A 144,179-nucleotide genomic window follows, 5' to 3' on the forward strand; every position below is an offset into this window, starting at 1 on the left:
AAACTTGAGCAAATGAATGTGGCAATATCTTATATCTACATACTGACTAAACGTTTCAAATCAGCCAGAATAGTGCGAAATGGTTTGCGAAAACCTGATATTACGCTGTTCAAAAGCGCTCGCACTGCACTAATTGCTTGGCTCATAATACCTTTGTCATTCTTTTGGCAGCAGCCTAGCGTACTTTCCATTCTTCATTCTTCTATTGTAGATTTATTGCGCAAAATGTGTGCACTGCAACCACGTGACGTGAGACTGTATGAAGATGGAAAGCCTAATCAAACTCTGCTGATATGTTTACTCTTACCCTCTGCTTTCATGAGTCGTAAATAAAAAAATTGAAATCAAGTGAAAACAACCAGTCGTAAAACGGAACACGTCAGGTGGTAGCTTTAAATAGGTTCGAACTTCCACTGCGCGAGACCTCCAAGCTTATTTATTTATTTATTCAAGTACATCGCAGGTTTCTATTTTGAACATTATGTGAGGGGGTCATACATAGTCATTACAATAGCACAGATCGTGAGTTAGAGAATACAGGAACTGATAAGTTGTACGAAGTAAAACTAAGACAAGTCTTTTAATACACTGAAAATTTTAGTAGTAAATAAAGGCGACTGACCAAATGCGCAATAAAACACTTGACTTGGCCATACGAATCACACTAAAGTGAGCATCCTTTGCATAAGCCGAAAGTCGAGGCTATGCGTGAAACAACACAAACATATAAAAAGAAGATATGAAACTTGGTATGTAGTTTCTTTTTGAACGCTTCATGGGCAAGTATACTAACAGTTTTATCTGGAAGATTGTTCTAGTATTTTATCACACGAGGTAACGCCGATAAATTGAAAGCGTTTGTTTAAGCGAACAGGCTTTCTAACTTTAGATGATAGTGAAGACGATGAGCACGGGTCAGCGGTAGTGTAGATGGGTGTTGACTGCAGAATATTTTATGAAAGAGACTGATAAGTGCGATTTTCCTACGGGATTTCAATGATGGAAGTGATGGCTTCGATTTTATATCAAACACGCTTGATGCGCACCTAGAATTGCCGACGATGAAGCTACCTGCACTCGAGTGAATGAATCAGATATGCTTTGTAAGGAGACCTTATGCACGGTGCGCATTCTAGCTGTGGACGCAAAAATGATCAGTAGGCTAGTTTTCGAGTCGTTGACGAAGCATCCCGAAGTTTTGGTTTCCAAGTACGCGAAGGGTCCATGTGGTAATTTTTCGATATGATTGCACCAAGATAAGTGTGATGCCTTATGGATACATAAGTACCTAAGTTGATGATGGTCCAGTCCTGTACATTTATAAAAGTTTATCACAGCCCTGGTAGCAGAGGTTGACTTAATGTAGTATCATGAAATAGCAGTCTCACTGGGCATTTCTACATAGATGCCTTTCAGCGCTGGCGTGAGCGCATTTTGTGGGGACCCTTCTAGATGGCGGTCGAAATAAGAAATGTGTTAAGGTCTTATGTACACGGCAGATCTCACAGTGCAGGTGGTTCACACGGCTGGTAAGGTGCGCTAGCGTCCATTGAAGGAGACGGCAATTCGAGTAATGCGTAGCGAAATTTCATGGTCTCGCTTTATCTCCTCCGTGAGGTGAAATGTCATGCAATAATTCGTTTCCTGCAGGCGCTTATTCTGACGGTCTGGGTCAGACCAGAGAAGTGTATTCTCTCACATAATTGGTCTAAATAAAGCGTCCTCTCCACATCGGGATTGCAAACTCTGCGCATAAACCCTAGAATGAAGAAAGCCTGCTCGTTGGAAGGGAAAAACAGGGCGACTTAATTGCCTAGAGCGCCGTTGCATTAACGCGTCCGTTCTTGGCCTATCCAGATTAGTCGAATCAAGCACCGCACGCTTCATGTGCTAGTTCCATCATCATGCATCTCTTCTTCTAATATTGAACACACTCCCGGGCTTGAGGTGGCTATTTCTAAAGGCTACAGTTTTTGTATAGGTTTGAACAGCTGAGACCCATTGTGTATTTTTACTTTACATCACCTTACGATTCCTCCTTCAGTTTGAACGCATTCGCTTTTTATGCCAATTTTCCAGAATATTGTAGGAACATCGTCCTCGTGAATAATCACCACGTGCCCTTTTTAAGCTGTTAAGTTTTGATCTCATATTGATATAACGCTTCAGAGTGTGATTAGATATTCGTGAAGCCTTCTATTCCAAAGTTTTTTTCATTATTAGCGGCCTGTGCAGCCACAAACTGAGAAGCTCTGTATTTGTTTTGACACGAGCATCTGAAGTGTTAGGTATCAACAAAAAATGGCTGCCTACGAAGAGATGAGATGGGCTTGAGATGTCTGGTTCTCTAGGGGAGGAATGATTGTAAGACATTGGTCTGGAATTACCAGCAGCTTCAGTTGCTGTCAGCAAAGTACTCAGTTGCTGTGAGTCAACAGACGCCTCGCCCCGAAATCTTGTGAAGAGTCACCTTCACCATAAGAACTAACAGCTGCCAAAAAGCTCCTCACCAAGGAGCTCTGTCTGCAATAAACTTCCAAGTTATGCTGTTGGAAGAGCGATACCGGCTCACTTCGTCCTTCCTTAACAGCAGATGCATATAAGCTGATTCACGTGCAGTTTCCCTAAATGTAGCAGCGTTGTCTGAGTATACTTTTCGCGGTGTACCACGTCTTGCACAAAATCTTTTGAATGCCAGCAGGGAGGCGCTTGCGGTAAGTTCAAGAACACACTGAACATGAATGGCCCGTACGGCTGCGCATGAGCACAGTACAATGTACACTTTACCACCCTTGAAGCCTTTCACGAACTTTAGTCCTGCAAAGTCAGCCCCTATAACTTCGAAAGGGCGCGAAGAGCGCACATGATCACCAGGAAGTGGGGCTACCAGCACAAGGGCAGCGTTCATAGGGAAACGCGCACAAACAATCTATTTTTGCAGCACCCGCTTCACTTCTTGTCATGCTATGGGCACCCAGAACCGGGAATGCAGCTTCTTTAAAGTGTTGTTGACACAACAATGGAGCACAATTTTAATGCACTTGAAGAATGATGTGGCGCGTGACCGCATTGTTGCCCCGCAGTAGTACCGGTGCCATCTCGTTCTACGTGTAGTTGGTGTTCTGAAGGCAAGTTTTTATATTGATGATGCACTTTTCATCGATGAATAGATTCAGATCATTTAGTTGCAATGTCTTGTCGAGGTTTTGTCCAAATTTAGGTTGGGTTCTCTCCTTGGTATAAGTTTCTATCTGTGATTGCCTGAACCAAACATCACCCGCTTCTTGAAGTGCAGTAGCTTTAAGTCCCCCTCACCTATGAAACTTTGGCGATATACAGTAGTACACGCAGCATTTCACCCATGTTTGGATTCTTGTGGACTGCAACCAAGAACTTGATCTGTTGACATTAAACAATGGTTCAGTTGTCAAGCGCCATAGTACTGGGACGCTTGCCTTCAGCTCGGACGCAGCTTGTACCTCTCCAACTGTAGAAACTCGATACTCAGGCATCCTTGGTCAACTATCTGGGGTACGTAGTAGCAAGTCGAGTTCTTTCTACCACAGCTGGCTGTTCCCACGATGAGCCTCACTCAAGGTTACCGTTACCCGCCTCTCACACCGGAACTTCCCGATTTTCTTCCAGCACCTGCGTCGACTCCCGTTTCCACAAGATCAATGCCTTCCACACCGCTGCTTCTTCGCATCCAATCAGGGTTCCCTTTGGGGAGATGTTTTATAATTTTATTTGTGCAAACAGCGAATATATCCGAAACGCCTATCCTATCAGGCTTTTTGTGCCAACAAACTAGTCAGATTTCAACGGCGTGCTTCTTTCTACGTGGTGACGACCACACTGCTGGGTTCTCATAAGAAATGCACTAGAAGATTACTATCATGACCCCCCCCCCCCACCCATTCAGGGCTCCGTCGCTGAGAGCTTTCTCAATAAACGCTTCTTGACTCATAACATTGTGATCGAGGGGCTCGTTACGTTTAACAAAGGAACTTATCCCACCACGTCCTCGTCGCTTTCTTCTCCAACAGGTTCTCTTTCTCGCTCCAGAGTAGACCTGTGGGCCTCTTTCTAAAACACCGGTGGTGGTATGCTGGTGTTTCCCCCTCTTCTGGTGGCAGAGTGTCTACGACTCAAGGTCCAAGGCACCAGCGTCGGTGCAGTGCGGCAAGGGATACTTGTTTACATTGTAGCCTAAGGCAGTTGCTTCTATGAGTGTTTTCGAGAGAAGAGTTAGCTAGATTATTCGGACATCACTATAAATAAGTTAATTTTCTCCTCCTAGAGTAGCTTCTACACTAGCTAAGGAACGGGGATGTTTGAGGTTCGGGAATGGGTCCCCTCGATGACTCGAGTGCATGGTGGCAGCGCGAAGGAAGAGCCGTAGTCCGTTGAAGAGACGCTTTATTGCAGCCTCCGGCGTCTGCCCGAGTTCAAGCCCGAACCTCTGCTTTTCCATTTCAGATTCAAACATTCTCTTTTCAACCCTGGGATGAAGAAACGGTCTTCACACAAGTCAATCACGTTTGTGGGCTCGCATTGCCACAAATAATTGCAGAAACGCTCATAACAGACACGCATTGGTAAACAAAAAACAAGTTATCAAATACAACACGCAAAGTAATGGGTTCTCCACGTGTGACGCTCTCTCCCATGCCAGGCCAAGCTGCCTCCGCGGCGGCCGTTCTCACGCTCGAGCCCCATCAGCTCTCTCATTAAATGCTGCTTCGTAGAACGTTATTAGGAGCGGTACACTGTTGGTCTCTGTGCGTTTACCAGGTGTGCATGCGACAGTGAGGCGCTCCGACATCCTAACACTCGGTAATGACATACAGCAGGGTAGGTCATGCTCGTCTCCCTGACACCACTATGTCTAGGTATGCCAAGTGGTCGCGCCCCCGCGTCATTCTCTACGGCACGTCCTGGCCTGCTTCTTGCCAGATGCTCTTCTGATTAAGCCTTCCCCTTCTAGTCCCGAATGGGGGCGAGCTTGACGGCTCCGCTCGTAAACCATGTGAACAAAGAAGTCTCTTTCCTTTCTTTCCCGTGCTCGGGTCTTCCACGTTCGTCTTCGCGGAACTGATCAGCTTCGCTAGTTGACGGGTTGGGAACTGATTACGCGCCTTGCATCAGCCGCATTCATTGCGATACACACCACACGCCGGTAATTGTTGCCTCATACTAACTCATGACATGATATTAGGGGAAGAACCGTACAGATTTTAAGAATAAGAATGGTTCTTTAGGGCGACACATTTTCGAGCGGCTAACTTAGAGCGGGGGTAAAAGGTTGACCATAAAAATTTCCTGAATTTCAGCAGCCGGGGTTGCTACTCACCAGAGAGCCTAATAGGGGGACGCTACAAGTTGAATACCAAACACTTGAAAGATGAATGCCAGTCATCGCCGCTATAACCACATATACCTACACACGGTTTGGCTACTACACAAGCCAAACCCTCGCTGCAAGAAAAACTACAAGTAAATCAAAAGGGTAGAAGACAAGAGAAAGTGAAAGCGTAAAGGAAGACCGACATGCAGAGAGAGATGCGAAAAGGCGACTGCTGGTTTCCCCTGAGCCCAGGGGAGCCGTCCAGGAGAAGTCAGCGCCGAAGGAGTGTGTTGCCTTCACCGGGGTGCCCTGAAGGTGGAATCACCTAGGATTGGCTCAATCATAAGGGTCCCCTTTTCTCCAAACACGGCGATGCCACGTACGGCTAAGCGCTTAAAGCAGCTGGTACTTACTGTGTATATTTAGAGTAAAATTCTTACTGTGTATATTTAGAGTAAAAAATTTTGCTTATGTACATAAAAGTTCCTAAAGCGCAAAAGCGCATATTTGGTTGTTCTCATTACTTCTGTTCATTACTGCGTGAATTTACTCCCGCCGATGTATAACCTCTTTAAGTGTTCGCAGCATTTGAAAATCAATAAGCCAAATAAAATAAAAAATACATAATTATAACTCTGCCTAAAGGTACACGCTAACCCCCTCTGACACTTCGCATGAGACGAGATGAGTCTGTCTGTCTGTCTGTCTGTCTGTCTGTCTGTCTGTGTACGACTTTTAGCTCTCCTGGCCGCTTGGATAATGGTATAGATACCAAACTAGGTATGACATAACATGACTGTACGACTAACATAACTGTCTAGTCATAACATGAAAATCATGACATGTATGTTATAAATGCCATGATTACATTTCATATTCTTGCTGGGCTTGAGGTGGTTTCTTTCAATGACATAATGCGAAACTGGTATGGTATGACAAGACTGCATGGTGAACACAAGTGACATACCCTAACATAAAAATCATGACATGCCTTTCATGTCACAACATGACCAGATGCCACACTCGTGGTGGGCTCGCAGCCAGAGTTGAAGCAATGAATGCGATAGCAACCCATTGCTAACCCTCGCTGCCAGAAAAACTAGAAGTAAATCAAAAGGGTAGGAGACAAGAGAAAGTGAAAGCGTAAAGGAAGACCTACATGCAGAGAGAGATGCGAAAAGGCGACTGCCGGTTTCCCCTGGGCCCAGGGGAGCCGTCCAGGAGAAGTCAGCACCGAAGGAGTGTGTTGTCTTCACCGGGGTGCCATGAAGGTGGAATCACCTAGGATTGGCTCAATCATAAGGGTCCCCTTTTCTCCAAACACGGCAATACCATGCACGGCTAAGCGCTTGAAGCAGCTTATACCCCCCCTCCCCCCTTCGGTAAGTTTGGTTCCGTGGTGTCGCTACACACCAAACGCCTGCTTACGCAGACGCCTCTGTGGTGGGCTGGATGCTGTCCCCTGGATACCGTGACAAGCGCTTTTTTAGCGCTTGTCTGTAACGAAAAGAAGTTCTCTAAAGCGATTATTAGGCTTGCTGACACTGTATGTAACAGAAGAACACGTGGTACTTCACAGAAGTCTTTCTTGTCGCGTTTGAGCTCTTCAGCCACACCCAATACCTTGCCTGTATCACACCTCTAGAAAAAACCTTCTGCCACACTGCGTGCTTAGCCAACAGTACTCAAGAACAAGAAACATGTGGCATCTCCCGGTTTTTGAATTTATGTTTTATCACGCTGTAGATAATGTTACAAATGTAACAAGCTTACAGATAATGCTATAAATAGCCACGCATTAGTTATAAATTAACCATGAATTTAGTAAAATGACTATTATCATAAGGGTTATCTTGGAGCTCACGCAGAAAAGTTTACTTACGTTGCTGTTAGAATATCAACAAAGTGGTGAATAATGAAAATGCTAGTGAGCATACTGATGAAGAATATTATTAATTAAGTTACGCGAGTTGTTTAGAAGACGTCGATTAGCATTTGGCAAGAACAACTGAATTGTGTTAGGCGGCCTTCCACAGTCACGTAGAAATATCGCAAAATAACTTTTGTGAAAACTTGTTTTCTGAGAGCATTTTATTTTAACACGTAGAGAGGCTTCGTACTTTCGTTGCGTATCTGTGTGAGATCTCCGCCACGGTCCTTCATGGCAGCAAGTTCAGAGACACTCAAGATGGGAGCCTGCGGGCCCACAAATTCTGATGTGCCGAAAATAACGGAACGGGCCATCTGTCCCATGGCAGTGTCGTAGTTCCGGATGTTCGTCTCATTCAGCTCGACACTATTAAGCGGGTCTTCCGGCACTACCTCACGGTGGTTGATCCACGTGTGCAAAGCATAGGTGTTGCGCCAGTTGGAGAAAAAGTGAGGCCGATAGATACCAAAAGGGTGTGTATGAAGACCTTCTTCGACGTGGTGGAACAAGTGAGCTCGCTTGATAAAACGTTCAGTGGGTAAAAATGCAGAGTTGTAGTCCCACAGCGATCCATTGAACCTGCATGAGTTAGCGGCAATGTGAAGAAACTTCAGTGAGTGTAGCAGGAGCCGCTAAAGTGAGGTATGCAGAAAGAGTAATTCATGTTTACTATCTTGAAGCTAGGTCACCCAATGTTCCCAAATGGCAAACTATGAGATTTGCGGTTAGCCTTAGTTAAAATATAGGTGTGCGCATATTAGTGCACACCCACCACTTTTATGGAAATATATTGTGGACATGACAGCTTTGCTCTAAAAAAAGGTTTCAATTTTCTAATAAATACAGATATATATTTGGCTCTATTTTCTATTGTTACAAACATAGCGATTCCCCGACAGAACAGCTTCGGCTGGCTGGCCTCAAACTTTGTCCAACCAAGCGTGCACATAATAAAGCTATATTATATTTGTTGTTGCATAATAGCGTTAACATTAACCACAGGTCATTTGTTACATACACCTTTATTAGAGAAACATCACAGAAACACAGATTCATGTTAGAGAGATTTTGTCGTGCTAACAATGTATTTCGAGTCTTTTTTCTCACAAGCAGTAAGGGACTGGAATGCCTTAGATGAAGAGATTGCTACTCAGCCTACGCTAGAATTATACACTAAACTCGTGAAAGAAGCTGCTTGATGAGAAAACATGCCACTTTTTGATGCGAAGCAGCTCTTTGACTAGCCTGTTTAATGCTGTCTCTCCATCGACACCACGGTCTTCCGGCCGCAGGTGTTGGGGTGGTTTCAAGTCGGTCTCGCCTTCCCTCACATTGCGCGCGCGTTACCGTCACTCTTTCCTTAGCCTCTCACCGCTCGCCACGTGTCACACCCGCAAAACTGTCTTTCCCCTCCACCTTTCTCATCTCACAAGGCCGTCTGCTCGTCGAAAATTGCCCTGGTATCTGCATGTTACATGGCAAATGTCGTCGAAAGACAATAGTTTTGCGTCTGGAGAGAGTGAACAAAACGTTTATTTAAGGATCTGCTAAAGAAAATCGGTCAATGCTATTCTGGAGGCGCTGCGTTAGAGTGCCTTGAGTGTGCAGCACTGGCGAACGAGCGCATCAAGTCACGTCACACGTGACACATGAGCGCTATATGGCAGTTATCTTTGAAAACGAAGCGCCTGGTGCGCACCCGTCTCAGAGCTACGCGTGTCTCGGTGGTGATAAGGTGTGGAGCGCAAGGTGACGGGTAGGTGCCACCACCGTGTTGATTTAGCAAAGCGTTGGAAACACTTGCCTTTTTCGTGCAAGCGTTCCAGGGTCAGCGCAGCGTGATAAACGCTGCGGTCCTTAGAGTTACTTATAGATGCTTTTTCCAGTAAAAGTCTCACATGGAGAATATATACGTAATATTATGTTGCCTCAGATAAGCGCAATAGTTGCTTTTTATTGACAATTGCACAAGTATAAACGCTGAATCTTGAACAATACTAATGGGCGCTGCAGATAGGATTGGCCGTTTGGGGTATCGTCTGGTGCCGCTTAAGGTAGCCAGACCCGTTAAGAGTGGACAAACAGACAAATGTACAGACAGACAGACAAACAGACAGACAGACAGACAGACAGACAGACAGACAGACAAAGCAAAATTTTTGTGTCACAGGTCCCCAAGAAAGACTATCGTCTTTAAAATCGACTGCTCCTTTTGAACAACCCTTCCCTAGTCACCCGGTATATGTAGACACTAGATACTGCGTTCGGAATACAGACAAGGGCGTCTTAGCTTTGCTTGATGAGCGGCAGCGTCAACGCCGCTGCCAGTGTAAGTGTGAGCGCACCCGCTGCTTCGCATCTACACTTGATTCCCTTTAGCGGCAGAGGAAAGGTCAAACTTTTGTTCTCTCCTTGCTGTTGCTGTGGTCTGCGTGAAAAAATTCTTACTGTGTATATTTAGAGTAAAAGATTTTGCTTGTGGGCATATAAGTTCATAAAGCGCATATTTGGTTGTTCTCATTACTTCTTTGTATTACTGTGTGAATTTACTCCCGCCTCTGTATAATCTATCTAAGGGTTCACAGCATTTGAAAATCAATAAGCCAAATAAAATAAAAAATAGATGAACATAACTCTGCCTAAACGTACACGCTAACCCCCTCTGACGCTTCGCATGAGGTGAGATGAGCCTGTCTGTCTGTCTGTCTGTCTGTCTGTCTGTCTGTCTGTCTGTCTGTCTGTCTGTCTGTCTGTCTGTCTGTCTGTCTGTCTGTCTGTCTGTCTGTCTGTCTGTCTGTCTGTCTGTCTGTCTGTCTGTCTGTCTGTCTGTCTGTCTGTCTGTCTGTCTGTCTGTCTGTCTGTCTGTCTGTCTGTCTGTCTGTCTGTCTGTCTGTCTGTCTGTCTGTCTGTCTGTCTGTCTGTCTGTCTGTCTGTCTGTCTGTCTGTCTGTCTGTCTGTCTGTCTGTCTGTCTGTCTGTCTGTCTGTCTGTCTGTCTGTCTGTCTGTCTGTCTGTCTGTCTGTCTGTCTGTCTGTCTGTCTGTCTGTCTGTCTGTCTGTCTGTCTGTCTGTCTGTCTGTCTGTCTGTCTGTCTGTCTGTCTGTCTGTCTGTCTGTCTGTCTGTCTGTCTGTCTGTCTGTCTGTCTGTCTGTCTGTCTGTCTGTCTGTCTGTCTGTCTGTCTGTCTGTCTGTCTGTCTGTCTGTCTGTCTGTCTGTCTGTCTGTCTGTCTGTCTGTCTGTCTGTCTGTCTGTCTGTCTGTCTGTCTGTCTGTCTGTCTGTCTGTCTGTCTGTCTGTCTGTCTGTCTGTCTGTCTGTCTGTCTGTCTGTCTGTCTGTCTGTCTGTCTGTCTGTCTGTCTGTCTGTCTGTCTGTCTGTCTGTCTGTCTGTCTAGCTGCGTACGACTTTAACTCTCCTCGCCGCTTGGATAATAGTATTGATACGAAACTAGGTATGACATAACATGACTGTATGACGAACATGATTGTCTAGTCACAACATGAAATTCATGACATGTATGTCATGAATGTCATGATTACATTTCATATTCTTGCTGGGCTTGCGATGGTTTCTTTCAATGGCATGTTGCTAGACTGGTATGGTATGACAAGACTGCATGGCGAACACAAGTGACATGCCCTAACATAAAAATCATGGAATGCATTTCATGCCGCAACATGACTACACGCCACACTCATGATGGGCTCACGGCCAGAGTTGAAACAATAAATGCGATAGCAACCAATGGCAAGCTCACGCGCATAATCGCAAGCAGATCGAAACGTTCCCCACGTTTTTCCCGCACAAATGGCACAAGGAACGTACTCACAGGTAAATTTGCGCGCCAATAAGCGTCGCAGCTGTTACTTTGCTGCGTCCGAAAAGTGCGCCCTGGTCGCAAAAGGAGACTGTGTTACGAGTGCAGTAACCATTGTGTGCCCGGTAGCTACAACAGAATCGCTCCGGTGAAAAGCCTAGCGCGTATGATTGTCTCCACCGCGAGATAAGCGATGCTCGCGAGAGCGTCCCCTCACTGCGGGGCAAAGCGCGCGTGAGAAATGGGAGCCATATCGTGACAATCTGGCAAAACGTGCTCATTGCGCCATCGTAGGGTCCAGGGAAAAAGTTTCAGGGTATAGCCGCTCTGATATACGAAACAGAACTTCCTTTTATTGATTATGTACATGTTTTATATAACCATGAGTGAGTGTACCCTCTGGAGATGAAAGAACAGAAGCGAAGCCAAGACTCAATAAAACTTCCTTCCTCATTTTCAGCGGTTAGTTGTTAGTACGTATTAGTAACAAAAACCCAAGTATACACTGCTCCAGATCATTAAACAGAAGATACACAGTTCAGACCATGAACTAAATGTTTGTCCAAGAGTCCTGAAGCGAAGCGGTGGCCGGCATCTTCGGGTTGGCCGCCCTGAATGCTGCATGCCGAAGTTGGTTGCTGCAGTACAAGAGATAGTGAGTGCGTCTCAGAAGGCAGCTGCAGCACAATAGGCTGCACTACGCCAGGAGACGGCGACCATAACTCGCCAGGTTGCAGTATACCAAGAGACTGTGGAGGTGGCACGGCAGGTTGCTGTGCACCAGGAAACTGCAGCTGTGGCACGGCATCTTGCCGGGCACCAGAAGACCATGGCAGCGGCACGGCAGGTTTCAGGACACCAGGAGACCATGACTGCAGCACGGCTGGTTTTTGCCTGGCCGGCCGTGGTACCGGGACTGGGGACTGCGACACAGGTAGGTGCGACGGGCAGCAAACACCCCTCTTAGGAACCCTGAACAGCTTGGAGGCATTCCAAGTACGGTCATATCAAGCCGTTAAAACGCTGGTCCTTTCTTTTCTATTACTTCAGTTTGTAAGGAGAAGGAGCAGTCACCCTTAAAGGAAACGGATGGTTTCTTGACAGGGACAGTGTCTCCTACAGCTATGCTAGGCTTCTGGGGAGCTCTCCTTCTATCCGCTTAAATGTTGTTGCTATGTTGTTGACGGTGGACCCTACGACGATCTCACGCCAACTCTGTGGCTTGTTCCTTAGTGAATGCTGATGCTGAGAGGCTAATGGCAGCCAGCCTTGTTCGGGGCATTCTCCTATGAAGTGGAACGGCAGGACCAACGCCAATGGAGTAGCCCTGTATATTGCAAGGTAGTCCATGACTGCTTGCCGAAGGGGTCGTCCTTCGAGTCGTGAAACTTGAACAAAGTTTTTGAATGTTCGCTTTAACCGTTGTATTTGTCCATTTGCCGGGGGTAGTACACTAATGAATGCAGCAGTCGGATAACACTACCTTCGACAAAGATATTGTGACAATGGAACGCGTTTATTTACAAGATGGGTAATGCAGAGGTGTAGCTCAGCGAAGGATCAACAGCGTCGCTCACGAGCTGGTCGAGTCTTTCTCCTCTTGGTCAAATCTTCGCTAGCGCGTTTCACTTCGCGGTTCACAGACGATGCCCTCTGGGCGAGTCACTCAGATGGTTTATGGTGGCACGGTTTAAGGCGCGCAACGTGTGTCAGTTTTGTTTTGCTAGAGCGGCGACCATTGCTTGTGACGCTCGAGATTACGTACGTGACGTCGCTGAGGCGGTCAAGAATGACGAATGGACCGGAAGAGTGGGCCAAGAACTTCTGGCACAAACCACGTTTGCGGACTGGTGTCCATAACCACACAAGATCGCCCTTACTATGAGATACAGAGCGATGGCAGGTGTCATAACATTTTTTAGAACGCTGCTGGGATGCCAAGGTTCAGAGGCGTGCGATGCGACGGGCTTCTTCTGCGCGGCAGAGCGTCTCGGCTATCGAGGTTTCCACGTCTAGTGTAAAAGGTAGTGTAGTGTCGAGACAAAATCGTGGGGAGCGAGCGTACAGCAGGTAAAATGGAGAGTAACCTGTAGTCTCATGCTTCGCGGTATTGTACGCGTACGTGATGTAAGGTAGCACTTCGTCCCAGTTTTTGTGCTTAGAATCGACATAAATAGACAGCATGTTCGTGAGAGTCCGGTTCGTGTGCTCTACGAGACCATTGGTCTGCGGGTGATATGGTGTGGCATGGCGGAAATGGCAGGCAGACAGACGCAGGATCTCTTCAACGACGTCGGCAATGAGCTGACGTCCGTGGTCGCTAATGACAACGCGTGGAGGACCATGGCGGAGAATTATACAGCGAAGCATAAACTGCGACATGTGCATGGGCGTTGCAGCAGGTATTGCAGCAGTTTCTGCGTAGCGCGTTAGGTGGTCAACACAGACGACGACCCATCGATTGTTACTGCTCGATCGTGGAAATGAACCGAGCAGATCGACATTAACCGTCTCGAAGGGAGAGTAAGGAGGTGGAACAGGATGGAGAAGTCCTGGTGGCGTAGCCGTGGGACGCTTGTGTCGTTGGCATTGTTCGCATTCAGCAACGTATTTTTCCGTATCTTGTCGCATCTTGGGCCAATATAACCTTTGCTGGATTCGTTGAAGCGTTCTGGCGAAGCCCATGTGGGCGCAGGTTGCGCCGCCGTGTAAGGACCGAAAGACGTGAGCCCGTAAAGTGCGTGGAACAACTAGAAGCAGACGGGCGCCTTGTCCGGAATAATTCTTCTTGTAAAGGACGTCGTCATGAACCACAAAAGAGCTTGTGTTTGCGTGTTTATTTGCGGAGGCGAACAGAGAATCTAAGGAGCGGTCCTCTTGTTGGGCTGTCCGGAAAGTCGCGAGATCAGGGAACTCAGAGGCAATAGCGCCGATATACTGGTCGAAGTTGTCAGCGTCGCACTCAGTCGTCGGTAGAGGAAGGCGCGATAGGCAGTCGGCGTCTGCGTGCCGGTTACCGCTCTTGTAGCGTAATGTGAAGTCGAACTCCTGTAAGCGCAAAGCCCATCGCGCCAGTCGTCCAGATGGGTCTCAGAGGCCTACCAACCAGCATAGAGAATGATGGTCGGTGATTACCGAGAAGCGACGGCCGTAGATGTATGGGCAAAACTTGTGCAAGGCGAAAACGACTGCGAGGCACTCCTGTTCTGTGACTGCGTAATTTCGTTCTGCCTTGCTCAATGAACGACTCGCGTAAGCGACCACGTGTTCAGCATTGTCATGGCGCGGAACGAGCACTGCACCAAGGCTGATAACACTGGCATCTGTGTGAATTTCCGTTTCAGCAGAAGGATCGAAATGGCGTAGTACCGGTCCTGAAGTCAGTATGAACCGAAGCTGCTTAAAGGCTGCCTCACAATTCGGTGTCCAGCGGAAAGGGACATCCTTTTGCAGCAAGTCAGTCAGTGGTTGTGCTTTATCAGCGAAATTCGGAACAAATCGACGAAAGTAAGAACACAGGCCCAGGAAGCTACGCAACTCCCTGGGAGACTGCGGCTGCTTGAAGTTGCTGACAGCGGCGACTTTCTGCGGGTCCGGTCTCACGCCATTTTTATCCACCAGGTGTCCCAGAACGAAGGTTTCACGTTCTCCAAAGCGACATTTTTTGAGTTCAGTGTAAGCGCAGCTTCCTCGAGACAGGTTAGAACGAGGTCAAGGTGATGATTATGTTCTTCAAATGTTCGGCCAAAAATCACCACATTGTCCAGGTAACACAGGCAAATTTGCCATTCGAGGCCCCGTAAAACGGTGTCCATATATCTTTCAAATGTGGTGGGGGCACAACACAAGCCGAATGGCATAACATTAAACTCAAACAGACCGTCGGGTGTAACAAAGGCCGTCTTTTCTTTGTCAGCCGGATCCATGGGGATCTGCGAATACCCGGGTCGCAAGTCCACCGATGAAAAATAGGACGCTGAACGCAGGCAGTCGATGACATCATCGATGCGAGGAAACGCGTACACGCCCTTCTTAGTTATAGAGCTGAGATGTCGGTAGTCAACGCAAAACCTCCAGGACCCATTTTTTTTCTTGACCAAGATAACAGGCGTGGCCCAGGGACTTGACGATTCTTGAATTACGCCAGAGGTTAGCATCTCGCTGACTTGCTCTGAAATTACCTTGCGCTCTGACGCGGAAACTCGATAAGGTTTCTGTCTGAGGGGGTGCGCAGATCCGGTGTCGATCTTGTGACGAGTGCGTGTGCTGGGCGTCTGAAGTCTATGCGACTTCCGTGCAAAATCGAATACTTTAGCGTGCCTGGCCAGCAGTGTAACCAACACTTTGCGCTTATGCGAGGGAATAGACTCGCTAACCATCTTATAAAATTCGTATTCCGTGCCGGATACATCAGCATAGTCCGAATTTGCCGCATTGCTGAGAGCTCCTATGCAGATACTGCATCCTTCAAACATGGCAAGGCGCATTCCCTCTGGTAGTAAAACAGACTCGGATGAGCAGTTAACTACCCATAATTCAGTTTTTCCCTCGATGAGAGACACAACGCAGAGCGGCAGAAAGATGTTTTTCTTCATGAAAAGGCAAAGGCAACGGCTCAATCACAATATCAGGAGAACTGAAACTCGAGTCGGCACTCGAAGCAGCAACGGGCACGCTGGCAGTAGACCATGCCGGTAGAATAGCATCTTTAACTACAACGAGGTTGTCGTCTCCGCTACGCTGAGGCTGCTGGGCGAGGGCAGACAACAGAACCTCGCCTGCCCCGCAGTCGACAGTCGCACGGCACTCTTGCAAGAAGTCAATTCCAAGGATAACGTCATGCGTGGAATGAGCGAGCACTGCGAATTCTGCCTTGAACGCCTTACCAGCAACACGAACAGACACAGTGCACACACCTACTGGACACATAGCCGTGCCGCTGACTGCTCAAAAAGTAGAAGATTTATCCCAATAAACCTTACCTTGCGGCCAAGTCTCTCCTTGAAAAGTAAACTCATTACAGAAACTGTTGCACCTGTGTCTACCAGAGCCATCGTGTGAACATCGTCAATGAATACATGAACCTTGTTGTGAAGCATGTGAACTAATGGAGGCATACTTGTGTGCAAAGCGGTACATCCAGCGACCTCGCCTCCATCGGCCGCGCCGGCTAGTTTCCTGGTGGCGGAGAGGAAAGCCGCGGCCGGGGACGGGGAGATGGGGACCGTCGCTGGCGCGTAGTAGGTAGCGTCAAGCTCCTCACAGAGGCAGGCGAGTCACTGCGGATGTTCGGCCGGTGCCCGTGCTTTTGGGCAGTTGAATCCGAAGGCCAGTAGGCGTAATCGGGCTGTTGGCTTCGCCGTGCAAGCATCGCTGGTCGGTCAGAAAATGTCGTGCGTGGGCGACGTCGCGATGGGCAAAACCGGGCGATATGTCCACGAACACCGCACTGGTAGCACACGGGGCGTTCCCGTGGCACATTGAATGCTGCGGTGTGGAGAGGATGCTCAGGGAACTGTTTACACTCGGACACAGACGGAGGCGGTTTGCTGTCGTAGCTATAACTGCTGCGGGGCGCATAAGACGACTCGACGTAAGTAGCCTGTGGTGGCGGAGCCCTCAGCCGTGGACTGCGGGTGGAGTAACTGCGCTCGTCGAAACTCGCAGCATTGATGCTTGGGGATAGTGTATCACACTGCTGGTCTCCTGCTTGCATGGGAACAGAGACATGGCGACGCAGTTCCTCCCGTACAATCTGACGAATGGTGGAGGAAAGGTCAGCAGGTAGAGTATTTTGGCAGACATCGACGGTGGCAACAGTAGTGACGTTGGCCAGACGTCCGAACTTCGATGTGAGGCGACGAGTTTTAAGAGCCTCGAAGGTTCGGCAGTGGTTAATCACGTCGGCCACGCATTCCAGGCTCTCCTTGCCAATGAGGAAGTGGTAGACGTCATTGGCGATGCCCTTGAGTATATGACCCACTTTGTCTTCTTCCATGATGTGGGCATCCACCGACTTGCACAACTTCAGAATCTCTTCAGTGTAGGTTCTGCATGTCTCACCGGTGACTTGAGCCCTCTGCGACAACGTCTGCTCGGCACGTTTCTTCTTCGTTGCTGGGTCTCCAAAGCATTTCTTAATTTCCTCCACAAACTGGTCCCAGGTTGTCAATGTGTCTTCATGGTTCTCAAACCATACCAGCGCCGTGAAATTGAGGAAGAGCCCCACGTGAGACAGCTGGCTAGCCGCATTCCAACCGTTCGAACAGCTCACCCGCTGATAGTGGCTTAGCCATTCGTCCACGTCATCGCCGGGTTCCCCTGTGAAGGTTCGCGGCTCCCTGTAGTGGTAGGGCGACGTCCTTGAGCTCGGATGGAGACAACCAGCAACGAGCCGCATTTCTTGAGGTAATGGTGCCAAGCCCGCTAGTCGACGGCTGCGGCGAAGCTCGTGTAGCGGTTCCGTCGTTAGGGGACGGTGCCTCTCCGGTATCACTTGGTAGTAGCTAGCTTACCCAGCACCTCCCACCACAATTGTGACGATGGAACGCGTTTATTTACAAGATGGGTAATGCAGAGGTGTAGCTCAGCGAAGGATCAACAGCGTCGCTCGCGAGCCAGTCGAGTCTCTTTCTCCTCTTCGTCGAATCTTCGCTAGAGCGTTTCAATATATAAATGCATGTGAAATGAACTCAGATCAATAGTCGCAAACGATTTCATCAGGATACCCTTCGCGAGCAAAAAAAACTTGTCAAATGTTTCACTGTGCTTCTGGATACCTCACGACAAAGACAAACCTCTGGCCACTTGAAGCGGTAATCCACAAGCGTTATGGCAAACCTGCTGTTGTGAGGTGCACGCTGCAAGGGATCAACAATATGTAAGGCGAGCTTTTGCCATGTTCTTGTAAGCCATTCACCAGGTTGCAATAGAGCTGGAGAAGTCCTGGCAGATTTATCGGGTTCCAGGCAGATGTGAAAATTTTCTCACTGCTTTTTCCACTTCTTTATCCATTCGCAGCCGCCAGAACCACTCATGAATTCGCGCTTTATTGCGCTTGGTACCAAGATGCTTCTTGTTTGCGCTGGAAATGATCTGCACAGTGAGGGAGGGTGGAACCAAAGGCGATCTGCACGCACACAAGATAATCTATAACAGAAAGTTCCTCCCTGATAAAGTTTAACGGCGTCACATCTTTTGGTAAGGTTTTGTGTGGCAGCCAAGAACTCAGCACAAAGAACGTGTCGGCTTCTAGGCAACAATTATCGAGAACACGCTCCCTGAGCTTTTCCTTTGCCACACAGGCTGGCTCAACTAGCGACACAATTTCTTTCTTCTTTTTGAACTGTGCTTGTGAAGTATGGGCTGGCAGGCGAGAAAGTGCATCTGAAACAGTGTTCATGGACACTTACGGAATCCAACAGTGAAGTCATAACACACAAGTCTTGCACGCCAGCGCACAATTCGAAGCGGGCCTCTTCGAGGTCCCTATGATGAGAGAAAAGACACAAGTGCCTGATTATTTGTTTGAATTTTAAAATAGCAACCCTATAGGTCTGCGTTCCATTGCTCACAAGCATAAATACATGCTATCGCTGTTCTTTGCACAACTTAATACTTTCTTTTTGGTTGGCACAGTGCACTCGATGTGAAAGCGACTGCACGAAGCTCTTGGCCATCTTGTTGCTGAAAAAATGCTCCCAGCCCATAGTCAGAAGCACCTTTCGACATGATGACTGGAAGTTTTCGATTGAATATTGAGAAAAGGGACTCAAATAAGGCATTATTTTTACCCTTCTGAAGCACCTGTCTGCTTCAGCCGACCGGAAGAATGCCTCATTTTTGCAAAGAAGGACTCGCATAGGCTCGATCACTTGTACCAAACGTGCAACAAGAATCCAGGGGTATTCAACAAGGCCCAAAAATGAAGAGCGAGCAGCAACGTCATTTGGCACAGATCATGATGCTGCCATCTTTCTTGTGAACAACAACAATGGCGGACACCCACTCAGAAGCATCGATGCGTACGATGATGTCAAGGCTTTGAAGCTCATTTGGCACTGGCTCACGTTTTATTATATCTACTTTTTTGTTTCGTTTTCTTATAGACTTTTTTTACTTTTTCTGTGCCTTTGCTATTTTTCCTTACTCATATATTGTTCTTTGTGCCACATGGTTTTTGTAATATGGTTTATTGTCTCCTCTGTATATTTTCGCGCTCTGCGCAATAAACCTAGTTGGAAGAAAGCACTCGTGTCCTTCGTGTCTTTCTAGTCTGTGTGTCGTCGTTCTCTTCTCGCGCTATAACTATCGTCATGTCATACAAACAAGTCCAGGCTGCCACACTCCTAAGTTACTTTTCTAGTTATTTCGGCTCTTTTTTGTGTGTTTCTCTTCATCAATCAGTCCTCATAAACCTCCTCGCAGACGATAGTTTTAGCACGAGAACAAAACGACGACACAGAGACAAGAAGGGCACGAAGGACACGAGCGCTCGTGTCCATCGTGTCTTTCTTATCTCTGTGTCGTCGTTTTGTTTTCGCGCTATATCTATCGTCATGACATACCAACTAGCCCAAGCTGCCACACACCTCATCGCAGCCCCCATTTGCCGTGCGCGCACCTTTACCTTCTGCATTCGCACAAAGATCCTGCATCTCGACGTTAAAGCCTTGCTTTGAGGTTCTGACTCCTCTATCAGCCATGGTATACGGGTGTGCAAAATTCTTCAGTCTGAATGGCACCAACAAGAGCGCACGTACCACGATGACCTGTTTGTCTAGCTTCAACAAACAGATTTTACACCAGGAGTGAAGAAAAGAAGATGGCGAGAGTACTGTGACCAAATCGAACACACTGCAAACAGCTTGTGGTCACAAGAGCTAACTAGCCTTTGTGCCCAGTGCCCAACCAAGTCCCGGCAATCAGGTTTGGTCCACTCCTGCAGTTATGTTGTCCTCTCAGATTACGTTCACAACACCCTCGACCTAGGTCCAAAGTTCGCCGTCGACCGAGAGAGGTCCGCACTCGATCTTCTTTCAATGGTGCGCTCTGTTGCTGGCTGCGCCTCACCAGATAATTCAAACAGAGATGCATCCCAGAATGCGTCGACGTGCTCCTACGGGGCAAGCCTACGAGCACCAGCCTTCCGTTGCGGAAGACAGTCAAGTTTCCGAGAGACAATGAACTTTCTGTCGTGCGATCAGATAAGGAGGGTGGTTTTATTGTTCTTCCTAATTGCTTGTACCTTGAAAAGGCGTGCACAGCTACTGGCTCTGTTTTCATATGTTGCACCGACATTCGTCTAGATAGAGTAAAAACGCAAGCCAAGGAAATGTGTCGTAAACTAGAGTTAAAACAGTTAGCACAGCATATTAGCAAAAGCAACAAAAATGGGCTAGGTAGGTTTCTTTTTGCCAGAACTCATAAAGTCTACACGCCCTTCCGAGTAATTGTGACAGAAAGTGGAACGTGGCAAAAGCAAGTCGGCTTGTTTGTTCAGACCCATCTAAAGTTTCTAAAGATTGATGACCCATTTCTGATGAAAAACTCGCAGGCACTGATAAAAATTTTAAAACAGTGAAATCAATCTAATGCTTTCGGCTTTTAAATTGACATAAAGGACCTATTCTACGTATACTGCCTCATGATAAGGTATTAGAATGTACAAAGGATAACGTAGAAGACTTCGGGAATCAAACTTCCAATTGAAAGCTTCCATCAGTGCGCGATATTTTCCTGGCCTTGTTTAGCTGTACCTTAACGCTACTTTCGTTCAATGGAATGATGGAATTTATCTGCAAAAAAAAGGTGTTTCAATCGGCTCATGCATAGCACCTCTACTCAGTGATATAATATTGGCAGGAATGGGCAATAAACTGCAGAAAATGTTAGAGGGCACGCATGTCGTCAAATTATTCGGATACGTGGATGATTTCTTGGTTCTTCTAAATTGTAACCTTTCTATGTTCCACTCAATTGCGGCTCAAACAATAGGTGTGTTTGAAGATTGTTTGAAGCCTTTTGTGTTGACACATGAAATGCCCGACAATGACAAGTTACGCTTTTTGGATTGCAGACTGTTTTTTAGCGCACAGCACATTTGTTAGTGTAATGAACCACGTGCGCAGAAACCTTCACTTCCTTTTTCTTCCACTCACAGGAAGCTAGTTAAGCGAGGCATAGCACGAACCTGTCTAGAGAATGCCTTAAAGAGGCTGTGCATTCACAACATCTATACGGGATTCAATGCTCTAGTTTTCCGGCTTAAGGCATTGGGTTTTCTTGAGGCGTTTATTGTTTCCGTTGCTGAGACTATCATGCGGACTAATAGGGCAGAGCTGAGGCAGCAACAGGATCTGAGCAACATGAATACATAGCGAGTAATGATAGCCGTGGTTTCATACAAACATCAGATATCACACAGACTCAAGAAAATCGGAAAACGAGTGGGAGTTCATGTCCTGTTCTCTGCACCGTTCAAATTATTCAGCATCTCGAAATCTACAAACCATCTGAAAATGCAGTCATCAACAGAATGTAAGGTTCAGCATAGAAACAGGTATGCGGCATGCTCGCGGGAAGTTGTCTATAGGACCCCCCTTTCTTGCGATGCTTGTTATGTCGGAACAACCAGAAGGTGTCTGAACGATCAACTGAGAGAACACGCTCACAATGTCAGACACGGAAAATATTGCTTTCTATCTCAGCACTGCACTGAGTGCACCTGTGTGCCCCTTTTCAAGGACACAGTGACGCTGTACAAGCACAGGGATGAGCGCACCCGATTCATCGTCGAGGCTGCGCAGATGGCACACGAACAAATGTCAAGCATTAGCAAGTCCCCCGTGTCTCCTTCCGGGAAGAAACTAAGGTTCCTCGAAGGTTTCGATGCGCGCAAGTATTCGTCGTCACAGTGAGCTCGCTGAGTACTTGCGGCTCAACGAGTAAGACATCGTCGCACTACAGGATGCTTATGTACGCGGCAGCGAATGTGGACTTAATGTTTACACGAACTACCATTGTAGAACGAGGTGTCAAGTGCACGAGTGCGACTTAGATGTGTGCTGTGACCCCACATATCCTCCCGCTCGCTCTTACGCCTCCATCTACGTGTGCAATGGACTCACACATTGCACTGTTGATGTTTCAGACACCTTGTGCAGCGAGGTTATATGTGGGGCGGTTAAAGTGCGTCTCGGGCAGTGCGACACGACAGTGGCGTGCGTTTATGTCCATCCTGTACACAGGTGGGACACGGCATTTGTGACCCGTTTGGTGCGACACCTACAAGGTGACTGCGTAATTTTTGGAGACTTCAACTCGCACCGTAAGGCTTGGGAGAGTGACCACATAGGCTGCAGAGGAACAGACCTGTTAGATACCATTGCTGGAACAGGCTTGCTTGGTATAAACATAGGCTCTCCGACTTTCGTCCGTCGTGGCGTAAAGAGCACATTCATGGACCAGTGACAAAAGCCAGTACGAATGGAAGAGTAAGGCAGACACGTGGGGCTCAGATCATTACCCCCTCCACCTAGAGCCACTTGATCGGCGCCGCGTGGGCACGTGCATATACACTGTCACTGACTGGCCTGCGTTTTCGGCAACTCTCGGCTGCCTTCTCACCTTCCGATGTCACCTACTTCTCGCACGTCACCCGCTGCATCGAAGTGGCCTCGCGCAAATGCACAGTGCCAGTGGGAACACCAGTTCCGGGCATAAACCTTCTGAATCTACGCGGGGCTCGCCAGAGGCTCCAGCGCCATGCCACTAAAAGCGACCGCAAGGGGCTCTGGTCACTTTATAATCGCCTTGACGCCGTGTGTCGCCGTCACACACGGCAAAGACGCTACCACTCCTGGGGCAGTCTAGGCGTCACGCTGGACTACCCACGGCGCTCCGCGCGTGCGTGAACAATATTCAGAGCCGTCCTCTGCCCCGTCGAATTACGTTTCCCAGCCCTCGCCAATGCTGTTGCACATTGTGTCACTTACCAGCAATTCGCCGAGCTACTGGCTGACACCCTCCACATCAGTGCTCCCGAAAGCTTGCCCGAGGTTCCCCAACTCCCGCTGTATCATCGCCGAGAGTGGTAAAAACTACGCCGCTTTTTTCTCATCGTCGGCATGCGCAATCAAGTAACCGCTTTATGCACTGAGGATTTCACTCTCGGGGAGTTGCGCCTGGCTTTGTCGTCACGCAAACGGCGCTCAGCACCCAGCGATGGCGGCGTGACATACCAGATGCTTCACAACATCGATCAGTCCCAACTCCCAGAGCTCTTCGCCGCCTACAATGACGTGTGGCGCACGGTTATAGTGTCGCAAAAGTGGCGCAAAGTCATCGTCGTCCAATTGATGAAGAGGGGCTAACCCGCCTCGGAGCCAGCATCCTATCGCCCTGTCTCCCTTACCTCCTCAGCGGGCAAGCTCTTCGAGACCATGGCACTGAAGAGACTTGAATGGATTCCTGAGGCACTGGATGTTTTCTAGCCTTCACAGTGCAGCTTCCGCCATTCGCGTACCACTGACGACGCCCTTGAGGGCGTCATCACAACGCTAGAGGAGGCACAACACAAAGGAGAGGCCGGCTACCTCATCCTGCTAAACATAAAGGCGGCATTCGACTCCCTGCCTCACCCCACCATCCTGAACGCGGTGCACGATCACGGAATGACCGGTCTCCTCTTCGCGTCATCGCTGCCTTCCTTGGCGGCAGAACCATGCGTGCGCGCGTCGGTGGAGTCCTTAGTGTGCTGCATCCCGTCAGTGTCGGTGTTCCGCAGGGCAGTGTACTGAGCCCCTTCTTGTTCAACTTCGTCATGGCTGACATCGACGATTACATTACCCGTGCCCTTCCATGTGGTATGCGCGCGGCGGTCTACGCGGACGACATTGCGGTGTTCGCGACAGGACCTGTGCCCAGTGGCCGGTGTATATGCACCAGGGGTCAAACCGTGTTGGATTCTATTGACGCGTTCATCATGGCAGGGGGATGACGCTTTCACCGACAAAGACTGAAGCGATGCTGCTGCACCCCAGTTATGGCGCCCAGCGCTACACACTGAGGTTCACTGTCCAAACAATACCCGTCCCTTGGAAGAGGCGAGTGACTTACCTCGGAGTGCAGCTGGACCAACGCCTCAATTGGTCACCAGCGGCCAGCGGCCAGCTTCGAAATGAGCGAAGGGTCACTTTCACCGCTCGAGGGCTTCTTGCTCACGGCAATGGATGCACATCGTTCCTAGCCCTCCGCATCTACAACGGAATGGCTGCGGCGCGAATTTTGTACGGCCTTCTTCTCGCGGCGCGTTCCAACTGGGAGACACTGGATGCAGCACATCGTAATGCGTTTCGCCAGTTTTTCAGCTCTCCGAGATCATCTCAAATCGGCCCAACTCTCGCTGAGGCGGGAGACGTGACTCTGGTAACCGGGCTGATCTGCAAGTGCTAAATCGCATACAGCATATTAAACGCTCGCGCCACGGACAGCAGCTTGTAATCAGGCTCTCCTCACGTTCACACTCACGCATGGGCAATGCGCTGCGGCATTGAACCCCCTCGTCCCGAGCTTACCGGATGTGAATGACTATAGTACCCCACCCTGCCGGCACCGCCCTCTGAAGATTCGGACATAGGTACCGGGAGTAGCAAGCAAGCAGATGACGCCAGAGTGTGCGCTTCGGAACAAAACTGCCGCCACTTTCGATGGACTTTTCGCGGGGCGACTCCTCGTCTTTACTGACAGTTCAGTGTTGAACGATGGTTGTGCCGTGGCTGCGTGTGTGGTGCCTTCGCTGGAGCTTCACAATGAGTGCCGCATCGCCTGCGAGGCATCGTCGACGATAGCCGAACTCGCCGCGCATGACCTCACCGCCAATGCCCTCCTTCAACTGACAGTTTCATCGGCTGCCGTTCTCTTGAACTCACGTGCCGATCTCTAACTGCTCACGCAGGACTCCCGCAGACCACCAGTTGCCACGCGCATCACGCGAAAGTTCGAAGCGCTGCAAGACCTCGTGTGTTATCTTGTGCTGCAATGGATAGCGGAGCACGTTGGAATATCCAGCAACGAAGCGGCTGACGAGCTCGCCAAGGATGCTCCCGGAACAAGGGTAACTACAGCGGCGAGCACACTCGACGTTGCGCGGCTTCGCACACGGTGCTCCGTCACCGCTCGCCACGCGGCCCCACGAGTGGCGGCAGGGCAGTCACCACGCCCACTCCCGAAAACTGAATTTTTGAGAGAGGAGCCTGCCCTCCTCCTCCGCTTGCGCATCGGCTGCTACGGCACGGCGGAACGGGTACACAGACAGTCAGCACGGGGAGACCCAAACTGCCGTCATTTCCCGCAGCCCGAAACAATCTGTGGCATACTTTTCTTCTTCTTCTGGCCTTGTTTTGCTGTACCTTACCTTAAAAGTATGCCACAACTCCATCAGATTATCTTCGAGTGTGAGGAGTATTCGTAAGCGCGCAGATCACTCTTCGGTGCTCACAGCAAACTGGGGCCTCCACCACCACTGTTGATGTGATTCTCTTTCCCCGTGCGCACGCATGCCTGGTGAAGCTCGCGCAAGCTGCCCTCATCACCTTCCTCAAAACTTCTGCGCTATTTGAGCGCTGTGGCCTGAAGGAACAGTAGTGCCTCCCCATTGAGGTCTACTAGACTCTTATTAGTGAGTGCTACGGACCCCAATTTTTCCTGTACAGAGATTACGCACTTCGGCGAGTGCTTCACGCACTTTCTACGACGTGCCAATTCAATCCGTTGTTCTCCTCTCGATGACAATACCTCACCGGCCTTCTCGGAGGGTTTCCTAGTCAGCTGCGCATGGCACGTGGGACTTGTGAGTCCGTTGCGGGAAGCAGATCGAATAACCCTTACCTCTTTTTTTTTCTCTTCTCCAATTTTATCCTCCCTGTATCTTTTATTCCCCATACCCCATTCCTTTGCTGACCTGTAGAAGTGTCCTTGTGAGAAGATACAGTTACACGTTGGTACATTTCTCTTCTTTTCTTCTGTTATAAGCGCTTATATATATTTATAAGTAGATATATTACTTTTGCCTTTCTTGTTCCTTTCTTTATAGACTTTTCTTTGCCTTTTTCTGTGCTTTTGTTTTTTCTTTACTCCTGTATTGTTTTTGTGCCACATGATCTGTGTCACATGATTTACTGTCTCCTCTATATATTTTCCCACTCTGCGCAATAAACTCAGTTGTAAGTTAGCGCTAGTGCCCTTCGTGTCCTTCTTGTCTCTGTGTCGTCGTTCTGTTCTCGCGCGTTGACTATTGTCTTGCTTTCGAGCTCGTTTGAGGTTGCATGAGTTTTAAAATTGGCCCTTTCGACCGCAAAACAAACACATTTTCCCATGCGTTGTGAAGCAATGTGATCCTGTGAGCCGCATTGGAAACCATGTGGCAATTGTGAACGGCTGCTGCGTTCTCTGCTCCGTTCCGGAAGGCGGTGATTGTATGGTATCTGGGGTTGAACGTCCCAAAAGCACAGTATGATTATAAGAGACGCCATAGTGGAGGGCTCCGAAAATTTACACCCCCTGGGGTTCTTTAACGTACAGCCAAATCTGAGCACACGAACATATAACATGTCCTTCCCATTGGAAATGCAGCCGCCGCAACCGGGATTCGACGGCGGGACCTGCGGGTAAGCAGCCGAGTACCTTAATGACTAGACCACCGCGGCGGGGCCCGGGGGGCAGTGCCGTGGGAGCACACGCAAGCCGCTTCCGCTCTTCGTTAACCCATTTTGATTAGTGGGCTGCTAGCTGTAAATCGCTCTTCTGCGCTGAGCGTGACAATTTCTTTCGACGATGTTGCACTGCAACTTGGTCAACCGAAAAAAACAAAATCTTGTAGCTTTTTAGCTACATGCTCATATTGAAGTGCAATTTGCAACGACCTCTTAAACGAGAGTAAAGGACTATGAAGCAATAACCGTTCCATTACGCGGTTGGTAGCTATGCCGGCGACAAATTGATGCCGCAGAGCATCACCCTGAGAAACGAACGGTGTGTCGCAAACTCGTGTAGAATGGTAACAAATTCATGAACTGACTCGCCTGATTGTTGTCGACGGTGGTGAAAACAATGCAGCTCGACGACAACATTGCAGGACGTCGACATGTAATGTGGTAATGCCACCAGTGCAGTGTCATACTTGTCGGAAGTGGCTGCGGCATACTTGTACCTGTCCTAAACAGCGATTGCTTCAGTGCTTGGCAGTGCCGGTGCTGCGGCCGTCGACCCTGCAGGTAAGGTTTGATAAATACGCTGGCCCTCCACCCCCAAACAATGTAAAAAAATCACCTTGCGTCGTCCTCACGACAACTCGGCGGGTTCGGAAGCGACCAAGTACACGTTGAACATCTGATCCACTACTGTCATGGTAGTGGCGGCCGGCCAGGTGTCTCGAAAAAGAACAGTGGTGAGCCGAGGCCGGGGAAGCTCATGTTTGCCAGGCACTAACGGGCGCAGCTGCTTGGGGAACGTTCACGACATCCTCGTCGCCAATGCAGGGTCTAAAGAAATGAAGTCAGGGTCTAGCCACGACGATGTTGAAAACAGAACCTCCTTTTATTGACTATGTACATGGTTTATATAATGAGTAAATGGGAATGAAAGAACAGAAATGAAACCGGAAATCAATGCCGCAGCCATATCACTCGTAATGCTTAATACACGATAGTGTATCCCCCCGAGATGCCCGTCACCAGCAGTAAGTGGTAGATTTATATAGGTTGCTGTTTTAACGTTGGGGAAGTTGTTACTTAGTGGCTCCGTCTGAACGCGTCCGTGTCTAGAAACAGAGGTGCCACTTGGATTCTGTGCGCCAAAGCCTTTTTTCTGAGCTATTTTTCTTTCTTGCGTTCACACATATATGAATACGTAAACATATACGATGAGTGACGGTGACGTCAACGCCGGCGGAAGAATCCAGCCGGTAGTGTCAATGAAATTGCTATCGCAATTAAGCCACCCACGCTGGGAGCCCAGCTCGTCAAGATGCGCAGACACGCACTTATCTCCCACGTGTACTTCGCCCGCAAAGAAGGGAGGGGAGGTGCATTAGATGCTTGTGCCCGTGCGCTTATCCTTCTGTGTGCGAATCGCACACCTTCAACTTTGACCGGAACGATTGTGTTTAGTTGCCTGGCGCACAAGGGTCACTTCGCTATATGGACAGGCACCGTTTGCGAGAAGAGTGAACTTTTCTAACACAGCGAAGTAACAACTGCGGCACATTTTAGTTTGCACTCATATCTGTACCTTTGGTTACGTTTCATGCCTTGTTGTTGTTTGAACAGTGCGTTGAGTGTCAAGCGCTAAACGTTGTTAGTTCGCTCTCATCCTGTGTATGTTGTTTTCGTGTGTCATTTTTGCGTGAGCAGCACTCTCCACGTTTCTGTCCGCTGTCCTTCTCCTCGTGACATTCCCCAAGTTCTTGCTATCACATTCATTGCTTCGCCCTTGCGCTGAAATCATGACTTTTTGAACACCAACACGTTGTGGTCCTCTTCTTCGCACAAACCCGCACCGAGACTCCACAACCCCGTCACCATATTTTACCGCAGCACTCGACTACGCGAACACAAGCGAGTACTGTCACCAACTGGCCCAGCTTTCAGTCCTTCTACATCATAAAGAGATCCCAGTGCGTAACAGAAACGTGCGAGTCAACTCCGCCAGCAGTTTGTAGCAAGCCACACTCGGAAAAGGTGACGCCTGGTGCCTTGAATTTTGCGGGTAATGTATTACCACTGTCAAAATTTCGACAATATGAGAATAAGTGCTACTACGCCAATTGGCTCTGCGCCTATACTATACACTCGTTTGTGCATCACCACCGTTGGTAACGCATGCGCTGCGCTCTGCACTTAGCACCCTAGACGCAATTGTGCGTCGTTTATTATGAGCAAGAAAGCCAAACAGACAGCTTACTCCGGAAGATTTTTGCAGTATGGATCCTGAACTTAAATATGAAAAAATAAAAAATGACCGCAGTTTCTCGAGTGAGCACGCTAGTTAGCATGCGGAGCATATATGTTGAACTGCGGTGCTGAGCGATGGAATTCTACCGGCAATTCACGACTCCTTGCACGTGGCACACGTGACGCAGTCGGCAAATTCGTCGGCGTCGCTTCCAAACGCATCGCAAAGAACCGACAACACTTTGAAACGATGCAGTTCATCCTGAATGTTGCCGATCCACGTCAAGTTGTTGTCAAACCAAAGTCGATCACACACCTTGCAGCTGTGGTCGAAGCTCCAGTCGAAGAACTCGCACTTGAAGCGAGAGTTGGGCGTAGCGTACTGCTTGGCTCGCCACGCCGCTATCGCGGAGCGCTCGCGGGCGGCATCAAGATCGGCCTCGCAGCGTCGACGCTTGCACGTGGCTTCACCGTCCGGATTCTCTTGCCGATGCTTACGCCTCGCAGCGGCTTCGCGTTCGCGAAGCTGGGAATCTTCCGCTCGACGTTGAGGTATCGCAGCTGCTTCGCGTTGGGGATCCTCCGCTCGACGCTGACGTCTCGCAGCTGCTTCACGTTCTCGGCGCTGCGGATCTTCCGCTCGACGCCAACGTTTGCATTCCGCATCGCGAGCTCTTCTCAGCGCGGCCTTGTCGGCGGCCGAAGTATCTTCGGAATCGGTTGCGGTTTCGCCAACACATTGGCTGACGCTATTGGAAGGGACGTCAGTAAGTGTGTTTGCGGATTCGTTAGCATACATTTTCACCAGCGACATCGGACGTGGAGCGACCGCACAAACCAGCCGATGAAAGGCGGTGCGCCGTGACACTCGGTTATTTAGAGCGAGTGTTGGTCCAGGCCTACGCATGCGCGTGTTAGCATACAGCTGGCGCAAGTAAAACTAGAGGTCGCGCGGCGCGTGGAGGGGAGAAGCGAGCGAAGCGCGCTCTGTGTTGAGAGGAGGCAGGGATGCACAGATGGCTGGCGGAGGAAGAGGGGAGGCTGCGGATAGCGACGGCGCATGACTAGCCCCTAGTATAACATGCTCCACGTGTAAAATGAGAAAAGCTCCAGGGGGGGGGGGGGGGGTCTTTGCAATTTAGTTGTTCTCAGCGAAGTTTCCTCACACCAGCGCGTTTGAGAACCTCTGCTCTAATCAAAAGCCAGAGAAACTGTGTTGCAGGGTGCGTTGGAATTTATAATACACTTAAAAATAATTTACAGAAAAAAGGGACGCCAGACAGTCGACACGATATGTCATCGAAGCAACTGAAGACGTTAACCAATAGGACGCTTTATGTACATCTCAGATGACGCAGATGTATTTGCTGAGTATTATTGAAAGTAGTTATACTAAAGAGCTTCGTTAAAACTTTTTTTCTCTTAGTTCTCAAGATTTCCCGTTGTGCACTGTACAGCCATCGAATTAATAACTTGACAAGCACTAGAGTATAGCCCCTCTTACTCGCGGTACGTGTCCATGAAGAGGCGAAGGATGCGGGAGTTCTTGTGCGAGATCATGATCATGTTGCCAAAAGTGTAGCCATGAGGCCACGTCACGGTCGCCTCGTAGTGTAAAAATCGACGAAGGGGCTGCACCACGAACACGTCCGCGTCGAGGTAGATGCCCCCATGGCGCAGCAGAGCACGTATACGCACAACGTCCGTTGAATGATGGGGATTCTCCTCCTAAATGGCATAACGAGATAGTATTCAGCAATAGACGTCCCTAAGCCATGCCTTTGGACAGTTTGAGAGCAGCTACTCAATCAATTGATAACCCTCCACACCAAATTATACAATCAAAAAGAGAAACTGATTAGTTAAATCTAGTATACTTATAGTGTTAGGATATTCACGATAAAGGATGAGCTTTCGCACAATTTTTCCCTGTTGCACCATGATCATTGAAAAATTTTAAAATTAATCAGAATTGAAAATTGACAGCAATATGAAATTATTTGTGTGTTTCGCGAAACAAAAATATTGTCATTGCCCGCTGGTTGGCAAGTATTCAGTCGAATATGTGTTCTTCACCTCCAGTAGTGCACTCTATTCAGGTCTGTCATGGTTGCGTATTTGGGCCGGTGGTTTGTTTCAACAATGGCCGTATCTGCTGACCACCTTCATTGCTGATAGGAAGCAGTAAAAACCTCGCACGTTCAAATGACGTACTTCTTTTGAAAAGTGGAGTTAATTTTGCCTCTGAGTTGTAAATGCGGAGCAATTCTTAGCGAACTTCAGGAAATTTGAGTCTGTCTATCTATCTATCTATCTATCTATCTATCTATCTATCTATCTATCTATCTATCTATCTATCAAATCTGTCTATCTATCTATCTATCTATTATCTATCTATCTATCTATGATCTAGCCGCTTGCGACTTTTAGCTCTCCTGGCCGTTTCGATAATGGTATCGATACCAAACTTGGTATGCCATAACATGACTGTATCACGAGCACAAGTGACTTATCACAACATGAAAATCATATGTATGTCATGAATGCCAGAATTTACATTTCATGATCATGCTGCTCTTGCGGTGGATTCGTTCACATGACCTGTTGCTAAACGGGTATGGTATGACATGACTGGATTGCGAACACAAGCGGCAGACCCTAACACGAAAATCATAGTACGCGTTTCACGTAACAACATGACTACGTGCCACACTTATGATGCGCTCGTGGCCATTTCGCTAGCCTTGCATATACCATATTTGGTATGACGAAACATGAATGAACGACAAAGGTATAGAACGGGTGCAAACAAGTTTATCATGAGATGGGTGTCATGGAACGACATGACTATATGCCGCACTCATGATGCGCTCGCGGTCATTTTGCTAGCTTCATATATAACAACTTTGGTATTACGGGACGGGAATGGACGACGAAGTGACTTCTGCAAAAATGATAATCATGACATGTGTGTCATGTAACAAGATGACTACATGACACACGCATGACGTGCCCGCGACTGTTTCGCTATCTTTGCATATACCAAATTTGGTATGACGAGACATGAATGAACGACAAAGGTATGTGACTGGTGCAAACAAGATTATCATGAGATGGGTGCCATGTAACGACAAGACTACATGCCGCACTCATCATGCGCTCGCGGTCATTTTGCTAGCTCCACATATGCCAAATTTGGTATTACGTCACGTGAACGGATGGCGAAGGTATGTGACTGGTCTAAACATGATCATCACACTCTAAGGCAAAATTAGCCGAAAAAGGAGTAACAGAGCCCAAACGCGATAAACGGATAGACCAATGAGGAGCAACCACCGAGGGAAGCGTGGCGCGCGAAACCAAGGGATGAAGCGCCCGGGCATTGCAGGCAGCGCGAAAAGCGTTGCCAAGGTGACCAGGTCTCCCTTTCCTCCTCTGCTGGCTCAGTCTTTCCCCGTATTTTGCCGGCGATGGTTCGCGTTGCATCGCGCTCTGAGTGCTCGACCACGACCGCCTTGATTCGACGATATAAGAATTACGACGTGATGCTTGTGTGTGCGCTTTGATGAGCGTGGGCTGCTGCTTTTGCGTTTCGCTGCACCCATGAAGTCTGGAGCAAGTCTCGACACGTCACCACGCCACACTGTATATCTCAAACTTCAAGATAGTCACGACCAACACATGACAGAAACAGTTGGTAAGGCCAATATGGCGGCCGAGAAAACAACAGGTCTATCAGATATATACTTAACTGCTACTCAAGGCAGAAAACAGCACTCGATTCTAAGGCAAGTAGATTATCATTCTTTATTCTACCCTACTTGTTGAGTGTGCGATACGGATCACGCTTGCCGGCAACGGGCTCGCTTGTGTTGTATATCGCACGCACGAAATGCATCGGGCAAGATCAGCTTTGGCGTCTGCAGTTCGCCTGTGCTTTGCACCGGCTGGAAATTGGCCGCCATTGCCGTCGGCCTCCTGTACGCTCGCTTGTCGAGTGCTCGCCTGTCTTTGCCGCAGCGATGAACTCCGGGCTGACGATATTGGGCTGAGACCTCGTCGCTGTGTTAGGAGTCGACGAACACACGTTGCGGGTTCTCGTAAAGAGCTTGGTTGTAGTATGTCGCGCGCTGAAAGTGCACCAGCACGGGCTAGCGAGGCTTTCGCTAGCATCGGAACTCACTGAAAATTGGTCGCCATTACAGTTGGCTTTCCTGTCAGTCGGTCGCAACAGCTCAGCGCCCTCCGTTGGCCGCGGCGGCTGACTCGCGTTAGCGCGCCGCACTCGCTCGAGTTTCTGGAAAAGCGCCGCATTACAGTCTATTTCTTCGGCGTTAGCTCCAAACCAGCTCAGCGCTGTTTGTTGCGGCGGCCAAGCGTACGCTCGCTCTTCTGTTTAAAGTTCGCTGGGGGCAGACACTCCGCGTGCAGCGCCGTGCTTGGTCTCGCGTTCGCTTGCTCGAGCTGAACGACGTCACTCGCTTAAAACTCGCCGACTTGTTAGCGGCACGGTGGTTCGCGGAGTTGTGGCAGCGGCCGCCGCTCCTAAGCTGTTGCGCTACGGGGATTGAAATGAGTGTTTGACGATGTGTGACATCACGCTTAAATTATTAGCATGTCATATCTCACGCATGTTTTCATTTCACCTTGCACGTATTTCTCATGTGCATTTGTATTCATCCTCTGTCACGTGTAAGTGACTCACTATTTTACATACTTATTGTGCAGCCGTGGGCACACAGTGTGCTGAAGACTGTTTGCGCTGGCGTCTGCGATGCCTGTCATCTTTCTCTTTCGTCAGAGCAGCTTCAGAAGGACTGGGCGAGAAGTGAAGGTAAAGTTATTTTGTGTGTCATATTTTAACGCTTGTCTTTATATTAACGTGCCCGTACTTGTCATACGCGTGCATCTTCATCTTCTGTCACGTGTGTCTAACTATATTTACTACATTATTGTATGTGCAGCCGTGGGAACACAACAGGCAGGAGCACAACACAACAGGCTGCATGCGCAGGCGTCTGCAATGCCTGTCATTTGTCGCTTCCGTCGGTGGAGCTCCCCAAGGAGTGAACACGATTTGACAACGAGGCTGGACATTTACACTTCACCATGAATTCACTTAAAAGAATCGAGAAACTTTATGTGTATGTAGAAAAATAAAAGATTTCGATGTCTCACTTCTGTCCTTAGTTGTTGCCGTTACTGCGAAAGCAGTTACACATAGGTGGCTAACTACTTTTTCGCGTGTTCTTTTGTGCGCAATTTGTTGCTCATTGTGCTGAAAAACGGGCGAAAAAGTATTAGGCCAGGCGGAAAATAAACGAAAAACAATGTGTGAACTGGGGACAAAAAGTCCATCCAATAGAAGTATTTGAGCGGATCAACAGTTTTTCTGGCAAGGTCCAACTGTGAGGACTAACGGTTGCCCGGTAATGTGTAAATATGGGAATAAACAGTTGCTCTATAAGGTGCAAGTCTGAGGACTGAATGTTAGTTCTTTGAGGTGAATTGTGGGACTAACGGTTACTCACTAAGGTGTGAATGTGAGCACTAAATGTTAGTCCCTTGAGTTGGTCTGTGTGGACAAACTGTTAGACCCAGTTCCGATAGTCCTTAAAGAGATTTGTGGTTGTGGCGGCCCCATTAGTCCCCAAAAGGACGAAACACACACCCTTTTTACACCCTTTTGCCTTAGAGTGTATGAAATGCGCGTCATGTAGGAAGATTACTACATGGCATACTCAATTCACTTCGACGCGACCCAGCGCGTGTGCACGCCGGCGTTCGTTTCATCATGTCTTGCCGGCGATACCGCGACAGGCGCAAATATGCCTGCCTTATACTCGCAGGCGTGCGTCGCGCTGCGTTGCTTTGACACGTGCCTGTTGGAGCGCGCCCAGCGTCCCTTTATGACGAAGAGACACCGACGCAGTGCTGCCTGGGTAGAGCTGGGTAACGTCATCGGTGCCAAATGCAGCGTGTTTAGCATGTTGCATTTCGCGCCGGTTGCAGCCAGGCCCCGCCGACGGATGCTGGTCGCGCCGGATGGGCCTGGGGTCCGGCGCGACAAGCAAGATTGCTCGCGTTTCTCTAGCGTAGTGTCGCTGCCCTCAGCGTGCGCGCGCGAGAGTGCTCGCGTTTTGCTGGAGTAGCGTCGCTGCGCCCAGCGTGCGCGTGCGTCAACGTTGGGTCGGAGTATAAGGGCTTTCATAAGGGCTTTTCGTGATGCGCTCACGGCCGTTTCGCCTGCTCCACATGTTCCAAATTTGGGTTTACGTGACGCCAATGGGTGACGAAGGTATATGACTGGTGCAAGCGTGATAATCTTGACGCACGTGCCATATAACAACATGATAACATACCACGCCTATGATGCACTCAGTGCTCATGGCCACTTCGCTAGCTCTGCATATAATAAATTTGGTGTCAGGTGACGTGAATAGCTGGTGAAGGTAAATGACACGTCCAAATATGATAATCATGACAAGGTAATTATGTGTCGCATAACTTACCTCTGCCTCGTAAGGTTCTCCTGATGCTATACTCACATATGAACAGGCCACATTCGTGATTCGCATATCAATGATTCCCACTGTAGGTGACATCTGCCCTTTTTGTCATATTTATTGGAATGGTATAGAATTGCACTTGAGTCGGTAAACATTACAGCTGTTAGCTGGTGGTTCACTATTGGTCCAGAACGGTACTATCGAGCCCACGTCGGTGCGAATCGTAAACCACAATCACTTCACTTATTTTGGGTGCTCTTCTCCTGCAGGTTACAGCTCATGTGTTGGTGTGTTCGTGTGAGCCACAAGGCGCCATACTAGTAGGCAAGTATTCTTAGACTTATGCCAGCCTTTAACGCTTCTACACTAGGCCTGAGCTTAGCTGTGAGGGTAGTTGTGATTGATTTTTTTTTAAAGCGAAGCACTTCTTACGAACTTCGGTGACTTGGAGCATATCTATCTATCTATCTATCTATCTATATATCTGTCTATCTATCTATCTATCTATCTATCATCAATCTAGCCGCCTACGACATTTAGCTCTCCTGGTCGTTTCGGTAATGGTATCGATACCAAATTTAGTATGGCGTAACATGGCTGTATGGAGAACAGATCATGACACGTATGTCATGACATGACACGTATATCGAAATCATGACACGTATGTAATGAATGTCATGATTTACAATTCATGGTTTTGCAGCTCTTGCGGTGGTTTCGCTCACATGGCATGTTGCAACACTGGTATGGTATGACATGATTGTATGGCGATCATAAGCGACAGACTAACATAAATATTATGACATGCGTGTCATGTAACACAACATGACTACATGCCACGCTCATGGTGAACTTATGGCCGTTTTGCTAGAGTCACATATACAAAACTTCGTATTATGGTACGCGAATGGATGATAAAAGTATGTGACTGTTGCAAACATGATAATCATAAAATGCGTGTCATGTAACCACATGACTACATGCAACGCTCATGATGCGCTGGTGGCCGTTTCGCTAGCTTCACTTATACCAAATTTGGTATGACGGGATGTGAATGCATGACGAAGGTATGATACTGGTGCAAACATGATAAACAAGAGATGTGTATCATGTAACAACATGACTACATGCTACGCTCATGATGTTCTCCTGGCCACTTCGCTAGCTTCACATATGCCAAATTTAGTACTACGTCACGCAAGTGGATGACAAAGGTATGTGACTGGTGCAATAATGATAATAATGAGATGCGTGTCATGTGAGAACATGACTACATACTGAAGTCAAGGCAACAATACATTTCGATGTGACGCGGTGCGCGTGCTCGCCGGCGTTCATTTCGTCGCGTCACGCCAACGTTGCCACGCCAGGCGCTGGACCTACCATATACTCGCAGACGCACGCCGTGCTATGTTGCTTTGACGCAACCGCGTTTCAGTGCGTCCGGCGTCCCTCCGTCATGAAAAGAGGGAGACGCAATGTTGTCTGGGCAACGAATCAGCACTAAATGCAGCATGTCGCATTTCCCGCCGGTTGCCGTCGGGCCACGCCGACGAACGCTGGTCGCGTCTGGCGTCAGACTCTATGGTGCTCGCGTTTTGCTAAGGTAGCGTCGCTGTGCCCAGCGTGCGCGCGCGTCGACACTACATTGGACTATAATAGGCCCTTCATGATCCGCTCGTGGCCGTTTTGCTAGCTCTACATATTCTAAATTTGGTATCACGTGACGTTTATAGAGGACGTAGGTAAACGACACATTGGTTCAAAATAATCATGACACGGAAGTCATGTGTGGCATCGTTTACCTCCACTTCGTAATGTAGTGTTGATTTCAAAGTGACATATTGAGATTTCTCATTAGTGCTTCGCATATCATCCATTCCCTCCGTACGTGGGATCTGCTAATTTTTTGTTTATAAATAAATGAGAGCATTTATTTGCATATGTAATTAGATATTTGTTGATTTCGGTTAATTTTTGCACAGAGTTGTTGCTTTTTTCGCGTTTGCAGATAAATCTCTGGTGTTAGTGCAAGACTTGAGACCTGGTGCCGCGCCCCGACTGCTAATGCGGTGGCCAGTGGTTATTCTTCAATGGGATCATCATGATATTGTCATTGTTCATGAAATTTCTTTTCAAGCACTAATCGTCTTTAAAAGTTATTTACAATATTTGAAATAATAATGAAAAACTGTGCCTCGCAGTGTTATTTTCTGTTTCCACTTTATACCTTAGTTGCAGTACACTACGTTGGCAGGTAAACAAGAAGGGTAATGATATAGACGCATTATAGATGGTAGGTACCAACGCTGGGGCGTAGGCCGCCGATGAAGCAGAATATTTTTAGGGGGGGGGGGGGGCGCAGGCATAGTGTGGTCAATCACTGGCTACGCCTCTTTACCGAGGTGTTCATTCTTATCGTGACACTGTTTGCAAGTCACCATTGTAGTGACACTAATTTCGATGGAATACGGCCAGTAGCGTGGGTATGGTCTTAGCGAGCCGCAGGGCACGCGTTAACTTTCGCCGTGGCGAGAACACGATACTGCTCAAGGTCGCAGCAATTTATTGTCTGTGGCAACACCAAAACGCAGTACAGCCCGTTGCAAAGGCACGACGGGAAAGCAAATAGGTTTATCCACGCCACGGGCGAAAAGTACTACAGAGGGTGCCCCGAGCACGTCCCCGTGGTAAAAGTGATTCACGGAGACACCGGGACCAAGGCCCGGTTGCTCGAGCGAGGGTAAAGGCGCCCGCGTTGGCTTCGGAGGGAGACGGGTAGGCGTAGCTTGGCCACGCGCTAGGACACCATTCCGCCCTTCGGCCGAGCGTACGCAAAGGGGCAACAAAAGGTGAGCGTTTGCCTCGGGCGCGAGGCGCCATCAGCGAAACCCGACGAGCCCCAAACAACGAAATTTGACGGACAGAAATCATGATGCGTGCTCATCGTAAACTGTTCCAGAGAATCTGACTAATTCCCCGACGCACGCGCGCGCGCGAAACCTCTCGGGAGATCTTGCGCGTGGCGCCACAGTCCACATCTGCTGGGTGAGAAGGATTAAACGTCACTCCTTGCTCTCCCAGCGCGACAGACAGCAGAGGAGGGGAGTCATGTCGGGATATGAACGGCAAAAAGGCGGCAAAGCCCGCGCAAAGGCAGCGGGCTAGCCTCAATTCCAACACATTGAAGCTTACGCTCTTGTCGTGCGCAGTGAGTCGAAGCTGGCTTGAACGTCCACTCGTAGTGCGTATGCGGCACTTTTGACCAACACTCAATATGATCAATTAACGTTCTATTAGAGTTTTATTGCCGCGTACTTCAAGCGGCCTGCATACGCATTTTCTCGTGTTTCTTTGTACTCACCGCCAACCCCTTGTCGGGATTTAAAGGAACATCACATCTCACGTACGGAACTTCCTTCAGGCGCCAGCACTAAATCTCTTTGAAGCCTCGATCAGCAGTCATTGCGTATTCAATGAAAATCTATTTTTTCAACAATATTCCAACGTACGTCTTGTGCACCTACTAAAAGGCTAACTGAATGTCTACCCTGTGTCCGTACACGGCTGTGCACGGCTTTTGGAATCGAGAACACATTAAACGGCTGGCCAATGTGCTTGTGCATAATAGTCCTACGGACGACTGGTGTATAGCTGGCGGATATCCATGGATCTCAATGGGATGTCTTTATGTGCAAAACTAGTACACCACTCAATGTTAGCCGATTTCAATGTGTTCAGGAGAGTTGCTTGTTGGGTAAATTCGTGCATGCTTAGTTAACTACGAATGAAGCCACAAAAGATCAAAATCAGAAAAAAGTCAGTCACAAATTCGCCGTAAAGGCGAAGCAATGAACGCAATACCAACAAATTGATAGGACACGCGTAGAATGGCAAGCAGATTGAAACGTTTTCTGCGTTTCTCACGCACAAATGGCACACGAAACGTACTAACAGCTACATGTGAACGAAAATAAGTGTCTGAGTTGTTATTTTGTGGTGCCTAAAAAGCGTGCCCTTCTCGCAAATCGAGACTGTGCAACGATTGCAGTGACCTTTGTGCGCTCGGTAACTACCACAGAATCTTTCTGGTGAAAGTTCAAAGCCAATCAAGACGTACGATCCCCCACACCCCGAGTCCACATTCTCCCCTCCATGAGGCAAAGTACCCGTGGGAAATGAGAGCGCGCACCGCCGCTCCTTGACGGTGTGGTGACGCGCGCTCATTGCGCAAGCTTGCTGGTAACATCGTGAACTTACTTACAGCGCAACACCAGAAAAAATACAGGACAGGGAAGGAGTAAAAGAGACAGAAAAGACGGCGCTGTTTTCTTTTTTTTCAGTACTGGTAACACTGAAAGATCAATTCCCCCCCCCCCCCCCAAAAAAAAGCCCGTCACTAGCGGTAGTGGTAAATATAAACAGCTTGCTGTTTGAGCGTCCAAAAGGTGCTCCTCGGTGACTCAGTGGTTAACGCCTCGCACTCATGGTACAGAGAGCCAACGTTCGGTTGCGCACGCCAGCATCTTTTTCTGGGTTGCTTTTCTTTCCTGTGTTTTCATATATATATATATATATATATATATATATATATATATATATATATATATATATGTATATATATATATATATATATTGTAAGCACATTCCAAGCATTTGATCGTTCTCACTTGCACATACCCATCATCATCGTTCTCACTTGCACATACCCATCATCATCGTTCTCTCTCTTGGTGTGGTTCTGAGCCGAGCCAGACATCGCAGAATAAACGCTTCTGCTCGCCCTGCCTGCTCGCCGTACCTAGTCTGCCTGCGTCTTTCAGAGTGGTGGAAGTGCCGGGGTAAGATCCCGACGTCCTCCTACGTTCATTTCCCACCTGGAGCTCCGATCTGGTCGCCGATTGCACCCAGCCACCCACACAGGTATGCAGACATCGGACCTAACGCCTAGCCCTAACGCTACAGCCCCTACGCCGGCGGCTGCCCGCTCTTCATCTACTGTCACCAGCCCTCAGCGCGAACCGCCCGTGTTCGCGGGTCTTCGCGGTGACGACGTCGAGGAATGGCTTGACCTTTACAACCGTGTGGGTTCAGCCAATCGATGGACCGAAGCAGAGAAACTGAGCTACCTTCCTTTCTATTTGACCAGCGTAGCCAAAACCTGGTATTTTAATCACGAAACTGACTTCGTTGATTGGTCGACCTTTGCCAACAAACTGCGACAAATATTCGGATGCTCATCGGGTCGTTCCGAAGCCGCGAAACAGAAGCTGGCTGTGCGTCTACAACTGGCACATGAGTCGTACACTTCGTATATCGAGGATGTTTTGGCCCTCTGTCGCCGTGCGAATAAAGACATAACGGAAGATGAGCGCGTTCGCCACATCCTTAAAGGAATCGGCCCAATCGCATTCAACGCCTTGGCTGTTGGCAATCCCGCTACGGTTAACGACGTCATTTCGACATGCCAACGCCTTGACCAGTTGCAGTCCCTTCGGCTTCAACAAGACAGTGATCCACGCCTGATGCCTCCCTCTGAATTAAAAACCCTTATCCGCACAATTATCCGGGAAGAACTTCGAGATCTTGAACAGCAGCGGTCCACTGTCGCCTCCGCTCCGTCTCCACCATTCGACCTGCGGAATCTTGTTAAGCAGGAGTTAGCGGCAATGGCGACACCGACATCCCCGGTCGCTCCGCCAGCACGCCCGATGCCCACATACGCCGATGTGACGCCCAGGTCGACACCGGCAGCACCGGTTGTTCACACGGTAATGCCCACATATGCGGAGATCGCTGCGATTCCGCCTGCTCCCGGGGCATCTAGCTCTACGGATACTGCTAGTAGCCATTTGGCTGCTATGCGAGGTGGAATGACTGCTGCACCCTTGTATCCTCAGTGGCGTCAATCCCGTCCTGTTTGCTTTTACTGCGGTATACGAGGCCACATTTCTCGTTACTGCCGTCGCCGCCAGCAAGAGGAACGACGAGGCTATGCTGAGTTCGAACGAGACCGGTTCCGAAGACCAGATCTTTATGCTCCAGACACCTACCCGTCCGCGCAGTACCGGTCTCCGTCTCCTCCAGTGTCCCCTCGTCAACATCAGGAATACCGCTCCTCCAGACGACGCTCTCCATCGCCCTATCGCCGCTCCGCATCGCCACTTCGTCCAATCATCTCCCGTCCTGTTGACCAATCTTCGGAAAACTAAGGATTGCAGTTTTTGGAGGGAAAACTGCGTCCCGTCGACCAACAAAAATACCTCCTGTTCGCCCAGCTAATATGTTGTCAGTGACTATTGAAGGTATTCCTGTGCAAGCTCTCGTTGACACCGGTGCAACCACTTCTGTTTTGCGTAGTGACTTGTGCTCGCGCCTCCGTAAAGTCAGAACGCCCTATGTGGGACCTGTGTTGCGTGGGGCAAATAACGTGCTGATTCAACCTGACGGACAGTGTACGGCTCGTGTTTCTATTGATGGTATACGTCACCACATCGAGATGATTGTGTTGCCCACGTGCATTCATGAACTTATCCTTGGTTGGGACTTTCTGCATTCTGCTTCCGCTGTTATATCCTTTAAAGAGAACGTCATTCACATAACGGATACAACGGATGCGCCCATTCCAGTTTCATCACCCTCGATCTCCAACTTGGTCATTGTTGAAGACTGCGTCCTGCACCCTGGTCACGAACACGTGATAGCTGTCGCATCTACCCAAGTAACCGACGGTGATGCACTTGTGGCTCCTTCGTTTCGCTGCACCTCCCGTGGAATTCTCGTCGCCTCTTGCCTCCTCCGGTTTTCCTCTGGCTGCGCTTTTCTGCCCGTTTCTAACACAACTGCAGAATCTGTGCTGCTGCCCAAGGGAATGACAGTGGCAAAGATTGACTTCTCTCCATTGACCTCCATCGCGACACTCTGCCCGTCTTCGTCACCAGTACCAGCTCCAGGTTCACGTTCTTTCCCTTTTCGACCTGTCATTGGTTCAGACCTCACACCAAAACAGTCTGAAGCACTATTGGCCCTTTTGGCTAAGCACAAAGCCTGCTTTGATAGCTGTACCACAACACTGAGTCAGACTTCCGCGGCTGTACATCGCATTGAAACCGACGGTTCTCGTGTGATACGCCGTCGCCCATATCGGGTTTCGCAATCAGAGAGAGAAATAATTGAAAAAGAAGTGAACGAGATGCTATCGCGAAATATAATACGACCTTCTTCCAGTTCCTGGGCATCTCCAGTCGTTTTAGTTAAAAAGAAGGATGGCTCTGTTCGTTTTTGCATTGACTACCGCGCGTTAAATAAGATCACACGCAAGGACGTATATCCTATGCCTAGAATTGATGACGCTTTAGACACACTGCAAGGGGCGAACTATTTTTCGAGCCTTGACTTACGATCAGGTTACTGGCAAATCCCCATGAACGAGGCTGACAAAGAAAAAACTGCATTTGCCACACCGGACGGCCTTTATGAATTTAATGTAATGCCATTCGGCTTGTGCAACGCTCCAGCCACGTTTGAGCGAATGATTGATACTGTTCTTCGTGGCCTAAAATGGAAGACCTGCCTCTGTTACTTAGATGATATCGTTGTTTTTTCAAGTACCTTTGCCCAACATCTTCAACGATTAGACGAGGTGCTACAATGTCTCTCCAAGGCTGGCCTTCAGATAAATACAAAGAAGTGTACATTTGCCAGCAAAAGCATCAAAGTCCTCGGTCACGTCGTTTCCAAAGACGGAATCCAACCAGATCCCGAGAAGATCGCAGCTGTGCTACAGTTCCCTCGACCGTCCAACCAAAAGACGTTGCGCAGCTTTCTTGGTCTCGCGTCCTATTTTCGTCGCTTTATACGCAACTTTGCTACCTTAGCGGCTCCTCTAAATAAGTTATTGGCCACTGGTGCTCCTTTCTCATGGTCCAACGACTGCGAATCTGCATTTGAAATTTTGAAAGAACGCCTGACTTCCGGACCAGTGCTGCGCCACTTCGATGAGAGAGCGCCTACCATACTCCATACTGACGCAAGCGCACAAGGCATTGGAGCAGTCCTTCTGCAGCGTGATTCCACCTCTAAAGAGCAGGTTGTGGCCTACGCTAGCCGGACTCTGTCAACAGCTGAGCGGAATTACACCATCACGGAGCAGGAGTGCTTGGCTATCGTATGGTCGATACAGAAATTCCGCCCGTATCTCTACGGTCGGCACTTCACCATCATCACCGACCACCACGCACTCTGTTGGCTTTCATCAATGAAGAATATGTCAGGACGTCTTGCGCGCTGGATACTGCGCTTACAAGAGTACGACTTTACAGTTACGTACAAGTCTGGCAAATGTCATCATGATGCCGACGCGCTGTCCCGGTGCCCACTTTCGCTCTCTCGTGACAATACGTCCACCGCATCGCGTTCGAATGACTCTGACACCCAGCTTGCCTCACAACACGTATCGCTCGCATCGCTGGATCCAATGCAGCTATCTTCGAACTCCGATTTACGTTCACTTCAGCTGGCAGATTCCTACTGTCGGTCTTTCATTGATCGCCTTCGCGGTGTCACTAAACCACCCAACAGCCGCTTGCGACGCCAGCTTCGACAATTTCGCCTTCAGGACGGTGTGCTTAAGCGCTACATTTACCATCCCACCGGTAACAAGTGGGTGCCAGTTCTTCCCCGCTGCCTTCGTCTTCGAGTTTTGGAAGCATTCCACGATGATATTGCTGCCGGTCATCTAGGCTTCCACAAGACCTACGATCGCATCAAGACGCGCTGCTTCTGGCCTGGCTTGTCCACAACGGTGGCCAAATACGTGGGCTCGTGCGCGTTGTGTCAGCACCGCAAGCGATCCACATCCCCGCCTGCTGGTTTCCTTCAGCCTCTTCCCTGTCCCACCACACCATTCGAATTTGTCGGAATAGACTTGTATGGTCCTTTGCCGTTGACACCTTCCGGTCACCGTTGGATCGTCACTGCAGTCGACCATCAAACAAGATACGCCGAGACTTCACCTCTTCATTCTGCTACCGCCACAGAAATCGCCAATTTTTTCTTGAACTCCATCGTCTTGCGCCACGGAGCCCCTCGCGTCCTTTTGAGTGACCGTGGCAAAGCCTTCCTTTCCAAGGTCCTGGATGAAGTCCTGCAGGCGTGCAATACAGTGCATAAAACCACTTCTACATACCATCCGCAAACGAATGGCCTTACCGAGCGCTTCCACCGAACACTCTCTGACATGATATCGATGTACTTGCATCCTGACCACAAAAATTGGGATAACATTTTACCGTTTGTCACCTTCGCATACAATACTGCGGTACAACGATCAACTGGCTACAGCCCGTTTTTTCTCGTGTACGGCCGATCTGCCTCCTCGGTCTTCGACACGGCATTTTTCTTTGCACCGGCTCCAAGCAGTACCTCGCTCCCAGAAGAGTTCGCAGCCCGAGTCACACAATGCCGTGAAATTGCTCGCAAAAACACGGAAGCAACCCAAAAGGAGAGAAAACATCGCTGTGATAAAAAACGACGCGACGTGGCCTTTAATGCTGGCGATAAGGTTTTACTATGGACCCCGGTTCGAGCGTCGGGCCTTTGCGAGAAATTTCTTCACCGGTATGTTGGCCCATACACCGTTGTACGACAGACATCTCCAGTTAACTACCTCGTCACCCCGCTTCAGTCTGTCACTGACCGCCGTCTGCGCAGCACGGAAATAGTTCACGTCTCACGCATGAAGCCTTTTGTTACTCGTTCGGCCGATCTCTGACTGGCGGCCAGGTTGGCCGCTTCGCAGAGGGGGGGGGAAATTGTAAGCACATTCCAAGCATTTGATCGTTCTCACTTGCACATACCCATCATCATCGTTCTCACTTGCACATACCCATCATCATCGTTCTCTCTCTTGGTGTGGTTCTGAGCCGAGCCAGACATCGCAGAATAAACGCTTCTGCTCGCCCTGCCTGCTCGCCGTACCTAGTCTGCCTGCGTCTTTCAGAATATATATATATATATATATATATATACGTATCATATTCGGCGAGTGACGATGACGCCAACGCCAGTGACAAAATGTAGCCGAGCGCATCCATATAAGTGCTATCGCAATATAAAGAGAGCGACAGAAACAGTTACAGGGAGCAAAGACCTGACACCAACAACGCACGTTTATTTCGAAACAAACCTTTCCTGCCAAGTCCATGCAACGCATGCGCAGATAACAAAATCATATAAAGCCTTTTATGTTCTATAAAAAAATAGCTAAGGCTAAGACGCAGCGAGAACAGGAGATGATTGAGGCATTCCATATCTGGAAACTTGGTGTTAGTGCAGCTTCGGTTAATCTCACCAGGAAAGAATGTTTGTAACAACGGAGAGGTGATCCGGTCATATTAGCGTTTTTGTGTTTTTTTATTTGTTATCGTGCATGCGTTGCATGAACTTGGGTGGGAGGGTTTGTCTGAGACAAACGCCTGCTCCCTGTTTCTGTTTCTGCCACTCTGCTTTTTTCTGATTTCGTCGTTTTTTTTTTTTGGCTTCCTTTGTAGTTAACTAAGTTTTTCAATGTCCCCTGGGCTCTTAACGCTATTGTGCTAAAAAAAGGGCTGTGGAGTCATTTTGCATTACGGAAATTCACTCACCTTGATGGGCAGGCCGAATACCTCATTGGGGAACACGGTATGTACAAAGGTAAATGGAATCCCCTGGAGCCAATGAGCGTAAGGACCAGTGAAGTTGCACGGACTGCAGTGGACCATTATCTTGCTCGGTCTGTGGTTGAGGTACATCGAGCGGTAGAATATAACGTCTGCGAATTTCACCTCCTCCTGGTTGTACCTGAAACGGCGGCGTCAACATTTTATTCATGGTCAACGCAGGATTTCGTCCATTCATTCAGGATGTTGTGTGTTGCCCTTCCTTAAATGCCAGACATTTGCGTAGCAAATGCAACCACAGCATATTGACCGTCTACATCTTTGTGCTCCCGTAACTAGCTCAGGCTGACCTCTCTCCCTTCTAATAAATTTTCACTCTCTCTCTCCACTGTACATTCATTGGCATTATTGTCTGTTAGATCTCATTATTATTTTGTCAAAGCACGAAAAAACCAGCTCTTAAGTATAAACTTATTTTTCTTATTCATTAAACGAGGGTCTCGTACTTGCAGACTTGGTGCCGTTAGGTTGTATACGAGGGACTAATGGTCAGCTGCCAGCTAGTGATAAGTTCACGTGCTACGTGACGCCAAACAGGCTCATGAAGTGTGTGCCAGAATGGCCACCATAGCTACAGGTGGCGCTGACTGACACTTTCACGTTCAAATTCACATATAAACGCAATAAAGTGGATGGGGGAATAGCCGCCATGGAAGAGCATAGAACGCGCTATTCGAAGGTCGCAGGTTCGGGCCTTGCTCACGGCAAATGGTCTTTTCACCCACTTTTCTTTCTTCACAATTACATTACCATTGGGTTTAATAACTTCCCCTGTACATTCATTGGCATTATTGTCTGTTATATCTCATTATTATTGTGCCAAAACATTGAAAGAACGAGCCCTCAAGTACACATTTCTTTCGCATATATATATACAGGGAGATACATCAACTGGCCCAGCAAACAGGTGCCGTGTCTGAGTCTCCTTTATCACAATAGCGCAGTGCGACACCTGAACCTCGCACCAGAGGCCACCTGTACTCGTTAAGCCTCTAGGCACGATAATTTTATTTTTTAGGAATATGGAAACCGCAAGTCTGCCGGCAGAGGAAGCGCTGTTTGTCAGGGACAGCGTCCAAGCCTCCTCGTCAACTGCTATCTGCCAATGCTACGAACGTCATCTGGGGAAAGTGTCTAGGCCTCCTCGTCGGCTGAACTGGCCTTCAACGGTGCCAATATACAAATTCGCAACAAGGCATCACTAGGGCTTTTCTTTTGTGGGAACGCGGTCAACGCCCCTTGTCGCATGAACGAAAGTAATAAAGGTTCACAGCAAATGGTTTTATGAACATGCCCGCTAATGTTTTAGTAAATTGAGCAGGGTTTTCTGACTAACTGCGTCAAGAAAAGCTATCGTAATGCGTGCGCAATAGAAGAGCGGCACCAAGTCCTTCATCTGACATCATACGCAACGAGGTGCTACTAAACCTTATTTGGCATGCACCCAGAAGATGTGAACCAAGCATATAGAAACAGCTGATTTTCAGTCATTAGCCTGCAGGAATCATGTGATTTTAGGGACAACAGTAAAACATGTATGCGGCCACGATAGAAAAAATTTAGCGAGAGTTAGAGTACTTAGAGCAGGGAACTAGAAAGGAAAGAATTAAAATACTCAGAAAATTAAGCCCATTCTGTCGTGTATAGGACAGAAAAGGGTTGTGAATTTGCTTTTTCTTTTCCATTTGTACACATATTTGCTGTAAATAGACAATTAGGGCAGTAGACCACCTGTAAAACAAGTAGACAATCTTTTTTTTTATTTCTCTTGCCTGACGGAACAGGTACCCGCGTTTAAAAAAGGGGACGCTCACGGTATCCGTTTAAATCTCCTCGACATAGCTTTAGTAACGGACACAGCCTCACTGGAGCCGACCGTGTCCAGCCGGTCATGGGGTGTGTCCTAACAAATTGCTATTTCGAAAGGAGAAAGGCACGCAAACTCAACCTATATTCCAATACAATTCAAGAATTGTTCGGTATAATATAGTAAAGGCAACGGAACACGAGCCTGCTCATTGGTATACCGTACTCCATGGTAACGTCATGGGCTGAGGCCACCGTTTACCTTGCCTTTTGGCAGCATTGCCAAGTGCGGGCTTCTCACTATTTTTTTCCTTAGTGGTTGAGTGTAGTGACTGTCATGTTTCGGTGAACTAGGTGGATCTTTTGTGTAGTGCTTGAGTTGTATCTGAATTAGATGGTTTGGTCAACGGCAACTACATGCTGTGACGGACCCGTGTTTTGTTGAACAAAGTGATGGGTGAATCAGTGCATAGTGCCGGCCGTTTTCTTTTTGATGTCTGAGAGTAGCCTCTTTTTGTAAAGTTTTATTCTGAGGTTTGCTCTGTGATATATTGCTGAGAATTTATGCTGTCAGCGCATGCACGTACCTTACGAGGTGGATTATGTCGGGAACGACGTCGTAACTGTATCCTGTTAATCCATCGGTATCGTAGAAGCTTGGTGGACGTGCTTGTTCTTGCTTTGATATTGTTCTTGCGTTGATGAGTTGCATGTGATGCAGCTCTGTGGATTGTGTACGTAAGGCAAGCATCATGGTTCCCTGGAGAACGCTCGTCAACGAAAGCGCCCAGAATATTGTCCTGCAAGAAAAGAAGGTGCAGAAGTTACAACAATGCCACCGACTTTTCACTAAATCAGGTCGAGTGGAAGCGTGCTTTTAAAGGCATAGACACCGTCCACTGACAAGAGAGAGCTGCGTTGCTCACACTGCCCCGTTTGAATATTGCTAACTTTAGCCGTTAGAGGCAATCACTAAATAGGCGCGTGTACGCGTACTCCGCCTAGACCGGTCACAATCGGCCAGCTCATGCAGGGCGTGAAACGTGCGCATGGCGTTCTATATTGACTGACCTCATCTCAATGTTGCTATTTTCATTCGCTAATATGGCGGTAATGTCAGATAGAAAAATTGCCCGCAGCTTCCCTCGGGGGAACACTGAGGAGGATGCGGACCATATAATTGGTTAACGGGGTGTTAAAGTGCGACTTACTTGGGTCGATGGCTAAATTGGTTAACGTGGTTGTGAAATGGGGTGTTAAATTGCGACTTACTTGAGTCGATGGCTAAATTGGTTAACGTGGTTGTAGGAGGGGGTGTTAAATGAGTGAACACGTACACACGTATGCGAAAGGGCGGCGCTGGTCGAAGGGACGTCGATCATTGTGTTTGTGGATTCGTTGGAATTCATTTCACCGCGACTTTGGACGTCGACGCGCCGTACAAACCAACCGACGAGCGGCAACTGAGCGAGCGAGCGCCGACCTTGAGTATATATACAGCACGATGGCGCATGCACTGTCAGCTGTTGAATGTTCTCGAAGCGCGACGCCACATGCGCGTCCACTGGAGAATCAGGAGAATCGTAGATGTCGAACGCGGTGTGTAGAGGAGGAAGGGTGCACAGATGGTGGAGGAGTGAAGCGCGCGCGGTGTGTAGAGGAGGAAGGGATGCACAGATGGTGGAAGAGTGGGCGACGGCACGACGGCGCATGCGCGCGCGTCAGCTGTCGAATGTTTGAGAAGCGGTGTGGACGGCGCGGACGACGCGGACGGCGCACTACAAGGCGCGAGTATAAGATGCTCCGCATCTAAAAGACTCGAATGCATGGTTCCTATACTTCTTGTATTTAGAACATTGAAGAATGTTGCATCTGACACCTGCACATTACTTTAATAAATGTCCCTACGCGCTCATCTAAAACTTCTTCTTTTTATAACTTTTCCCGGTCAATTAAAAGAATATCACTTTTGTAGCATATAGTCCCTGGGCTTCAATGAAGTTTTGTTTACTAGTTTCGTTTTCCATGCTGGCTGGCCTGGTATTTTGCTCTGCAATCAAGAATGTTGTGAACTTGATTCCCTGTTGGTTCGGGCTGCTCTGTCTTGCCTTGGCGTAGATAAACAGGCTGCATGCTGTTCACTCGCACGTGTACTACCTTGACGTACCTCATCCGATGATGGTGGAATATAATTCCTGGCCGACTGCTTACCAGCGTCTCCGCGTCTTCTGGGTGTATTGCTCCTTGGTGTATTACTTAAAATATCTTTATTCCTCATATTTACAGTGTATTGCTCCTTGGTGTATTACTTAAAATATCTTTATTCCACAATTTTTTTACAGTGATCTCGGCCAACCACCTCACATCGTTCATCCTACGCGCATACCTATATTAGCGGTGGACATGAACTGCAAGTGCCACGCCCACGTGCTTACACAGTCATTTTTCTCTTCATTCTTCTATGAGCAGTAAAAGATTGGAATCGCCTTTCTCACACCCTTGCAGCCACTACTAATTCATCAAAGTTCTTGGACACTGCAACCGAGTTTCTTACTGAGCAACTTTATCTGGCTTTACTGTACACCCACTCCTTATGTAACACCCCGCGTGATGAATCAGAATGTGTAAATCAGCTAGACAATAATAATAATAATAATAATAATAATAATAATAATAATCCAGGGTCTCTTATGCATTCACGTAAGACAACTCGAAGGCGATAGCCATCTCTTTCTTTTTTTCAATCAGTCAATGTGTGCATCTTGCCGCCCTTCGAAAACTTTCTGCAACTAATGTGGTTATGTATTGCCTACCCGGTTAAAGACGCCGTTTCGCGTAGCCGATCAGCCAGCCAGCCAGGATTGGGTGCGATGTAATGACTTGATCATGTGACGCTATAATGACACGTCATCTCGTGGTGATTATTTTTTTGCATGCACTTAACCTTCCCTACGTTGTAGGATGCGGGACGCTGCCAACAGTCAAATGTCACATTTAATGAGGCATCTAAGGCTTGCAATTTCATTATTATTCAATGATTTATTATTTACTTATTCATGTAGCGTACCCAGAAACAATTATACGGTTGTACAGGCGCATCTAAAAACAAGAACAACTATTATTATTATTGTTATTATTATTAATATTGATGATGATGAGATATACGTGCCAGAAGCGCGATGTAGAGGCAAACTTTACTGGGGCATTCAGGGGTGCTTTCCACCACCTTGCACGCATAAGTTTTGGATATGTATTTAAAATAAACAAGCATAGCGTCGATCGCTTACGCTGAAGCGTTACCCCAAACAGCTGCTTAAACGTGCTAATTTGCCATTTGCATGGAGGGGGATGGTTATATTAGCCGATCAGTGTACACCGATGATTGATGGATTTGTGGGGTTTAATGTCCCAAAACCACGTTATGATTATGAGAGACGCGGTAGTGGACGGCTCCGGAAATTTCGACCACCTGTAGTTCCTTAACCAAATCTGAGCACATGGGCCTACATTTCCGCCTCCATCGTAAATGCAGCCGCCGCAGCCAGGATTCAATCCCGCGACCTGCGGGTTTGCAGCCGAGAACCTTAGCCACTAGACCACCGCGGTGGTGCTCAGTGGACACCCGAGGGCAACACAGAAGATAAACTCATCATATCGTTGTAGTGAGCATTTGCAAGCGTATTTAAATATCAGTCACACTTTTACAAAAAAGATACGGCTGGGAACGGCAGCTGCCGAATGTGTGCCCCTCTCCCGCTCACCGTCACCGGTAGGTGGTGGAGAGCTAAGGTGTGATGTAGAGGGAGTAAGAAGTTTTAATGAACATTCATGCCTCTCACCCCACCACTATTTTGCGGTCACAACCCTAGCTGTCACGCAGAGACAGCGGCGTAGGTAAAAAAAAAACAACAACAAAACCCAAGGGAGGGTAAGGAAAGGAATCCGTCGTTGATCTCGGGGAGGGGGGAGCAGGCAAAGAGTCATTCTGCTCTATGTATGCCACGCCGAAAAAAAAATCGCCTGAAAGGCGCGGGGAGGGGGAGAGCAGAAAGGGGTAGCGGAGTCGGTGTGCCAGCCCCTGGCTACGCCACTGCGTAGAGACGTAAAGGAACGGACACCCGGTCAGATACCTTTCTTCTCTGTAGAGCATGAATGCATGCCATTCATTCTCTCTGCACAGGAACAAAGCCGTTGCTGCAAAAGCATTGCCCTTGAGATCTGTACTTATTGCGTTGCAGAGACTCAGAGATGACTATCGCTTTTGACCTGAGTTGTGAAACCTTTTTTGTTATGCAAAACAAAATACATAAACTGAATAACTACATATGCTTTAAACTAATGATAAGTAAAGCTTTGTTTGGCTTGAGAAGTTATAAATACATTTGACTGATATTGTAAAGTATTTGTATAATGAGTTGTTAGTGCTGTCACCTGCACACTTACTCGGTTAAGCTTGTAAATCAGCAGTTGCAACAGGCCTCGTTGTACTGCGGGCTCACCACAAGCTTCACGCAAAAACATGTGCTGCAGGTCCGCGGTTACATAATTGCCGTGTTGATGGATATTGCGTGCATTGTACACTTATGCTTCTTTGTAATTCGTCTACGGGATTGTTTCCACGTGTCGGGAAGTTGTGATGTTTTTATTGAGCGGCGGACGATGACTCGCCGTACGTTGCTGCTCCAAACAGCCACAATGGACACGCGCTTTTGTGTTCGCTCTGAAAAGTGACTACTTCTTCCATTTATCGATTACTCGTGTTGTTCGCGTGATTCAATGTCGAGTGTACTTCCGAAGGCAATCCACGACCCAGTGATGTGGCAAGCAGTGACTTATGACATGCGATAGTGTGAGCTTTTTGACGGGCGACTGAAGAGTGCACAGCCAGTGCCAAAACTTCGGTAAGTTGAAGAAAGTCGCTGAACTACGTAACTGAGTTACTTCGTTTCGTGACAAATAGTATACAGGAAGCGATGGTCCGAGCGGCTTGTTGGCACAGCGAGGATGACGAACCAGAGACCCGATAGGCAGGTATGTTTTGAGGTGGCTTACATCAGTGTTGTCTGATATCGCTTACGTGCTTGTGTGAAGAGGATGTGTAACCTATGTGTAGAATTCAGGGATGTAGTATTTATTTCGTATTGTGAGGCAGTAAATTAGAAGCCAAAATATCTTCTTCATATGGTTCCAGATGTTGACAAAGTTTCAGGCTTATGTTACAAAAGAAGTCTTACAGATAGCTTGTGCGAACAAGTCAAACTGCATGGGAATTTGCTTCAGAGTACCAACAGGTTGTTTCTTGAATAGCTTACATTTATGATGTAATACAATATGTATGGCTCGCTCTTACACACGCCATGTGTGTGTAGACCATGCGCTCTTTGCAAATATTGCTTTCATCATTTAGATCACCCTTACACATGTGCACGCTCTGCGTGGTCTTATTACGTAGTTTTGTGAATGCGAAACATTCAGTGGCACTCTGTCAATTATTAGCAAGAAGGGGCTAGTCCAATATTGCCTGTTTTGATTGTGCCATGATCCCTTTATTCGAGGATTTACCCTTAAATGTGTCAGTATACGCTTTGCCAAGACATGTTTGGTACTTGCTATCTGTGTGTGATGTAACGTTTGTTGTAACGTTTGTTGTGTGTGAAAGTAATCTTTTGTGGTATCACTTATGTATGTATCATCAATGGCAGCTGTTCATGGTCCCGACACAGAGGACAGGTTGCAGTGCACGATTGGAGCGGTCTTCCTGAAAGCCCTAACCATCCTTATTAGGTGGTAGGTGCTTCTTTTTGTTACCACAGAGTGATAGTTCGGACACATAGCACCTATTAAGGTATAGCATACACTGTCTTCTAGCTTAGGTGTGGGAAGCCTATGTCCTGCACTTCAGTGCAGTATTCCTTGGACATGGAACATGTATCATTTGGTTTGTAATCCTTGAACATGGAATGTTGCCGGAGCCGACGTTGTGAAACTTGGAGGCATCTTCGTAATGGAACCAGCTGTTTCTTGTCGCTACTGTCTTGTCCAAGGCAAGAGTTCTTGTAAAGGGTTGCACAAGGGAAAACATTCAGCATTGTTTGTTAAACATTACGTAACGTTTACCTCAATATAACACAAGGATGAGACCGGTGCACTTTAAACAAAATGGGTTATTGCAACGGAAGCACAAAAATTTACGTCGTGATGCTCACCCTGTTTTTTATTGCTTCGGCTGCAATAAACCATTTTATATACAGTTAGGGCGCGTGTTGCGTCCTCTCTCATAGTCTCATTGTTTCTTGGGAGGCAGCACATACTCATGTTTTATCATAATGTTTGGAACCTGCTCCTGCCACAATCTATGAAAAATATCATGAATGTGTGTATGTGACACAGCTCACAAAATATGGGGGCCTATCATACAGAGAAGTGTAATCTGTGTGATAGTGCCTTGAATAGCCTTGTTGGACTGGAAAGTTAAATTGTTGAATGAATTCATGCTCTTATGGAAGTACAGTACTGGCGGATTGAAACAGGACACTCGGAGCGTGTGGCCGACGGTACATGTGCCGCCGCTCGTGGGTGCGCGTAGAACCATTGTGTTGCGTTGTGGTATAGGGCGATAGGGGAGAGACCTATGAAGCAGGACTACTCCTTCCTATTGCCAGATTGTCGGCCTGTAGTTCACCACGTGTACACTGCCATGGCAGCACTGCAAGGCTCACGAACATTCGCATGTCGACCAAACTGGCTCGCCGCTGAGCACCATTTTTATTTCCATGCCAGCAGACGTACCTTCTCGTTCTGTGTGCTTAGGCAATGCAGTACGCATTTTGTGCAAGTAAGATGCAGGATTCAGTTAATAGATTGCGCCGTGTGTGCTTTTGTAGACATGATAAACATCTGCACAAAATCATAAAAAAGTTTACTTCATGGTTTCTCTGTCTCGACAAAAAACTAAATGTGTGGCATGCTTTCCTTCATGCAACATGAAAATATTATCATGTATTAGTGTCGTTAGGGCAAACTGTGGCCTATTGTTGAATAAAAATGCGAGAAGCTCGGTCGTTCTTCCGTGGCCGACAGCTCTACAAATGCTTCCCGTGTGCTCAGATTTGGGTGCACGTTAAAGAACCCCAGGTGGTCTAAATTTCCGGAGCCCTCCCCTACGGCGTCTCTCATAATCATATAGTGGTTTTGGGACGTTAAACCCCACATATCAATCAATCAGCTCTACAAATGCTTGCAACGCAAAATAGCCACACTATTTACTGCTCGGGGCAAGACAATAAAGTACGAAGTCATCGTTTTGATGCTTCACGTAAACAGGCCCGTGGCTGGTGCTTTTATTTTTCGTCGTGACAAAAAGCTTGAACAACATTTTTATGCATTTGTGCAGCTATTTATCATGTCAGCGAGCGCATTTCAGGCGCGACATCTTAGCGGTATCCAATTTTTTACTTGTGCAGTCCACGTGCCCCATCGTCGAAGGGCGCCGATCGAGAGCGTTGTCTGCTTGCGTCACAATATAAATGGTTTGCACCATTTCCATCGATTCGGGCTTCACGCATGCAAAAGTGCGCGAGCCTTGTAGCACCACGATAGCAGTGTGCACTTTGTGAACTAAATGCCAACTCTTAAGCGACCGGAAGAACTAAGCCTGCTTCGTAGCTGTTTTCGCCCTCACTCTATACAATGGTGCAACACCCTGGTTCCGCGAGCACCCACGAGCGGCTGCACATGCATCGGCGGCCACGCGTTGCGAATGTCCTGTTTCAATCTGTGAGTACTGTACATGTATGTTGATTATACAGGGCATGTTGGTACGCACTTTGGAGGAAACATGAGTGCAAGGAAATACATGGACTGCTGCATCCATTATTATTTCTGTGTCGGCGTCTTAGCTCATGATGCTGTTCACTCCTGAGTGTACATTTTATCTCACTGAGCTCGTACATACACTTTAAATTGTATTATCTCTGTGACCTGTGGGTTCAGGCGATATTTTCGGCATCTGCATAATCTAAAATAGTCATGAGTTCAACACTGTGATGTGCTCTTTCCTTAAATACTTGATTAACGCAAGTGTTTGGTTAGGTTGGTAATTCATCGCCTAAAAACGTTTCTAAGGTATGGCGAAATATGAACAGAGAAAAGGGAGACGGCACAAAGTAGTGCTAGTTCGTGTTGCCGCCCTTTTGATTGTGCATGTTTTTTCTGCTGTTGAATTTTTTCTTAAGAAAGAGTTCCTATCCTTGTCCTATCAAGATGTTAAGCAAGTGCCAACACACCCTAGTGTAGATTCTTGTGCTTGTTAATGAGTAGCGATCAATTTCATAGTTTGTAATACTGGCTAGTGAACAAGGGCAACTGTGCACTCTGAAGCATGGAGCTAGGTAAAAATATTTCCTTATTTATAAAACTTTTGTCACTTCTTCAAAGTAACTAAATAATGTATTTTTAGCTATTGAATTATATGCAAAAGTAATCAAGGGTTCAAAAAGGTTTTGCTTGCTTCCTCCAATCTGTTGCTTGTAGAAAGATGTGTAGAAACGACCTGTATTATGTTACAACATGCATATCCGTGTAATATACTGTAGGTTACAAAAAGCACATTTTTAATTGTTTTCACTTGAGTTGTATGGCTGTATCACCTAGACGTAGCTTTATATTTCATGTGCCTGTTTGTTGCTCAATTTCACCTTGCACATAGGTGTGCGCATAGGAGTGGAGGGCAGCCTGCCTCTCCCCCAACTTGTTACCTAAGACGGGGGCAACAAAATTGGAAGCTTACTTAACTAAGTAAAGGGGGGGTGCCGTGGTGAATCTCCCCGCCACCAGAGTGTAGGGAAACCCTGCGCACGCCCATGACTTTGCACCTCTGAACATGAGCCCTCAATAGTTCTCAGTTAAAGAAGAGGGATTTCAAGGTGGAAGTTTTGTGTAAAATAAAGTTGTGGATTAGACCCACTGTTGCATGCCATAGTCAAACATTGGGTGCCATTGTAATCGTGAAAGGAGGTTATTCTGCAATACTGCCTTAGAGAAGCTTACTGAGCCGATTCCTCTGTTCGTGATAGCTTGTCTCCAATTATTGATGAGTCGGCAGCCCTCTTAACTGATGTGTAGTGGTTAGGTTTTTTTTTTTCAACGCAGCATAAAGTCAAGGTTATGTGGTTCGACATTGAATCCAGATGGATTATTTGATATAACTGATAAATATATATCACTATTTAGAAAAGGCATAACTCATCAATTGCAATGTCTATTCATGTGCTGCGCTAAAATGCATGCTTCAGCGCCTTCTATTTTTTCATGTTCTCTCTCGCAGCGCCAAAATAAATACAGCAGCGGTGCCACCACGACGGTGCTACAAGAGAACTTATTATCAGTGCAAAGTCAAAAATTAAATACAAATGCAGTTATTTCTGGAAATGTCTCATTTGGTGTTTCTTTGTTTGTTGTAATTATAAAACAGCACTTTCGCAAGAATTGTAAACAAGGACGAACTAGGTCCATTAGTGGTCCTATTGGAACTGAATTGCTTGACAAAGTAATGCATGTTTCCAAATGCAGGCATTATAGACTTGCAGCATTATTTATCAGCCTTGAAAGATTCTGACATGTAAAAAACAATGATCTGTTCGTTGGTGGAAATGGCCTGATGGTATTTATTTTACAATTCTCTAAAGTGTGCACACTTTCATATTAATAATGAAGTGATTTATTGATCTGCTTTTCAGCAATTGTGCTGTTGATGGGGTAGGGCCTTAGTCTTCAATGCGATGTTTGATGTTAACCTAATGCATATGCTCAATGGCACTTCCCGAGACAACGGCCATCAGAAACTCAGATGTCAAGACTCTATAGACTAACGCTAGCCAATGGTCATCAGAAACTCTCATGTCAGGCCTCTGTAGACTTACGCTAGACTATAGTCATCAGAAACTCTAATGTCATAACTCTATAGGTTAACGGTCTCCAATTACTACTAGACTCACATTAGGTACGCATTACAAAAGCGCATTAGACTGACATTAGACAGTTTATTGGTTGTGATGTCGAATGACGTTAGCCTGCTTATAAAAGTACATTAAATTTTTTCATAAGGGCTCCTTGACTTGAAATCAACTTGCTGCCGCCTTCAACGCCGCGCGTATAGAATGCGTCTGTGCGATTGTGCTGCCTTGGCAGCGCATAAAGACAGATCGTTCGAGACGCGTTTTAACCGCAGTGAAGGTGGTGGTCAGTCAAGTTCAACTCAAGGAATGTTTATGAATGGGGGGGGGGGGGGGGGTTTGTACTTATCTAAGAAAGCAGCTGCACAAAATTTAGAGAGCGCAAATTGTGTCTGTTACTTTGCAGGCGTTATAGCAGCTTTGGAAAAGTGTGTTCAGCCCACTGGCATTAGGTAGCATGCGATTTTACTGCGAATCGGTGCCTGACCAAAAAGGCTTGTCATACTACCGAAGCCGTCAAGTTTGTCGTATGGAGACTCACGCTATCAATGAACTTAAGGGGTAAGATTGCACCAAATGCAAGTGCTGAATAAAGTTAATAAGAACGTAACCACCGCTGTTGCTTAAGTCGTAGAGCACCACAGACGTTACCCAAATATTGTAGGTTAGGTCAATTATTACCGTCATAATTAGAACTCAACCGTTAAAGCCTAGAACCACCCCTGTACGTTCCTTAACGTTACTGCCCTTGGTTTTTAATATTTTGTATCTGAATAAGAAAGGAGCTCTGTTTTTTGTTCAGCATTAATCTTTTTACGACGGCACACGCTAAAAAGCTAAATACGGATGACGATAGTTATAGCGCGAGAACAAAACGACGACACAGAGACAAGAAGGACACGAAAGACACGTCTTTCGTGTCCTTCTTGTCTCTGTGTCGTCGTTTTGTTCTCGCGCTATAACTATCGTCATGCCATAGCAACTAGCCCAAGCTGCCACACTTCTAAATACGGAGTAAACTTCAATATTTCTTTATCCATTTCACAATAACTACAGGATATAAAAAGTTGCGTTTACACTGACTCTGTTTCTTCCAGCCTACAAAAAAATACAACTTTCACTCTTCGATTATCTGGCAAAATTTTTTTTTCAAAGAACCGATACCCGATTTTGACTCAACGTACGTACATGGAATATGATCACAGCTGTTTTCATAACATTTCCTTTACGTTCTCATTCAACAATAATTCTTACGCGCCGGCAGATGCCTTTGCTTTTGTAGATTAGTCTACAAAAGGTGTGCGAGAAAGAAAATAATCCTGCTCACCACTTTCTCGTGTTCAGGAAACGAAGCCAACGTGATGTTCCAGTCGATAAAAAATTTCCGGTTTTGTCGCCAGCGTCTATCACGTCCTGCCTACTCTCCTGCATGGTAGCGGCTTGGTTTGTTCTTCTTCTTATTCTTGGTCACTTGTTTCCCGTGGCGTAAACCCACTGTGAGCAATTGGCCGAAAATTGAAAGGTTTCATAAAGTAATGCACAGTTTTAAAGCAATGTTTAAAAAAACCATTAATAAAAATATGATGCTTGCAGATTGTTTCGAATGACACTTACCCATCGAAGACAATGGATAATGAATTGGGAATATTACAGGGCAATATTGATAGTTTTTCTATCTCCACTAACCTGAGTGAAATAGCAAGCGAACATGGTCTTGTAGCGCTTTCTTGACGCGTTCAAAACCAGGATTTGGCAGTTGTAATTAGCAGAGTATTCATCAAAAAAGATATTTATTAGCATGAATGGAAGCCCAAAGTACAGATACAGCGGGGCACTTTCTTTCGAAGTAACGCGATGTTTCGGAGATTCGTTAGCAAAGAGAAGAAATCAGTATTTTGAATACACCTATAGCAATTCACATGCTGTAGTTTTAACGGGACAATGTTAAAGAGCTCGCCTCACATAAACTCTGGGTTCGGTTTTGACAACATTGGTTCTCAGCGAAAAATATTCACTATGTGCATGACCAGAAATTCGAGAAAGATGCAAGTGAAAAAAAATAATGAAAAATTCTGGCACCGACCGGGGATTGTACCCGGATGGCTTGGCTGGCCAGCGGGTATCCTATCATACAGCCGCATGCCTTTTTATGAATACAGTGAAAATACTTTCTATGCTTAGAAATGATGTGAAAGTAACTCAAGATTGAAAAACACATGCATCCTGTATACATGCTTCACAATGCAACATCAAATATTGAGGTAATAATTCCTGATACAAACGTATACATCGCCATCGGACGTCAGGACCTGCGATCATTATGGCTTCACACATTAAAGCCAGTCACCCACTACATAAGGCACATACGTCACTGCTCCTATTCTCCTAAGGCCACGTAGTGGCTGCATTGAAAGTTCGGGAAGAGATTGTGCACAAAGTGTTTCGAGTGCGCACTAGGGACGGAATATCGCTATTGTGTTCGACTCTTCAAAACGAAGAACAAGGGTCCTATATTTTTTATAATTACGGGAATGCTCATACTAAGCAAATACCTTTCTTAGATACACCGTAACGTTCCGAAGTAAACATTGGCTATGTTGGCATTTAAATACATGATAATATAGTTCAAGCCTTGAATCATGCTATCTTATTAATAGAAGTGAAAGTTGAGCGCTGTTTACAATGTAGTTAACAGAAACAATGGAAATATTTTTGTTAAATGAAAGGCTTCATTACGTTTCGTTTTTTTTTCAAATTTCCAATTGTTAGTAATTGTGTGGACTTCCAGAATTTTCACAACGCAATCGAAGATCGGCAGGGCAGTTCACTTGTACGCTGGAAGGCGAACACAAGTAGAAAACATGACCGAAAAAAAAAGGCATTGTGATTTTCTTTTCTTGTAGCTTTTTCCTGTCAGTCAACTATCTGCCCTAGCTCTGCCACTTCTGAGAGCAGAAAAGAAAACAGCATCTCAAGAACACTGCCTTTGCTTAACGCGAAGACTATTGTCCACTCGTGCGCCCAGCCATGCTGAAGCTGTACCAGTACGCGCAAGAGAGGAGCTGATCATTAAAAATCAGGTTAGACAAGCTCATTGTTGGAAAGAAGCAATATACCTACAAATCAGAATACTATACTTTAATTGATCTTCGATCTTAGCCATCGCTGCATCTCCCTCCACGCTTCCTTTCCCCGCATGTTTAGAATGATTTATTTGCAGCTGCGAAGTTAAATCATCATCGCTTATTTGTTGTTCTTTCCAACATTTGCAGTTTCTAGTTGCAAAAAAATATCGTGAAGGGTTCGGTTTCTGATAATCAAAGTAACATCGTAACCTTCAAAGAATCATAGCTTAGTTGTGACGTCGACAACTATGAAAATCTGCATGATGGATTCAGCTTCTTTATTCAAAGGAACGATAGAAGCACATGTAAGGAAGGTGGCGTGCTGGTATTTACCTGGTCCTGTTTCCATTTATACCGAATCGTCATCAAGGCCACTGAAGAAATCACATGCATCCAGTTGTCACTGAGAACCAGCTCTACAGTCGTCCTCATAGCATGTTATCATCCCCTTAACTGCGACCTCTCTTTCACTGACGACGTTCACTCGGTACTCACTCACCTCACTTCGCTTTTCCTCAACGCCACATACCTACTTTGCGGTGGCTTCAACTTTCCCTATATTGATTGGACGAAACTGACGGCATCTTCTAGATTTTGCTAGCTATTTCCTCCAGCTTATTCTACTGTTTAAGCTGGTACCAACTGTTCGCTTACCCGTTAGAAGAAGTAGCATACTTGACTTGTCTGGAACGCTGTACTTGTTCAGGCGATCGCACTTCCCATTGAGCAAAGTTACCACAAAGTTATCACATTCCCTTTTGCCTGTATCTATATCAAAAAGTCCTTTTATAAAAAGTGCATTCGTGACAAGGCTCACTTTTGAGCCATTAACTCTAACCTAAAAATATTGAAAGAGCACTTTTGCCAGTCAGCGCCTTCGAGATCAGTCAACGATAACTGGTTGTTGTTTAAACAGTGAATACTCACTCTAATCGATAAACACATCCCGCGGTATACTCATTCGTGGTGACGCGGATAAAGTGTGGTATTTTGAAGCATTAAAAGAATATTAGGCAAAATATGTAGAATATTTTGTTGTGATCTCACTGCACAATCATCAGTGAAGTGGGAGAAATATATAACATGTTTGTGTCAATAAACTGGTCTTTTGTTAAATTCAAAACGACACTTCCACCGGCATGCGCCGCAGGTGATTGACAGTTTATGTGCACCCAGGAGTGGCGACAACCTGCATTTATCGTTTAAGTGCGAGAGCGTTAAGAAAACCTGACATCGGCAGAGTTGAACCGATGAATCTAAGGGTGCCACCAGGAATCGAACCGAAGAATTCTGCGTGGCAATCAAGTAATATATCTCCGAGGCACACCTCGTGTCGGTACTGCTTTGGAAAAGCACGCTATTCAGGTGCAATTCTGGTGAAACGTCAATAAAGCTTGGAATGATATCTGTCCAATCTTATAAACATTGCATAGGCACTCCTATGGTAAAGCCGTTGCGTTGGTTTAAGTCAGCTCTAAGTGAAGTGCCAGCCGCTGAAGTTAATTTATTCAGCAATGTCCAGAGCTACCATCCTTGCGAGCATAAGCGTTTCATATCAGCTTAGCGCTTCACGTGTTGTTAATGCTAAGGTTACTGCTGGAATTGTTGCGCAAGCGTAAATGACTGCCTATATAGAGGACTGTTCGTGATATGTCAGTGCGTACAACATTTTTACATACATTTAGCGTCATTCCGTATTGTGAAGTTCAATAACCAAAATAACTACACGGTAACCCTACATATGCATGCTTTAAATTACGTCAATTTCAAAGCACGTAGTGTCTGCCAATTTTTTTACTCTATTTTGCGTTTATTTTATCCTAAAAGTCTTCCCAGCGGCTTTATTCAGACAACTCGGTGAATATTATAATATATATAGCTTATCAACTCTAAAACAAGTTTATTTCAGCTATTTAGCATGTATATTGTGCCATTTCGAATAACAACCTAGTCATCAAGTTCAGTGATGCCAACTAATTATTGAAATGCCAACACAGTAATGAAAGTTCCAGTTTTGTTCTTCGACCTAGAACGTTAGAATGTTCTTGCCACATTTAAAAAACAACTCTGCCAATACTGCACATATGGTGGTAACGGTATTTAGTTGTTGCCGTCCCTAAAGAGGGGCTGTGCCAAAAGTTAGGCTGTGAAAGATGGGCCTCTGTTTCCGTGCTTACAACATGGCGGTGACAATATTGCATCTTGGCTGGCTACTATTAGTCCTTGTTGCTATCTTTCTACGATGGCTTTAAAAATATTCTATTTTGGCTGGTTATGATGGACCGTTGTTGGCATACTGATAAGGTAGTTGTCCAACGTTGGTTTTGCAGTGTGATGGCTGAGTCTGCAGTGAACCATCATTTGCTAACCTACAAACTACATTCAGCCAAAGGTCAATGCTATATGGGAGCCCTGTAGTGGTGTGTACATCCACTCATCACGTAAGTGGTTTCTTAAATAAAGGATGGTTTTGTAAAGATTACACGAAAACATAATTTATACTTGGAAAAAAATTGCATAATCTGTATTCTTAGCAGACGTTACTGTTTCTAGAACGTACTTTCAACCGATTACCCTGCCGCATTGAATGCTTCCTCTATAATGAGACTCCACGTGATATGTTGCTTTAAATTATTTTCGCCATTTGACGTTATCTTATTTAAAAGTGATCGCGACAGGCGCGTTAGAGCAGTATTCGAGGCCAGTGGAGGGCAGCAGTGCATAACCGTGTCGTCTCTTGGCTAATTAGATGGCGAAAGCCGCTGTGCCTGACGTTACTTTCTTAATTTGCTGTCTGACATAAACTTTTCTCACGGAGTTCAAGCTTTTAGGTTTCTTGCTATAAATCATTATTAGGCAGTCGGCGCCCCTGTTCGTCTGTGTCCATTGCTTCGTAGCGCATTTCGCTGCTCATACCTTTTTTAAAACATGTACCAACTTGCCAAGTCTTTCACCGCTAGTTCAAGCCATGAAGGAGAACTCCAGCTTTTTTAACCACATTTGGTTATTAAAACGTGAACCAACCTCATTCAGTAAATGCGATAGCTTCACCATATGCCCCACGTCATGTAATCTGACTCGACATTAGGTCTCCGGATGCTGATTGGAGAGGACATGGTTTCACCTGCTGTCAAGACTGTCAGTGCCTTAAAGAGCTCGGAAATATCGCCTATGAGAGCACCTAAAAACGAACAGCCGAGTTACCGTGGCAACATGCACCGAATGACGGCAGCTTTTGGGAGCTTAATAGTGAGGTTATAAGCGCTGGAGGATCGCTGTTTTCGTTTTACCACCTCCTTGAAGTACTAATACTCCGGAACTCAAAAAATATGTATGATCTATTTTGAGGAAAACTGAGGGGCTTTTACTCATATAGGGTTCATTGTACTGGGCTAGGCAGTGTCGGCATAGTACTTCAGAGATACTTTTTTAGCATCTGTATTTCAGTGTATAGGTACATTTGAAAGATGTATCTGTATTTCGATGGCGAAATATCATTACGACGCAACAATTGTATAGCGATAATCTTCACGGGTATCTAGTTACATATTTTTGTCGTAAATGAGTTGGGACGCGTTTCTAAAGAGGGAATCAAAGTTGTTTTTTTTTTTGTGTTAGCACAAGCGAAGGCGTGCCGTTGAAGAGCGGCAAGGAAATGTGGTGATGGTTTCTCCGGAAGCCCACAATGACCCATGCGCTAAAGCGCTCGACGTTGCTGATGGCATAATCAAGGAGGCACTGTCGTCAGCATCTGCAAACTACAATTACTCTCTCAAGGCTAGTGATGCACGCATACTTTTTTTGTGTTTGGAAGGCAATCCATTACTTCACGACCTTTCGCGCGGATTCATTCTTAAACAGAGGCTCTGGAACGCTTCGGGTGTGTTCACTTTTCAATGCGGTGGCACTTGCAATACCAATAATATCAATTATGTGTTTTGAAACACCCTCCCAACTTTGCGCCACTAATGTCCTGATAGGTGTAAGGGTGTTGTAAAAATTATTATTTCGCGCTTCGACTTAATTTGAAACAGTATACTGTGCCTAATAAATGTCTTTGCAAAAAATGAGCGTCTCCGTAATGCTAAAAAAAGCATTCTAGCATCTGAATTGCTATATCTGTATTCCGGAATACTTTTGTGTTTTAGCGTATGTATCTGCGAAACATCTCGTTACCTGTAAAGCAAAGATATTTCTGTATCTGTATTTTAGGCCGAAACCGATGTGTTTCAATATCTGTATTTCAATACTGTTCGGAGTATCACTGTCAAACCCTGGTTTTGCTCGTGTTATAAATGACACGATAATATTCGCTTGGAACTGCACTCAAGTCAGGAGAGATAGAGGAACTATCAATACTGCCCTTTAAAGGGCCAGTCGACAGGCTCCGAGTTGTTGTTTTTTTATTCAACCCCCCCCCCCCCCCCCTCCATGCAAGCTCGGCAATTTGTCGAGTAGACCGGGGCGATTACGTTTTTCGAGTATTACAGCGCAGCGCACCGCGCAGAGCCTCAATTTCAAAAAGCAATTCCTGAGCTTCTTTGCCACACGTGACCAATTCTCCTTTCACGCGCAGTGACACAGTCACCGTTCGGCGACTTGACGAAGCACGCAGCATGGCGATGTTTTGTCTTGTCGCCTAGGATATCTTGGCTCATACCCACATGGGGGATCGGCCACACTGTACCTCATAATAGATAACTTTTTTTACAACGCTTGCTAAAAAAAAGAAAGAGAAATTAGATAGGAACAATAATATTGTACCTTTAAAGAAACGTGACGAATTTCAGAAGAATGCAATAAACCAGAATATATAAAACAAATTAACAAGAATGAGGAAGGGGGACAAAGAATTGGATATATCTGGCAGTACCACTAAGCAGCGTAGCCTTCCGGTCGCCTGAATGAATCTATGTAGCGCTGACAGAATAGCACTGCGGACCACACCCAACTGACTGGCTCCAAACGATAATAGGGTGGATGTATTGACTTGCGATGCGTGCAAACCAATCGGTCTTTCAAGAATTATTCGTCGCAGTGAGGTGAAGCGGCGGCATGTGAGAAGAAAGTGATCTATTGTTTCCGGTTCATTGCAAACTACACACAGGTTAGTTAATGAAAATCCTGATTCGTTGTGATAAAAATTCAACCGAGGAACTCTACAGCGAAAGCTTGTAAGGGTCACCTCACATTGACGGGAAGGGCATTTCACGGTATTCCATGTGAATTGCAAGTGCCGAAATTCTTCAGATTGTAGGAGAGACGTTTCGTTGCTTTTTAAGATTACCAGGCGTTTGAATCGTTCGGCAGTAATAAAAGGAAACTGTGGGGCTACTAGCACCACCGGGAAATTTAAAGATGCCGAAACGAGCGAATCAGCGATTTCATTTAGTACAATTTCAGCTTGCCCGGGGACCCAAATAAACCGAACTTCTGATAGGCTATTAGGTACGAAAGACCAAAATATCCTGAGAAGAGAAGACTGCTTTGCGGACGTTAGATGTGTACATACAGACAAATAATCCGAAATAATAATAGCTTTTGATTGCTGATAATTTAGTTTTCGAAGAGCCAATGTAATAGCCAGGAATTCTGCGAGATAAATTGGTGTGAAGTCAGGCAATAGGGGCGCAAAAGATTAATTAAGCTGATGAGAAAAAATACCTACTCCAGCCTTCTGAAGATCTTGCGTTGCATCCGTCGAAATTACCACGTATTTAGGAAAATGACTGAGATGGTCTTGAAGGAGGCCCTCCATAACAGGCTTTGGAAGTAACTTGGCATGTTTCGGGAAAATATCATCGAAAATTAGGTCAACTGGCACCGAGCATTGGGTTTGGGGAGTTAAATGCCGGAGGGAAACGTGAAGATTTGATAACAGAGACTCAACGAAAATGAATTGGGGTTTTTGATAACGAAACCACGGGCGCTGAAATAAAGAAACTGGATGTTTGATGAAAATTGTCAGTGAACAAAAGAGGGGCGCATCGTAAAGTTTTAAAAATGTTTGCACAGTAAGCTGTCGAAATCTAGCATCAAGTGGAATGATTCTAGCTTCCAAATAAAGCACGCTATTCGCGACGCACTTAGGTAGCCCAAGACACAGCCGCTGAGCTTGCCTTTCTAGCAATACAAGAGGTCTTAATTTGTACTCAGCACTTCCGGAAAACAGAACACAACCAAACCCCAGAATTGGGCGTACGTAAAGTTTGTAGATCATAAGTAACGTATCCCTGCGCATACCTCAATTCTTATTGCAAAACCGGCGTAGCAATCTTAGGGCGCTTTCTGCTTTACAGGTGTTTGATTCTATTTGGCGATGTGTCTATACCAGTTATGGCGACAGGCTACATTTTCCTCTCCCTGTGAGGGATAACTGTATCGAGGCTGCGCGAATATTTGAAACAAGCTGAAACCAATGTGTTAACCCTTACTACTTTCGTCATAAGCATGTATTCGCAATATCCTTGCGGCAGCGCGTTCACAATGCAAGAGTGCAGAAGTTTCTTTTTAAAACAATTTTCGGACCACATGGTTGTTGACTGGCCTTTAAAGTAGCTCATGTCCCACTATTCATGATCCATTCTCCTTAGTGGGTGTGCACCATTCAAAGGCAACCGCAAGCATCATCGTCTTCGTTACGGCGTTTTCGAACAAACCGAGCCACGACCATGCAGGAGAGTACGCAGGACGCGATCGACGCTGGAGACAAAGCCGGAAATTTCCTATCTGCTAGAACGCCACGTTGGCTGCGTTTGCTAAGCACCAGACAGCGGTGAGCAAAAATAATTCCTTCGCAGTGTTGCAGCCTAACCTTAGTAGACACATCCGCAAAAGAAAAGACACCTGGCGGTGCGTAAAAAAAATACTGAAACAAAACGCACATGAACCGACATGAAAAGTGAAAGGTTCATATTCAGTGACCTCGTGTTAAGCCAAGAGCGTGTTACAGTTTCCTGCAAAGAAAGAAAACGTGCAAACTAATTGAAAAATGGAACAAGTGTTTTTTTTTTTTTGGCTGAAAGCAATAGAGCCAGTGTAAACGCATTTGTTTTATCCCATAGTTCCTGCAGATTGGATTACCCCATCCTAATGCTTCCGCCGTATTTAGCGTGTACGTGAGTGTCGTCAAAAAAAGATAATCAAAAAAATCAAAAAAGATTATCTAAACAGAGCTCCTTTCTTAATGTGAGACAACGTATTCAAACCGAAACAATAAAGCGGAGAAAGGTACAGAAGACGCTTCTAGGTTTTGAGGATATTGTTGTAATTATGACGTCAATGAATTGACGAGACCAACCATTTTCGATAACGCCCACGATGCTCAACGACTGAAGCAATAGCGGCGGTTGATTTCTCGTGACTTTGTTTGGTACTTACGCCTTGTGCAATCTTATCTATTAAGTTTATTCATAGCATGGGTCTTTTTTCGGCACACTTTACGGCTTCGGTGGCATGTGACAGGTTATTAACCAGATGCCAATTCGCATTCAGAACGCAAGCTATATAACACCAGCGGGCTGAACACAGTGTTTCACAGCCTCCATGACAGTGGTGAAATTTTAGCGACCTTCAGTGCTTTTTTATACTTATATTTCTTATTGTGAGTGGAGCCGGCAGAAAGGGTGGGCCTGGGGAGGGAGTGGTGGTGGTTGCACGTGGGGACAGTGAGAGAGAAACTCACCGGCACGCATTCTATGAGGCCATGGTGACGCCGATTATCAGAGCGCGGCGCTGGCCGTACCACACGCGCTTTTTCATCCAGCGGCCATGCACCACCTATCTCTCTACGCCCCGCATGCAAACAGGCGTAAAAAAGTTGCCAGCGTCTTGAGGTAAAAACACCTTACCAGGTGTTGTTCCAACTCCCATGAGTATCAGTTCAGGATTGCCAGCGTCATGAGGTAAAGACACCTTACCAAGCGTTTTTCCAACTCCCATGAGTATCAGTTCAGGACTGCATAATCTGAAAGATCAGTGCAGCGTATTTTGTGGAAGTGTTTGAAGCACTCCGTTTTCTGGCTGCATGTGACTACTCGAAAGAGTGATGAAAAACTCCCAAGCATTTCCTCGAGGGTGAACATGGTTAAGTGCGAATACACGGGGTGATGCTATGAGGGGTATTTATTAATTCGCACTATAATATTTATTAATCACACTACGGTGCCTTTATGGTGTAATGGTTCCTGGGAATCGCAATTTGATCACACGGGGGAGTTTACGTTAACTCACTGGCGAATGCCAACGGATTCTAACTTTACTCACCCTCACGACCCGCTCTCGACGGGAGACTGAGAGAGAAGGCGGGCGCTCGAGAGAGAGGGGTGCGCGCGCAGCTGCAGCGAGCGAAGAGAGCGGAGGAGCGACACCGATATCAGCGTCGCGTCCGTGGCTTATTCGGTAGAGCGTCGCGCTGCGGCCCGCCAAGTCCTCTTTTTTTTAAAGATAGAGAGAAGACTGCGGACGCCGCCGACGGCGGTGGATGGTTTGGGGTCGCTTATAAAGTATTTTCACACTTAAAAGAAAAGAACAAAGATTGTCGAACAACTTCATTCGTACAAGCTAGAATACTGATAAGCTTGGCGAATTGTCACGACACTGACCTCGTGTGACTGAGTTAGACTCTGGGGTGGAAGGGAGTACTTCAATTAAAACCTCATTAGCAACCGCGTCATGCATATTTACTACAATAATTTGAACATAATCACTTCTGCTTTAGAGTTTTTAAGTAGGGACATTGACAGGGCGTGCATTGTTTTACGTTAGGCAGACCACTCTCTCGCGGTAGGACACGATCGTGATGACATGCATTTTTAAGCTGTCACCACTTTTTGCCATCATGAGGCTATGGAATGTGTAATGGTTGAATGTCGTATGAGCTGAAGCATCAAACCTTAGTGAAGGGGATTCATTTGGTGCTATTCAATAATGTGACACGAAAAAATGTGCAAAAAAGACGGCAACACAAAATATCCCATTATGCCGTGAAACACAGAATGGCGCATGGAACAAAAACTTACCGCCTATCCACGGAGTGAATGATGATGAGTGGGGCAAAGCGTCCATCCGTCCGTCTGCCCGTCTGCCCGTCTGCCCGTCTGCCTGTCCGTCTGCCTGTCCGTCTGCCTGTCCGTCCGTCTGCCCGTCTGCCCGTCCGTCTGCCCGTCTGCCCGTCTGCCCGTCCGTCCGTCTGCCCGTCTGCCCGTCCGTCCGTCTGCCCGTCTGCCCGTCCGTCCGTCCGTCCGTCCGTCGGTCGGTCGGTCGGTTGGTTGGTCAGTCGGTCGGCAGGCCCGTCTATCCAACCGTCTGTCTGTCTATCTGTGAGTTCATCAATCCATCCGTGCATAAATCCATCACACTAAAGCACGCATCAAAGAGGAGCGAGCACCACAGCACTATCTACTGAGCAAGACGAGTACTCGTGGTGTGAGTGCCTTAGTTCCATTGCCATGGCGCTGGCTATTACAAATACTACGACACCCGACAAGCCTACTCCGAAAGGAGCTCCGCCTCTAATATGTAGCATCATATTGCGATGTTCGGGTACAATTTTCAGCGAAAAACAAATTAGAACAACCGTGCCCATTGGTAAGAAAACATTATAAAAAAGAGAGGTATGGCCTATGTAAAAGTGGTGCAAAGCACAGGGACGCTACAATATGCCTGCGCACTATAGGGGTAGCACACAAATATACCTAATGGCAGTAAAAGGGCAAACGGTGCGCTCCTTCTAAGTCCGGTTAAAAGAACACTCTGGAAAATTGAAGACATTCACGGATTCCAATCTACCTTTGCACTGCCGCACGTGTGGCTGAACGCTCCTGTTCAGTCATACGACTGTGCTCTTCTGACACAGTGGCCAGACGACAAGAGAATGCGTGCAAGCCTTCTGGCTTAAAGGGGCACTGCAACACTTTTTGATGGTGTTAAAACAACGCCACTGATGAAAAGTTGAGGCTCCTTTGAACACATGAGCCCAATTATATTACCCCGCTCCTTCCTCAAGTTTCCTTATCAGCGGATTACAAGTGTAAGTGCTGCCTCGCGCATCCACGCCAATTCACTAAAGAACCATCGAGATAATCGTAAAAGCATCCGATGCGATTACCCGCGTAATGGGGACCCTACATATTTTCGGGAATTCACTTCGCCGCTAGCGATAGTGTTTGAATATTCGATGGCACTTGTATAAATGCCAACACGCACTATCACTTGTCAGTTCATCGACGGCCGATACTCTGTTTGCCACCAACGGTACCAGTGGGTTGCTGTAATCAGACTTTTTTTACGGACCACAAGTTTGGCCAAATAAACAGTTTTGAACATCGAGTCTGTTTCCTTCGTCACGTCATGAATTCGTGACAATATATGAGAGCATGTGGCTTTGTATTGACAATATATTTTCAAAGTCAGCTAAAAATTATGTACCATATCTCCCAAGGATACTATGACGGGATGCGAAGTAGCAATGGTGCGCACAGCGTTGACCCGACTGAAACGGGCGTTAATGCGGGTGCTGGAATAACGGCTTTACTCTAGTAAACGATTCTTTTAAACACAAAGACATGGGTGGCGGCTTCGGTTTTGTGCAAGTTTTATTGTAGATAAACGAGCAAAAAGAATGTTTCCACTGGACGTATGGTCAAGCATTGCGGGTGGTGGAAAGAGTGAAGCGAGGCAGGTGTGTGTTGCGAGCGGGTGCAGGAGCAACACCACCTAGCTGTAATGGTAGCAAGTGGCGGCTGCTGTGGGTGGGGAGAGAGTGACTTCAACACGAAGCTACCATAGCTGCCCCAACACGCAGCCTACCTAACTTGGCATCGTTCCAATAACTGTGGCAGGGAGAACGTGGTGCGACGCGCTGGCACAGCGACACGCACGGACAGCATAACACAGGCTACTCAAAGAGCTGCTTCGCTTCTAAAGTTGTTTTCGCTTATCTCAATAAATGACGGAAATAGCTCAAAAATCACGCGTCTCAGCCGTTTTGTGAGCAATAGTCTGATTGGAACATGGTGCGCTTGGCCATTAAAAGGACCACCGTGGGAGACCGTGACTTCTCCAAGAGTGCGCGCGTGATCACAAACCGCGTATTCTAAAAAAAAAGAGCGAAGTGCTCAAGGTCACCAAGCACATGTGAAGTATATTCTTTGCCCATGCCATCAACCCCTGCTTAGCTTTCCGCACTTTCATCGGGACGACAAAAACAAATTGCAAGTTCACCGTGCGACGAACATTTTTAACCGCGCTCAAAATAAACCGATTGCAAAACTTTTTGTGGCGGTGAATTTGTGAGGCAATACGCTCTTTTAAAAAATTCATTTCATATCTCCTTGAAAAAGTGTTGCAGGACCCCTTGAAAAAAGGTGAGGGATGCGTCAGCCAGACCTTGATTTCTTTAAAACAAAAAGAAGACCTAAGCACTAATATCTTTGTCTGACGATATTTTGTCGCACCTGCGCTGTTTCCTTCGCTTTAATTTTCGCTATCCGCATCGTATTGTCCCTCGCGAGCTCCTCTGCGCCTGATGGTTATGTTTATAGTCTGAGTTTTACTGATCTGTATATTCTAATAAATCACTAGCTGAGAATGATCGCTTCTGTTGCGTTACCGCGTGTTTGTCCTGTCCACATGCGCACGATTTTCGCCCAGAATGTATCAACAAGTAGCCGACCTTTCAGCCTGGCTTCGTTTTCGAAAGCGAATTGTACCTATGAAAAGCTTGTTTCTTGCTCCGTTATTATAAGTTTATTTATTTATTCATTTATTTATTTATTTATTCATGTTACCCTACAGGCCCCAGAAGAGCATTGAGTAGGGGGGGTTACAGAAAAATCACAATAACATAAAGCATAAAAAGAAATTATATCAAAGAAAACAAAGAAAATTGCACAATGGAAGGGAGAAGAACAAACACTATAAGCAAATGCAGCAAAAAAAAACAAAATGAAAAAAAATAAAGCATCGTTATACAAAATCAAGAGAACATATAAATTTGCAGTAGCTCACGAAATTTGACCGGATCTCTTACAGAAACAATTTCATCCGGAAGGCTATTCCAAACTGCGATGGCGCGTGGCAATGCAGAATTATTGAATGACTGAGTGTTGCCGAAGATGCGTCTGAAACTGAGATGATTATGAAGTCGACTAGATGTACGCGAAGGAATGTCAAGCGATAGACGACTGGTCCACGAGTTGTAGTAGTACTTATGGAGGAGGCATAGACGGGTGACAGAGCGGCGGGAATCCAAGTTAGTAAGGGCAATATCGCGTTTGATTTGGGTGATGCTGGAGTGGCGGTTATACATTGAAGTGATGAAGCGGGCTGCACGATTTTGGATGGATTCCAATTTATCTATTAGGTATTGTTGATGCGGAGACCAGATCGATGAAGCGTATTCCAGCTGAGGACGTACAAACGTTTGGTAGGCCTGCTGCGGAATGGTAGATGGGGAATGATGCAGATTCCGGCGCAAGAATCCCAGAGTTCTGTTTGCTTTCGCACATATTTTGTCGATGTGAGTACACCAGGCAAGATTAGTACAAAGATGGACACCAAGGTATTTGTATGTAGATGAACGGGGAATTACAGCTGAACAGATAGAGTAAGAAAAGTTAAAAACCGATTTCTTACGGGTGAAAGAAAGTACGCAGCACTTAGATGTGTTAAGCGTCATTTGTCAACGGTCACACCACTGATTTATTAAGTCGAGGTCCTTTTGTAAATGTACGTGGTCTTCTTCAGAGTTAATAGTTCTGTACACTACGCAGTCATCCGCGAAAAGACGAATTGAGGAAGAAATGTTACAAGGCAAATCATTAATATTAATCTGAAAAAGAAGAGGGCCTAATACACTGCCCTGGGGCACACCTGATGAAACAAATGAAGTAGACGAGCTGAAGTTATTGACAAATGTAAACTGCTGTCGATTTGACAAAAAATTTCTAAGCCAAGATAGTGTTGATGAGTCGAGCTTAAGTGCAGACAGCTTAGCTATTAGGCGACAATGGGCAACTCTGTCAAATGCTTTCGCATAGTCTAAAAAGATGCAGTCAACAGTTTTATTACTATTCATGCCGTTATGTAAATCAGACGTAAATTCTAATAGCTGAGTATCACAAGATAACGCTTTCCGAAAACCATGCTGATTTAGAAAGAAGAAGTTATTTGACTCAAGATGGCTGTATATATGAGAGGTGATGATGTGTTCAAGCAGCTTGCAACAGATGCATGTTAGCGAAATGGGGCGGTAGTTACCGGGTGTGTGTTTGTTACCATCCTTGAATATCGGAATAACCTTTGCTATCTTCCAGTCAGTGGGAAGTTGACTAGAAGATAAAGACTGTTGAAAAATGTGGCATAAAATTTGACTGGAGGAAGCGGATGTGTTTTTAAGTACCTTGGAATTAATATTGTCAACACCACACGATGTAGACAGCTTTAGACCGTGTATAAGTTTGGATATGCCTTCAACAGTAACAATGATAGGAGACATGAAGCAGTACTCACGATCGGAGACACAGGGAACCGAAGAAAAGTCTTCATTGGTAAAAACCGTGCAAAAAAACGAATTGAAGGTTGAAGCACACTCAGATGCAGAGACAGGAGTATTATCGGCGTTATGTAATGTAACAATGTCACTGCCACGGTCAGGCGAAATGGCACGCCAAAACTTTTTAGGGTTAGTCAGTAAAAGTGAAGACAGGTCGTCGGAAAAATATTTCTTTTTCGCTTCGCTAACCGCAAGACAATAAGATTTTAAACAGTTTTTATACATAGACCATGACTTAGAAGATGATAACCTTTTAGCTGAAGCATATAACCTTTTCTTTTTATTTCTGAGCGATCTAAGCGAGATATTAAACCAAGGGTTGGATTTGTCGTTAGAGATTGTTATTAGTGGAACATATTTATCTATGAGGAGCGCTATAATGTTTCTAAAGGAATTCCAGTTATCCTGAACAGACCTATTGGTGAATGAGGGAAGAAATGTATTGTGTAGGAAGACATCAAGTTCAGAGTTCATTAGATCGTAATTTGCCTTGCTGTAATCCCTGATTACCTTGCGCTGAACACCCAGAAACTTTGGTGGAATATTAATTGAAAACTGTAGAAGGTTGTGATCGCTAAAACCCTTTAATTGCACAATTCTACCTATGGTATGTGGCTCTGTTGTCAGAATAAGATCTAAAATATTAGTATCGCGAGTGGGCTCTGAGACAAGCTGGGTGAAATTAATGTCAAGGCATAGTTCGATGAATTCACTTGACGTACTGTTTAAGAAGACGTGTGAGACCAATCAATATCAGGAAAATTAAAATCACCGAATAAGTAAATTTTTCTGGTGGGAAACAGGTCAAGAGCCCTGGAAATACTTCCGTGAAGCTCAGACACGAAAAGGCAGTCAGAGGACGGAGGGCGATAGCATACGCCCATCAATAATTTTCCAGCTAAGGTAGGACAGGCGACCCAGACTATATCGAGGGGAGTGTCAGTATCGACAAGGAAGGAAGATATAGTTCGTTTGATGGCTAACAGCACGCCACCACCCCTTCTATGTGCCCGGTCATGGCGATAAATGGAGTACTGATTTGAAGCATGAAAAAGCTCAGTGTCGCATACGTCAGCGTGAAGCCAAGTCTCGGTTAGCAATAGAATATCTGATTTACTGTCCTCAAGATATGAATCAAGCAAGACACGTTTCGGTAACAAACTGCGAATATTAGTAAATGATACTGAAAGTGAAGGAGAACATGAAGTAGACGGCTGCTGAGCATTACCACTACGTACATCGGCAACTAGCTATCTAGCGGTTACTACGGTATCAGAACAAGTGTCATAGATATATGTAGTATTATCGATACGAAGTTTGTCGACATTTAGTTTGAAAGGACAATTCCGTTCCCTAGCAAACTGAAGCAGTTTCCTGCGCGCTTGCCGTGTTGCTTGCAAAAAATCTTCTCTAATAGAGAAGCCAGTATTTTTCAGCCGATGTGCACCGGCGAGGATTGCTTGTTTGTCCTTAAAAAACATAAGCTTAGCAATTATCGGCCTACATTTGTTTGAAGCAAATTTGCCCAGCCGGTGCACACGTTCATATTGAGAACTAGTAGTGGTGATCGCTAACTTATCTGAGCATACGGCGATAATTTTCTTTTCAGAAGTTTCCCAGCTCTCTTTGTGCTCATCGGGAATTCCAAAAAACAAGTTGCACCGTCGCATTCTATTTTCTGCTTCCTCACACCTTGATACTACTGCTTGAAGCTGATCAGAAATAGAACCAATAGCACCATCAGCAAAGTTGGATGACGGAGGGGCATTAGAAACCAGCTTTGCTTCCAGAGTGACCACTCTCATGGTCAAGCTTTTGATTTCTTTATCAGTAGCATCCTGTTTTTCTTCTGGCCCCTTAATTTTACCAATTATTGTATTCTGACCCGCTTCCAGCCTACGCACTGTACCAAGAACAATTGCGAGTGTTTCCTCGACGCCAGGGCCGGGATTAGATTCAATGTCACCTGAAAGCAACAACAACAACGATGAAAACTTCCGGCGCAGACATGAAAGAAACAGCAATGTACGGAACATCTCATCACGCAAGTCATGAGGGCACGACACCGCAACAAGGCAGTAATTGCTACTTTTTAAACAGGAAGTATCTTTGAAGTAACCAACCTGAAAATACAGCAGCGGTAAGCGTCCCATCCCTTCAACGGTGTCGGGCCCAACCAAACTGGAGCATGGCTGGCTTATATATCCTACGTCATGGCTTGCGAGGGCATCTGGGAATGAACCATGTTGCCAGCTGCCAGTAACCGAGGGAACCAAACGTGGCCAACTTTGCACTATCGGAAACGAAACTGCCTGATCAAGGCAGCGCGGCCAATGTTCGAGAACCCTCGAAGGCAGGTCACCGAGGAACGTAACCGAGGTGTTGTCTGGCAGGCCGCTGTATCCGAAGTCATATTCTGCGATGGCGTTCACGACAGAACCGTGTCGCGGGCCGCTGGTAGCCGAAGGAACCAGCTCGGACCATCGCTGCACGCTTAGAAGCGGGAGCGGAACTTCATGGCCAAGACTGCACGGCCACCGTACGAGAAGCCACGTCGACCAAGCGCTGAGGAACGAAACCTGAAAATACAGCAGCGGTAAGCGTCCCATCCCTTCAACGGTGTCGTGCCCCATTGAAAACGAAGCGAAGAAATAGCGGCTAGTCATCTTCAGCTTCCATGGTCAGCTCAAATATGCTTTCGAGCACTTGATTTGACGCTTTCTTTTACTCGCTGCCGCTGATGTGCTATGGTTTTAAAAACGTCATGCTGCTCGGCCAATTTCAGTGGTATCTCTGTGGCATTGTTATAAATTCTGCAACTTGCTTTTTTGCAGGACAATAATGTGGTTACTTGCGTTGAGTAACATTCTCCTGGTAACCATCACAAGTGTCTTACATAGACAGCGCACAAATGTGCATGAAGCAAGAGCAAAACTAAAGCAAAAGCTCGCACGTCCACGAAGCTTCTACGATACCGATGGATTGACGGGATACAGTTATGACGTCGTTCCCGACATACTCCACCTCGTAAGGTACGTGCATGCGCAGACACTATTAAACAGCAGTGAAAAATCATACAACTCAGGGAAAATAAATCTTTACAAAAAAGAGCCTATCCTCAAATATAAAGAAAGCATGACCGATCCTTCACTCATAAAGATCACTATAACATGAAAGTGAGATCTGTCTTCATAGAAGTAATCCTCATTTTGTTACTATATAAGAGATCTGCCGCGGTGTTCTAATGACTAAGGCACTTAGTTGCTGACACGCAGGCCGCTGTATAAAATCCCGGCAGCGGCGGCTGCATTTTCGATGGAGGCGGAAACGCTGTAAGTCTCTGAGCTCAAATTTTGGTTAATATTAAAGAACCCGATGCGGTCGAAATTTTTTGAGCCCTCCACCACGGCGTCTTTCGTTTTCATATGGTGGTTTTGGGAGGTTAAACGCCAGCTAATATTATTATTATTATCATGAGAGCTTGCACAATATGTATTGGTATTTTGAAGCTACAGCACAATTTGGCGTCGACATAGCCACGTTGACACTTAGTGGCGCGTTTCCGTCGTGGTGATTACCACTTTATATCATGACTTGACCGTTCTGGTAACTGAAGGCTTGAAAACCTCCTGGGTAAGCATTTTATGCTCGCGCCTTGTCCGGCAGTCAATGACGTGTACACTATTTAAGTAAAACTTCTTTTGGGCCTAGTTGGTTCATAGCCATAGAATATACTTTTACAGCGCAAACATAAAACGATCCACAAAGAAAGCGACGACACACACCAGCGCTGACTAACAACTGACTTTATTTCGGGATATGTCAATGCATAAATACCTCCTGGGCAACCTCACCGCACATGCGCCACACATCTCGACAGATAACAGACACTCAGAGGAACAATCAGAGTTGACAAAAGAAATGAAACCGTGTATTACATACGTGATGAAATGAACTGAAACTCAGATGGGAGCAGCGTCAGAGACGTGTCGCTTATACAAAGCTGAGCCCTTTTTCTGATATGATAGGCTTCCAAAGCCAGCAGCGCATGTTCATTGTTACTCCTGCCAAGGATCGACGTCCCTTCAAAACGTGGCTCACAATTGCAGCAAGAATTAATATGAGCCACAAGATGGGCTCCTTTATCTTCGTTCTTGTTAACTTTTTGAGCGTGTTCCCTGAGCCGCTCGTTGATACATCTTCCAGTTTTTCCGACGTAGAACTTGCCACACGAGAGCGGGATGGCATAAACCACGCCGACGGCACACGGGACATAAGTCACACCGTGTCGGATTTTGCAACCTCCTCTGTTCATACCGCAAGTGCGGGAGCACAGCTTGGAAAGCTTGTACGGGGCAGACAGCGCCATAGCGACCCCATGTCTGCCTGCCACTTTCTTGAGCTGATGGGATATCCCATGCATATACGGGACCACCACAGGCCTCGCTTTGTCCTGTACGGCGTCCGCCCGCTTGGCAGTTTTCTTTTTCTGGAAGAGCGTTTCCGCCACTGCAATCAAAAGCGACCTTGGGAACCCCGCAGCCAAAAGTCGGCTGATCTGATTTGCGAAACTATCGTGCATCTTGTGAGTGCATGATTTTCTAAGCGCCGCTTCCATGGCCCCCATCGCAATACCTCTTTTCACAATTTTCGAATGCGCCGACTTAAAAGGTAACAAGTCCTTAGTTGCGCGTGGATGATAGGACCAACATTTTTAGAATTAAGGCTCGAGTTTTGTGAACGTCATGTGTGTTGGTCCTATCATCCACGCGCAACTAAGGACTTGTTACCTTTTAAGTCGGCGCATTCGAAAATTGTGAAAAGAGGTATTGCGATGGGGGCCATGGAAGCGGTGCTTAGAAAATCATGCACTCACAAGATGCACGATAGTTTCGCAAATCAGATCAGCCGACTTTTGGCTGCGGGGTTCCCAAGGTCGCTTTTGATTGCAGTGGCGGAAACGCTCTTCCAGAAAAAGAAAACTGCCAAGCGGGCGGACGCCGTACAGGACAAAGCGAGGCCTGTGGTGGTCCCGTATATGCATGGGATATCCCATCAGCTCAAGAAAGTGGCAGGCAGACATGGGGTCGCTATGGCGCTGTCTGCCCCGTACAAGCTTTCCAAGCTGTGCTCCCGCACTTGCGGTATGAACAGAGGAGGTTGCAAAATCCGACACGGTGTGACTTATGTCCCGTGTGCCGTCGGCGTGGTTTATGCCATCCCGCTCTCGTGTGGCAAGTTCTACGTCGGAAAAACTGGAAGATGTATCAACGAGCGGCTCAGGGAACACGCTCAAAAAGTTAACAAGAACGAAGATAAAGGAGCCCATCTTGTGGCTCATATTAATTCTTGCTGCAATTGTGAGCCACGTTTTGAAGGGACGTCGATCCTTGGCAGGAGTAACAATGAACATGCGCTGCTGGCTTTGGAAGCCTATCATATCAGAAAAAGGGCTCAGCTTTGTATAAGCGACACGTCTCTGACGCTGCTCCCATCTGAGTTTCAGTTCATTTCATCACGTATGTAATACACGGTTTCATTTCTTTTGTCAACTCTGATTGTTCCTCTGAGTGTCTGTTATCTGTCGAGATGTGTGGCGCATGTGCGGTGAGGTTGCCCAGGAGGTATTTATGCATTGACATATCCCGAAATAAAGTCAGTTGTTAGTCAGCGCTGGTGTGTGTCGTCGCTTTCTTTGTGGATCGTTTTATGTTTGCGCTGTAAAAGTATATTCTGTGTACACTATTGTTGCCACAGAACGATTCTCTAGACGCTGCTCAAGGTCAACGCTCCCATCACCTCTTCGGTGATTCAAACAATGCTCACTAAGTGGCGCGCTGCCAACCAAGGCATCAGTTTTCGATTGCCCATGCGTTTGGCTCTTCGCGCTACCTCCACTTTCTTTTCGTTGCTTCGTAGACATGGCAGCACGTGAAAAGCCCCTACGATACGCATTACGCAGGAGTAACAATATTCTACCGAACCACCTCTCTGCCCGCTCTCAAACATGTTGAAGAACATGGCATAGTTCTGCGTCTCTCAATTAGGATCGTTATTGAGAGCTAACAGATATAATGCCTAGGAAAGATAGCAAATATTGTAAATATTATGTGTACTACAACGTCCCAAAACTACCATGTGATTATGAAAGACGCCATAGTGGAGGGCTCCAGAAATTTCGACCACCTGGGTTTTTTTTAACGTGCACTCAAATCTGAGCACACGGGCCTACAACATTGGCGGCTCCATCGGAAATGCTGCCGCCGCAGCCGGAATTCGATCCCGCAACCTGTGGGTCAGCCGCCGAGTACCTTAGCCGCAAGATCACCACAGTGGGGCAGCAGATGTTGTAAGATACATAGATATGTAGGGTTTAACGTCCCAAAACCACAATATGATTATGATTGACGCCGTACTGGAGGTCTCCGGAAATTTCGATCACCTTGGGTTCTTCAACGTGCACCCAAATCTGAGCACACGGGCCTACAACATTTCCGCCTCCCTCGGAAATGCAGCCACCGCAGCCGGGATTTGATCCCGCGACCTGTGGGTCAGATATTGTAAGAATCGATTGTTGTGTTAATGTGAAGGCAGACTTCTGACAGATTTTACGTCTCGAGGTAGTATGCGAGGAATCAATGGCCCGCTGCCATCTTGTACTCAGTTCACATACTACGTAACGCCAAAAAGGCAAGAAGAGGATACCTCACTCATCGCGAAGGAAACAGGTGGCGCTGGCTGACGCTCCTACGTTTGAATGCCCTTATGTACTCTATAAAGTGGATGGAGAGATAACTGTCACCGTAGCTCATAGGTGCAGCTTCGAATGCGTTATTCGAGAGGTCGCAGTTCTGGATCTTGCTGGTGGCAAGTTACCTTTTCATCCACGTTTTTTTTTTTTTCACCTTAACATTACAATTGCTTCTCACAACATCAACTATAGTTTGCCTGGCATTATATCTCTCAGTTCTCAGCATTATTCTCCTGCAATGAGTGCCTAACATATGAAACGAGCCCTTCAGTTTACACTTTCTTTTAGGTGTTAGCGTTGTGCATTTGACTCAAGGCTGCCGCCAGTTTGGCATAAAGGGGCGGGTGCTTGATGTACCGATTGACGAGGCAAACACTATGCAGTGCAGGCTGCGGAGCGTGCCCGACATCGCTGCTTTCGATGTACTACTGTCTCCTAGACTATGTGCTTGCTACATGAGTAAAGAACGAGCTGACACAACCTTTTCCTTCTTCTTATTCAATTGGCACCAGTAGCTAGCGCCCTCTATGGCGTACGGTGCAACAACTCGACCTTTTGCATAGCCTTCGAAATTGTCGTGTATAGTTGCAAATCTCAAATAAATGCCGACTGAGGTGCCCCTAACGGCCTCAAGTAAAAAAAAAAAACATGATGCTGGTGTCGGTCGTGAGTGCCACCGAGCGGCATTTGCTTAAACTAAGGCAGGTCGACTTTGCTGGGAGCACGAGCTTTTCGTCAGGCACCCTAACAAAGTAGGCGTTCCATATACACATCATGCGCCGGCTCGTTAACAAGCCTTCCTGCAGAAATGGTCTCTCCAAGAAACGCTCCGTGAACCTATGAGCCTGCTCCTCTGACATAATTCACTTTGTGGATACGATGGTGATTTGTGAACACATACCTGAACAAAGCGTATCGGTATTCGCGCACAAAGCTGGCATAACGAGAACACACTAAACACTGGTACTCAATATGTGTTTCCTTAAAGATCCTTGGTTATGAAAGAGGTAGCACACAGCGCACAGCATCGTTCACCCACCACCACTGTTCGAAACGCGGGGCAAAGTCGCTTACTTTTCTTGTTTCGGGAGGCTTTTCCCTAAAAAAACAATAGTCACCAACGTAATTGATTCGATAATAGTGCAACATCGCGTATGCCTTACCTCGTGTTACGAGCAGTCACCCAAGAATAAACGTCCCTCTAAGCTCACAGCAGTTTAGTACATGTGCCCGTGGTACAAGATCAGCTAGGTCTACCCATCAGACCATCTATCTCTTATATTCATGAAAGAGGCGACCACGCACGCTGGCGTCATCAGTACTACGACGCTTCAGCCTGAAAGCGTGGTGGACGCCACATTGAGCTCATTAGGAAAACTCAGGAAATGGAGCCAAGTTTCCTGTTGACGCTCCCTTACACACATCGCAAACGATTGAATGTCATGTAACTACTTGTATAGTTTTTTTGTAAAATCTCCAAACCATGCAAAACCTAACCTGACGAGAACCTTGAAATATCGCATCTTTTCATCTCATATTCATCATATATATGTAACGCCATCCAGCGGTCACTTGAAGGATAAAACGAGAGGTGGCTACTTACAACACAACATAAATCGAGGACACTTGACCCACTGCTTAAGCAGCTTCACCCCTAATATCTGAACTTGATTGTAAGGGTTTTGAAACTATTTTCATATGGGGAATGCCTGAAACAACGCCCACATTTCGTGCTGCCGTTCAGTGATCCTTCTAAATAAAAAAATGACCCCACATCACCGAAGGGTACCGTGAGAGATTGCAAATGCGATTCTTCCGTCGAGATTACACAGCTTAATACTTTTATTGGCGTAAAGTAATACCGAGATGAGGACTCGTACCGTAACTCTTTATATACTCATTCATCAGCCAGCGAATAGTTGAAAGCCAGGCACGCGCTTCACTCTACTTGTATTTACGTATGAGCGAGCGAATGGGAGGTGCCGTGAAGGGAGGAGAGAGAGTAAACGGCGAGAAAAGGAGCGGCGAAGCACTGCACCTACCCTCTCTCCACACGCGAAAGCTACGCCGAGCTCCTGCAATGTCAGCGCCCTCACACCCCAGAGAGCTCTCTCCTCTTCACTTACTCTTCGCTACCACCGCTACTCCGCCCGCACCACCTGGTTTAGTTGCTACGGGCGAAGAAACCGCATGTGCCCACAGCTGTTTATTTATTTATTTATTTGTGAAATACTGCAGGCCAAAAAGGCCCAAGCAGGAGGGGCACAAACACAAACACAATATCAGTACATGAGTGATACAGCTTCACTAAAATACATCTGTGTAAGAGGAGAGCGAGTAGAAGAAAAACATCATAACAAAGAAAGCACGTGATCAGTATATGAGTAACACAGCTTGACTAAAATACATCTGTGTAGGAGAAGAGCGAGTAGAAGAGAAACATCAAAAAAAAATCAAGCAATATTGGGAGTGGGGCGGGGGGAGGTCAAGATTCACAAAATTAAACATTGGGTTCATCAAGATCGAAGGTTTGGAGGAAATCAGAAGGCAAGTTATTCCATTCTGTTACAGTTCTCGGAAAAAAGGAAAACCTAAATAAATCTGTCCGCGCAAAATACGGAGTTAAGGATCGGACATGAGAATGACGAGTTTGCCTGCATGGTCGAAACTGGGGTAACGTAATGTGATGGGTCTAGCCCAAGTTTATTGTTAATTAGTGAGTCCAAGAATTTTAGACGGAGAAGCTGGCGCCGCGATTGTAGCGTCTGGAGTGTTGCTATGGGAGAGGCAGTGAACAGGGCCCCGGGTCCACCGCAGCAGCGCCTCCGACAAGTTCACCACATATGGCCCGCATTGGACACTCTCCGTATTACATGTTGCTCCAGCCAGGTTATAGCGTAACCGCCCAGCTATTTTTCTAGAGTCAGTATCAGTGTTGCTGAATGGGTGCCTTTTTTTCTTTCCGAAGACTTAGAACTTGCCTCAATTCTATTCCTTTTACTCCTCGGTATGAAAATACCCGCAGGTCGCGGGACCGAATTCCGGCTGAGGCGGTTGAATTTCCGATGGAGGTGGAAATGATGTAGGCCCTTGTGCTCAGATTTGGGTGCACGTTAAAGAACCCCAGGTGGTCGAAATTTCTGGAGCTTTCCGATACGGCGTCTCTCATAATCATATGGTGGTTTTGAGACGTGAAACCCCACAAATGAATCAGTCAATCAATCCTCGGAATGAAAAGACAGCCCATTCCCACTCCGAAAATTACTGGGCTGTTAATTTTCATGCCTGCATTTCTTGAACCTAGAAATTTCAACTTGATAACTTTATTTAGTCAAGAATGAACGTCTTCTTGAGCATAGTTGATTTCTTAAAATGCTTCAGGAACTAAAAAAAGTATAAAAGCCACATTACCAAATTTGATGGTTGTTAGCCTAGTGACAAATCTCGCGCTGTACAACCTCCTTATATACCATAGTTGCAGTTTTCCAGCTACCTACAGTAGTTGCATAGGAGGCATCTTTGAATAAGTGGTGATGTTTTAATATTGTTTCAAATTAAATGAATAAATGCTGAGATGACAACATAGCGAATGAAGACTAAGCAATTTTTCTACGCCGTCTGATGTGATTGTAAATATGAAAAAAAACAGATTAGATTTGGTTAATGAGGAGGAAAACCCTCTATATCTTGTATTAGTTGGAACAGTACACCACTCGGGTAGCTTGTGCCTTTCCATCTAGCACGGAACTCTGAGATGCATTGCTTTTCAGCACCTAGTTACCATATCAGTAGTCACCATTGTCAAGCGCGCCTCACTTGCATGGATGAGGTGAGGAGAACATTGCGTTCGCCTGTACGTAGGTGTGCTATTTGTTCCATGTCGCAAATGTTTTTTACGTGTGTCCGGAACTAAAATCACTCATATCATAAAAATCAAACTGTGCATAGAATATTCCCCAGTTTCGTGTTAGTGCATCCACGGGGACAATTTGTGCCTTGGTTCAGTATGTGCTGTGATGATGCATTTGTTTTTGCACTAGCTTATGCCTCGGTTTCACTTTTACACATTGGCAGATCGTTCACACATTTACACTACGCCTAACTCTGGATCTGGTTAACTAAAGGTAGACCTACCGAATGCGTTGCGGCCTTGGACTTCAAAAGAAAAAACATGTACTCAGGCCTACACGGCTAATTTTACAATGATATTACAGTTGTAACAATTAGGGCTGCAGCAAAGTACGTTGCTACGTTTCTCCCCAATCCCTCTTTGCTTGGCGATGCGAACACGGGTATGTGCCGAGTCGTAACAATCAAGTGAAGAAAAGATGCAATTATAATGAAATGATTTGATCCTGGAGCAGTGGGAGTAGTTGCTGACCAGCTACACCTCAGCTCGAGACTTTGAAACGCCTCTTTTCCCAGGCAGAACCAGCAGTGGTCACTCTTCGCTCTTTGAATTTGGAAGAGGCCACCCATCTTTGTTTTAATTATATCGACTCAAGGCATTATATTTATAACAACAATTCGTTCGGCAATTGGTCACTAGTTGTTTGGCAATCAATGCCTCACAAAAACTGCTTATTTGCTATCTTGATTTTGAAATGCTGTAATAAAGGTCGCTTAGAGTGCAAGGTTGTGCACAACAAATACCAAAGGTATAGAGCAGCGAGCACGCAAACAAGAGAGACAAACTTGAAAGCCACACAGTTCATTGATGAGGACAGAATTGCAGTAGCCGCGTCACTTAACATTTACCACGCTTGTATTCAATCCAAGCAATCTTTAAATTACTCTTTTGTTAAAATAGAGGCTCTGGCTTACTAGTGTTTGGAGTTTCAAAGCAGCTTGTAGAGAAAACGTGCTATATTTTTTAGAAGAAGACAGCGTTCGATTCACATTTCATTCCGTGAAAAGGGCGCTTAAGTCCATCCCCATTCCATTCCTTTAGTCTATCCCCATTCCAGACATCACAAAATTTTTGAATGGTTCCATAGTCATACCAATTCCGAAGTGGAAACTGCGCAACACTGACCAGTGTTTTACTATGTTACAAAAATCGGAAATCGCGAAAATCATTGCGGTTCCTCCGGAACAAAGTGTGAAAGCCGCAAATGTGGCGAAAAGCAGACGCTCATAAGAATGATGATCCCGTCGCAATAAACCCGCACTATCTGTGACGGACCGACCTACGTTCTGATCCAAGCTGTCGAAAAATGGCAGCTGTGATTCGGATGCATGCGGAGGCCAACTAAAATTGCTCCTGATCTTTCATAAAGACACTCAACTGCTTAGTAGCTGTTCAAATATTTGTTTGCCTGGTTGCGCATTCCACCATAAGATGTCACCCCTTATCCAGACAGCCGGAGTTGTGCGGGCCGTGATTGCGTAAACGTAGACTTTTTGAAGCTACAGAACGTTAATAAGGAGAGAGTGGATAGGCTTCAAAATAGCGGCTTTTAAAGTCACGTGGTCAGGGCCACAAGCCTTATTAGAAGCTACATTCCTCAAAAAGGTTTATGTGCTTCACTTTGCACGCATTCCTCTTCTCTATCGTACTGACCTACCTACCCCTACTAATGCGTCATTTAGAACCGAACGCGCTATAAAAGCGTATTGCACGAGGCTCAACTTCAGTGATCATGATGGCTTCTAGACGCAGGAGCCACAAAGTTTGTGCCAATTATGCAACGATGTATTTCTGTTCAAAGCGACACCTTGTATTTATGTGTAACGCACATTGTCATCTTTTCTATGTGTAACGCACATTGTCATCTTTTCTGCGCCTTATTAATATCCTAAACCATTACACTCTGCTACTCTACTTATTACTATACAAATTCGTAATACTTATGTCAACTCTTGGCATGAGTGAACGAAACGACCACAGGAGCACGAAAACGTATAGAGGTGAAATCGGAGTGGTTTAATTTTGTACGCAGGGGAATGTCTCGCTTTTTAACATATGCAACTTGCAACAGCGGCAAGGCTGCATGAAATTATGCATTGACCATAAATAAAATAGTTACGCCGTGGTTGCAGGTACAACCTGGAGGAGGTGAAATTCGAAGACGTTATATTCTACCGCTCGATGTACCTAAACCACAGACCGAAGACGATAATGGTCCACTGCAGTCCATGCAACTTCACTGGCCCTTACGCTCGTTGGCTCGAAGGAATTCCGTTTACCTTTGTGTCAGCGGTGTTCCCCTCAAAGGTGTTCGGCCGGCCTATCTTGGTGAGTCCAATATAAAAATCACGCAACAGCTGTTTCTTGAGGGGTCGCGTTAAAACTCAACGAGCATTGAAAGTTCGATGAAGAACCATTGGTATGCCACTTTTGGACTTAGAAACGTTCCTTGGAGATCTCTGGATGTTCGCATGGTATACTATACACAGTAAAATTTTTTACACCCTTATGGGTGTAAAAAGGGTGTTTTCAAGATTTACACCCTCTTTGAATGAATTTAACACCCTTTTCTTTGCTGGTACACCCTCAGAGAAGGGTGTAACGGGAAAAAGGGTGTTATTATGCCGTTCGTGAGGGTGTTGAAGAACAGAAGGGTGTACACCTATAATTGTTGGAATAAAAATTGTTCCGTTTAACGTCCCAAAGTTGTCATATAATCATTAGAGACGCTGTACCGAAGGGCTCCGAAAATTTAAACCACCTGGGGTTACTTAAGGTGCACCTAAGTCTAACTACACAGGTCTCGCACTCTTTCTCGTCCATTAAAAATGTGGCCGCCGTGAATGGCCGGGATTCAATCCTGCGACTTGCGGGTCAACAGTTCAGCACCATAAGCACCAGACCACCGGCGCGGGAGTGCACGTGCAAGAATCGAGCTGCATCCATGCTTGCAAATCAAATACCACGCATAGCGCAAGGAATGCATGCCTTTCCTAAGATAACAATGTCGCAGGGATGAAAAAAATCAAGGAAATGATTGAGGCATTGACCAATTTTACAGAACACTAAGAATAATTTAGAAAATGTAAAAGAGACTAACTTCTCGCACTGTATGATTCGACATGCTTTGCCGCTTTATATCGTCCACATTATATGTGAATAAATGAATGGGCTACTGTCACGATCTACGGACAGCACATATTCATGTGTAGAAGCAATTGAGAAAAAAAAAGCTTGAATTTATTACAAAAAACCCTTGCTCGGTCAAAAGCCGTTTGAGTGCAAGTTGTTTTCACAAGATTATCGAAGACGAGACGTGCTTGGTCCAAAAAGAAAACAATGCACTACCTTCTGCAACCATGCGGGAGCACGGGAAGTGGTTTTTTAGGTGAAGAAATAAAGGTCAGAGAATGGCACGGTCAGTGCACGCAGCGCCTTTGCGAAGCGAAGGGGAGAAGGGTACGAGAGGAGGAAGAGACACGCCTCTCGCCCCCCCCCCTACACACACACACACACACACACACACACACACACACACACACACACACACACACACACACACACACACACACATATATATATATATATATATATATATATATATATATATATATATATATATATATATATATATATATATATATATATATATATATATATATATATATATATATATATATATATTGTGGGACCTGCGACCCACGCCGTAAAATTTGTATTTGCTATCTATTCTCTTTGACATCCCCTCGGGGGGGGGGGGGGTGTATGAGGTGATCAGCAGGGGGCGCTGGAAACCCCGTCGAGTTAAAAAACTTACGTCGAGTTACAGTGCCCCCTCTATATTTCTCTATGTACCTATAGGGATTTACATTGCCCCCTAAGTGACCAAGGGTTGCCCCCGCCCCCCTTCCCCCGTGGTGGGCACGCCTATGCATAGGCACCATCAATCATTGCAATAAAATTTTTTGTGTAAATGTGTGCGTCAACCACAGTACATTTTGAAGTCAAGAACATGAGTGTTTTAGGTGATTATTACCGCTGTTCTTCATTTGTTAAAAATGCATTGTACCTGCAAGCGTTTCAAACTTCGCGCGCTAAAGTCACGTGTTAATTTCTTATTTCGTTTTTTTGTAAAAATAAAATTATTTTTTCTGCTTTGTTTTTATGTTATATATATTTCCGTTTACCCTTTATACTTAACCGCATTACATAAGCATTTTATTGCGCCTTTGTACGTCTGCGGAGCTGTAACCCCGAACTTGTTTTGGCGTGCTCGCTGGTCGGGCGCTGCAGCTTGTCGGTTCTGCATCGTTTTTTCTCGTTTTTTGAGGTGTGCTTGCGCGCTGCGTTCGTGTTTTGTGTTCTGCTGGTGCTGCCTACTACGAAGATGAACTCTACTCAAGCGAGGACGTGTGGCGTCGCATTTTGGAACACTCGCCAGGTACGTACCACATTCCTGCTGTCGGCGGTTTGTCAACACCGAGAGCGTGATAACGACGCCATGCTACGTTTTTCGTTACATGTGGGCGATAAGTGAAGTTTTTTTAACGTAGCGAACCTGTTTGTGTGTGTCATTTCATCAGGATGAAGGCGTTTTTGTAGGAAGTGAAGCGTGGGCGAGCTTTTACTTTCGATTCAAGCATGCTTCGGTGTGTGAAGCACATGGCGCGTGCCTGCGCAGTGGGAATTCGGCGGCGGATTTGTGCGAGTTGTGACGGCGCTCGCCTCTGTCGGCAGTGGTGTTGGCAGGGAGCCCTGCTCGCGATGGACGAATATTTTGGTTAAATAATTGTTGGGCGAAGACGGCGTTTGTTAGCTGTAAGCGTTGATTACGCCTAGGGCGCGTATGTTTGGATCTCTTAACTCGAGGATTATTTTTTTTTTTTTGCATGCCTGTTCATATTGTGTGCTACAGAAGTCAACGGGTTCATTTGTTGTACGTTTCATACGTTGTACGTCCAAAGCAGTTTGAAAAGTTTCGTATGTTGTACGCCCTTTTTTTAAACTGCTATCAGAAATTGCTGCGGGCAGCCGAACGTATGCCGGTGTATGCATCCACGCCGGCACGCATCTTTGAACTACCGTGTTATTCGAGTTCGCGTGCAGCATGCTGCCTCGTCTTAGATACGGCTCGCAAGGCTTGCACGTATGTACGCTTACGTGTTTATGCAGTCCGTTTAGTCAAATCTGAGGTTACGTTATACACTCGCAACATAGGTTGTCTGATGCGTTCGGAACCCATGAATTTCGAGCCGTTCGTTAAACTTGAACTGTATTTCCGAACAAAATTTTCATGGCTTATTGGGGCCGAATAACTGTAGCTTAACTGTGCGAGCCCTAATTCGATCAGTAGTTCATGCGGTAGAGCACATTTTATTTTATTCAGCTTGTTTTCGCTATGCTTAGATTTCATTATTTTGTGGTGGTTTATTAAATATTGTATGTGCCTCGCCAAAACTTTGTGTTCAAACTTCGCTAAGCAATTTTACTTGTACGAACAGTAAGAACAGTTTAGACCATCACCTCCAATGGCATTTAATAACAGATGATAAGCTTATGCCGATCTGGTCAGAAACACACATGAAAACATTGAAAAACCACACATTGGCCTCGAATAAAAGCACAGTCTTTGTCACTTGTGAATAGGGCTTTTGTGTGGGGGCCAAAACGTCATGATTTCAATTAGGGTCAGCATGTTGTTTTGTCTTCACATCAGATGACAAGCTTCAGTAAATTCTATGGGCATGCGCTACAGTTATAAAAGAGATCTGTGGTGTTTGGAGAAACAAATATATCATTTAACGCTCAAAACTTGCAATAATGTTATACATCATAGTATGCATACATAAGGCATGCACGTGTTGCTGTGAAAATGGAAAATTGGACAGTATGTTCATCTGACAATCATGAATATAGACTGCATGTTTCCAAGCTGTTGGCATTGACGCAATTACACAACTTCAGAAATCAGTCTCGTCAAACGTTTATTGTGTATTGCTAAATCGTGACCAATGCCTTCCAGTATTCTTGTTACTTGAGATCGTTGCAGAAGCTTGCATGCTTTATTGGGATGGTATTTAGCTCAAGATGGGTGCGTTGTATTAGCACTTCCACATTTTTTCCCATTATTTATTAGACAGCCTGTAATGAGGGGTATGTTAGGGATGAGTGAAGGGCACTGCCTTTTTAGCCACCTGGAATCATTAAATTAACAGCCATAATTTAGCAGTTGACAATAGTAATTTAGTGAAACCAATTTTCTTCGTTATCGGCATAATCGTTCTAATGTAGGCAGCCGAAAGAGAGTTGCATTAGTTGTGTTCAAACTAAAATTCGTAATATAACTTTATGTGTTACCTCCAATGGATACTTGATCAAAGTGCATACCGTCATGTACGCACTGCCCTATTATTGAATTGGCATGTATACGCACTATGCCAGAGCGCTATTCAAGCATATTTTGTGACAGATCTGTTATGTGAAAAATGCATATTCTTTCGTAAGGTTGCAGCTATGTTTGCCAAAAACATTGAGGATGTTTTTGTTGTAGCATGTCTGGTTTTCGTACATCCTACTTTTTTAAAACAAAACTTTCCAGATCATTCTAAATTGAGTTCCAAATTCTGCTTCGCTAACACACACATCAGTAAATTGTTTTTTTGTTTCTCTCGCAGTCTATACATGCTCGTCGTAGGAAGAGAGTGTGGGAGACGTCTGGACTAGCCCATCATCCAAGGCTGGCTCGTGGAAAATTTGACTGCTGGCGCACATCAGTGGCGCATGGCTTCTGTTTCTTCTGAAAAGCGAGCTGCAGAGAGCTACCTGGTAGCTGTATTCAAGGAGCACAAAGGTTCAGGGTGTTCAAAGTTAACCCTTTTGTTTTTCCTTAAAAGAGAAGTCAGCGCTGTAAGTTATCTATGTAAAGCCACCTCTGCTGATAGCTATGTATCGAGGAGGATGCAATGTGAGACAATAATTATCACTGTCAGCGGTGCCATTAAGTTTTATTAATCAACTTAATAGTGACCACAGCAGGAGATCATGTATGTGTTAAATATTTGAGCCAGTCACATTTCTACATATTGTCACTTGTAAGAATTCTAGCATGCCTGTGCTCAGATATCCTGCTGGAAATTTAGTTGCGGCTTGCATTATTATGTGTGCAGGACAGTGAGCACTAGCACAGACTCTGATTTCATGCATTTAATCTGACCGTCGGTGGAAGGCATGGGCAAACATTAAAATGGTTACTCTTGCTATTCGCTGGCGATAGCAAGAACTGACTGCTCGTTCCGCTATGGAGTGATATTTTGCTAAACCTCACTGCCTTGCATGCGTAATCATGAAAAGCAAAATTAAACTTTCAAACGGGATATCTAGGAGCATAAACATAATCAAAAAAGTTTTCCAAGTGGGACTGTGTAGAAACACGACTGCCTCCAACTTTTTAATGCAAACATACCTGCTTATTTGCGTTACTAAAATTTCAATATTTTTGGTTAATAGGCCAGATGGCAGCATTATTTTATTACTTTGTGTCCCCCTGGACACAATCTGCCAAGGTGTTTTTCTGTTCCTAAGGCTAAAATTCAATGTAACTAGGCAGTGCATTTAAGAATGTGTCAGTGCTGCTTACTGAGCTCTTTATTGGATATTTTGTTTTTTCCAAGATCTACTTAGTGTGTTGCTCGCCATACTTGCATGTCATGTTAATTGATGCCTTATGTGCAATTGGCCATTTAGAAACACTTTTTGTGTTGTGATAAAAAGTAGCACATTAATGATTTTATCTTCAGTGTAACCTTCACTGAATATTCTATTTTAATATATTTTTGTCACTGTAGTTATTTCATTGCCTTTGGGAAGTTCAATTCATAAGTACAATCAAGTGTTTTCCCACTGTCATACTTCATAGTACCTAACTTTGCCAATACCAAACCATGTCGGATATTTTACAGTGATACATACTCATGTTTAACATTGTTAATGATAACTGATAGAAGGCATACTAGAATATTGTAACGTGAGTCCTTGGATCGGAGGGTTGAATGGTGAATTTTTTCAACTACATAGTAATATCTGCTTGCTTTATTTCATGTCAAGTCTAATGAGAATAATATTTACCGAGGTTAACGTGTTAAAACCATGATATAATTATCAGGGACACTTGAGTAGAGGGTTTCAGATATTTTGACCACCTGGGGTTCTTTAAATCCATCCACGTCTAAGCAGACACGTGTCATGCATTTCCTCCTTAATCGAAATTGCAGCCACCACAGCCATGGTTTGATTTTGTGGCCTTCAGTTTAGCAGTCAAGGGTTACTTGAAGCGTATATTAGTTGTGGGCTGTGGTCTTGCTTCCATGATGCATCTTAAGTACAGCAGTTTGGTGCCAACCAGGCATCTCTACTAGTGCACTGGTGTTGTGTTTTTGCATTCGTAATTTACTGCAATATTTAACTATTTTATCAAGATGCATTTCTGAGCAGCTCTGCGAAGTCTGTGCTGGTGCTTATTACATTCCTAATTTTTTGTAACAGGTTATGATTGTTGCATGTATTCTGAGTTAGATATGAAGTTACGAATTTTCCTTCTTTTATACTCTGTAAGAGTGTAAAGCCCAACAAGTCACTTTGTTATACTTTGCATATTGTACATCAGATGGCTAACTTGTGTGTGCAGAGCTTATATAAACAGCCCATAGTGTTTCGAATGCCTTGAAAACTGCCTTAGGATCAGAAGAAACTTGTGAAGAGTGGGATAGTCTGGGTGAACAGTGGAAGTTCCTCAGATAGGCTGGCTGATGTTTCGATAGGAGGACTTATGTTCGTCAAAAGTGCCGTTTCTTCTTATCCTTGGCATGTTAGCTTTAAGGGGGTTAGTAGAGATGTCATCTCCTGGTGGTGGTGCGTGTATTTGTTGGCAATTGCTGCCGGAAAAGAAAAAAAAAACTAGAAAGCAAACAAGTGCAGTCCTCACTTCATTTCAAGTTGACTGGTAGCAATTCACAATGTTCTCGGAGGGTAGAGAAAAAAATGGAAGCAAAAAAGAGGAAACACGCAAAGTAGGAGCGGTGTGCTGCCGCTACAGAGGCAAAAAAAGCAAAGAGCTTTAAAGTTTGAAGCCAGCAGACAGTCCCCGCGTTTGGCCATCACAAAGGGTTGCCGACGATAAAGGCCTATGCTGTTCTCGAACATCTATGAATGGGACTCGTAAGAAAGCGGTTACGAAAAGGCGCGAGAGAGAAGCAGGCAGCTACCTTTAAATGCTAAGATTTCAAAGGTAAGCGACAACAGATGTGTTCGGAAGAGAATGTGTTTAATTGGGAAAGTCATTGGTTAAAATATGCTTTCACTATCCCCGTAGGTGGCCCGCTCAACAGAATTGCCTCAAGAATTTGGCGGCATGTTGGCAGAGAAATAGAGAAATTCAGAATGCAAAGGAAATAAGCATGAACGAGAGAAAGGCAGAAAGAAAGGAAAAAATTAAAAAAGGCGGGTTGGAGGTAGATGACACGCTAGTGTTAACAGACGAGGAAAGGAAAAAAGAGACGCAGAGAAATTTGTGGCTTGGCAATGACTTAAGGGTGCACGGTAGTAGTGTTTTTTGAAGCGACAAAAGAAGAAAGAAAGCTGTGGTTGAAAGGTTCTGGCAAATAAAAACTTCGTAGTTGTGTGTGTATAGACACATGTATATCTATAGTTATAATTTAAAAAATTTCGAGAGAACATCAATAGTACACTTGTAGTCTAGGAGCGATTCCATGTAATACCGGTTATGTCTATTTGAAGGTTGAACCTTTCTCATTTCTAAATGCTGTCGTAATTATGCTATGGCTTTCAGCGATTCCAAATTGCGACGTGCTACATTGATTCGTGATCGGTGTAGGTGCTTACATTTCTGTATCAAATGTCATTCCATGTATTTCCTCTCTCATGGTGAGCAGAAATTCGTAGAACATAAAGCTATGCTTGGTCGAAATTGTGGCCCTGTTGGTTGAAGTGACTGGCTACTGCTTTTGGTAAATTGTGTTTTGTGTCTGCACAGTGGTCGTTCAGTCTTACGTGAATTGGCTGCCCAGTTTTGCCTATATATTGTCTGCAGGTGGCGCACTTAAGACAGTATATTAGGTTGTTCGAAGTGCAGATGAAGATCGATGGGACCTTGTGAATGTAGTCAAATTTGTTGCTTTTTAAGTTGTTAGCCAGCTATATATTTTTACAGGTGGAGCATCTGGGCCGGCCACAGGGACCAGACGTCCTAGTGTTTGCTTTAAGTTTTGCGGGAATTAGAAATGCGTGGCACGTGGCATTTGCAACGCTAACTTAAAGACATGCTTGTTCACGCAAACTTAGACTAGGACGTCTGATCCCTGTGGCCGGCCCAGGTGCTCACCCTGCAAATATATACAGCCGGCTACCAACATAAAAAGCACAGCATCTGACTACATTCACAAGGTCACATAGAGCTTCACCTGCATTTATAAACAACCTAATATACTTTTCCGGGTGTGCCAGCTGTAGAAAACAATATATAGGCGAAAGTGGGCCGCCAATTCACGTAAGACTGAACGGCCACCGTGCAGACACAAAGCACAATTTACCGAAAGTAGTAGCCGGTCACTTCTACCAACAGGACCACACTTTCTAAAAAGCAAAGCTTTATGTTCTACAAAATAATTTCCGGTCACCACGAGAGAATAAATACATGAAATCATAATTTATACACAAATTTATGTCCCTACACCCATCAGGAATCAATGTTGCACGTGGTAATTTGGAATCGCTGAAAGCCATTGCATTATTGCGGCCATATTTAGGGACTAGAAACGTTCAACCTTCAAATAGACATAACTGGTATTACATGGAATCACTCCTAACCTACATATTGTAATAATAATATTCACTCTAAATTTTAAAACTTTAATTATAGATATACATGTGTCTATATACACACAACTATGAAGTTTTTATTTTCCAGAACCTTTCAACCACAGCTTCCTTTCCTCTTTTGTCGCTTCAAAAAACACTCCTACCGTGCACCATTAAGTCATTGCCAAGCCACAAATTTCTCTGCGTCTCTTTTTCCTTTCCTCGTTTGTTAACGCTAGCTTGTCGCCTATCACCAATCCGCCTTTTTTTTTTCCATTTTCTTTTCTTTTGTGTTTCTCTTGTAGTTGCTTATTCCTTTTGCATTCCGAACTTGCCTATTTCTCTGCCAACATGCCGCCAAATTCTTGAGGCAATTCCGTTGAGCGGGACACTTATGGGGATAGTGAAAGCATATTTTAACCAATGACCTTCCCCAATAAACACGTGGTCTTACAAACACATATGGTGTCGCTTACCTTTGAAATCTTGGCATTTAAAAGTAGCCGCCTGCTTCTCTCTTGCGCCTTTTTGTAACCTCTTTCTTATAAGTCCCATTTATAGATGTTCGAGAACGGCATAGGCCAATCAGCAACCCTTCGTGATGGCCAAACGCGGGGACAGTCTGCTGGCTTCCAACTTTTAACCTCTTTGCTTTTTTCTTGTCTGTAGCGGCCACCCATTGGCAGCACACCGCTCCTACTTTGGGTGTTTCCTTTTTTTTTCTTTTTTTATCCACCCTCTGAGAACATTCTCAATCACTACCACCCAACTTGAAATGAAGCAAGGACTGCACTCCTCTGCTTTATAGTTTTGTTTTTCAGGCTACGATTGCCAACAGGGACACATGCCACCACCAGGAGATGACGTCTTTACTAACCCCCTTGCAACTAATATGCCAATGATGAGAAGGCTAGGCACCTTTGACGAAGATAGGTTCTCCTATCGAAACTTTGGTCAGCCTATCTGAGGCATTTCCACCTGTCGGCCCTCGTTTTGGTTTTGTTGTGAAGAGTGTGTTTTTGAGAAATGGATGCTGTCTCTATTACCTAGAAAGATGCTGAAAAATAAAACTTGCAATTTTAATATGTGGTGAAGCTTCATGGGGTGCGGGCTGATCTGTTAATCATTTTTCTTCGGCCACTGACCTTACCTGTTCGAATATTGGCGGTAAAATGCTCTAACTGTAGTATGTATGAAATATCATAATAACTGTGTTTGCTTTCAGTTGAGAGAAAACCTGTGTTGTGGTACATGTACTTGACATTTATCTTACGCCAATATATGTCTGCTTTTAGGAAGTGGGAAAAGATATTTATCAATAAGTGGAAACGATGTCTGCCAGAGCAGCTCTGTTATTTTTGTATAATCAGAAAGTTTGAAATGAACTAGGTGAGGCTGAACTCGCATCGTTTTGCGATACCAAGTGTAACTGCAAATTAAGTTGCTGAAATATGTATATGTCTGCATCCTGCATGGGAAGTGTGCACTGTTACGGGTAATAATGTTTTTTGAATATAATGTGTTCGTGTGTCTACACAAACGTATGCATACCAAGCACCTTTGCTGTATCGACTCACTGAGCCACCAATTGATATACCCCAGATGTTTATGCTATTTAACACTAAATATTTGTATTTAATTGTATAACTATAGAAGGCAGTCTAAATTTCTATAGTCGGCTTTACAAAGAAGGCTTTGAGAAATATCATTGCATTTCAGTAAGCTTGCTTATACACACACACACACACACACACATTTTTTCATCCACTTTTCTTTATTCTTTCTTCTTATTTACATTCTATAGGTTCTAATAACTTCCCCTGTACATTCCTTGGCATTACTGTCTGTTAGATCTCATTAATATATATATATATATATATATATATATATATATATATGAGATCAAACAGACAATATTGCCAAGGAAAGTATAAGGGAAGTTATTAGACCGAATTGTAATTTAAATGTGAAGAAATGTGGGTGAAAAGATAACTTGCCACGGACAGGAACCGAACCTGCGACCTTTGAATAACGCGTTACTCGAAGGTCGCACACCCTTTCAACACCCTCTTAAAGGGTGTTAGCTGAACACCCTACACGAAGGGTGTTCAGCAAAATGTTAGGGTGTTCAACACCCTTCTAAGTAGGGTGTATCTGAAAACACCCATAGGGTGTTCCTCTGGCGACAAGCCAGTTTACACCCTTAAGGGTGTAAAAAATTTACTGTGTACGGTCGGTCGCAGCACTCTGATGCGCAACAGCATCGGCCAGCCATCAAACGCACTCTGGATGACTGGATGCCAAAAGCCGTAAAGACAGGTCCACTGGTAAATGGAACACTTGCGTGCACTGTACGCTTAGATTTCTCTTTCCAGCAAAAGCACAGTGGCTTGTCCTTGTATAAGACTACCGCAGATTCCCAGCTTTGACTTCCTTTGACAGACTATTGATTGCCATGCACGAACATTGTTTCTTCATTAACTTGCTCTGAGAGGGCCGGTAATACCAGCAGTGCTCACTGTATCGTTCCCTTTAACTGTGAACGGTACTATACATTCTAACGAACGCAGGATGGACATGCAGTTAGTCTTTCAGTGCGTGCACTGGACATGCGTTAGAATATAGTCAAAATATTACCATATGTTCACCGGCCATGCATTGTCTGATGAGCCTTCACAAGAGTTTTTGTGATATGGCGCGTAGCGGCTTTCATACGTGATCTATTGTGTTCCTTTGAATTCTCCACGGGTGCGGTGGTAAGTACAAAGAAACGCGATACCGTGGGCACGTTGGCCGCTTGCAGTGCGTGGCAACTAAACTCTAATATAACGCTCCTCCACACCATACGCGATTTGTAGAGCGTGCCGCGTACACATTAGGACAGGGACGTTTACGCGAGCCTCGAATTTCTGCGCGTGACAAGAGCGAGAGTTCTATTATAGCTCGCAACCAAGATCCTGACCTTAATGAGGATATCGCTACACAGACACAGCCAGAGATTGGGCACACCTGGCCTGTGCTCCCTCTCCTCCAATTTTTTGCGTCCAATACATAGCATGAAATATCATTAGCTTGCCCATAATCCTGTTTTTTGGAACAAAAATGTGCATGCTTCCACCCCCCCTCCCACAAACACAAAAAAGTATTCTGCCTACACTCCTGCATTCCCTCTTGCCTTAATACCTGCCAGGTTGGACGCTTCTGTATTTTGACCTTCTCTGTTTTTTCAGACTACATAGTATGCTGTAAGTAAGGCATAGGGCAGAGGAAGTGATAGAAGTGATAGATAGTATATGGGGTACAGCACTTCATAGTTACTTGTTATATTGCAAATGACATCGAAAAACAATAAAGACTTGAGGTGGAATTTCATCAGCAATGACGATCCCATGATGCACTCCTACTCCGGTAAAAGAAACTACACTGGCACCACGTAAGCTTAAATAAGCTAGCAGGCAAGGCCTCGTGTGAGGTACTTATGTTGCACAAACAGAAATAAAGAAAGGTTGTATACGAGAAAAAGCAAGTAGGGTACATACGATCTAAAACAAGTGAGACATACTTGCAATTGCAGATGTGATAACATACTGTCATGGATATATCAATACCAAACAATCGCAACTGCACTCGCAGACGAGGTGCCTGTATGAATGCAGGCCGGCATAAATGGCCGGCATAAATGCAGGCCATCTACATAAAACAGGCCGGCATAAATGCAGCTATGCTTGCATACAAAACTGCCAGCTTCTCTCTTGCACGCACACTCCAACACACGAGCTGTAACCCGCAAAACAAGAATACCCAGAATAGGTCGAATCGATGTGGCTTACCATCGACGCGGGCGTTTGCTCCCCAGTACCGTCATCGATCAATCATCTACCGCAAGCAAGCAGATGTCATATTTACAGTTTTAACTATAATTCAAATATGTTTCAGTAGAAATGACGAACACCTAGGCGCAGAATTATTGTCAATTACTGAAAAAACTACGTCATCCCAACGTGCGACGTTGTTACTGCTTTCAGTTGGCAACGAATGTGGCGAGGAGATGCGGCCATTTTCAAAATGAACCATCGTGAAAAAATACCCAGTATAACTTCATCCACGAAACATCGATACAATAAATGCGACAAACAAAAGGGGCGCAGTTACTTGACGTCAAATAACAACCAGCAGTCTGTGCAGAGAGGCTGAATGCGCAAAACTACACGCCAAACTATCACCGCCAGTCTTCCAATCGAGCCACCGCACACCGCTATGGGGGAGGAAAAGTTTCAACTTGTCTCGGCACCGCCTAACACGGAAGCTGATGCGTGCTGGCGTGTGCACCAGTTAGCTCCTCCGCGCTGCTTATGCCTCCACGCTTTGTGGGCACACAGCACCAAATGTGCACGCCCTGTGCGAAAACAAAGGGTGTGGCACTGCAAACACTTAGCGTTAAAAACAACAACAACACTCATCAATAGCTACGTATGACTATATATGAAAATAGGAACCTGCTTGTGATTTGTTAGAGCTGCTCAGAGAACATTGATAGTCGTTTTGTAAAACGTTTACGTGAAGATGATGAATAGACAAGTCTCTTGACAAGGATACAGAATGCAGAGCCAGAGCAGCGGCACCAAGACGAGGCCGGCAACAGGATTTTGTGGTTAAAGCTTGAGGAGCTCAGCTGCAACTTCTACGAAAAGACAGGATCCAGACCTACGTGCAAGAGCAGCCGTATTAATTGCCGGTGCCACCAAGCTAATGCAGAATTGCGCGCGCAAAAACAAAGGCGTTAGCGACGCAGGCGTACCGAAAACTCCAAATATGTCCTTTAAGGTACCGTGTAGAAGCATAAAGCAAGTCTTCTTCAAGATGGAGCGAAAAGCAGAGAGTTTCGATTAAATTGTGTTTAATAAACTGTTTCAAAACGTACACATTGCTTCAAGCTCCACTTCCAAGGAGCTTTGTTCATCGGCTGTCTCTGTACCCGGAACTGCTGTTTTTTTTTTTTGGGGGGGGGGGGAGCAGGGTTAGCTGTGCCGAATGTTAGAAAAACCACGATCAGCGGCTCCTTTGCCGTCCCATTTTGGCATTTCGGCGTTTCCCGACACAACATCTGAAGAATCATTGAAGTGTTCATTCAACTCTGGCACTATAGTGTCTAAACAATGTATCGATCTCTACGTTATGAAGTGTTTTGGCAGATCGGGCGATGTTGGTGTGAAAATTAGAAGTAAACTTTATGCAAGTACAATTGAGGCGCAACTCTTAATTTCTGAAAATGTCCATTATCGGGCCTTCCATTAGATCACAACGTGTATAAACATTTGTAGCTGTTTCTAAATGTATCGTTGAGAATTGTTAGGTTAGGTTAGGTTACGTTGGGGTGTCTCGTTGATGTCCCATTGGTGTCCTAATTGTTACGTCCACCTGAAATCCTGTGTGGATATCCTTCGAGTGGTCGAGACACAAAGGAAAGCGGACGTAAAGAACAACAAAATGCAAGGGCCCTAGGCCTTCCTGTGGGCAACCGGCACTGGATGTGGGCGTTTCGCTATCGTTCAGATGACCACCAGATTTTCATGGGCGCTGGGAAGCTCGTGTCACGGGAATTCGGATTGCGGTGTCGCGACCGGCGTCTTTGGGAGCAAAAAATGAGCGTTTCCCGTGAGCTAAAACTGGAAATACGGTCCAGTGAAAAGTTGTAAAAGCTTCGAGTCGTGTGAAGACTGTGATCTATCATCTGACCTCTTTGGCTTGATGCATTTGACCTCTCTGCCACACATTTCGAAGCGACAAAACAGCCATGCTTTAGCAGTGCTAAGGTGATCTAGTTACCATCTGTGTGCGCACCTGTTTATGGAACCAGTTGTTTGTGGAACCAGTTGGTCTCAGCCTTTTCTTGGGATTCCGAACCCGTTTGTGTGTTTCATTTATTTTTTTTTCATTACGAGTGGCACAAACTGCGACACGTAATCTCTGAGCGGCAAATGCCTAGTCAAGTTCAGTTGCACCATTTCGTACTTGCTTTAACCATCTATTAGTCGTGTCTATTTAAGGTACAAAGATCTCTTCAAATGGCAGAAGTGCTGTTTATGTCTTTTAAGCCACCGTGGCAGATCTCATTAAAATGCGCTACTGCAGGTGAAGAAAACACCATTGACCTAATGTTTGTCAGCCAGCGGGAAATGAAAGTCTTTAGATTTATTGAGCTAGAAAAATCATTCCATGTTGCTGCTGATGCGTGATTCGGATTCCTGGAGATCACATCACGCCAAGAAAGGGTGTAAGTAGTCAGCTCTTTATTTAGACGTCGTAACGGAGCACTGTACATTCGTTAAATAATCTAACCATGTTTCCGCGAATGGCGTCATCAGTAAAACGATGTACTCTCGAACGGCATGGCCTAGTGACGTCTTTTGCTGAATGCATCTGGTTATGTCATTAAGGAGGGGAATCCCCATCATTCAACGGACGTTGTACGAGTACATGCCCTGCTGCGCCATGGGGGAATCTACCTCGACGCGGACGTGTTCGTGGTGCAGTCCCTCCGTCGGTTTCTGCGCTACGAGGCGACTGTGGCCTGCCCACAGGGATACACTTTCGGCAACATGATTATGATCTCGCACAAGAACTCCCGCATCCTCCGTCTGTTTATGGACACGTACCGCGAGTAAGTGGCACTCTGATTTCGTGCTTGTCAAGTGATTAATTCACGCGATGATCAGTGTACAACGCGAAACCTCGAGAAAGGAGAGAAAAAAAGTTTTGGCCAACGTCAGTTGTGGAATTTGCCGCCTTTATTACTCAGCGAATGCATCTGCACTGTGTAGGATAACATAAAGGGTACCCTAAGGAATAACGTCTGCATAGGTGTCGTGACGTATTACGTAATTTGTGTGGTGTCCCTTTTTACGACGAACTATATTCAAGTGTATTTCAACACGCACTGCAACATGCCTCATTGCAATTTCGACAAGAGCACTGCACTGGCTTTGGTTTATTCGGAAACAAAGGCCCGGGCTCGGTTGCTTCACCGGTTCTGTGCTCAGTGCCGATCCCGGCTTTGAGGAGGCGGACTCGAGGCGGGCTGGACTTGAACCTTCCATATTGGCTCATGTATCACAGCCCATAACTACATGAGGGTCGCCATGATGAAACAACTCTCCCCGCCGCGGTGGTCTAGTGGCTAAGGTACTCGGCTGCTGACCCGCAGGTCGCGGGATCAAATCCCGGCTGCGGCGGCTGCATTTCCGATGGAGGTGGAAATGTTGTAGGCCCGTGTGTTCAGATTTTGGCGCACGTTAAGGAACCCCAGGTGGTCAAAATTTCCTGAGCCCTTCACTACGGCGTCTCTCATAATCATATGGTGGTTTTGGAACGTTAAACCCCACATATCAATCAATCATGATGAAACTACTCAGCTTTTGGGTCGTCTCACTAATAATCGCCGGTACATGCTGCAATCACCTCTGGCATTTTTATCTGTCATGGCCCTCTGTTTCATCGCATTTAAATACTCACACAAAGTTGACTTGCTGCCTCTTGGCAACAAAAAACAGGGACAATGAGACAGCACGATTGACTTGACACGCGAGGAAGCCGACGCAATCGGCAGCTCAGCTACGTGCTTGCTTTCAAACATTGATACGTTAAGATGTTGGTGGCGTCCTGTAGTAACAAAAATTTGAATTGCTTCTTTTCTCTTACAGTAGATTGCATAGTACATTGCATAAACAACGATTGTATGTTATCTGAAAGCAGTTGATATAAAGATCACATTATTTCCGCTTGTTTAAAAATTAAGGAACACGCTTGTTTATAAAGTATATGGCGAAGACTTGAGTGTCTTAAAAAGTAATAATTTGTGCTTCTGTAAAGTATTTCAATGGCAACAATGACGTCGTTTGAAAGTGTCAGCACTTTAGTGGTTATAACTTTCTAGGCCAACATTTGCTCTAGAGTCTGTTATATGAACTCTGTGGTTAATGAAGTCTAGAAATGGGCTGAACGAACTTGAAGATGGTTAAAATTACGTTCCGATATACTGGTCCGTGGACATGTTTGGTATATACTAACGTTTGTGCAATTTTTGTTTTTGCTGTGGTGAACGGCGAACCTCATAGCTCACCAATTACGAAGAACAAATGAACTGGCGTGACAATAATTATTCTGAATAACTGTGTCTGTACATACCTCAATGTAGTGGTTTCCAGGTACACTTACCGAAGTTTCTTTGCACTGCCGCTAACGCATGCAGGTTCAATGGGTCGCTGTGGGACTACAATTCTGCAGTTGTGCCCACCGAAAGATTTGTTGTCAAGCGACCTCACATGTTCCACCACGTAGACCACGGCCTCCATACACACCCTTTTGGCATCTATCGGCCCCACTATTTCCCCGACTGGCGCAACGCTTACGCTCTGCACACTATATTCAACCACCGCTATATAGTGCCGGAAGACCCCCTGAATAATGTGGAACTTAATGAGACGACGCTCAGGGACTATGACACCGCCATGGGAGAGATGGCCCGTTCCGTTATTTTCGGCACATCAGACTTCGTGGGTCCGGAGGCTCCCGTGCTCAGTGTTGCCGAACTTGCCGCCATGAAGGATCGTGGCATAGACCTTACGCAGATGCGCAACGAAAGTTCGAAACCATTCTACGTTGTGAATTGAAATTCTCTCAGGGTACACCTTTTCTCTAAAGTTTCTTTGTGATATTGATACCTGACTGTGGAAGGCCACTCGGTGCAGTTCAGTTGCTGTTGTCAAAACTGAGCTTTAGTTCGAGAGAGTTGCCATATTATAGGCAATTTGTGAATATAAATTATTGATGTTGTTCCTCAGCACGGTCACTTTAATCAGGTAGTTTATAAACGTTCTCCGCGTTGAAGATCTAATCTGTCAAAATTAATATAGGTGAACATTTAAGCATAACAATCATGATAATGCCGATACTCATAGCCATTACACTGAATACACTGTTCATTTTTATTTGAAACGTAGCAATTTGTAACATTGTATACACCCTTGAGGTCAGACAGTCCGCAGACTTCACAAACTTTTTATTAAGAAATTGGCAGATTTCACGTACCGTGTAACTCAACGTCATGGAAAGCATGCGGTGGGAAGGTTACTGTGATGTAGTTTTATGGCGAGCGAAGTTTTATGAATACACGCTAAACATAATACACACATTTGATATACAATATATCACTATCAGAGCAGCAGTGATTGATATTAATATTTTTGTCGGACCGTTATTATTGTTTTTTGTTTCAGCACCTTGTCCATGTTGCTTGTTCGCTCCCGAGTTCACGATCAGATAAACGTCACTGCTATTTAGGCGTCATATGTGGTGGAGGTGGATTTACGTTTTTCTTTATTCTTCTCCCCCTCGTCTACTTGTTGGGGCTTTATTCTGGCCGCTTTATACATTCCCTGCTCTCCATCATATCACAGAAAGTGCACGCCGACGTTCACGCCACTCCCTTTCCATCACTGCAAGCCCTTCCTGATCTCGTTGTCAAACACTAGCGCAACTCTTCGCATTTCGCCGGTCTTAACGGAGACGTGGAAGAGTAGATTGAGAACTGCAAGCGAGTAAGCTTTGCTAATCTGTGGCATGATACTAGAGTCTCGGTTCATCTTAAGGGTGTTGCGAAGACATGGTTCTTTAACCATCAGAGTTACTTGACCGACTGATCTGGCTTAAAGCAGGATGTTCGGAAATAATTAGACAGCCTGCCTCATGGAGAGGACCCTCAATGCTCACTCACAAAATTCCGGTGAGCTGTACACGTCGCACAACAAGGATGTCCTTGCGCTCTGCCGACGTGTGAATTCGTAGATGTCCGAGTCAGATAAAGTGCCCCACATACTGAAGGTTAAGGGTACCGCTTTCTTCAATGCCCTTGCTGTTTAGAATCCATCTACTGTCTCCGACGTTACCGCCACGTATCAGGGCCTCAATGAACTGGACTCTGTTCACCTGCAATCGGGCTGTAGTGAACATTGTCCAGCAGACCGGGACCTACGTGGCTTGATTATAAAGATTATATGCGAAGAGCTACAGTCAATGGGCTTTTCGCTACTTTTCCCTATCTCTCACACAGGCTTCAGGTAATACGTTGTGAGACATCGCCAGAAACAAACCAACATCATAGACTCAGCCCAGCACACGTATACCTATGTGCTGCCAGCCCACCAGCGTATGTGCAAGTTGCTGCCGCGCTTCCCTGCCATGTAAACTCTACGTTCCTACTACTATAGTACACGTCGTTTGCTGCTGCGTGACTCGACTAGTGCACTTCGGGTCGATGCCACCTGAACCTCCTTTACAACTGAAATTCACTGTCTCCTGCTGCTCCGGGCACTCTCTTCTATCCACCTTGGCACTCGTCTCAACCAGCATGCGATAATTGTGGATATGATGAGCAAAACCAAGCTTCGGCCATTAGCGCTAGCAGGATGAGCGTCATGAGTATGGTATGTGCGAACAGAATTTTTTTCAGTGGGGATTCTTACACCAGGCGGTATTCATATATATCAAAGTGGTCTCCATATCTACCACATCTACTGAAGCACTGAATACTTATCATTCAGCCAGACGCCAATCACCGTCGCTCTCTCATCGCTCCTCCTCCGCTCTTCACCCTGCCTCAATTACCACTGCGAACCATTTAGAAAAATATGTGGTGCAGTTTTTCTAAGGGAAACTGAATTCCACAGCAGGACTTATAGTTTTCGAGCACGCCCGTTCAACGTGACTTTTGTGATGGTGGAAAGAGTTCCAGTCGATGTTTTGATGTTTGCCGGTGCGTTTTTATCTTCTATTTACACGATTTGTGTAAACAGCTAGAAAAAGTTATGAAACCTCTTAACGGACCCGTTTTTGTCGCAGCCTAGGGAAACACCATTCGGCCTCTGCTCTTTGTAAGGGCCACGTTTTATTGACCAAATTCATGATTACATTGATTTCACTGTGCTAATCCAGTGCTCTCACCACCTATTTCTAAGGTGCGACATTCTGTCTTCTTCTTTGGCCGCAATATGTCGTGGACAACGTGTTCTGCATCTTCTAGATACAGACTACAAGCCCGAGGAAGACTTTTATAACCTCATTTGCCGGTTTGTTTGAGAAGATTTTCAAGTGCCTCCACGTCAATAGCGAGTTGTGAACCTAACGTCTAACAAGATCGCCCGTGGTGACCTCTTGGTGTTCTGGTTGTCAAATCGTGTACCTAAAGGCTTAGCCTTTGTGTCAAGCGTGGTGCGCTTTCTTACCGGTTCTTCGCTCGATCGCCATTGTGATGAACGCTTCATCATAGGAAAGTCTCCTTCCATAGGGCACCGCAGTAGCCGGTGTTTTCTATGAGGAGCCTAGAAGCATCGTGCTATTTAAGCCTGTCCTCACTAGTGACCCCCCTACTTGTAAGTCTTGGTCTTCCTCTCGCTGCACCACACCCATTATCAGCGATTACTTAACGGCTGCGTAGATGCAGCAGCTCCTCCTTTTGCTAAAAAAACACGCCGATTTTTAGCACGACTTCATCTTGACGTTGGGTTAGACTCCAACTGCAGTACAAAAAAAAAAACGTTGATGAAATCCTCCAATCAGAAGGAATTCATTCATCAGCCGGCACTTCGTCATCACGTATTGTTCTGGTATGAAAAAAAAACATCCATTCGTGCGCTTTCCATCGACTGACGGACATCTAACAGGATCACACGCAAGGACGTGTACTGCATGCCACGCAATTATGACACCCTTGATTCCTTACAAGGCGCGAAATACTTGTCGAGCCTAGATTTACGTTCGGTATATTCAGAAATTTTGATGCATGAAGACGATAAACAATAACGCAATTTTCAATTTCCGAAGGGCTACACAGATTGAACAAGATGCCTTTGAGGTTCTGCATTGCATCCCCAACATTTGAGTACATGATTGCAACCTTGCCGCGTAATCAAAAATGGAAGATCTGACTCTGCTACCTAATTGGGATTATCACATATTCAGTAACATTTTCTCAGCACCTGCAATGCCTGGATGAAGTCCTAACATGCCTCGCCAGGGCCGGTATACCACACAAACACCAAGAAATTCCGTTTCCCCAGCAAACTCATCAAGGTTCTCGTTCGTGTCATAAGCAAGGATGGAATTCTCCCCAGCTACTACGACATTTCTGCACTCCTTCACTTGCCGTGACTCGAAAGGCCTAAGGATTTGCGATGTTTTCTTGTTCTCGTATCATATTTTCATTACTTCAGATGAAACTTCACTTCAGGAGCAGCGCCACAACACAAACCACCTGCCCCTGATGCACCCTTTCTGTTGCCTAAAGGAGGTGCTCTTGTCATAGCCTGCGCTCTGCTATTTTGATGAACAACGCAACATTCCTGCATACAGTCCCCAAAGGCTTATACAGTAGAGGTGCAGTTTTGCAACGTGATGACTCTTCACGGGAGAGATAAGTTACGTGCGCTAATCGAGTGCTCATCACTACCGACTAGAAATGTACGAACAATGAGAAGTACTACCTCACAGTCGTTTCGTCACTATAAAAGTTCGATACATTCTGTGTGGTCATCAAATCACAGTCGTATCGGACGACCACGCCTTATGTTGGCTTCCTACATTGAAAAAGCGTCCGGGTGCCGGGCTCACTGGCTTCTACGCTTGTGAGAGTATCAGCTTGACATTATCTTAAAATCTGATGAAAATAACAGCGTATCCATGGAGTGAAAGATGATGAGAGGGGTGAAGCGTCCGTAAGCCCATTTGTGCTTCTGTCAGTCTGTTCTTGCTTTCGTCCATCCACGTGACCATCCGTGCGTCTATCCATGCGTCCGTTCATCTGTCTGTGCGTCCATACTTCAGTCCGTCCATCCATCTGTCCGTCCGTTCGTGCGTCCACCCGTCCATACGTCAAGCATTCATCTATCCGTCCGTCCGTCTGCTAGTCTGTCCATTCGTCCGTGAATTTATTTAGTGAACACGCCAAGCACCGCCATCTCCCACCTCGCATTCGCTATGGCACATACCCGCTCTTGAGCGTGTATGCGCCACCAGTCGCTACCTACTACTACTACTACTACTACTACTACTACTACTACTACTACTACTACTACTACTACTACTACTACTACTACTACTACTACTACTACTACTACTACTACTACATACATCGGAGGAAGGAGAGACCCAGGCCTTAAGGAGCTTCGCCCCTAAAAAATCAAGACAGTGACCCACCTTTGCGTTGCTCGCTACTTAAGGCACAGGCTGGAATTCCCAAAACCGTACCCAGCAACACCTGTCTGAGCTTCACTTATAATTGAGATGCCTTGCTCGCCTCACTAGAGTAGCTGCTCACCGACGACAAATAACCATTAGGCTCTCAGCAACCAGTTGATCCGTACTGTCAGCACCTCTCTGCAGCTTCGCATCCGCCTAGCTTAGGCTTGGTCGTCGACTCGACTAGTTTCAGCTACAGGATGATGTACTATATCGTCACATCTATCGCCCTGATGGGCAACGCTGGAAACGAGTTCTACTTAGCGACTACTCATTAGGCTTCGTCCTTTAGGCCTTAATTGTGCGACATGGTGCTCCTCACATACTCCTAAGCGACCGTGAAAAAGCAATCTTGTTTTAACTGCCGACTGCGATTCTGCTTCTGGCACTTCACACAAAAGCGTCCAGCTACCATCATCAAATAACAGCCTACCATTTTCAAATGACGGGAAAATTATATCATTTTGACGTGTTTCCCGCCATTTCAAAGTACAAGGAAACCGTCAAGATGATACTATATATGTCAAAATAACTAAAGGTTGTCATTTGCAAAGTACTGTATTCTTTCATCTTATTGACGTTTTCTTAGTGAACTTCACACACAACTGAACTGTCCGATTGACAACCTTTGACCGTCAAAAGTTGTCAATTGTAGACGAAAGTGATAACTAATTAGTGTCATTTATTTTCTTTGTCAATTAAAACTATTATTAGACCATCAATGTAGCATTTTCTTTGTAAGGTGGCAGCAGGCTCCTAATGCATCGTCGATATTGGCTCATGAGAACAAGTGTATTCTGTGTGATTATGAATTGTAGTGTAGTCTACGTCGCCATGCCACTGTCATTCGACATGGGTAGCACTGCATAAAATATGCAAGGAAAGCTTTTGTGAATACTTGCACATTTATTCTCCAAAGTATATTAGAAGGCTGAGCACCCTTCGAGCTACTCCCCTGACTCTACCTTTACCACAGCATATAGTCGGGATGATCTGCCCCTTGTACCTGGGAACGAAAATAGAATGACAAAATAAATCCATGCTCCATAAACTGTGCCAATCACATACTTGGGCTTCAGAAATGAAATGCCGGAAATGCGTCAACTGCACTAACTTGTGTGATACAGACACTGCTTTATGAAATTAAGGAACACCAGACAGAAAGTTTGTACAGCAAATGTAATGGTTTTTGTCATATGCTGAAAATAGGACAACATATTGTTACGAGGCAGTGGGCATGGCTTCTGGCATTATTCGTGTCTTGCCATCACAGGAATGTGCACAGCACGCATCACAGGCTCTGTTACAATCCTTAGACAGCACGTGGACAGTCTACGAAGACTGCTTAGAAGACAGCTTCGAGCCCATCTTGTCGGAAAAATGGAACACATTTAGACTGCTTTTAGGCTACATTGCGCTACCTCGCGTCCAGAAGGAAAACCTAAAATAAACAAACGTAACAGTTGTATTTTCTGGCTTATTTTGTGTAGAAATTGATAACAAATAAACGTTACTCACATTGAGCGCCTGGGAAAGCGTCAGCTTGTGTGCAGACGACCATTCCGGCAATATTAGATCTATCTGAGGGATTCGATGAGCCGCCATCTTGTTTAGACAGCTAAGTAGCCTGCATCGTATTTGTCTACGATGCGGTCTTCTCGGAGCTGTCTATTTTGCCGGCTACATGAGAATTGGAATAGGACTTAAGATGGCCGCCATCCATTTAGCTGTCTATTTAGCCGTCTACAGGAAGTATTGGAAGACAGCCACAATCGTCGATCCCCCCACATCTGTTCTCTTTGCAGTTATTGAGAAGTGCCCCAATAACCATATTCTCGGATTGGATTTCTTGTCCACTCATGCCGCTCTCATCGACTTTGCAACCAGCATTCTTCAACTTGAACTGTCTCGACTTGGGGCTGTGCCGTCCTCACCATCGCACCACTTGTGCGCTGTTGGTTATGTTCGGCAGTCACCGCAAGCCACCTCTTTTGTGGCCTTAACCATATCACCGACTATTCCTGATGGTGACTACATAGTGTCTCCATTAGCGGATGTACTTATGGCCCGAAGTGTTTCTATGCCGCAAACCATCGTGACTATCATGGACAACTACGTACAGCTTCCGCTCCTCCGCTTCAGTAGTTCGACCAAAGTTCTCCCGCAAGGCACATCGTTAGGCCATGTTTCCCACTTGATGCAAGTAACATCGTGGCATGAGACCCTGAAGACTGCATGTCCCCTATTGCAGTCAGCTGAGCAAACGCACCTACTGACGAAATCATGATGATAATTGCCCCTGATCTTCTGCCCTATCAGACTGCGCAACTCCACTTCGTTCTGATCACCTACCGAGATATTTTCGACATCAACGACCGCCTTTTAGGACAAACGTCCGTCATGCGTCATCAAATACATACCGGCGATGATAGTCCTGTTAGACGGCGACCACGATTGGGAAACACTATCGTGTTTCCCAGTCCGAACGCCAGGTCACACAACGAGAGGTCGAGGAGATGCTCTCTAAAGGAGTCATAAAGTCCTCTTCAAGTCTATGGGTGTCACCTATTGTTTTATAAAAAAACGATGGCAAATGGAGATTTTGCGTTGACTACCGTGCCCTGAACGAGATAACCCGCAAAGACGTATATCTGCTGCCACGAATTGAAGACGTCCTTGACCGCCTTCATGGCACTCAATACATCTCATCTATAGATCTGCGTTCGGGCTATTGGCAAATTTCTCTCGATGACTTAAAATGAAAAAAAAACTGCCTTTGTCACACCGGACGGCCATTATCAGTTCAAGGTTACGCCTTTCGTGCTGTGCAACGCCCCGGCAACGTTCGAATACTTGATGGACTCTCTCCTCCGTGGTTTTACATAGTCCATCTGTCTTTGCTACCTCGACGATGTGACTGTTTTCCCCAACATTTGAAAGCCACATAACTCGTTTGTCGACCATTCTAGCCATTTTTCGTCGAGTGGGACTCCAGCTGAACTCGAAAATGTGCAATTTTGGCCGACGATAAATCACGGTACTTGGTCATCGTGTAAGTGCTGATGGCGTCCAACCAGACCCTGACAAGCATAGCGCTGTCAAGAACTTTCCTCTACCTTCTACTACCAAAGATGTTCGTTGTCTTGTCGGCTTATGCTCGTACTTCCAACGTTTTATACGCAATTTCACTACAATTGCACGACCACTAACTGATCTTCTCAAAAAGAACGCGCCCTTTTCGTGGAACCAAGACCAGGCAGCTGCGTTTTCCTCGCTGATCGACCTGCTCACTTCACCACCAATATTGGCTCACTTCGACCCATCCGCGACGACTGAAGTTCGCACAGACGCCAGTGCTCACGGCATCGGCGCCGTCCTCGCTCAACACCGAGGGGGGGGGGGGGCAAACGGGTGTTATTGCGTATGCCAGCCGCCTTCTCTCCACATCTGAGCGAAACTATTTGATGACGGAGCACGAGTGTTTTGCGTTGGTCTGGGCTGTAGTGAAATTTCGCTCCTACCTGTATGGCCGGGATTTTTCAGTTATTACGGACCACCACACTCTGTGTTAGTTGTCGTCGCTTAAGGACCCAACTGATCGCCTAGGCCGCTGGTCTCTACGTCTCCAGGAGTAGAACTTCGACGTAATTTATAAGTATGGCAGGTTGCACCAAGATGATGATTGTCCCTCGCGCTGTCCGGTGGACCCTGCTACCCTCACTGTCCATGAGAGCGATTCTAGTCTGCCTACCATATTTGATTTGCGCGACATCGGCACAGAGCAGCGCCGGGACGCAAACCTCAAAATGGTCATTGAGCGAGTATCTTCAGGACATTGCGACTCTTCACTCGGTCAATATCTCGTCCACAACGAAATACTGTATACATGAAGCCTGATGGCCAGGCGTTTCTGTTAGTTATTGCCCGACACCTGCGTGCCACCATTCTTCGACATCTGCATGACACTCCAACGGCAGGACACGTGGGTTTTTCACGCACCTATCACCGAGTGTGGCAAAGGTTCTTTTGGCCTGGCCCGTATAAATTTGTGCGCCGCTATGTCGCTGCTTGCGAGCGCTGCCAGCGTCGCAAATGTCCTGCTCTCCGTACGGCTTGCCTGCTCCAACATATCGACATTCCCCCGGAACCATTCTTCCGCGTCGGCCTCGACTTGCTCGATGCTTTCCCAACGTCCGTGTCAGGCAACAAATGGATCGCTGTCGCAACTGACCATGCGACCAGATAAGCTAAAACTCGTGCCTTGCCAAGTAGCTGTGCTAGAGACATCGCAGACTTTCTACTGATTGATGTCATTCTGCGGCATGGGGCTCCACGCCAGCTTCTGACGGTTCGTGGCCGCTGCTTCATCGCAAAAGTTATCGACGAAGTCCTCCGTAGCTACTCTACCGACCATCATGTTACTACTGCCTACCATCCCCAGACCAACGGGCTCACAGAGCCCCTCAACCGAGCTCTTACAGACCTGTTGTCCATGTAAGTCTCTGCTGATCACCATGACTGGGACGCAACGCTCCCATACGTTACGTTTGCATGCAATTCATCAAGGCATGACACCGCAGGCTATTCTCTGTTCTTCTGTACGGCCGCAACTCTGTGTTGCCATTCGACACACTCCTTCCTTCTCCTACTACCGAACCAATGGTGTGTGCTCAGGACGTTGCTTCTCGAGCCCGCGTCACTCGCTAAATCGCGCACACTAGGCTCACTGCTTCTCTGGCCTCACAAAAAGTCCGCTACGATGACTGGCACCGCGACGTTTACTGCCCTGTTGACTCTCGTATCCTACTTTAGTAGCCGCATCGGCGTGAAGGCTTGTGCGAGAAGCTCCTTCCACTATACACCGGGCCCTCAAAAGTTCTCCGCAAGTTCACCGACGTCGACTACCTCATCACTTCCGTTCAACCACAATCATCATCTGCCACACCACCTACTGATTTTGTTCATGTGTCGCGAATAAACGCTGCTACACTGCCAGTCCTGATTCACTTAGCGGCGCCATGACGGTGCTTCATCCGCCGGGGGTGATGTTACGAGGCAGTAGGCATGGCTCCACCGTCGTAGACGAATCGATGAAGAGGAAGCGGACTCGAAGCGCGAGATGCTACCAGCCCTGTGGTATCACACCTACCTGTAAATATTCCAAATACACTCGTTTCTCTCTTCCGTGTGTTTCTGATCCCCGTAACAATATAAAACACATTACAGTATTGCGAAAAAGGTGAGTTTTTCTTAAAAAACGCTAAACAAGCAGCGTATTGCAACTTTTTGCCAAGGCAAAAAATAAAGATAAAATGTGTAACCTATCAGAGTCTTAAAAGTGTAGCACCTCGACATTAACGAAAACAATGTATAAATATAGTTGATCGAACCAGCAATAATATATAAATTATTTAGTGTGACACAGTTTCACTTGGGTGCCTAAAGTTCGAAGTGCCAGCTACGTAGGCAACACAAAATTCTTTTGCAAAATATAGTGGCTCAATAACTACTACTCACATTCACATATACGTGCACAATTCTTTTTTGTAGCATGAAAGTAGATGGCCGAAAATTGACCGGGAGCGCTTCATATGAAATGATCCAATACATTTGGCATGGCCACTGAAATGGTTAGGACACTTCGCTTAGAATGACCCTTAGATATACACATAACACCTGTCAGTAAAAGTAGCTTTACAAACAGATTTTACACGAAAAATGAAAAGAAAACAACGTTGAGCAGCAACAAACTATCATGTGCTTCTTGAAAAAGACATGCTTATTAGAAAAGGCAATAGGAATGCAGAATCTAGTTAAAGTTTGCTGGCGCATGCACAATGTTAGGAGACAAGCAATTCATGCGTTAAATGGCTGTCACAAACTAGTGCTCCGAAAAAAAAAGCGCGCGCCGCCGAATTCTAGCGACAGTAACGATACCAAACGCAGAGAGGCGCCTCAAGGTCAACGATAAAGAAGAAAACGAACATCGAAAGGCTCCCCCGGCGCGCCGTCTCTGCCTCTCGGAAGCGTAGTCTTACCGATCATCCTCCTGACTTCAACGGCCGAGCAAGCCCTGGAAGGTTCTCGAGGGAAAGGGAATTGGAGATGCAGAGAGGCGTCACGTGTGGCGGACGGCCCTCGAAATGTCTCACTCTTTCCCAGCCATGACTGTGTACCGCGCCGACGAAACGATGAGAATTTTCCAGAATCTAGCGCGAAGGGTATTTAACCGAGCAGCAGAGATGGGAGATCACGAGAAGAAGGAATTTCACGCCTGTGTGCGTAGGGTGTTTCCGCTGTGTCGTCGGCGAAGCCTTTGGTCCTCTGTGACAAAGTAGGAGAAGAAGAAAGTTCGCGCCCGTGTGCGTAGGCAGAAGATGAAAGTTTTGCGCAAGTGTGCGTAGGGTCTTTCCGCCGTGTGGGCGAAGCCTTTTGTCCTCAGTGACAAAGGAGGAGAAGAAGAGAATTTCCACCTGAGGGGTGAAGACTCGTGCTACAGGCAGTAGTGTGTGTCTACCGCCAGCGAGCGAAGACGCGTAGCAACAACTGCGCGTGGGAAGCCGACGTGTTACCGGCGAAGAAGTCCGGTGCTTCGAGAGCGGCCAATTGAAGACGCGAGGTTTCCTGGAAGAGAAACTTCGGGGGCAGCGGAACGACAACAGTGCTGGACTTAGAGTGAGTGATTCTCGGAAGAGTATCATTCATACTTTTGTTCCAAGGATTTTAGACTGAATAAGTTTTCGAACCCTTTAGTCTTTAAGTGTCTTCGTTGTTCGATGCATGCGGCTGCATTGTAGTGCGTATTGTTGTTTGTGTCCGTTGTTTCGAGTGTGGCTGATCGTACTATGTAGTGCGTTGTTTGCTTGGTGACATATCGTATTCAACTATTGTCGAGTGTGCATATTTTTGTATCAACTTGATCTGCCATTATCGAGAATACAATTTTGTTTTGTTCATCAACTCACGGCTCTGACTTGTTCTTTGGGCCACAGTCGGCATCCGCTCGTGCACCATATAGGACCACTTCTAAGCTGTTCACGCTTTCGTGGTGCAGTTCGGGGGGACGATGTTTCGGTCCTTGGAATCAGCCCGGCGATCGCCTCCTTAATTAACGGGACATGTGACAATGGCACAATTTAAAGGTGAACGTATTTGACAGAAATCTGTCTGACTGGGTCTTTAGACCTAGAGTTTCCGGTGAACATGATTATTCATATAAATGGAAAACCACTGAGTTTTTGCATTTTGAGGTACCCTCAATCTAAAATTTTAAGTGCATCCTACCTGTGATGTTTAGGGGAGCAGGTTGCGACTGCCTAAAGTCACTCGCGCCATCTGCATATAACGCAGTTTACAGATCAAGTCCGGCAATGGAAAAACAACATTTTGGTTGGAAACTTCATGATCATGCATTGTCACTTGAAACGGCCTTTCCGCAAGCGTACTTGTCTTCCTAAAGGCTACAGCCTTGAAGAAGCCAAGTTTACTTGTCAAAACGTTTGCTCCAGTGACACTCCACGTTCTCGAATTTTCCATCTCTATCTTTCCAAAAACTTTTGCCTTGAATAACAAGCTAAGCTACACAAGTCATGTTTTGAGCAAAAAAATTTTATATGACATCCTCGCCAATGACAGCTAGATGAGGTATTGCTGGCATCCTCTGCAGGCTCTCTTCACCTGCATACTGATAATTCACAAGCAAGAAGTCAGTTTGACTCAGTAGAAAAATTGTAATAACCAGACATACATATCTAAATCATACATCATAACCAAACTTCCAAGGGCCGCCTTGCGTTGTTTAACATGAGCAACTGATAATGCAGCTCATATTACAAGCCTAGAAACTGTTCAAGGGGAGGAATTACATGACAAAATAAAAAATAAAAACAAGACATTTCGACTTCCATAAAGGCCTCCTTCACAATGAGCCCAAGCAACTGTGACTTGAGTGCATGGGGAGAGTTCGCCTGGACATCAAAATTTGAGGTATTAGTTTAGTAGACATAATTTACGATCTGGTTTGTCTTTACAAATAAAATGCACGCGTAACCAGAAATGGTCAAACAAGTAGACTAAATAAAAAAATTGTGAGATATTGAGTACATACCTCGCTTGGCAGTGCGAAAGTTGCAGTGACATTCATGACCTAATATGCTCGAAGTACGCCAGAAGGTGTCTGTTGACCCTTCATACCAGAGCTGTGAACCAAAGACGATTGAAGCTATTAGCAGTCAACGATTGATGTCTATCAGACAGTTGGATGCAGTAACTTGCATACAATCCTGCAAGCACTTGATACATCTCCTAGAGTTGTCGAAAACCTACTGCGTTTTAAGTGCTTGTAAATGTCGATAACTCTGCTCTTAACTCCAGTTTGTCAATTTTACGAAGTTATATCTCCTGGTTTCATAAGCAGTAACTTTTCTTTTAAATAATTCAGTCAGCACACGCACATGACGGCTCTTGGTACAATGTTTCTCAAAGCACACCCTGACTTTTCCATCTTGGCCTTTTTTCTGCGACGTATTTAGGCTTCTGTCTCTAGCGGGGCTTCTAGCGGAGCTTCTAGCGGGGCTTCTATCTCTCTGTTCGGCGAAGAGGTTAGGGCTCATTTGCGCGACCGCTCTGTCCGCATTCAAGCTTGCGACACTGCCTTCCACCTCTCCAGCGGTACCGCCACCTCGTGCGGCGCTGCGCGGTTGCTTGTGCGTTGGGAGAATCGCGCACGCCGACAGCGCTTTGTGCATCTTCCTGGTCTTTCCGTGCCTGTGATTCTCGGTCACGACTTTCTCGCGCGCACAGGTATTGTGATTGACGTCGCAAGCAGAGGCTACAGGGACGGCCCTTCCGTCGCCTTATGGCCTTTCGCTGCACCTCCCGTGGTCTTGGCTGCCAGTAAGTCGCCGGACACCACGCGCAAAAAGGAGGAAAGGAGACCAAGCGTTGCCCCCGTGGCCCGCGTCTCTCCCTCTGACGCCTAGACTTGTCCTGTGGCCGGCGCGGCGGAAAACGGTCCGTGCGTACAGCTTTCCCTCGAGCATAATGCTGCCGCGATGAACGAGGTCTCGGTTATGCTGGTGACCCCCCCCCCCCCCGCGCTAAGCAGCAACTCGAATGGCTCGCTGCTGCCTTTGCCGGACAGCTTGTCAAAACGCGAGAAAGCACGCCTGTCGTCGCTGTTGACACGTTTCAGCGATACGTTCACGGAATTCCCGGGTTGCACCTCTCTGTGAGGCACAAGCGTGGAAATGCAATCCTCGTCCGGTTAGTGCTGCAAAGAGGAAAGCAATTGACCAGGCACTGGATGAGTTGATTGAGACCGGAGTTGTCCAACGCTCAAACAGTCCTTGGGGTTCACCGGTGGTAATGGTCCCCAAAAGAGACGGCTCTCATCGGCTCTGTGTGGACTATCGCCGCCTGAACGAGGACACGAAGAAGGATGCTTATCCTATGCCTAACGTTGACTCGATCGTGGCTACTCTAGGCGGTGCTTGCTACTTCAGCACCTTGGATGCTAGCCGCGGTTACCTACAGGTTCAGATGGAGGCGGCTGACGCGGAGAAAACTGCGTTCACCTCTCACAGAGGTTTGTACGAGTTTACCCGCATGCCGTTTGGCTGTTCTGGAGCTGCAGCTATGTTCCAGAGATTGATAGACCGCGTTCAAGGGGACGCTAAACGGCAACACGCCATGGCGTACCTCGACGACATCGTCATCTTCTCTCGAACATTCGAGGAACACCTTCACCGCTTGGAGGATGTCCTCGGTAGGTTGCGTGCCGCCGGGTTGACTTTGAACACGAAGAATGCTCAAATAGCTGAGACTCGCATCTCACTATTAGGCTTTACCATTCAGAGTGGTCGTGTTCTGCCGTGCGAGGAGAAGGTACGTGCCATTGTGGAGTACCCGACGCCGGCAAACATTCAGGGCCTGTGGCGCTTTTTGGGCATGGTGAACTACTATCGACAGTTCATCCCACACTGTGCAGCCCTCCAAGCGCCCTTGACTGCACTCTGTAAAAAGTCGGCACGATGGAGCTGGGGGCCAGAACAAGAGCGAGCCTTTAAGGCACTTTCCGAAGCTCTAGTGGCCACAGCCAAGTTAAAGCTGCCCGACCTGAACAGGGAGTTCGTTCTCACAGCGGACGCGAGTGACCTGGGTCTCGGCATGGTACTCCTTCAAGAGCATGACGGCGTCCTCCGGCCAGTTGCCTTTGCGAGCCGGTCTCTTAACGCCGCTGAGCGTAACTATAGCGTCACAGAAAGGGAATGCCTCGCTATAGTTTTTGCTCTCCGGAAGTTTGACTGCTATGTCGACGGCGTGTCATTCGTGGTGGAAAGGGACCATGGCACTCACCTGGCTTAAGCGCTTGCGCGAGCCTTCGGGCCGCCTCGCGCGCTGGGCGTTGACCTTGCAGCGGTACAACATTGTTGTGCGCTACCGAAAAGGGAGTTCGAACGTCGTGGCTGACGCCTTGTCGCGTGCCCCCGTTTCGGCGTCCGACGCTTGTGTCCACCACTCCCGAAAACAATCGCATCAAGTAGACCCCAGGCCCTCTGGCTCCAAAGGGTCGAAAGGCGCGAAACACGATGGCGAAGTGACTTTCAAGTCGACAGTCTCGGGTGAGGACGCATACCTGGTAGACCCTGTCATGTCTGCCGGTATCGTCTTTAGCAGAGAGAAGCTGCTCAAGGCACAGCAGGACGATCCGTTTTGTCAACACATCGTTGACGAGCTCAAAGAGCTGAGTTCCCAACCGGAGCGGAACGGTCAAGCTGCCGGGCGCGAACAGACAGCTGGTATTGCTGTCGGCGTCGAGTGCCGTACGCAGGCTGGTATTGCTGCGGGCACGTTGGACTCGTACCTGCTTGATGCCGACGGAGTTCCCCTGCGCTATGTGCCATCTGAAGAAGCTCCCCAGGAGTCTTTCAAGGTGGTGATACCCCGCTGTCTAAGGAAAGCCACCCTAGGTTATTTCCACGACTCGCGGTTGGCCTAACACGTGAGTGGCCTTAAGATTTTTCAAAAGTTCTGCCGCTCCGCAACCTGGCTTGGCATGAAGCGCAATGCCCTTCACTACGCCCGCTCATGCCGCATGTGCCAATGCGTGAAGCCTCGCGGGGGCAAGCCTCCCGGGCTCATGCAGCCGATCGACAGCCGACAGCCTTGGCAGGTCGCGGCCTGTGACATTATGGGACCTTTCCCAAGAAGCCGGAGAGGCCATGTTTTTCTCCTGGCTGTCACAGATCACTTCACGAAGAGGGTCGAACTGTTTCCCCTTCGGAAGTTAACGGCACGCGTAATCTGGGACAAGCTGACCGAGGTCTTTACCCGCTTTGGCTTCCCGGCGGAGTTGATCACGGACAATGCGTCTTATTTCACGGCCAAGGTGCTTGTGGATGCGTGTGCTGCCTTTGACATTAAGCAACATAAAACAACCACTCATCACCCACAGGCCCACCCGACCGAGCGGATCAACCGGAACCTCAAGCCCTTGCTGACAGCCTTTGCGCAGCAACATAGAGATTGGGATGCTTGTATTAACAAGATCGGCTTCTCCTTGCGGTCTACGGTCAATCGCTCGACAGGGTACACGCCCGTTTTCCTCAACTTTGGGAAAGAGCTGCCTAACCCCATGGACCGCGTCCTACAGGGCGGAGGCGAGGCAAGCGCCGCGAAGGTCGGCCCGTCTGGCTACGCGGCGGAACTGCGCTCACGGATGGACGCTGCCCTCGACCTGGCGCGTTCCAACCTGACAAAAGTGCGAGCTGGTCAGAAGGCTCAATACGACCGGTCGCATCGGGATGTCTGTTACGATGTCGATGATCTCGTCCTCAGGTGCAATCACGTCTTGAGTGACGCCGCCAAAGGCATCTCGGCCTCCCTCTCGGCCAAGTGGTTGGGCCCATACCGAGTGCACACCAAAGTGTCGCCCCTGGTATACAAGCTGGCTGACTCCCAAGGGAGACCAGTCGGCGGTCCAGTTAACGTCTCCGACCTCAAACCTTTTATTGCCCGCAGCAACGACTTCGGGGAGAGGGAGGCGGTCACCGAACCGCAGGGAAACTGGGATAAGCCTGGTTCCAAACCACGCCACCGGTACAACCTGCGAAAACGCACCTTGGCTGATTTTCGCCCGAGCATGTAACGGGACGTTATCCCCTCCATGTAAGAGAGCGGAGATTATAGCTGCTGTGCGATTGTCCATCCAGCAGCAACAGTACCGGCTACCTGGCGAGCTTTCTCCCTGGTAACACCATTACAAGCGCTACGCACGGAATATACACCCGGTTCCCAGCGCTCCCGGCTGCTCGAGAGAGAAAAGCCCTTTCCCCGGTGGCTCACTCTCTCCCTGGGTATCTTCCGCGTAGTCGGCGGGAGTAGGAAAGCGTGCACCCTATTGGCTCACGCAACCTTCAATCCGACGGAGTAGGCTCTATTTATTGGGCCAGCCTGTCGCGCCTCCGGGGCTGCACCTTCAGTGCGTTACTGCTTTTCACCGACACCTCAGCATTCGTTATGTCTTCCTCGATGACCCGTTCTTCCAAGAAAAAGCCCGGGAGACAAGCCGCGTGCTCGGTCGTTCCGCAGGCACCGGCCGCGTCCATGCCGCGTCCGTCGAATGCTCCACCGGTCCCTGCTAGGAAGACACCGCCTCGTCGTGAAGTCGCTACGTGGACGTTCCCACAAGGCACTGAGGCCCCAGTCGCCTTCGTGTCGACTCGTTGCTGGTCCAAGCAACGCAAAGACTGGGTGGGGTTAGACCCCGAGTCCATCCCGCGTCCTTTCTGCGGACGCACTCTTTCGGACCTGCTCGACACTTCCGGAGGTGCCTCGATGCCGCCTGTTCCTGTGGCCTCCTACGGCGACGCTTCTGGTGTCCTGCTGGTACACGAGGCTACCCACCTCCGTTCGCGGGTTCACCGAGCGAAGTCCGGCAGTGACCCTGTGGTCCTGTCCACTCCAGCGGTGCCGCTTGGCTCGGGCCTTCGACCCGCCCCGTCAACCGACTCAAATCAGGCGGTCGTGGCAGCGCTCGTCACGGACTCTTCATTCAAGTCAGCCATCGCTGCTGCGGTGTCCGCCGCCCTCCCGCGGCCCCAGGCTCCAGCTGAGACGCCGCCGAACGAAGACACCGGGGCGCCCGACGATCTCGTGGACGGCACGGAGCTGTACCTCAGTTTTTTCGGTGTCAGTGGATGCTGTTATTACGGCGTCTTTAGGGCGGCCTCGGTCTCAGGAGGGGGGATGTGGGAATTGAGAGCGCCCTCCTACCTGGTGCCTCGTTCCCAGCTGCCGCGCGCGTGCCAGCAGCGTAGCCCAGGCATGCATAAGCGCCGGCATCCGCCAAGATGGCTGCCAGGGCGCCTCTTGGTCTGGGCCACTCAACCGTCGGCTTCTTCCCGCGCTGGCATGTCCGGGCACGCTACGCTGGTGCGCTGCGCGGGCCTACGTCACAACGCAGCGCCATTTCTGATTAGGCGCGCGTGACATCCTCCTCTCCTACAAGCTGTGTTGCGCCCGACGATTCGCTCGTCGCGGCAGATGCTCTCAGGCCTCCACGAGAGGTTGACGTGCTGCTCAGCAGGCGGCTTCTCGTTCGTGCGTAAGGCTACGGCCCTTGTGCGGGAGTCGTAGCGCCCTAGCAATCGTACTTGCTCGGTCTTGCGGAGTTCCCTCTACGACCTGCAAGCCTGTGTGTGTCGCACTGTGCTGCATCTTGGGTTAATAAACCCGTTGTTGTTGTTGTTGTTGTTAGCCTGCCTAGTGCGTGGTTTCTGCGCCGTGCCGGAGAAATCGACGAACCTGGCCGCAGCGTCTTCGCACGCAGTGGCAGTGGAGGACATCGCATCCCTACGCGGTCGCGCTTAGTAGGTAAGCCTTGTGCAAACCTATCTCCACAAGCTACCAGGCGCACAAAGGTCACTGCAATCATTGCAGTCTACCTTCGCGAAAAGTGCGTGCCTCTTAGACAGAGCAAAGTGCCAACTGAGATACTTATACCCCTGTCACACGTAGCAACTTGAGTGAATTTCGAGTGAGTGTGCTGACGCTGACAAAGTATCTTTTTGGCGGTTCACTGCTACACGAGAAAGTGAAGTGCACTCTAGAAATAATGACAGTGGCAATCGACGAATTTGTTGCGCGATATGCATTTGTTATTTTTGCTTCAGTGTATTATCATCCGACCATGTTGTGTTCGTAGCAGTTGCACCAGTGATACACGCCGTCGTAAACGACTCGCATACACATAGTGCAAGTGCGCCTAGAAGTAAAGAACGCGATGGACGCAGCCATTGCACAGCATGTGCTGCCGCATCGCCTTAGTGGACGTGGCCGCAGACTGCCCGATGATGAGAGTAGTGAGAAGTTCTGATGATTTATGACTTGTTTTATTACATACACATTCCTTACAAAAATACAGTAGTTTAAAGGTATTATGAGCGCTGCTTTAGGCAACACCGTATTTATGTGCAAGCCACTGGTACCGACACAATGCACTTAGTCGCAGCGAAGTGAGGTTAGGGAACGCACTTACCGGCTAGTGTACTTTGCCACAAGTGACACTAAACTTGCTCGTGTGACAGCGCTCGAACGACACTCACGCCTAAGTGTACTCGCTCAAGGTGCACTGACGTTGCCGCATGTAACAGGGGTATTATTCGTGTGCATCTGTATATGTGAATGCGTTTTGTGTGTCATTTGTGCCGCCGGACACGTTTGGATCTGCCTTCTATTCTGCGCGTCACCTTCCAATTTGTTGCTATTGCGTTCATTGCTTCTGCTTCTCAGCGAATCTGTGACTTTTTTATTTTTAGGGGAAAAGTTCTTTACGACGTGAGTCGTATATCTCGTGTTGTGGTCACAGTAGCCATCTCTCGTTTAATCCTTACAATGTCTGCTGAATGGCACCATTTGTATATGGTGAATATATTATGAAAAAATGTGGGATGACAGTATTTGGGGTGTTCACTAGGTAGATGGGTAGACAGTCAGATGGACGGATGGATGGACAGAGAGACAGACAGAAAGACAGACAGACAGACAGACAGACAGACAGACAGACAGACAGACAGACAGACGGACAGACAGACAGGACAGACAAACGAACAGACGCACGGACAGACACACGTGCAGACGCACGCAAGGTTGGACAAACGCATGCATGAAGGGATGTACCGACAGACACAAGCTTCGCCCCTCTCATCATTATTTACTGAGTGAATATACTGTATTTTTTTAATTTTTCAGCACGCCCCAAAAGTTTTCACGTGACAGCGCACGGCTACTACTGCTAGATACAGCATGAAAACAAAAAATTCTACAGATCCCACGTACCAGGGAATCGATGTTATGCGAAGCATGCGGAGTGAAGGTGACCGTGTTGCAATTTTTTTAATAAGCGACACGTCATGTAATCACGTCAAAAATATCTACAAATGTTGCATGCACAGACATATACTGAAGAATTGTAGATTTTTATATCCCCAGTTGTTTTCATTTGCGCAACGATGTCAACTAGAACATGCGTATTAGCATCACCAGAAGCTCATATGAAGCGCTGATACAGGCGAAGATGCTTGTCTTGGACAATGCTCATAACTCAACTTCAGCGGATGGCACCTAACCACAATTGATGTTAACCCGACGCGAGAGCTGTATCACAGAAGTACATATGTAATGTTTATATTATTGGGTAGGCAGCACGGCAACCACTATTGACGTTTCACGAAGATAAGCGTCTATTTGAAAAGTAGTTCCAAGACGTGGCGTATAGCTCTGTCGCAGAATGGTTGACTGCCACGCAGACTTCTGGGGTTCGATTCCTGTTGGGACGCTGAAATTTATTATTGGCATTTGTCGATGGGTCGACGCCTACTATGGCAGGTTTCTCCGAACGTTGGCATTTATTCTTTGCATTCCTCCGGTCGCCACTACCGATGTTGGGTATTTCTTAACGCTTGAGCATTAAAGTTGTCCATGTGTGCCCTCGCCGTTCCTAGGCAGATACTAAGTGTCAATCACCCGTGTCACATAACCATTTACCAGCGGCACATACTTGCCCGTGTGGCGGAAAGCGTTTGATGTCGTACGTGACGGGATTGTGACATTATTCACGTCTTGACCAGTGCGTCATATTCGTCAAAACATCTTTCGCTCCCATGCTAATTTTGGTTCACACCAAGTTAAGGGGGTGGCCACGAGAGCACCCAAACGTAAGCGGCTAGATAGATAGATAGATAGATAGATAGATAGATAGATAGATAGATAGATAGATACGCTCAAAGTCACTGCAGTTCGCTAAGAAAGGCTTCGCACTAAAAATTGTGTGATTTATATGAGCACAGTGTGAGAGTACGCGGCTTCGTGTCGACAAAATGAGACTTACCTCGAAGCAAACGTCGTACACGGTATTGCCACTGACCTGAGAAAATGTATTTCGCAGTGACTCAGTCGTCCTCGCATTCTAACTTCTGCTAAGCATCATCAACGTGACGAACGAGCTTCAGTCCGTTTGTCGGATTCACTTTTGAGAAGTATTTGTTCAGCTCACAGATTTTTTTAAAGTCACACAGTAAGCGGTACATTGTGACCTGACTCAAACACACCGCTCGCGTTCTGCACGAGCACGTAAGTGAGTGGTAGTGCGTAGGCAGGAAGGAAAAACGCGTAATATACATCCCTGATTTCTACCTTTCTACCAAAGATGGCGCTGCCTGTCCAGAGTTGCAGCACCACCATGCGTTTTTTCAGCTCCCTATACACTAGTAACCACTTTTGCGTGGAAGTTATTCAAGTTTTTTTAAACTATTCTCTTAAAAACAACAAGAAAAGTGCCACCTTTAGCGACCTATGCATACCGTAAACTAGATACATTTTTCTTGTATGTCCTTTCAAAATTCATTTTCCCATTTACGCAAGGGTATGGCATAGAATTTTTTATTCCTCAGACTCCTGAGTTAAAAATTTCATGCTTCCTATTTTCTCCCTTTTTAAAATCAATTGCATGTATCCTTTGGGATCGATACAAACACGAGCATGTCGTGCTGCATGCATTATTTTTAACATAATTAACATGGCTTCATTTTCATTACAATAAACTTGTCAGTATCTACAGGATAAAAATGTCCGTCAACCATAACCTAAAACAATAGGCTTTGCAAATGCAGTTATAAAGAGAGCCAGTATATCACGTAAAACATTTTGCGTCGTGCAACGCGAAAATAAACAAATATGACACAAGAACGTTGGTCAAACAAGTTTTAGAAACAACGGTAGTGCACCAACGAAACATAATGATTGGGGCAAGTGGCAGAATTCTTAGCTGGGGAAATTTATCAGGACGAAGGAACAAAGGACTAGCGCTAACATTAAAAATATTTTTAGGAGCAAGGCTCCTTAAGCCCACACTGCGCTATCGCCGTCGAAGCTCTCCGCGCTGGGTAAGCGCGCCTAGCAAAGCAACAGGGAGCTCCGGCTGCGTGATGGGAGGTGGCTCACACTGCGCTACGCACGCTGCACACTCAGCTCCACACGCTGCACACTCATTTGATCAGTCGTTCTGGTCAACAAACGCAGCAGACGCTCTCCCTACCCGCTCCCCACTCTACCGCCTTCATTAAAGCCAGCTCTAGTATGAGAGAAGGCGCTAACCTCACCTATATATGACACTCACTATTAAAGATTTTCCTCTCTCTTTGGCCGGATATGCGGTCCGATACTGCTGCCCACCATGACCATCGAGAAAGCCAAGGCAGTGAAGCGGAAGGCTCACAAGGTGGCTACAGCGTCGGTTCCTCCGGGTCCACGCTCTATTTTATAGGGGAGAGGGGGGCAGCCATCTCTATACTCTGTTCAATGGTATCTGTTCAATGGTTCCCAAGCCGCTAAACAGAGCTATGAAGATAGAGAATTTTGCTGCCTGTCATAGGCCTGGTTGGTCCTGATGGATGGTGTTCCCACTACCGTACACTTCTCCCTGCACTGCACAGTGACGTGTCTTTTTCAAGCCGCAGCCGCAAGCACCACCACGCAGCCACCTGACACAACTGACATCACCCAAGAAAAAACGCCCCCGTGCCCCTGCATTTCATATCAGCAGCAGCGGTCAGCCACAGCTGACCGTGCTGTAGACTAATTTTTGTAAACGCAGGTTGGTGCGTTGTACTTACCCTTTTTAATAGCGGTAGAACGCTCGCTGCTCCCGAATCAGCATGTTTGTGCATTTTTATTGCCTATCTTAAACTGTTATTTCGTTGTTGTTAGTACACTATGGCAACATTCAAAGAATTGTGTGCGTTCTGTACAAAACGCCTTTCCATTCTCAGTCACTTTTTAGCATTTTGGCAAATATAAGGAGTCATATCACTAAGCTATGCTCAGCACTAGCTGAAGCAGAAGCTTCAGTTAGTCCTGAAGCTTAAAACAAATTTGAAACTTTCTTTGGCTCATGACAATGCCCAAGTTGCCACTCGCAGCACCGAAAGAGAAAGGGACATGGTAATGAAAAGTGTCACCAGAATATTTGCGCTCCTAAATACAATTTCAGAGCGACTGGAAAAGCTTGACAACCTTTCGTAGTGATAGGGCTGTAGTAATGAATCTATATCTCCCCTATCGGACGAATGTGATTAGATTCTAAGGACTATAAATCAGCAAGGCGCAGAAATAAAATGCTAATATCTCAATTTCGCTGCTCATAATGTTGAACGAAGGAGCCATAAAGAGAACTTACTTTTTCATGGAATACATCAGTCAGAAAATAAATATTTAATTTATGAGATTACGCTATTGGGCAGTCCTTCAGTCTTCCTCTAATTAAAAAAAACGGCGTAGAAGCTACGCACAAGTTACCGTCGAGTACTGGGAGTGCTCCATGTGTCATTGTTCGCTTTGTAAAAGTGGAAACAAAATGAATGGCGGCAAGAGGTTGGGAGAAAAGTGGTCTAAAACGACAATCATCAAGAACTAGACAGAACACAACCGGATCTTGTTGAAGACTGCGAAGCAATGCCAAGATTGCTATGACTAAATATGCATTGCACCGCGATGGCAAAATCCACGTGCGCAAAGCTTATGGGGAAAGGACTCATGCAATCCAACGAGCAGAATATTTGACATGGCTACTTGTGTGATGTCGTATTTGTATTTAAAGACCTAACATTTCACGATGTTTTCTTTGTATGTGTCCCGTAATATCTTTTCCAAACTGGTCAATAAATCCACTTTGTTGCTGCTACACTTTAGCAATCAATCAAAACGTGGTAAAGAAGACCTTGTGGAAATTTTTCTTTTTCATGCAGTTCAAAATTTAATGTTAACCGATACTTGGGTGTCTGAGAATCATTATTTCACTCTCGTAAACTATCGTCCCTCTTACTTGCATCGCTTTGGTAAACATGGAGGAGGTTTGTGTTTGCTGTTGTTGAAACGCATGAAGACAAATAGAATTGAAAGATTTGTTGCTTCTACACCTGACTCTGAAGCTGTATTTCTGCTTTCTGCAAAAATACTTTCCGTTGTATATGGCTCCCCCATGTAGTCGCATCGACCATTCCTTTGCGTATAGTGATAGCGTTTTTGAATTAGCATGTCAGTGCCAATATACCATTTTCCTTTGGGGGTGATCTGGATAATATTATTATTGGCGATTCCTCAGGGCGCAAAAGGTTGTTTCTTTTGCTTGAGTCTTACTTGCTTGAAAATGTTGTCACTTTCTCGATACATGTTAACACGTCAACTGCAACTGCACTTAACGTGCTATTCACTACTGAACCTGTTGAATGTGTTTTGTAGGGGTTATTAACACAGGATTGAGTGATCAGCTTCCTTTGTTTTTGTGATGAAACGTCTCTTTTATCTCCAGCTAAATTACGCATGACCTGCTCTTTCTCGCACAGAGTTTTAAGGCCAGCTCATTTGAAGAATTTTGTTACATGTTCATAAATTTTGATTGGTCGCCTATCGATAGTCAGGTAACTGCAGGCGAGGCGTTTGTTTCCTAAAACAGTTGACAATGTTCTACCGCAAAACATTATTATATAGGGCTACTAGGTAAGCCATAGATGACGCCTCTCAATAATACAAGGATTTCTAATAATAAACCAGTTATACAGGGGGTCTGCACATGCTTGTCTCTCTTGGTACGTGACCACCTAGTTCTATGACTCTTTCAGCACGTGCGTACTTACGTATGTATGGACGGACGGACAGACAGACAGACAGACAGACAGACAGACAGACAGGCAGACAGACAGACAGACAGACAGACAGACACATAGATAGATAGATAGATAGACAGACAGACAGACAGACAGACAGACAGACAGACAGACAGACAGACAGGCCGACAGACAGACGAACGAAGAGACAAACACACGGAAGCATTGACAGATGGACGGACAGGGAGACAGACGGTCGTACACGTGGACGGATGGACAGACAGACAGACTGAAGGGGAAGTAAAGGTTTACCGATAAAAGCCTCCGAAACTTTGCTCATCATCTTTCCTTTGTGGATACGCTGGATTTCTTACACAGTCGCGTACACTCCAATTTATTCACAATAAAGAATTTTGCAATAAATTTATTGTCTTGATAAGAAAGCGTAAAAACGAATCTCACTTTCACGTGTTTGTTGACATTAGCGATAAGTAGGTTTTCTGGAGGAGAAAAAACTTGTTGAGAAAGTCGGAAAGATCGTGCTCACCTGTTTCGCTTACGATTGATGCTATCAGCTATGTTAAAAAAGACCTAACAGGCAAGTTGAATGAGTACTTTAAACTTTGTTCAAAGTGAGCGTTTCCCCAGCACTCTTGATTACGTAAAAAAATGGCAGCATATCCACGGAGTGAATGATGGAGAGTGGGGCGAAGAATTCGTCCGTCCATTCGTTCTTGCTTCCGTCCGTCCATGCGTTCGTCAGTGTGACCATCCATGCGTCCATCAGCCCGTCCGCGCGTGCGTCTGTTCGTGCGTCCGTCCCTGCGTTCGTCAATGCAGCCGCCCCTGCGTCCGTTCATGCGTCCATCCATGCAATTATCTATGTGTCCGTTCGTCCATCTACTCAACACTCCAAGTACCACCATCTCGCATCATTTCATCATATATTCCCCATATAGAAGCACCGCCATCCAGCGGTCATTCCAAGCACTAAACGAGGGGTGGCACACGCACACTTTCTTACGGCTTGCGCTTCGGGTCCACTTCCCACCTTTAACCACCTCGAGTTCATGGTATATACTAGTTCACTGTATTCATGGGACTGCGGCCGAACGCTCACTAAACCTTTCGAAAACCAAGGAGGTTACGTCTAGCGAGTATGACGTAGCAAACTTTTTCAGTCAGATAGGGCTAAATGTACATGCCAATGGCTGCTAATGGGAAATCAGAGGCGGAGAATTCGGCTTTTGCTTTCTTGCGGCTTGTGCTTCGAATCTACTTCCCATTTTTTTAACCACCTCGAGTTCATTCATGGAATATACAAGTTCATTGTATTCATGGCACTGCGGCTCAACGCTCGCTAAACCTTTCTAAAGCTAAGGAGGTTACACCCAGCGAGTATAACGTAGCAAACCTTTCTTGTCAGATAGTGCTCAATGTACATGCCAATGGCTGCTAATGGTGATCACAGCCTACGCGTTAACTAAAAGCCGAATGCTCCTGTCTCTCATTCCCCATTAGCAGCCATTGACATGTACATTGAGCTTCATTTTTTATTGTTCAACAACGTACAGAAAAAGTCTCTCACCAGGACCACCTTGGAGGTCAAAATGTTATACCTTTTAAATACTACGGGGGACGAACGGTTGCCGCTATAAAGCGTTTTGCCCCTAAAATCGAGTGCTTGATACAACTTATCGAGTGTGATTGTGATGAAGTATCAGCCGCTTTTATACGCATGAAAATCAGCAAATGCGTGGACGCTTTTCTACTGACAATGAGACTGGTAGTACACGCGCTTGATATTTGTCCGCTCTTAACGCTGATTTAGAATTTATCCCTCTGCACCAGTACCTTTTTAGCAGAAATTAAAAAAAGGCGATAGTGATTAGTGTCTATAAAAGAGTGCAAATCAAATTCTTGGTAAATGTAGGCCCATATTTATTTTAGCAATTTTTCTAAGGGATCAGAGTTATTATTTTTGTGCGTATTTTAAATGTTTTCGAATATGTTTTCAATAACAAGTTCGCAATTTGGCTTTAGGGAAAGCTCATCTGTGAAATGTGCGCTGCTAAAACAAAAATAACTTATTTTCCATAATAAAAAGGGAAACTAATGAATCTATGAATATTCCTGAATTTTTTCAAAGCTTTCGACAAAACTAATAATAAATTATTCGTTCGGTCAATCAGACGCTCGGTCATTCTGTTCGTCTGTGGATGATAAGCGGTGGTAAGCTTGTGCTCAGTGAAGCAGTCGAGGAGGATGTTATCCTCAACAACTGAAAGGAAGCACCTCTATTGAATCAGTAAGCAGGTGCCGCAAAGCACCGCGATGAAGACTAAAATCAGCGACATCTGTGCTGCCGCTTGTTGGCAGTGCTCGAGTGATAGAACAGAGCGTGGTGTATTCTGTGGCGACTGCAACCAATTTTTTTTCCAAAGTGGACGTAGGAAACAGCCCCAATAGGTCAAAGCGAACACGAATAAATGGTTCCGTCGGTATGTCGATGGGCTGTAGGAGGCCAGACGGTATACCACAAAGGGGCGCTTGCGATGTTGTTAGCGGTCGCAATCAGTGACGAAGCGAACCACAAAATGATGTGAAAATGATGCCACCTATGTCATTCTCTATGCAAGCGGTGAGGAGGTTCCTGACCTATGGAATAGAGAATGACTTAGGTGGACCACGGTGTGAGCCCTCGTTAGTGTAGGCAAAAAAGTTTATTAAAAATGAAGTCACAGTGTAGGATAAGAAATGAAAAATGCACCATAACATGTGGAGGTCAGAGTACATAACCCCAAATATACGATGTTGTGAACGGTAAGCTATAGCTTACGATTTTTTTAAATGGTGTGTCAATGATCTATGCGACCTCATACAAATTCAGCGTGCCGACTCCACGCTAAAGTTGAGAATAACGTGGTGGAATTGCGCAAACGTTCACCATATTGCCCCACCACGGTGGTCAATTGGCTAAGGTACTCGGCTTTTGACCCGCAGATCGCGGGCTCAAATCCCAGCTGGAGCGGCTGGATTTTCGATGGAGGCTGAAATGCTGTAGGCCTGTGTGCTCAGATTTGGGTGCACGTTAAAAAACCCAGGTGGTCCAAATTCTCGGAGCCACCCACTACGGCGTCTCTCAAAACCATATCGTCCTTTTGAGACTTTAAACCACACATATCTTTCAATCAATCAATCAATCAATCAATCAATCATCGAACGTTCGAGATAGCTGAATTTTCCAGAAGTTCAAATCCTCTGTTCCTGAAGATTCATAGAACATGTGAAATTTTCCAGGCTTAGCAGATCAAAATCATCACAAGTGCATTATCCTGTAAAATTGTTACTGAGGAAGGATCACTTTGCTGAGCAGCATTTCCATGAAGTTTACGTCAAGTAGTGTTTTACAGACACAGCATCTGCAGTGTTCGCATGTACTGGGGGAGATTTTCTAATGTTAGCTATACTATAGCAATTGCTTTAGTTAGGCTGATCAATGAGGCGCGAGTGCTTGAATTTACGCGAGTGCTTTGGACGTCTGATCGGCTGTGACATTTCTTTAGCGCTGTATCAGACGCCCGATAAAAGAACCTTCGATATGGCCACAAAACAGTGGGTCGTCATTTCTAAGCTTGCTACGCTGGAGTTGTTTGTATTATCTTGCAGTCATAAGATCACTCGTCTTTGTCATAGGGTTCAGTGCTTCATCTTTGCCATCAAAACAACGAGTGATTGAAACGTGCGCCGTTATTAGCACACTATTTTCAGATACAAAAAAATTCACAGAATATTCACAGAGTGAATGATGATGACTGGGGTGAAGCGTCCGTCAGCTCGCCCGTGCTCCCGTCCATCTGTTCGTTCTTCCTTCCGCCAGTCCGCGTGCCCATCCGTGCATTCATTCACGTGTCCGTCCGTCTGTCCGTGTATTCATCCCTCTGTACGTTCGCACGTCCGTCCATCTGTCCGTCCGTTTTCTAGTCTGTCTGTCTGTGCGTCCATGCGTCCATCTAGGGACCACTCCATGTACCGCCGCCTCACATCTCGCATACCCTGTGGCACATACCCGCTCCGCGCGTCCACCCATCCGTCCGTTCCTCTGCTAGTCTGTTAGTCCGTGCGTCTATGTAGCGCACGGACGGGCGCTACATAGACACTGAAAGTAGCGCCATCTCTCATCTCGCATACCGGTGACTATGCACGAGAACGACGAATGATGGACAGACCCACGCCTTAAAAGGCCTCGTCTCTAAAATTCCTATCTAGAAATGTCACACGTATGTGCGAAAGATTTGTTCTTATAAAATGTGGCCGTCACGCTCACGAATGTGAAGAACAAGCAAATAGTGAAGTTCATCAAAACACTTTTACTTCAAGTTATTGTATACGATGGGGACCTCAAGGCCAGTCTTTATTCCCACCCACCATCATAGGTGCTGACTCCATTCAAATTCATTGCGACTGCTCTGTGAGATCGTTCACGAGGACAAGCAGGACCTGTGTGATGTCTTGGGCTTAAGCATGTTCGTTCAACTGTCTCGGCAAGCTGTCGAAGCGTGCACACTTCTCGTTGCCATTACCTTAACTAAGACATGCAATATATGTCTGCTAACTAGTGGTCTAATTTATTTACAAAGCAAGTAAAGTCGAGTTTGTGCTACGCAAACCGCTTCAACCATTTCATCACGGTAATTTTTTCATGAAAAATAGTTTAACTCACCTCAAACATCGACGTAATACCGAGACCGTACAGCACGGGTACAAACACGTTCATGGATAACGGAAAAAGAAGCAGAGGTGTTATGCAGCCCCAGTAGAGGTGCCAGCCATATGCGTAAAAATGGGCAGGAAAAGTGAGAAGTCCTGGTGATAAAAACACTGATGCCACCATTGAAGCAGCTAGAGAAATCCCTCCGAGTCTTCGGCTTCCAAGAAAAACTTTCTGCGCAGTAGCATCTGAGCCCGTTGATTTTCGTCGTTCGTAGATGGAGAAGTAAAGACCCCAGCAAAAATTAACGAGGATGAGCAATGTGAACAGGACGTATACAAGAACGTTCATGTCTAACGAGGCCTTCGTTTTGTCCTCGTCTTTAGAGACCCTTGGTGTCGCTCCTGCAAAGAATACATTCGGCTTTTTAAACTTTGTGTGACCTTGTAATCGTAGACAAGCAATGCTCACATTGCCCATTCACGTCTGTTATTCTTTGTTCACACATGCGACTAGTTCTGGTGACAAAACAAAGTTATCCGAGGAGCAGACGATCACAAAACTTCGCAAACGTTTGCCTAGATATAAGTGCGCGAGCTTTAGCTCAGTCGTTTAATGTTTGATTTGGAGTTGAGTGACTTCAGTAGCCAGTCAGATAAGGAGAAACAAGACGCAGGCTACTTCGGGACAAATTGCAATGCACTGGCGGGAATTCGTTGTAGTAACATGTATGGTTCACATAGGTAGTTATGAGTTATAAACATAGTTCTGAGTTATAAACGCTGACTCGCTCATTTACCAGGCACTGAGACGGTGCCTTACCGGCTGGGGTGATGAGACGTGTATGGAACTGCCGCTCCGGCACCGCTGAAATTGCACCTAAAAGGAGGAAGACGACACGGTGGTTGTTGTGGGTTGGACTCTCGAACTTTCCCCGTTCGCCTGCATGACTCTGCGCTCTTTAAGCCGTTAGCAAGACCCGCGGTACGTGAATAAATCTTCCCCGTAACAAAAGCATCACCAAAATCAGGCATTTTTCTGGGAACAACGAGCCCAAATACCGACACGTGCTAAGCAGAGGATGTACACGCAGCCTACATACCTGCTGCGAAAGTTGCAGCGAACAGGCAGTAGGGACACTTGGTGACCTAGTGGCACAAGCGAACGTACGTGTGGTGTGTGCCTGGCGTGTTGTTGTATGATGACAGGACTGGTAGCTATAAGCCAAGTTGAGCCCATCAGAATCTTCGAGTACTAACACACATTACTTTTTTGAGATTTGCAATCAATGTCTGCCTGTACTTTTTCGGCCACATGGCCAGAACCCCGCAAGTTGTGCCTCTGATGGTGCTCAAGTTGTGAAGAAGATGGACCTCCATCTAGCAGCAGCGCCAACGCTCGGCTCGTGCTTCTAATCACAGTGTCTGGACGGCTCTTCACGCTGCCTCACCGTTGACAACTCTAACGTCCTCGGAAAACGAATGAACCTCTTCCCCATCGCTACACTCTGAAGCTGTGAAACCGCACACTTCCACCCATTATATATATATATATATATATATATATATATATATTGAGAGTAAAGAATCAATGGGCGAATTACTCTTCGTGTGTCAATAAGGAAAAATATTTTTATTTCTCAACAATTTTGGAACGTCTCTCTTCGCAAGGAACGTCTCTCTTCGCAATGAGGGCATTCCGGCTTTATGCTGTCGATAAACTTGCTGTACACTAAAGGCGACGGGTAAGTACCCGTTTGCAGCATTCTTAAAGTGACTGACTGGGCCCTAGAGAGTTGCGGGTGCGGGAGCGGAAAGCTACGCGTGGCCAATTGATAATTTTTGCAAATTTCGTTAAAGGTGAGGAGCGAATCAAGCTGCCGGATGCCATCCCCAAAATTAGATGCCGATTGCCCGTCACGGTGGGACAGTTCGCGTGCTCGGGCATTGGCAAGCTCATTGGCATTGGGGATAACAGGGCGGACATCCTTGCCCATGTGGGCAGGAAACCAGGTGATGTGGCCGTCGATTTCCGTGCAATGTGGTCTTTTGGTAAGAAGATGGGCTGCCTGCTCACAGACTGACCCGGTCATGAACGCTCGTGCAGCAGCTCGAGAATCAGTGAAAATGCGCGTGCGCATGGGAATCGCCACGGCCATTGCTATAGCAGCCTGCTCTGCCCTAGCCGGCGTGGTATCTCAAAGAGATGCTGCTGTGAGGATTTTACCGTGAAGGTCAGTGACCACAGCCACGAAATTGGATGTGCCGGGATACTGTGCTGCGTCAACGAACGCCACAAGTTCAGGGGTGGCAGCGGCTGAACTGAGGAGCGACCTAGCCCTAGCGGCCTGGCGGCCGACATTGTAGAGAGGGTGAACATTTCTAGGAATTTGTGAGACCGTAATCTGCTCCCTCAATTCGGGTGGAAGCTGTATCTTTTTCTCTGCTACCATAGTTGGTTCGCAGCCCAGAAACTCCAGGATGCGTCTCCCAGCTTTGGAAGAGGACAGTCGTGCAGCTTGTGCTGTTTGTTGCGCTTCTGCAATCTCACTAAATGTATTATGCATACCAAGAGCCTTGAGCTTTTCCTCATTTGTGTTGTTTGGAAGGCCCAAGACCCTCTTAATGCACTTTCGAATAATCGCATCCAGTTTCCCTTGTTCTTTCCTTTCCCACCTATTCGCTGCGGCAATGTAATTAATGTGGCTCATAAGAAAGGCATGGAAAAGCCTCATGAGGTTGTCCTCACAAAGCCCTCCACGCCTGTTAGACACCCGAAGTATAAGCTTGACCATGCTCTCCGCCTTTGCCGCAATACGAGTCAGAGTATGAGAGTTACTTCCGTGCTCCTCCAGGAACATGCCTAATATCCGAATTTTATCGACACGGGGGATGGCCTGCCCTGACCGTGTGTGAATTTCGATCCTGATCTCTTCCGGCGGAAATGGAATAGTGGTGAACTTGCGTTTCTCCGGCTGTGTGTACAGGAGGAGCTCCGACTTGGCGGTCGACAAGTGCAGCCCCGTGCTATCCAAAAACTCCTCCGTGCACCTGAGGGCCTGCTGGAGGGACTCCTCAACGTCTCCGTCCCTACCCTCAGTGCACCATATAGTAATATCGACCGCATACAGCACATGTCCGATGCGGTCGATACGAGAGAGTTTGAGCGAGAGTTTTCTCATCGCGATATTAAAAATTAGCGGCGAAATGACCGATCCTTGAGGGGTTCCCCTAGGTCCAAGGTGAAATTCCTTGGAGCAGAGGTCCCCGAGCCGAATGGTGGCAACGCGATCCCTGAGAAAGGAGCGGACGAACCCATAAAAGCGGGCCCCCAATCCCAACTCAGAGATCAAATCCAGTATGTGAGGATGTGAGATATTATCGAAAGCTGTCTCCAGATCGAGTGCAAGAATCCCTCGGACATCTCTGGTGTCTATGTCGAGAATTTGATGTTTAATCATTTTCATAACGTCCTGCGTAGAGAGCGCGGGACGAAAGCCAATGAGATTGAAAGGGAAGAGCTCGTTTTGTTCAATGTGATGGGAGATTCGGTTAAGGATTGCATGTTCCGCGACCTTACGCACGCAAGACGTGAGCGAGATCGGTCGGAGCGTGCCGAGCCCGAGAGGTTTACCAGGCTTGGGAATGAGGACGACAGAGGCCGTTCGCCACTCCTTCGGCACCTGCCCCGACTCCCAAAACCGGTTGACCTCGTCAGTTAGTAGCTCAATGGATCTATCGTCCAGATTTTAAAGTAGCCTGTTAGTGATACCATCCGGCCCGGGAGCCGATTTTTCATTGAGATCAAAAAGGACCGCCCTGATCTCTGCCGTGTTGAAGGGGGAGTGCAGCTCCGCATCCTCCAGACCAGAGAAATCAGGGTAGTCTGCACCCATGGTAGCCCCCAAGGGGAGGTACCTATCCGCCAGCTGTTGTAAGATTTGATCATTGGAGAGCCCAGCAGACCTCTCCTTGTGAATGAGCCGATCAACAGTGTGTTTCTGATTAGCTTTAGTTTGTTTATCTCCCAGGAGGTGCTTGAGAATGTTTCATTTCGCCCCTGACCGCATCTGCCCATCGACAGCGTTACAGACCTCATCCCATTGTTGTCTGGCCAGGGTTTGGCTGTACGATTCAATCTCCTGTTTGAGCAGAGCAATTTTCTTTCTGAGCCGCCTGTTGAGTCGCTGCGTACGCCATCTGTTAAGTAAGGAGTTTTTGGCTTCAAGGAGCCTCGCTAGGCGGCTGTCCATGCGTTCCGTTTTAAGATCCGTCTCCACCACCTTAGTGGCAGCTTTAACATCTGCCTTAAGACGCTCAAGTAGCTGGCCAAGGTCATCGTACTCTTTTTCATCGCTTTGTCTGAGTTCCCGAAAGGCATCCCAATTAACAATTTTGAAAACCCGCGGCGGCGGTGCTTTAACATCGAGGGAGATAGACGCGATGAAATGGTCGCTCCCCAAGTTCTCATGCAAGATCTGCCAGAAAGGGCACTCGACGTTCCTGACAAAAGCCAGGTCCGGCGTGGTGTCCCTTGCTACAGAATTGCCGAGACGTGTGGGAAAGTTGTGATCAGTAACTAGTAACATATTAAGATTGGTAGTATGCTGCAGAAGCGCCCGCCCCTTAACCGTATTATTGATATAGCCCCATGTCTGATGTTGCGCATTGAAGTCGCCAGCAACTGTCAACGGAGCCGAGCCCGCGATTTTGGAGGCTTTGCAGAGAATCGCATTAAAAGTCTCCCGAGTATCAGATGGTGAGCTATAAACGTTGAGAATGAATAGGTGCTCCTTAAGCCGAGAGTTTGGGATTAACTCAATGAGTATGTGTTCCACCTTTAGGTCTGGACGTACATCGCGAACCTCAAAGGAGAACTCTTTGGATATGAGGGTGGCGACCCCGCGTTTTCCTTCCCCCCAGCAGGCCACGGAGCGATAACCTCGGAGGGCCACCTCTCCTTTAAGGGTCTCCTGGAGGAGTATTACGGCTGGCTTATTCTCCTGTGAGCTGACGAACTGCTGCAAGACTGCCTTCTTCCTGTGGAAGCTCGCGCAATTCCATTGCCAAATGACAAATGTTTTATTTAGCTTCGCCATGATTGCTACTTAGGTTTTGCTCCACCACCACCACCCTTGCAGAAAGGGACTGGATGACAGAGCTGACACCAGCGATGGCCTCCTTAATTTCATGGACCACCCCCATAATTTCCTGTTTAAAGTCACTGAACTCCTTCTCGATATCTGCCGGAGGGTCAGCGGCTTTTCGCTTACCGCCTCTAGGTTGTGCCTCGGCCTGCTGCACTTTCACCGCCCCTTCCGGCGTGCGTTCGCGCTGCCTAAGCTCCTCAACTAATGCTTTAATCTCCTGAAGCTCACTCCTCAGAGTTGCATTCTCACGCTCTAGCTGCTGTATTCTAGCCGTAGCTTGCTCTGGCAACTGGCGCTGCACGATAGTGCGAGACTCACGTTTTGGGCCCACTCGTTCAGCCCAGGTAGGTTCCTGCTGAATCCGGGCACAGGAGGCAGACCTATCCCTCGAGCGAGAGCGGTGACCCGCACCCCGCCCAGGGTTATCAAGGCCACCCCCCTGGTTGAACCCATGCCCGGGAGCTTGCTGTGGCACGAACTCCGCGCGCTGCTTGTTTGCTTTTCTCCGTCGTCGCCTTCTACGCCGAACGATGTAGGGAACCTGGTACCTGCTTTGGCAGGCCCGATCCGCCGTCGGATGCGCTCCTCCACAGATGGAGCACTTCGGCTGGCACGTATGATTCTCAGGGGGCGATGAGACCCCACAGTCCGGGCAGGTGATGACTGTAGGAGTGGGACAAACGTCCGAGCGATGTCCCAGCTTTCCGCAGGTTCGACAGGCGTCGATTTGTCGTCGGTAGAGCGTGCACGAGATCAGGTTCGTCCCACACATGACGTAGTTTGGAACTTTCATACCGTCAAACAGGACGATCACCGTGGGCGTTTTCTTGATGCGCCGTACTCCAAGAACCTTCGGGTTTCTTGCGTTCACGAAGAGCTCACCAAGCCGGTCATCAGAGAGCTCAGGGTCAATACCGCGAACAACTCCTCTGCACGTATCCCCGGGTGGCGTCACGTAAGTAGAGACTTCATGGAGCGTTTCTCCCACTCAAATTTGCTTCACTTTAGCGTAGGCTTCTGCGTTCCTAGCGTGTGGCGTGCTGATCACAAAAATGTTCTGCATTTCATTGGCACAAACAATATCTTCCTCAGCCTGCGGCGGGCCGAGACAAGCAGCCATCACCAAAGCTTGGGTAACCTTGACTCCACTGACATTGCGCATATCCATGCCTCCCTTGGGACGTACGACAACCCGGTAGTGATCTTTAGGCAATCGCGGCAGGCGTGACGCGGCGATGAGCTTGTTTATCGGCCCCTTCGGGTGCGCTAGACGGGCGGCACGATGACCGGCACTGGGGCCAGGGCTGTCGCCGGGCGTAAAATTCTGACGCTGCTTCTTCCGAGAGTGGGCAACAATCCATCCGGAGGCTTCATCCTCCTCCCTGGAGATTTCTTCGCCGAAGACCATCTCCTCGAGCGGCATCCTCGAAGCGTCTCGCTCGGCAGGCCGAGCTGAGCGCCAACGTGGCACAGGGTGAAACACCCAAATAAAAGTTCGAAAGCTTGACCTACCCGCAAAAGTCGGGTATCCACTCGATCCTTGAAAGAAACTGGATAAGATGAGTCGAAAAACCGAGGTCGACCGGCAAATTTGCGGTCAAAAACATTTAAAAAAGCAGGAGCCGATGCGAGCGCGTCCGGCTCGCGTCTAGCAAGCGGCGTTCCTCAACGGTCAAACTTCGTTGCTGCCGCGTCCCTCTCTCCTTGAAAAACGTTTGCGAGAGTGAGAGAGAACTAAAGAAACAAACAAAAAAACAAACAAAACACTGTGAACACTGAGCACAAAACCAGACTGTACACCTCCAAAAGTCGGTGTAGGTCCACATCTGGCTCTCATCCTGTGCTGGCGAGTTCTCGATGTGTGTCGGGCCATCCAAGATTGTAGCCGCGGTGGTGGAAGGGCCCGCGACGGCGCGCGTAAGGAAAGAGTTTCCCTTAATGGGTCGGTCAGCTCTTTACCTTTCATCTTCGCCCGCTTCCCCTCAATGGCTGTCACGTGTTAGGCGAGCGTAAACACTTTGTATGTACACTTGAGGAAGAAAAATATAAAAAAGGAAACAAAAAACGAGAAAGGACAGTGTATACGTACGAGTCAGTCAGAAAAAACAAGCATGGTCTCCCGTTATGAATGTTTGTCATCAATTTCCTCCTGGCTTACTTCTCGGAGACAGGAGAGTCTTCGGGGTCCTCGTTGATGCTGGCTACTAGTGTTCTAAGTTAATTGATTTTTGGAGGCTAGTCCATTCAATGGTGCGACGAGGGGCCTTTGCCCCAAATGATCACTGTACTTCTCATTTACTGTATTTTCAGTACTTCTTACAGTACTGCCTCGCCACCAAGGTCTAATGGTTATGGTACTCGAGTTGTGACCCACAGGTCTCGGGATAGAATCCTGGCTGTGGCGACTGCATTTTCGATGGAGGCGATAAAGCTGTAGGCTCAAGTGCTCAGATTTGAGAGCACGTTCGAGATTCCCGGGGGATCTGAATTTACGGAGCCCTTCATAAAGGCGGCTCTCATAATCACATGGTGGTTCTGGGACGGTAAACCCCGCATATTAATCAATCATTCTCACAGTACTTTTACTTACTCTCTTCACAAATTTATGCATCAGGAGATCGGGAATCTCAGGACTTTATATACATGTACACCATCTGTTTAAACTACCGCCGATAGCGACATCACAGAGGAAAGTTAATACCTGCCCCCACTCCCTGCCGTCGGGTAAATGTGAACGCTCCCGAAAACAATTTCTGGCTACGCCCCTGCACCCTCTTTAGCTACAGCTTTTTCTCAAGTTGCTTAGAACCCGTTGATAACATGCTTCTAGCTACTAACAATGAATATTTAGTCGAAATGAGCCTCACGCAAAATCCAGTTCTTTTTCAGTGGTTTATCAACGCGACGAATCGAACGCTCCCAGGCCTTGCATCGAAACATTGATTGATTGATTGATTGATTGATATGTGGGGTTTAACGTCCCAAAACCACTATATGATTATGAGAGACGCCGTAGTGGAGGGCTCCAGAAATTTAGACCACCTAGAGTTCTTTAACGTGCACCCAAATCTGAGCACACGGGCCTACAACATTTCCGCCTCCATCGGAAATGCAGCCGCCGCAGCCGAGATTTGAACCCGCGCCCTGCTGGTCAGCAGCCGAGTACCTTAGCCACTAGACCACCGCGGCGTAGCTTGCACCGAAACATATCCCGCATTGCATGTACATGCAAAGCAGTGCCTTTGCTGTTTACTCTTCGCTGTGGCATGGTCACAATTGCATTTGTTGATCTCAAACAAGTCCAAATAAGCACAGCGGAGACGTTCCGACTCTAGAGCACACGAGCAAGCGACTAAAAGTGCCGCACTAGCGGCTAGCGAGCGCTCTCGACCGATCTCAGTGGTGACTTGCGCGCCGCACCGCGGCGAAATGAAATACCAGCACGCCTCCTTTCAAGGCGCGGCAGGTACGATGCTGGCACCACTCCTTCTAGCCACCGTATCAATGCTCCCAATGCGTTCTTGTTCGGTGGTGCTAGCCGCAGCAAGAAACGAATACAAAAACCACTTTGTATGTTTCGTGCATCACTAAGTATACCGAACTATCTGTGACAAAATAAATCTGATTCGTTATTGCGAGACGCGAAAATTTTGTGAAAATACGTGGCAACTCACATTTTCGATTGTAGACCACAGGACCCACATATCAGCTTCGCGAGATTTTATACAACCAGTTTGAATGGTTAAATGTTATCGTCAGACCACTCCAGTTAAAACTCACCTTGTTTTACGTTTGTATAGCATTCGGCAGTGCTATTGTAGTGCATGAGTCCTATAACATTCAATGCACGCGGAAAGTAGCGCAGGATTGCGATTTGCGCTTCCAAACCATGGCCTGCGCTGCGCTTCTTGTTTTTTACGCTCGTTGAGACATGGCAGCACACTGCAAACGATTGCTTTCTTGCCGGGTATCGGAGCGAAATGATTTCCACACCTTCAGAAAAATAATGTGAGTGACGCCGGGTGAGTGTTATGCACGGTGAATGATGCGTTGTTGGGGCTATCGAAGTCGTTTGGCGAAAAGAATTCTCCGGATTACTTTAAGTCGTGATGTTCGAAGAAACCATCTTGATGCCGAGGATTTTCCACTGTACATAGATGGTTGTCAACGCGCTGAGAGTGACAGGGACAACGAACGATCAGCTGCTAGGTCACAAGCAGAGTTTCACTTCAAGTCCCGGCGTGCGTTAATGATTTTTCACGGTCATATGTCACTTTGATTGTGTTTGTTGTACATTCTTCATTAAAGAGCCCAAAATAAAAGCATACTTTTTCTTCTGCATTGCATGTATCCCAATTACAGTGGATATTACAATGCGCCGTATGTGGCCAACTCGCTCGAGCTCGACCTGTGAAGCGAAATGGTTAGAGCAATGGCATATGCAGTTACAACTATATACAGTCCACGCCGCCTACCCCTGCATTTCACCGGTGCCGTCTGAACGACGTTGTTGTTCAACAAATTTTCACAATTTTGACGTTACGACAAACGTGCGCGTGTATTCGTTTTGACATTCCTGTTTTGATTGCGCTAATTGAACCTGCAACATTCGAGTGCACGCAATTGC

At 46.6% G+C, this 144,179-nt stretch overlaps 2 protein-coding genes and 1 long non-coding RNA gene across 3 annotated transcripts; 2 read left to right on the forward strand and 1 right to left on the reverse strand.

Moving 5' to 3' along the window:
- Positions 1 to 30,354: 30,354 nt before the first annotated feature.
- On the reverse strand, positions 30,355 to 70,449 carry LOC142767079 (uncharacterized). The gene is made up of 5 exons (XM_075868302.1): positions 70,173 to 70,449; positions 59,355 to 59,521; positions 48,662 to 48,874; positions 46,194 to 46,389; positions 30,355 to 30,769 (listed from the first exon to the last, which is right to left on the reverse strand). The coding sequence occupies exons 2-5, from the start codon at positions 59,456 to 59,458 to the stop codon at positions 30,542 to 30,544; spliced, it is 741 nt and encodes a 246-aa protein (XP_075724417.1). The 5' UTR covers positions 59,459 to 59,521; positions 70,173 to 70,449; the 3' UTR covers positions 30,355 to 30,541.
- Positions 70,450 to 77,552: 7,103 nt separating this feature from the next.
- On the forward strand, positions 77,553 to 105,073 carry LOC142767080 (uncharacterized). The gene is made up of 4 exons (XM_075868303.1): positions 77,553 to 77,739; positions 87,501 to 87,696; positions 102,678 to 102,901; positions 104,489 to 105,073. The coding sequence occupies exons 2-4, from the start codon at positions 87,550 to 87,552 to the stop codon at positions 104,907 to 104,909; spliced, it is 792 nt and encodes a 263-aa protein (XP_075724418.1). The 5' UTR covers positions 77,553 to 77,739; positions 87,501 to 87,549; the 3' UTR covers positions 104,910 to 105,073.
- Positions 89,590 to 97,323, forward strand: LOC142767633 (uncharacterized). Its single transcript, XR_012885058.1, has 2 exons — positions 89,590 to 89,809; positions 92,043 to 97,323. It is a non-coding gene; the product is annotated as an uncharacterized LOC142767633 (long non-coding RNA).
- Positions 105,074 to 144,179: the final 39,106 nt, after the last annotated feature.

Source organism: Rhipicephalus microplus, chromosome 7 (assembly GCF_043290135.1).
Source record: "Rhipicephalus microplus isolate Deutch F79 chromosome 7, USDA_Rmic, whole genome shotgun sequence".
In the NCBI taxonomy this organism is placed as follows: Eukaryota; Metazoa; Arthropoda; class Arachnida; order Ixodida; family Ixodidae; genus Rhipicephalus; species Rhipicephalus microplus.

Bases quoted from the DNA above. Each gene is read 5' to 3' on its own strand.
- LOC142767079 (XM_075868302.1), bottom strand. From the start codon at position 59,458: ATGCAGGAGAGTAGGCAGGACGTGATAGACGCTGGCGACAAAACCGGA. The intron at 48,875-59,354 runs GTGAGCAGGATT...CTTTTCTTGCAG, and splicing joins TTCCTGAACACGAGAAAGTG to GACAATATTCTGGGCGCTTT. The intron at 46,390-48,661 runs GTACGTGCATGC...CCGCCGTTTCAG, and splicing joins GACATAATCCACCTCGTAAG to GTACAACCAGGAGGAGGTGA.
- LOC142767080 (XM_075868303.1), top strand. From the start codon at position 87,550: ATGTACCTAAACCACAGACCGAAGACGATAATGGTCCACTGCAGTCCA. The intron at 87,697-102,677 runs GTGAGTCCAATA...TATGTCATTAAG, and splicing joins TGTTCGGCCGGCCTATCTTG to GAGGGGAATCCCCATCATTC. The intron at 102,902-104,488 runs GTAAGTGGCACT...TAACGCATGCAG, and splicing joins TTTATGGACACGTACCGCGA to GTTCAATGGGTCGCTGTGGG.